The sequence below is a fragment of the Canis aureus genome, chromosome 34, assembly GCF_053574225.1.
Source record: "Canis aureus isolate CA01 chromosome 34, VMU_Caureus_v.1.0, whole genome shotgun sequence".
NCBI lineage: Eukaryota > Metazoa > Chordata > Mammalia > Carnivora > Canidae > Canis > Canis aureus.
This window is the reverse complement of record NC_135644.1, coordinates 9,876,256-10,020,434: the sequence shown is the minus strand read 5'-3', so window position 1 is coordinate 10,020,434 and position 144,179 is coordinate 9,876,256. Positions and strand designations below refer to the sequence as shown.

Below are 144,179 nucleotides of genomic sequence, written 5' to 3'. Positions count from 1 at the left end.
ATTTTTTTAATTGAGCTAAGGCAGCACTGGCCTGGGAACTTCCTCTATAATGCCTGAGGGCCTCCTGGCCTTTCTCTATCAGTAGAGGACACTCGGTGTTTCCAGCAGGCTGCTTTTTGAGCCATAAACATCTAGATAATGCTATCTTTATTAGTCATTGAAATGATGCACACCTTTGTGTCTTCCTTTTATCCTTCTCTCCTACCGTGCTTCTTTCTACTTGAAGACACAACTGGTATTATGCCTACTGCAACCTCTGGATGACAGATCTCATCTGGCTTCTTACTAATATTTGTCAAGCTCAAATATGTGGTGTTCTAGTGGGTGCATTAGAAAATTAAGATGGATGGGAATGGCTTATCTCTAGTGTCTTTTATACTACAAATACATCTGCACTAGTGTCTAACTAAATTTTCTCCAGTCTTCCTTATCCAGTATTAACTCTAAGAAGCTTTTCAACAGATATTCATTAAACACTTATTCTGAGCTTGGTACTATTCTGGGTGCAAGGAGTAGGGAACACAGTGTGATGAGTGCTAAGCAGCAGTATCAAAGAAGATCTATGAATGAACGAAGAATGTGATACATTTTTGTAGTGCTTCCTAGTTTTTTTTTTTTAAGATTTTATTTATTTATTCATGAGAGACACAGAGAGAGAGGCAGAGACACAGGCAGAGGGAGAAGCAGGCTCCATACAGGGAGCCCGATGTGGGACTCGATCCCAGGTCCCCAGAATCACACCCTGAGCTGAAGGCGGTGCTAAACCACTGAGCCACCAGGGCTGTCCCTGCTTCCTAGTTTTTAAATTACTTTCACACATACTAGCTGATGTTTTTCTCAAGGCCACATTTCCTTCCCTAGGTGGTGGGTAGAGCAGGTATTATTACCAAGTATTAAGAAGGTTGCAAGACTTGCCCAAGTTCTGACAGTGTATCAGTAGGAGAACTAAAGCTAGAATCGAAACCACAAAGATCTAGCCCAGTAGGCGAGACACCACTTTCATGATCCACTCTTATTCTAGGAAGACTGCTTTCCCGTGTCACCACCGTCATTCAATATAACTGTGCATGTGTCTGGATCTCAGAACCCCACTCACAATGGAGACCCCTGTCATTCCACATCTCACCCCAAAGTTCCACGTGCAATGATTTTACCAGGTCAGGGAGAAAAATGGTTAACAAACTATGAACTCCGTACTTGGGGATTCCACTTATCTATTGTTACATAACAAATGATTCTGAAACCCAGTGGTTTTAAACAACCACCATTTCGGGATGCCTGGGTGGCTCAGTGGTTGAGCGTCTGCCTTCGACTCAGGGCGTGATCCCGGGTCCTGGGATCGAGTTCTGCATTGGCCTCCTTGCGAGGAGTCTGCTTCTCCCTCTGCCTGCGTCTATGCCTCTCTCTCTGTGTTGCTCATGAATAAACAAAATCTTTTTTAAAGAAAAAAAAAACAACAACTATTTCATTATATTTCATGATTTTGGTCTTTCAGGAATTTGGGCTGGGCTCAGTTAGGTGATTCATCTATTCTACATGATGCTAATGGTGATCACTCTGCTCTCTGCTCTATTCAGCTTGTTCATGGCCTCAATCTCATGTCAGACAGCTTAGAGGAGAAACCAAATTGGAACTGTCCACCAGCACACCTGAACATGACCCTTCCAGTGTGGTAGCCTCAGGGTAACCGGACTTCTTACCTGGAGTCTCAGGGTCCAAGAGTGATGAGGTGGAGGCTGCACATCTTTTGTGACTCAGTCTCAGAAGTCACGTAGCATCACTTCCATAATATTCTTTTGGCCAAAGTAGTCACAAGCTTGCCCAGATTCAACAGAGGAGACATCAGAAGGGCATCAGTGGATTCATGAGTGTGTTTTAAAACAGTTACATATAAGGGCATCTGGGTGGCTCAGGGGTTGAGTGTCTGCCTTTGGCTCAGGGCATGATCCCTGGGGATGGGATCGAATCCCCCATCAGGCTCCCCACAGGGAGCCTGCTTCTCCCTCTGCCTGTGTCTCTGCCTCTCTCTGTGGGTCTCTCATGAATAAAAAAGCAAACAAACAAATATTTTAAAAATACAAGTTACGGGATCCCTGGGTGGCTCAGCGGTTTGGTACCTGCCTTTGGCCCAGGGCACGATCCTGGAGTCCCGGGATCGAGTCCCGCATTGGGCTCCCTGCGTGGAGCCTGCTTCTCCCTCTGCCTGTGTCTCTGCCTCTCTCTCTCTTTCTATGTCTATCATGAATAAATAAATAAAATCTAAAAAAATTTTTTTAAATAAATAAATAAATAAAATAAAATAAAAATACAAGTTACATATGGCTTTCCTATCATTCCTTTTCTTGACCAAGAGTTGGTTCTGTTCCCATCTCACCTGTTTCCTCTCTCAAGTTAACCAAGTTTGCTAGCCCACTTCTATCCGTTCTGCAGTGTTGCACTGGATGGTCACCTCCTGAATCAGGGCCCTCAATATGCATGGTTCCCAGTCACTGTCTATGGCTACATGACGTATACACAAGGGACTGAGTCTTCATCACTTTTATTTAAAGGTGCTGTTGCTTGCTGTTTAGTGCCAGGAATGGCTTCTTTCACCTTGGCACTGCTTTTGCATTACTCAGTCCCTGAGGCATCCTGCTGCTTCCTTGAACGTCTGTCAGCTAGGTGCTGATCTCTGTCAATTGAAAGTGAACTCACAGAATCAAGCCTTGACCTGTCCTAATAGGATATTTTGTGCTTTCAACAGTACACTTGAGACTGAAGTGCAAAGTTGATAAGAACACAAGCCTTGCGGTCAGAGAGATCCAGATCTATAACCCTTGCTCCATCACTTACTATGTGATCTTATCCAAGCTACTTAATATTGCTAAGCTTTAGTTACCTAGTTTATAAAATGGAGACAAAAAGATATGCTTCATAGGGCTGTCAAAGGGATGAAAAGAGACTATGTAGACAGAGCAGTTAACACATTGCCTGGTACTCAGCAAATAGCCACTAAATGCTAATGAGAGTAGTAGTAGCAGTACTACTAGTTGTAGCAGTAGTGGTTAACAATACCTAACTGGTAAAGGACCATGATTATATAAAGTACTCATGAACATGCAAATGAAAATTAAAGCTCCAACCCTTTCTCAATAGGTACATAAACTGGACTTCAAAGAAAATCTGTGTACAAAATATGAATATGGACATATGTACGTAAAGATGAAGTCAAAATCTTTTTTCTTCTCACCAGGTGTGTTTTATTTATATTGCTTAAATGTCCACATGAATATTTTTCTGTCAGTCATTCGCACCAGTGTTTTAAGTAATTTTCACTAAGAGAAAATGCTTTTCTCCCTGTCGTAGAAAAGCATTCAAATGCAGTGGTTGGGCTCAGTGGATCACAAAGACTATGACATGATGAAAATGTCTCCAGAGCATCATAAAGTAACACTTCAATATTTAAGATGGCTGGATTTACTCCAAGGACTGAGACAGTCTGCCTATCACCAGCTCAGCTTCAAAATATAGTTCTTGGCTCCAGTCCGCAGTTCAATGAATGTGATCAGTGCAAATATAAGGTGAATAAATCTTAAAGATACTGAACAAAGTTATTTCCCAACACAAGAACACAAGGGACAAGACAATCTTGATTAGTCGATGGCCATGCTAGTATTTCATCTTGGACTAGCTGATGTGAAGGTTCATGTTATTGACTCCCTGCTTGAAGCTTCCTTGGAAAAAAGCAATATTCTACTTTGAATTGGTTATTATCACAACACCCTCTCCATAGTTAAAATCTGTCAATATTCCTTTATCTGGGAGATGCTGAAGGCCCAAGGTTTTACTGGTCCTGACATGAAGTAATCTGCATCACAATTCATGTCACTCACACAGTTCAACCTTTCTGAAGAAGTGAGAATCCTCCCAACAAGGACTCTATTTACCGGCCATTCATCTACAGTTGTGCAGAGGAAACTGGGTGGATGATAGAGTTGAGGACTTTTTAGAGGGTCTGAAATTCTACTTCTCAATAGGCAGCAAAGGATTGGAGGAAACATCAAAAGTTCCTAGGTTCAATGTAAGTAGTGTCTTAATTACCTAAGGACTGCCATCATGAGGTCCCATAAACTGGGTGGCTTATCATCTCATAGTGCTGGAGCCTAGAAGTCCAAAATCAAAGTGTCAGCAGGATTGGTTCCCTCTAAGAGCTATAAGGAAGAATCTGTTCCATGGCTCTCCTAGTGTCTGGTGCCTCTGGGTATCCCTTGGCTTATGGTGTCATAACTCCGATTTCTGCCTCCATCTCCACATGGCCATTTTCTCCCAGTGTGAGTTGACATCATCTTCCCTCCATGCATATCTACCTCGTCCAAATTTCTTTTACATGGGGACATTTGTCATATTGGATTAGGGCCCATTTTAATGATCTTGTTTTAACTCTATCACCTCTTTAAAGACCCTATTTCCAAATAAAGTCTTACTCTGAGGTACTGAGGGCTAGGACTTCAACAGATCTTTTTGGGGATACACTTTGTAACCCATAATATACAGTAGGCAAAACTTTAAGCAAAAACAGAGCAAGGAAATGGAGCAGTCACATTACAGCAATGTGGGCTCAGGAAAAACACCAAAGTAATACAAAAGATTCCCACTCTAGTGTTCTAAAACCACCTCTCCATGTTTAGTTCCCTTTTCTGCAACCCACCATTCACATCGTTCCATTTTTTAAAATGTAATTTAAAGCAAAGAGAACAACTTTCCCCCCAGATCTATTCTGGGAAATCAAGCTCCCAAATAGTTTCATCTTGTAAGTACAAGATTCCCCTGAGTTTTCTGTATTTGTTATTTCCTTAACAAGAGAGTTTGGAATAACCTGTAGCCAACTGCTTTGTATCTTATTTTACTAAGAGTGATACAATTATCAATAGACTGTGGTTCGTTATAAATTGACAAAAATCCTTTCAAATGTTAGAACACTGACCTCATCTTTCTCAGAAGAATGTTTTTCCTCTCTCCACCTCTGGCCTCCAGCTTCTTAGAACCAACACATTCAGGAAAGGTTTAAATAAAGAACCTACAGTATTTATGATGTTCTTAGGCCATAAATAATGCCTCTGCCAAAGACCAGGCTCCTGGAAATGGACTTTCAGTTTCTCTCAAGTACACTTCAAGGAAGAACTCTATGAATCTGAGACTATCTCCTGCCTTTACCAAAAGAACATATGTTAAGCCTTGAACCTCCTGAAGGACTAGTTACATACAAATACTGTGTTAGAAATGAAGGACAAGAGACGAATTAATAGAAATCATATTTGAATCCAACTTTGGATCTATGTGAGATTTTGAGGCTGTACTCCACAGCAGAAAGAATAATGTAAAAATTAAAGCCAAGGTAAGAAAGGGGTACACTCATTTCTGCAATTGCATCTTCCTCCTAGTTTGGGTACTGAGTTTTGAAAGTCAAAAGGGCAGTCATGGTTCAAGACATATGTGGGGGTAACCTGGCTCACTCAGTTAGTGGAGCATGTGACTCTGGATCTCAGGGTCATGAATTCAAGCTCCATGTTAGGCATCAAGCTTACTTTTAAAAAAGAGAGAGATGTAAAGAAATATTAGAGAAAATTGCCTGTAGACCAGAGCTTATAAATTAGAATTCTAGAATTACAACTAATTGTAACAAATTTAAAAATGAAACATCAGCATCAAAGGAGCATTTAGTTGCAACATATTTTTACCTGAGTAATGGGTAACTTTTACAGAAAATCAAGTTGTGGAAGGTGCATTTCTAGCAATGGCAGCCCAAATTCATGCCTAACACATAGATTTCTGGATCTTTCAAAAGGTGCCAAAATGTGCTTGAAGAAAGAAAAAGAAATATTAGAATTATCTTTCCCAAATTCGACCTCTTACTTTCAGAGACAGAAGTCATTTAGTTTAATGGCTGTTTGGCTCTTTGTGTTAGAGTACTGGGTTTAGATATTTTTCCTTCAGGTGAAATTATAGCTTTATCAGTGATACATATTTTATGACATTTCTTAACACTGATGTTTTGTAATAACAAGAATAGTTGTGTTGCATGATCTCAACACTAGGACAGCCCTTAGAGATTATTTAACCTTTCAAAGTGACTTTTACATACATATCCCTGTATCTCATATAAGCTTCCAACAGCTCTGAAGTGGAGGTGGAAAAGGTGTTAACTCAAAAGAATACAGAGGTCCAGAATAGGCATGGGACTCATCCAAACTGCCCCCGAAGACAAAGCCAGGACCTCATACCGCATGCTCCCACATCCTCTTTTCCATTTCTATTTCATGTCTGTGTCACCTCCAAACACTTTTCTCAAATACTTGAGTCACAGTTACTCTCCCCAGTGTTTGGCCACAATTCTCAATAACAGAATCACCCATGATGATGACCACAAAATTTCTCAACCGCTCTCACTTTCAACTCTATCACACTTTAGTCCCAACTTGGGTTTTCCCACCACTAAGAATGGTTCACCTCTAAGTTTTCTAGTCCCTTCTTATTTTCTGACACAATCTCTTCACCTTCTGCTTCCATCCCCACCTACATACTCAATCTGCCTTTTGCCATCGTCTGTCAGTTGAAAAACACCTATCGTGAGCCTCTGCACCCAGACCTGGGAAATCAGCGGAAGACTAGGTAACCACTGGCCAGCCCATCCTGAATCTTCCCCCTCTGCCAAGCCCACCCTGTGACCTCTTAGTCCTTTGCTGCCAGAAAAGGAAGCCTGATGTGGGGCTCAATCCCAGGACCCTGGGATCATGACCTGAGCTGAAGGCAGACGCTTAACCAACTGAATCACCCAGGCGCCCCGACTAACAAGTTATAATCACATCAGCTACCCAGGAACAAAATTGTAATGAGCTCAGTGTTACTGCCTAAGTAGAGTTCAGGAATTCCCATACATGGCTGGCTAGAAGGAACCCTTGGAGATTTTTTTGAAATACAGAATCCCAAGTCCCAGTGAAACAGAATTTCTGGAAGGTGTATTTCTAAAGCTCTCCAGGAGACTCTGATGCAGCCAACCCATAGACTGACATTAGGGTCCCACTGAGCTACACTATTGACTATTATTTTTCCAGACACAACAAGAGGTATTTCTTCACTGAAGAGGAGTCTAGGTTGGATGATCAGCCTTTATGTATTTTATTTCTTCTTTTTTCTCTTCTACCTGAACCTGAAACCTGTTAGTATAATCTATTGTTTACACTCCTTCTCTACCTCACATATGGCTTCTAGAGCTCCACACAATGATGCAACTTGGGGCACAATCCTCACCCGCGTCCCAGATCAGCTGTGTCAGTCCAGGACTCCTGCCAGTCTAAGAATGGCAGCAATGTTGACATGGATGGAACTGGAGGGTATTATGCTGAGTGAAATAAGTCAGTCGGAGAAGGACAATCATCATATGGTTTCACTCATACGTGGAATATAAGAAATAGTGAAAGGAATTATAAAGGAAAAGAGGGAAACTGAATGGGGAAAATTAGAGAGGAAGAGAGATTCCTAACTCTGGGAAACAAACAAAAGGTTGTGGAAGGGGAGGCGGGCAAGGGGTTGGGTAACTGGGTGATGGGCACCGAGGAGGGCACTTGATGGGATGAACACTAGGTGTCATACTATATATTGGCACATTGAATTAAAATTTTTTAAAAATGTAAAAATAAATAAAATACAAATATATATTTGTATAATTTTTTTTAAATGGCAGCAATGGATGCATGTGCGAACCCTGTTCTTTCCACATCCACGAACATGAAGCATCTACAACTTCTCTTAATTTTCCCACTGATCCTAAAAAAAAAAAAAAAATTCCCACTGATAGGGGCTGACACTTCACCGTTCTCTTGCCTCACGTGTAATGACTTTATATTAGCCAAAATGAATGCTTCTTCATGTCTGCCCTTACGGCAGAAGTAAAGGCAAGATGAATATCATGTCTTCGCTGAACTAAACACTTAAATACATTGCTGCTGCAGTGGCCTTGTTGGACTCTACTGAGTGCAGCTTAGGTCATTGTTTTTGAAACATCTTTATGGTCAGTGAAAAGATCAAGCATTACCTCCAGTGATGGTAAGATCCCAATAGCCACTTCCAGTAACATCCCTGAAGATGAGTCATAGTCTGATCAGTTGATTTATAATAAACCTTCCCCACATGTATCTTGATAAAAGCAGACCTTTCAAGATTTTTTTTTAAAGTTCCCTACTACAGCTTTCCTTTTCCTACTTTTCAGTTGCCAGATTATACAAAGTTATAATTTTCCTTGTTTACTATGGATTTGATTGATTACATAGTCCTTAAAAAAAGTTACAGGCAAATATAGTTACTTCACCCCAATTTCATATACACACAGAGTGTCTCTTTTTGCCTTTTTTTCCCCCCATTAAATTGCAAAAGGTTTCATACAGGTCAGCATAGCTGGTGCCTCCTTACTTTCATTTCTATACCAATCTTCTTTATTATTAATAACAGTTATGGCAATAAAAGTAATAATAATGTCTACATTTCTTCCCAAGAGCACAAGGGTCTTGGCCCTGAGTACTAACATGCACTAAAATATACAACAGATGCTGTGTATCTTTTTTTTTAACATCTTGAATGTCTTAAACAATTTTCCTTTAGTTACTATAAAATTTCTAACAATGCCCAGTGACTAAAGGCAAGAGAGTGGCCAAAAAATAATAATAATAATTAACTAAATTTCCTTCTTTCCTTTTGTCCTTTTAACAGAGCAGCCTCACATTTTCAGGCTTTGAAGTTTCATATACACATCACAAATTCATTGAAATTGAACAGACATTAGAGAAACACTTCTGTTTTCTTCTCAAGGAAGAATGAAGGCGAGAATTGACATACGATTTACCTAACAGGGAAGGCGCCTAGAGAAGATGGCCATGACGTATCGAGAAGTACACTGTGTCTCTGAGGAAGGACGGGCTTCGGGCCTCCAGTCTGGACTATTCTCTTCTCATCCTGAATCATTTACCCTTCCTCTTCTCTCATTGAACCAGCCTTTTGGGAATGTATCTTCTCTTCGATTCATCTGGTAAACCCCTTAGTATCAGTGAGGGGCACCTGGGTGGCTCAGTCAGTTAAGTGTCTGCCTTCAGCTCAGTTCGTGATCCTGGGGTCCTGGGATCGAGTCCTACATGAGGCTCCCTGCTTCTCCCTCTACCTCTGCTCCTGCTCTCTCTCTCACTCTCTCTCTCAAATAATAAAATCTGAAAGAAAGAAAGAAAGAAAGAAAGAAAGAAAGAAAGAAAGAAAGAAAGAAAGAGTCTGATTTGTTGGTTGTTTTTTTCCCCTACCAATCCAGAGGCAGCCACAACATGACTGGGGCAGGAGATGCAGGTCAAGTTCTTCTGAAGCACAGAAAGATAAAAGTGATTGAACAGAAGCCTCCATTTAGCCCAGACTCTATTTTTTATCCATGTCAACTTACTAAACATTTATAGAACTTTTATAGTCCTGGAACAAATTCCCTTGAAAATCGACCCTGGGTTGAGGCTGAAATTCTAAGCTCCATTAGGGGATGTAATCTGAGGCCAGTGTGATGGTGAAGAGAAGTGAAGCAGGTAAGCTCAGGGAGCTCATGCAAGATACTGTGTGACAAAATTAATCTCTTCATAAAGAGAAGTCTCCTGGGATAACCTATACAGAAAGCTGCCTCTCTGAACAAGTCCATCAAGGGGTGGAAAGAGAAATAGATTATCATCCACCCCCTCGAGTCTATCAGATTCTGGAGCCATACCAAATCAGTTACCAGCCACCAAATGCAGTGGAAGACATCCAGAGCTCTCGCAAGACAGGTGAAGGCCAGAGGATCCAAGATGGCACACAAGTGATGTCTGATACACTTACCATATGCAACGAAATGTGTATACTATTTCCTGGTCAAATATAACCATCAAAAATACAATCAAATCTATCCTACCTGTGTTTCTCAAGTCACAACCAAGGAAAAAAAACCTCCCAATCACTGGTTTCCCTTGAGGAAGGCATCTGTGATTATTGTGTATCATTTTTTTCAGGAATTGTTTTCACCTGTGAATTTCATTTATAGTATTTCCAAACAAGAAGCATTCATCAAAGAAAAAAAAAAAAAACAGTTGATCTGGATAACTTTTGCTTGCTGAAGCCCCTCTAGATCTGCAGAATCAAATAAATATCAAATAAAAAATAAATATAAATGAATGAATAAATAAATAAATATCAAATAAAGGCTTCTAAGGAAATGCTAAGAGATTATGAGAGCTCTGTAGTGAGCCACCTTGTCAGGAAGGTGGTTACACAGATGACTCTGACTTTCTCAACACAGCAGTGTGAGCATAATATCTAGATGCTGCAGGAGAAGGAGGCAAAAATTTAAGAAGAATAAGTTATTTCCTTTGTTAGTATGCAAATAAATTATTTATACACAAATAACATGAGCAAATGAGTTATAATATAAAAGGTCTATATTACAAAAGATTTTTTTTTAAATTCATCTGCATGGAAAAAAATTTAAAAAGCTTTTTTTTTTTATTATCCTAGCAAATTTTCCACTAACTTATTTAGGCCAAAATAACTCTGCATCTAATGCAATCTGAACCAAGTATCACTGGATACATCTTTAATTGTGATTAAAACACTTCAGCTCCATCTAATTTCTTTCTGCCCCAAGGGTGTCCAACTGTCCTTAAGAACAAATGACTCTACCATCGTTCCCCACCATCATTAAGTATTTGGATTGAGTTGGAAATTCATTTTGGATAATAATGTCTTACATTAAAGAAGTCGTTTATCTGAAAGGCACAGAAGACAACTGAATTCTTCTAGGTACCAAGTTGTACTTGTATTTGTACTTGATACAAATTATCAGTTCAAGGTGCTAATGCCATTAACCCCAAATCCTTGGAGTACCTTTATTTTCAGTTTGCCTAAAATTCTCGAAAAGTTTTTTTGTTACTTACATTTGATTATTCTCTACCTACAAGTAAAATAAGGGGTCTTCTTAGTCCCTCCAAAATAGTATTGGGGACTTTGTCTTATTATAGGACTCGTCCACACAAACTCTATACCAGTTTACCAGGGTTGCCGTAATAAAGCATCACAAAGTCTGAGTGGCTTAAGTAGAAATTTGTTTCATCATCTTCTGGAGATCAGAAATCCAAAGTCAAGATGTTAGCAGGGCTGTTTCCTTCTAAGGGCTATGTGGGAAGATCTGTTCTGGGCATCTCTTCCTTGCAGGGCAGATGGCTGTTTTCTCCCCCGTGTCTCTTCACATCATCTTGCATCTATGCACGTCTTTGTATCCAAATTTCCTCTTTTTTTTATAGAGATGATTTTTTTTAAAGATTTTATTTATTTCTTCATGAGAAACACAAAGAGGAGACAGAGAGAGGCAGAGATACAGGCAGAGGGAGAAGCAGGCTCCATGCAAGGAGCCTGACGTGGGACTCGATCCCGGGTCTCCAGGATCACGCCCCAGGCTGAAGACGGCGTTAAACCGCTGAGCCACCTGGGCTGCCCAAATTTCCTCTTTTGATAGGCGCAACAGTCATGCTGGATTAAGTTCTACCCAATGATTTCATTGTAACCTGATTACATCTAAAAGACTATTTCCGAGTAAAGTCACATTCTGAGGAACTAGCCATAACACTTCAACAGGTGAACTGGGAAGGAAACATTATTTCACCTGTAACACTAACACTCTTGCATCTTGATTATATGGTCTGCAAAGATGGGTTCCATGGCGGTAATGGCAAAGGTTAGAATGCAGTCTCCAGTGTCCTGTTAGAGCCCTTAGCTGGATGTGAGACCTCAAATAAGTCACTCAACCTCCTTTAGCTCCTTTTCTTCATGTATAAAATGGGAATGCTGTGAGGATTAAACAGTCAATTCATGTGCAGTGCTTAGCCCAGTGTCTGGCACATAGTCAGTTCTCCTGATACCTTAGTTATTATTAGCATGAATTATTATTAACCTAAAATGATCACTCTAAACTGAAAAGTGAAGCTCATAAACCCAATGGCAGAGCAGATAGTTTCTACTTTTCCTCTCTAAACAATTTATAGTTCCCTTTACATTAGCTCCCTTTCAGATTAAGACAGATTCCCAGAGCCATACTATCAGGAACACTTGGCTCAGAATTATAGTGACTGATCTCCACCTTGTCCCGCCCTTTCATGACACAACACTCAATGTTACATTAGTTTCAGTTGTACAACTTAGAGATTCAACCACTGTACATATTATACTATGCTCACAGGTGTAACTGCCACTATTTGACACCACACAACACCATTGACTATTGCCACAAGATTTCTCAAGACACACACACACACACACACACACACACACAAAAGGTTTTTTGTTTTTTTTTTTGTAAGAGGCAGAGTCAAGGTCAGCTCATTTACTGACCAAATGTCCTACTTTACATGAGTCCTCTGCAGGAGATACTTACTATGTTTCCTTCTCACAGTGTCTTCTTTTCTGTATCTCAGAAAGTCAGTCCTACTCTACATATTCTTCTTTGTTTCTAGGGGGCGAGGCAGAGGGAGAGGGAGAGAGAGAATCTTGAGCAGGCTCCACACAGAGTGGAGCCCAATGAGGGGCTCAGTCTCACAACACTGAGATCGTGACCTGAGCCAAAATCAAGAGTCAGATACTTCACCAACTGAGCCAGCCAGGCATCCCTCTATATATCTTATTTTCAAGCAGTTCATATGGTAATTAGATTACAGCCTTTGTATATATGTGTGTGGTTGTTGAATTTTTTTCCCCAACCTTACAAATTTATTAATATTCATGGAGTTTATCTATTCAATTTATCCTCTGGGATAAGAGGGACGTCTCGGCTCTCAAGATTCTAACCTTATGTTGGGAGAATCTGACACTTGTTACAAACACCTGTTTTTATTGTTTTGTTTTCATGTTTGATTTATCTCCTGCCTTCTTATGGAACCAGGAATAAAGTAGAAAGACCTGGGCATTGGTGTGGGTCTCGGAGCACCCCAATGAGCCTCCTCTCCTGGTGCAGCTTGGGAAAGGGTGACAATGGTACAGTGGTACAGACAAACACTACTTAATCTGACATGTTCAGAAGATGTGCTTCCTGGGAGGAAGTCTAAAACTTCATTAGAGCATCCAGGACTGCATTATGACTTCTGTGGTCTTCTTCCTTCATTATAGACAGACAGACAGACAGCCAGAAAGATAGATAGACTTACATACATACTATATTTTCCAACTGATTGGCATAAAGCTATATATATTAATGTTATATATTAAAATATTTTCTTTGATCTAGAAACTCATTTTATTCTTCTGATTTTAAAAGAAATTAAAAGAACATCATGGGACCCCAGAACTATTGTGAGTCCTAAGCACTGTGCCTACCACGCCTAGCAAATGTCAGTCCTGAAAGCATCTAAGTATTTGATGCAAGGTTCCTAACTGCTGACTACCTAACTGACTCACTTTATCGCATTAAAAATGCCTTTGACTTTTATAACCTTCCTGTTACTAAAGTCCTATAAGAAAGAAAATTATATACAAACCTATTGTGACTCTGTATTCCAGCACACAGAGAAAGGATTACACAAACTCTGCATATATTCTTACCACATCCAAGGAGTTTTTCTTAAGTTGGTTTCTCTCTCTCTCTCTCTTTTTTTAGTAATCTCTACACCCAACACGGGGCTTTAAACTCACGACCCTGAAAGCAAGAGTTGCATGCTCTTCTCTGACCAGCCTCCACATCTCAGTTTTATTTTTTTTAATATTTTATTTATTTATTCATGAGAGACACAGAGAGGCAGAGACGAGACACAGGCAGAGGGAGAAGCAGGCTCCATGCAGGGAGCCGATGCGGGATTCGATCCCAGGACCCCAGGATCACGCCCCAAGCCAAAGGCAGACAGAGGCTCAACCACTGGGCCACCCAGGTGTCCCTACACATGTCAGTTTTAAAGCACATATTTTATTCTCTCTGAATTTTCTCTGTAGATATATAAATATATAAAATAGCATCTGCTGCTTTAAAAGTGCACCTTTCACAAATCAAAGTTATTAGGGAAGAAAAAAAGGAAACTAACATTTACTGAGAGCACTCTATATATCAGGAATTGTGGATGCATCTACATGCATAGTCCAGGGAGACAAAGATTATTATCCTCACTTTCATAGATAAAGAAACTGAGATGAAAGAGGTCAAGTAACTTGTCTAAAACAATAGAATTTAATAATGGTGGAGGTAGGATTCAAATCCAGGTGCTTTGGATTTCAAAGTCAATGTTCTTTCCACTATATCAAATAGGTTACTTACATTGAATTGTCCTATTTAATCTCTTTAGATAAAAAGATTTGAAGTGACTTTTTTAAGAGAAAGTAACCATTTTCAAATTAAGCCAGTTACCAGGTAAAATCATATCATCTAACAGAATCATAAACTTTTTAAGCCAGAGATACATTAGAAGATCCCTAATCTTCAATCCTTTCATATTCTGAATGAAGAAATCCCAAAAGGATTATGACATTTACACTATCATATAGAAAGCAGTGTACCTGCAATCATTCCCCTTACTAAACACCAAAAGCAAAAATAAATAACCTTTATATATGAGCACACACACACACACACAAATAGTAGAAGAGAGTAACATGAATAGAGAGTGATTCTGAACCATTTTTCATGGTTCAGACTACTGCTAAACGTACCTTTCTTTACCATCGTCATATGCCCCCAAACTGAAGATCAAGTAAGTCAACTTCATATGACATTAAATTAGCACTAACAACTGTGGGTTTCTGTAATCAAGGTAGGCTCTCCTGAGCTATAGAAACTTTTAAAGATGGGTAGGAGTTGAAATGAGTGCAGAGTTCTTTCTAGATGATCAGAACAAAGCCATTGATGGAACCACATTAGCTTTTGCCCTGAGCTTTAAAATTTTAGAAAGCAATTTCATTAAACCCTACCTCCATTATATCTTACAACCCTGCAAGGTTTTTTTTTAAAAATGTATATATATATATATATGTGTGTGTGTGTGTGTGTATACACACACAATTTTACTGTTTTTAAGTTAAAAATAAATGAATACTTATAAAAATTTTCAAAACAATACAGAAGTATATAGAATAAAAGGTGAAATTTTCCCTTAATCCTTTCTACAAATTCTATCCAGAGCCCATTCTCACAGGTGAAATTTGGCATGTATCCTTTCAGACCTTTCATAATACACTTACACACACACACCACACAAGTCTTGAAATATTCAGAAAAGCTAGGGATGGAGGCAGGAGATTTACTGGAAGAAGAAAAATTTGGGGAAAGAACTAAGATGTTTGAGGATGAACTATTTTTTTAAGATTTCATTTATTTATTCATGAGAGATACAGAGAGAAGGCAGAGACACAGGCAGAGGGAGAAGCAGGCTCCCCGCAGGGAGCCCAATGTGGGGACTTGATCCCAGGACCCCGGGATCACGACCTGAGCCGAAGGCAGCGGCTCAACCACTCAGCCACCCAGGTGTCCCTGAACTAAAATATTTTGTGACAGGGAATGTAACCCACACATCATTGGAATGTTGGAGTTGAAGTTTATGTTTGGTTTGGGACGGGGAGGGAGAGAGAGAGAGTTAAAAATAATTACTGAAAGTCCTCAAGATAGGTGCTGAGTGAGAACAAGAGCCATCCCAAAGAGCCTAGTTACTTAGGGCATATAAGTTACAGAAATTGGAAGGAACAAGATTGTCACGTACTCCAATCCCCAAGCTGAAGAATCTACAGGTTTTCTTCTGGAGGCAGTAAGAAGTCATTAAGGGCTGATAGGCATGGGATGGATGATGTGATTGGTGTCTCAGGAAAATTTACCTTGTAGCAATAGTCAAGACATAGACTCCGAAGTTATAGAGACCAATTAAGAAGTTATTAGACCCTTAAAATATATATTCTCAAGGAAATTGTCTTGAATAAGGTCAAAGGTTTATATACAAAGTATTTTCACCACAGTTTTATAAAAGCAAAAAAAAAAAGTTTCTAAACATGGAAAGAACCAAAATATCCCAAAATAGGAAAGTAGTTAAGTAAATGATGGCATCCCCAATTCAATGAAATTTCATGAAGCCATTAAAAATAATGTTTTTGTAAAACACTTGGTGACATGAAAAATGCTGGTAATGCAATGTTGAGTGAAAACACTGACATAAAACTATATATGAGTTTGACCCCAATTACATAGAGAATTTCCTCAAGAATACTGTTGTGATTATCTTGCCTTAGGAAAAGACCATTAGTCATAATGAACATGTTTTAGTTTATAATGCTCTGCTTTCAGTAAATAAATTAGAGAAAACTTTTAGGTATCAGCATGACTTGGCTAAAGGACTGTTTCCATTCCTATTATTAGCTCAGGTTTATCTTCCTGAGCATAAAAAAGGAGACGTGCCAATAATAATTAGACTCCACTTCTCTAAGTCTTAGAAGTAAATGAGCCAATGAAAAGTAAGACCCGCTTCTACTGGGATATCACTGAACCAGTCGGGAGCCAGCGCCTACTCAGAGACCCCTTGCAACACCAATATTTAAAAACAAACCCCAAAATTATACACACACATCCATCTAGAAAGAAAGAACTCAGAGTCTTAACCATAGTTATTGCTGGGAAATTGCACTATAGGTGCTGCTCTTCACTGTTATGCTAATAAGTATGTATCACTTTGAAAATTAGGGGGATTTGTTTGTTTGTTTCACTGGGTTTATTTGTTTGTTTAAACAAAGGAGCAAGTACCTAAGATTATGAAAAGCAGGAACAGAGAAACCAAAAATGATCCAGCTATACCTTCTAATTCAGGATATAAAGGCTTGATAAAATACAGTTTAAAGTTGTATATACATTTCATCAACTTTTCAAATAAAGAAGATCATAGACCTTTTAGACATTTAAAAACCTCAAGTAGGTAATTTTCTTGGGCTTTTCCCCAAGAATCTGTGTGGAATAAAGTAGAAAAGTGAAACAGGACATTCCCGCTACCAAATCTTTCCCCAAATTTCCAAGATAGCTTTCAATCAGCACTGTCAGTGTGGTAATGCAATAGGAGAACATTTCAAAATTTCAATTACTAGTTCAAAACAAGCAAAATAATAAAAAAGAGGAAAATTAGATGGTATTGCTGTGACATTTTTGAAGGGCACTGAGTTCAGACCCACCCTTTTTTTATACAATTTCTCAAGTCATCATTCTATATAGATCCTAGCACTGTAACTACTTCATAAATGCTAATAGGGCTATAAGGTTACTATAATGATTTATAATAATGAAGACAGAGTCTCCTAAATTAGCAGTCTATTCTCCATTTGCCACCAAAATAGTCAACAGGTAAATTCCATTTTGCCATAAAATTTCTATTTCTATTATTTCAGTCGTTAAACCAAATGGTGATGAAATAAAAATTTACAGTGCCTGATGGGGCCAGGATTAACCCAATCCTGCCCACAGCCTTCATTAAAATTGACTGTGGCCTTCCTCCCTGGCCCCAACTTCCCCCAGGAGAAATAGACACCTCTGGACCACCCAGAGCTTCCCAGCCACTTTAACAAGAATTTCCCTGGGTAATTCTGGGTAAAGCTCAAATAAAATTAAATAGAAATCAGACATACTCTAACTTCACTAAGAAAAAGTAGTAACTAAGAAAAGTTTATTCCACATCTATAGAGCGTTCATTTCTAGAGTAGCAATGGACACACAATAAGAATATGGAGAGAAATTAACAAAATAAATTCACACGGTATGCTTTTGCAGGCTTTGACATGTTCATGGTTTTTTTTCTCATCTCACATTTAGTCTTCTTAATTTGTTTTTAAGCCTCGGCATTGTTAGCTGAACCGAAACTGGTAAATTAAGCTTCCTGAGGCCCACTGGCCTTATCAGAAAATAAATTTGTTAAAATTGGGGGATCCCTGGGTGGCGCAGCGGTTTGGCGCCTGCCTTTGGCCCAGGGCACAATCCTGGAGACCCGGGATCGAATCCCACATCAGGCTCCCGGTGCATGGAGCCTGCTTCTCCCTCTGCCTATGTCTCTGCCTCTCTCTCTCTCTCTCTCTCTCTGTGACTATCATAAATAAATAAAAATTTAAATAAATAAATAAATAAATAAATAAATAAATAAATAAATTTGTTAACATTTACTTAACAAATACTTAGCCAATCCCTCTCTTAAATGCACTATTAAATAAATAGGTATTGGAAAATAACCATTTATTTCACCAGTGGAAAATTTTAAACTACTAATTCTTTTTCTGACTGTTGACTATTAGCCATTCTTCCTCAAAGTCTACTCTACCTAACATCAGATGAAAAGTAATAAAATCCAAATACTAAAGGATCACTAACATAAAGCCTTTAACTTACTCATATATTCTGATTCTATTTTCAAGTTCAAACCCTAAGAATATATATAACAATGCTAAACTTCGAAACAGTGATGTGTCAATTAATACATGTTTAGAATGCTTTTATTCCTGTTTTATTGAGATATAATTGATATATAACATTGTATTAGTTTTAGGTATGTAACATAATGATTTGATATATATAGATACAGATATAAATAACAAAATAATTACCATAATGTTTAATTAACATCTATCAGCACACATAGTTACAAATATTTTTTTCTTATTATGAGAACTTTTAAGATCTACTCTCTTAGCAACTTTCCTTTTTTTTTTTTTTACATAATCTCTACACCCACCATTGGGCTCAAACTCACGACCTCAAGATCAAGAGTTGGATGCTCTACCAGCCAAGCCAGCTAGGTGCCTTCTTTTTTTTTAAGTAAATAGCAGCTTTCAAATATACAATACTATACTGTTAACTATAGTCACCATGCTATACATTACATTCCAGAACTTGTTCACCTTACAACTAGAAGTTTGTACCTTTTGATCACCTTTGCCTGTTTTAGAAAGTTCTTTAAGGATACCAGGTCCTATGGCATCTATATGCCTGGCAGCATGATTATATCTGTTTGGTCGCCTCTGGTTGTAATGAAAAATTCCTTGTGAAATAGGACTGCAACCCGAGTTTCCCCAGGCCTCCTCAAACTGTGAATATAAACAGAAGCACACTAATAATTAGAACTCAAATTCTATTGGTCCTTGCATCTACCTGGCAGGACCTCAACAACCTGTAAAATTGGAGTGTTTCTGGAAGTACAAGTGCTCTCTGAGGTCAGGTGCTTCTGGAAATCAGGTGTGCTCATGACTAATCTGGCCATCTACCGTGGCTGTCTCTGACACCTGCTGGGTACTTCTGTGTCACCGGGTGCTACTGCCATGTCACCAGGCTTGCACACTCTATCAGACCACACTGTCACTCTTGTTGCCACCAGAGAAACCAAAGATGTGCAGTGGGATAGGGATGATGCCCAACACCTGCCTGATATTGATGAATGTTGACATTACAGCAAGTTCAAAGGTACCAACACAGTGATGTTTGTGTTACTGAGCCATACAGAATTTGGGGGTTTTCACTATATTGTAGACTTGAAACTAATTTAACACTATATATTAACTATACTGAAATTAAAATAAAAACTTAGGGACGCCTGGGTGGCTCAGCAGTTGAGCCTCTGCCTTTGACTCAGGGCGTGATCCCAGGGTCCAGGATCAAGGCCCACATCGGGTTCCCTGCAAGGAACCTGCTTCCCCCTCCACCTATTTCTCTGCCTCTCTCTGTGTGTGTTTTATGAATAAATAAATAAAATATTTTTAAAATAAAATTAAAATTAATAATTAATAATATAGGGATCCCTGGGTGGCGCAGTGGTTTGGCGCCTGCCTTTGGCCCAGGGCACGATCCTGGAGACCCGGGATCGAATCCCACATCGGGCTCCCGGTGCATGGAGCCTGCTTCTTCCTCTGCCTGTGTCTCTGCCTCTCTCTCTCTCTGTGACTATCATAAATAAATAAAAAATAAAAAAATTAAAAAAAAATAATTAATAATATAAATAAAGAGAGATTTGAGAGAAAAAAAGAATTTTAGGTTTTGTTTATGGCTTGACTTTTATAGGCAACATGCTTCCCCACAGTAACCAGATCTCTATCACTGGGTCAGGCATACCTGGCCTGTTCTTTATTTAAAATGAGTTCTCCCCTTAGAAGCTCCTCAGCCTCCCTTTCATATATCCTTTAGGTGCCATTGCATGCATACCCACACATAGTCAAACCCCAGCTCCAGCTCCAGCTGACATCCCTCTATATAGCAGTCACACCTACTGGAAGGCTAAATGAAAGTGCCAACTTTGGAAGAAAAAAAAACATTCTTTCAGTTTCCTCTAGAAAAGGGTTCTGTGGTTCAAGTTCGGGGTTTACTATTTTGGGAGAAATAAATTTTTTATTTAGAGCAAGTCATATATTTCTTCCTTTGGTATAAAATTTCACCAAAATAATTTAAAGCTTGAACCCTAAAATTCCCATTTGCTCACTCTCAAAAGTAAATGAGTATTTAAGCCAGGCAAACAGAACCACTTATATTTAATGGTGCCATAAATGGGTTGCAAAATATTTTAACCCATTGATAATCCTTTGGGCAGTTACTCTCAAGGAATGAAAGAGTAGCTTATAAATGCTATTTGTAGGATTGGTAACATACCCAAGAATTCCAGTAACTCTCCACTGTTTCACTGGATAATTTTCACCTGGCTAAATGCAAGCACAAGAAATGGACAGTGAGTCTCAGAACTGTTTTTCTCTGCTAATCTCTTCACTTCTGTGCACTTGTTCTCCCCAGCACAAGTATCCTCACTGGTTATCAGTCTTGGCAACAGCAGATGGCCTTTCCATTCCACTTTTAGATCAAGAGTTCTAAAACATGATACCAGTCCTTTCCTTATCCCCTCACTTAATCACCCCCTGAATCTGGTGAATATGTTTGGGCTACTTGTTAGCAAGAAATCCTGATTCTGTTGCAAAGCAGACTCTCCTTTCCATTCTCAAAGTCTTGATTCATGTTTTGAGAGGCAATATAGCATGGCAGTCAAGAGCAAAGACAATGGGCACAGATCATCCACATTCAAATCCCAATTCCTCACTTGTGTTTGTAAGATCTTGGGTAAGTTACTTAAACTTTCTAAACTTCAATTTCCTTATTTTTAGAATGAAGACAATGATAAGACCCATCTTATAGATTTGTTGTTAGGATTACATGAGTAACATACATAAAGCCACTAGAAGAGTGTCTAGTACATAATAGGCATTAGTTGTTGCTAATACTTTATAACTTTTCTGTTGAGGAGAGGAGGAGGCAAAGCTGGCAAGATTCTGAAGACAAATACCATTATCTAAAAGGGATTTGGTTCACAGCTGAGTGACACTGAGAAAGTAACTCTCTAAACCTCTGTCTCCTCATCTATAAAATGGTGCTATTTGAAAAAAATGCATGTAAATTATTTGGCAATGACCTAACATGCAGTAAACATTATTAATATTAGCTCCTGTATCATCTGTAAAATAATCCATAATTATGTCTGCTTTATAAGAGTACTGTAGTGAGATAAAATAGGCGAAGGATTAGCATAATGATTTAATATTTATTAAGTAGAGGGCTGACACAGTTTCCTTTCCACACTTTGCTCTCAAACTTACGGAACTATATAGTTTCTTTTTTAATTACCCTTGCCTTTCCTTCCCTTGACAGTTATACCTGGAAGTTCAAAGAATGAAGGGAATCAGTGATTACAGAAATTCTACCTACCAACAAACAAGACCCTCCACAAATCTATAACCGATAAGCATATCTTTATCTAAAGTGAGGATTTATCTGGATAATTGAATTTCTGGCAACATATCAGACTAAGTATCAGTACCAACCCTTCCTGGAAATGACTAAAAATACTGGATATAATATAGGAACATCTTGAATGCATCCATATGAAAGCAAAAGAGTAAGGAGCACCTAAAAAGGCAGTATTGAATCAGCTCTACCCTGAGAGTATTTGCTGAACCCAAAGAACTTGAGCACGGATTTTTGTGCCCTGAAAACACAAAGCAAAGCCCCAGGACCACCCACGTTGGAGTGTCTTATATTAGAACCCTCATAAAACTAGGGCCCAAACACAGAAATTCATGAAAGAAGGGATGAAAATACACTACCCATTTCTACCATCCCCATAAAAAAAGACTGCAGGGAAGACTAGCAGTTTCAAAACTTGGCAGTGAGTAGAATGGGGGAAAATTATACCCTGAGAATTTATAACCACAAACTACCCTTCCACAAGTTAGTGAAACAAATTTTCACTTTTGAAGCAGCCTAAATAAAAACTGAAGTCAATTTTATTTAAAGTGGTCCTGGACTGGTAATGCCCCAGGTATCTAACAAAAGCAAATGCAAATCCTTTGTAGGAAATAGTCTCTTTCTTCTAAGATACAAAGAATCTCAATGAATACTTTTTCAAGGAAAACTAAACAATGTAAGGGTCAAAAGTACTAAAGAAGGAAACAAAACTATGAGTAAGAGCTAGCAGAAACAAAAGTTAGCACAATCAGACCTAAAACACTTCAGATACTTAAATTATCAGATACAGAAAAGATAGGACAGATGGAAAACATAGAAGACAATAAAAATAAACCTAAATATGTCTGCAATTACAAAAAATATAAGCAGATTAACTGCTTCAGTTAAAAGACAAAGATGCTAAACTGAGGGGTTTTTTTAATCTTTTTTACACTATTTATAAGAGAAATGTCTAAAACTTAAAAACACAGACTGAGAATGTATCAGTAAAAAAGATACAGAAGGATATAAAAGGTAAATATCAAAGGGGGGCACCTGAGTGGCTCAGTCAGTTAAGCATGTGCCTTTGACTCGGGTCCAGGGTTCTGGGATCTAGCATTGGGCTCCCTGTTCAGTGGTCAGTGTGCTTCTCTCTCTCTCTCTCTCAAATAAATAAAATCTGAAAGAAGAAAGAAAGAAAGAAAGAAGAAAGAAGAAAGAAAGAAAGAAAGAAAGAAAGAAAGAAAGAAAGAAGAAAGAGAAGAAAGAGAAAGAAGAAAGAAAGAAAGAAAGAAAGAAAGAAAGAAAGAAAGAAAAGAAAGAAAGAAAGAAAGAAAAGAAAGAAAGAAGAAAGAGAAGAAAGAAAGAAAGAGAAAGAAGAAAGAAAGAAAGAAAGAAAGAAAGAAAGAAAGAAAGAAGAAAGAGAAGAAAGAAAGAAAGAGAAAGAAGAAAGAAAGAGAAGAAAGAAAGAAAGAAAGAAAGAAGAAAGAAAGAAAGAAAAAGAAAGAAAGAAAGAAAGAAAAGAAAGAAAGAAAAGAAAGAAAGAAAGAAAGAAAGAAGAAGAAAGAAAGAAAGAAGAAAGAAAGAGAAGAAAGAAAGAAAGAGAAAGAAGAAAGAAAGAAAGAAAGAGAAAGAAGAAAGAAAGAAAGAAAGAAAGAAAGAAAGAAAGAAAGAAAGAAAAGAAAAGAAAAGAAAAGAAAAGAAAAGAAAAGAAAAGAAAAGAAAGAAAAAGAAAGAAAGAGCTGGTGTAGCCAGATTCCAATAGACAGATACATTTATAGACAAACTTTATTAGACACAAAAACAATCATTACATAATGATTAGAAATTCAATTCATTTGGAAGATATCAATTCTAAATTGCCTAGACCTGGTTAAAGCCCTAAAATACACAAAGCAAGGAACTGACAAGTCCTCCACCATACTGAAAGATTTCAACACACTTTCTCAGCAATTGACAATTGAGAGAACTTAAAAATCAGTATTTTATAGAAAACTTAACACCGTGAATAAAGTTAAACTAATGAACATATATTGAATACTGCACTTACTGGCTCAAAATGTACATTCTTTCCAGACATTCTTGAAACCTTTTAACTAAATAGTGTTTTTTAAAAAGTTTCAACAGGGCAGCCCGGGTGACTCAGCAGTTTAGTGCTGCCTTCAGCCGAGGGCCTGATCCTGGAGACCCAGAATCGAGTCCTACCTCGGGCTCCCTGCATGGAGCCTGCTTCTCTCTCTGCCTGTGTTTCTGACTCTCTCTCTCTCTCTCTCATGAATTAATAAATAAAATCTTAAAAAAAAAGTTTCAACAAATGTACCCCAAGCCCCCCAAAATAGTATGGTACAAATGAAGTTCTCCAACCACAATGGATTTGCACCCAAAGACACATAATTAGAAATTATGAAATTAGAAAAATTCCTATATGTTTGGAAATTAAGAAACACATATTACATTGTACAGGTACAGAACTTATAGGAAAACATACAGCTTTAATCTCATAGAAAATAAGAAAAGCTAAAAAATAATGAAAACTGGGGCACCTGTTTGACTCAGTCCATAGAGCATGCAACTCTTGATCTTGGAGCTGTAAGTTCAAGCCCCATGTTGTGTGTAAAAATTACTTAAGATTTTTTTTTCCAAATCTTAAAAAAACATGAAACCTAGGCCTATCTTTCTGTCCCCTTTCTTTCAAAGGGACAGAAAAAAGCCCAAAGATAAGAAAGGAAGAAAGGAAATAATGAAGTTAGGAGAAATATAATTAAGCAGAAAATGAAAGATTTAATAATCAAAAGTTTGTTCTTCGAAAAAGCTAGTAAAATATTAAGATATTAAGAAATGAGAGAGAAGACCCCAAAATTAAAGTTAAATTAAAATAGTGCATATATAATATGAAAATATTACATACATATATGAAATTAAAAGGGGACATATATTAGGATGCAACAGACATTAGATAATTAGGAGGTATATGAGCATTATTCCAATAAGCTTGAAAATGCAGCTGAATGACTCATAAAATATAGCTTATCAAAACTGACTCAAAAAAAAAAAAAAAAAAAAACAGAAACCTGAATGGTCCTATAACTACTAAAGAGATTTAGGTCATCAGTTTAAAGTCTTCCCCCAAAGAAAATGACCCAGGAGACGTTACTGGTACTAATCATTCAAAAAACAATTTCAATTTTATATAAACTATTGCAGATTATGGGGCGGGAAGACATTACTCCATTCATTTTTTGATGCTAGTATAAACTTGATACCAAAATTCAACCATGATATTCAAAAAGAAGAATTTACAGACCAATCTTACTTATGAATATAAATGCAAAAGTCCCAAAGTACCAGCAAACTAAATCTCTCAAGTATTAAAAGAGACATGCAAATGAGCAAGTGGGTTTATTCAGGAATAAAAATGAGTTAAAAAAGGAAAAATAAATAATATTATTGGCTACATTAACATACTGAAGGAGAAAATTATGACTATCTCAACAAATGCATAAAATGCACTTGATAAATTCAACATTCCTTAATAGTAAAAATTCTCAGTAAATCAGGAGTTAAAATGAACTTCCTTAATCTGATACAGGTTATCTACCCAAAATGTTATAACAAACAACATATTCAATTTCAAAATTTTCAAAGCCTTCCATTTAAAGATCAAGAATAAGGTAACTTTATCTACTAACCCCACTTCTACACAAAATTAAATGGGGGTCTAGACCAGATCAAAGTAAGAAAAAGAAATAAGGTATAAGAATTCAGAAAGAAAAAAAAAAAAAAAGAATTCAGAAAGAAATTAGAGAAAAAGACAAATGATGAGAGACTCCTAACTCTGGGAAACAAATAAAAGGTTGTAGAAAGGGAGGAGGGTGGGGAATGGGGTGACTGGGTGATGGGCACTAAGGAGGGCACTTGATGGGATGAGCACTGGGTGTTATACTATATGTTGGCAAATTGAATTTAAAGAACAAAATAAAAATGAAAGAATTCACAAAGAAAAAACAAACCTCTCATTATTTTAAAATGATATCATTGTCTACAAATATAAACTATAAAAATAAAAAGTTCAGTAAATATGCTAAATATAAAATCATTATGCAAAATTTATTGTATTTCTACATACCAGTAAAAAGTATAAAATCATTATGCAAAATTTATTGTATTTCCACATACCAGTAAAAAAAATTTTTTTAAAGATGTCATTTCTCACAGCATCAAAAATATGATGTGCTTAGGAATAAATTTAACAAAGGATATGCAATATCTTTAAAGGAAAAAGTATAAATCTTTATTGACATATATTAAAGAAGACTTTAATGAATGAAGAGCTATACAATGTGATATAGAATTTTTAAAACGGGTGGGGGTGGTATAGAATGTTAGACCAATGAAACAGCATAAAGAGTCTGGAAACAAACCACGCATAAATTGCCATTTAACATATGACAGAGGTGCTAATGCAGATCAATGGGGAAATGATGGATTGTTTTCAATAAATAGTGGTGGAGCAATTTGTTTTCAATGTGAAAAAATTAAACCCCTACTTCACACAATAAACAAAACTCAGTTCCAAGTCAATTAAAAACTTAAATGTGAAAGGTAACTCTATAAAACTTTTAGAAGACAATATAGTCGAGCATCTTTATGGTCTCAGAGTAGGGAGAGGTCTTAAACCAGACATTAAAAGTTCAAATTATCAAGGAAAATATTTACTACGTTGAAATTAGTATCTTCTGTGGATCGAACAAGCATTATAAAAGGCGAAAAGACAAGCCCAAAGAGAAGATAATCGCAACACATCGAGCATCAGAATGCAAATACATAGGAAAACTGCAAATCAGCAGGAATGACAAACATCCAAATAGAAAAATGGAGCACAAATGGCCCATCAACACAAGAGAAGATGTTCAACTTCCTGGCAAAGCACGGAATTTCAAACTATGAAAGACTGTTCCAAAGCTGCCAGACTTAAGAAGTGTGATACAGCCTTTTACAAGATTGAGGAAGCACGAGAACATTCGTACTTTGCTGGTGAGAAAGGAAATTGGTACACTTTCGGAAAATAGCTTGGCATTACCTAGTAAAAGTACAAATGTGTACTCTATGATCTCATGTTCCCACTCATCAGTATGTACCCTAGAGAACCTGTAGGCGGGCACCAGGAGCCATGGGGAAGGGCATGGAAAACAGCACTGCTGATGGCAGTGAAAACCAGAAAACAGCCTCAATGCGTTCAACAGACTAGATCAATAAGTGGTGGTACACTTCCATCATCAAATACCATCCGCAAAAAAAATTAGTTTACTACAGCTACAAGCCCTCATGAATGGATCTCAAAAAGAAATAAAATGTTCAAAGAAACAAGTCACAGAAAAATAGATACGGTATGTTTTCACTTATACAAAGTTTTAAAAGAGTCCAAACTAAGCAATACAAGGCTTAGGGAAAACATATAAATAGGCAGTGATGACCCTTAAGAAAAGCAAGGAATGGATTAACAAAGTTCAGAATTGCAGATACTCCCAGAGAAGGAGGAGGACACCAGGGGGATTTCTGTAATATGATAATGTTCTATGTCTCAGCCTGGGTGCTAGATACAGAGGAATCTGTTTTATTTTCCTTTAAACTGTGCACATACATTTTTATACCTTCCTTTGCATACTACTATATTTTATAGTAAAAAATATACTTAAAAATTTTTGATATTTGCCTTGAGTATCTGAATTTCTCTGACAAAACTTTTTTTTTTTCCTGAATTGCAAGAATCATTATTTGAGTTTCCTCTTTCACATTAATAAAAGGGAGTCCTCGAACCTGAGGTTTCTCTAGGATCAGATTGAAAGACATTGAAAGACTTGTCTGCACGATCCCTATGTATCTAGCAACGGATTTCAGTTACACAGTATAGGTATTCACAGTCACTCAAAGCATGGCAGAAAATTATGTCACATCCCTTAAATTCTTAACAGCATTCATAATACTCGAGAAATAGCACTCTATAGCAATGCTGTCCAATAGAACTATAGCATGAGCCAAAGATGTCATTTTTAACTTGTAGGAGCCTCATTTCAACATCTGATCAATATCTTTAAAGTTATTAATGAGATGTTTACATTCTTTTTTTTATATTCTTTTTCATACTAAATTTTCACAATCCAGTGTGTATTTTACACTCCACAGTACATCTCCATCTGGATTAGCCTCATTTCAAGTGCTTGACAGCCTCATGCGGCCTGTGACTACATACTGGCCAGCACAGCTTTATGGACTCTAAAGAAATAAGGATCCCCTTGGCTTCAGCTTCAGAGATTAAAAATAGAGACCTCCCCACCAAACCCAGAGGCCTATCAGCCCTCCAAACTACAAAGGAGATTTCTAATTTTAGCATTAAGTAGAAGTAGTTACCTTATTCACAGAGAACAATAGAACTGGTCATTTTTATCACGTCTTTTCTCTTCATATCCTTGAATTTCCTCTGGATTAGGCCTAACAGGAACTTCTTGTAAAAGGGAAATAATAATGCTTTGGACTTCTTAAGCCTCTTTTCCTCTGGGAGCTAAAAAATTTTAAGAACATCAGTTCACTTAAAAAAAAAAAAAAAAGAAAGAAAGAAAGAAACAAAAACCACATTGGTTCACTAATCGACAGTCTTGACACACTCTGCCATTGTGACTCACTTATATTTAGGGAAATTGAGCCTAAGAATGGAATGGCTATCAAGCATGGAGGCAGAAGCTGAACCCAGGACCCAGATTCTGAGTTTCATGGGTCTCCTGAGCATAAGTACCTCGTTTTTTAAGGTTTTTAGATTTTTCTTTTGGTTGTACTTGTCAAATCATTCATGCTTAATTCCTTTTGTTATCTTTCCTATTTCACCTACTCTATCCCATTTCAATATTACCCCAGCCCTCAGTTGGCTGCAGGAATCAAATGTAAGATGGTTAACACTATGCCTTATTTGGTAACGTTTCTGAAACGAAATAAATACACAATTTGTAAAAGGTTTTGTTTCCTGACTTTTTTAAGGATCAGATGTTATAATTTTTGTAGAACAACTTTTGTAGCAATAAAAGCCAAATACTAACTAATTACCAGAGAACTAGAGAATGAGATCATCAATATTTATGGAATTTTTCTTCTGACTAATTTCACTATTTTGCATAGGAAATGTGCCTTTTCTTAGCAAGTATTTTTTTTTTCTTAGCAAGTATTTAGTGAGTGTATTCATTTTCCACAGTAATTGCATGAAGGTGTTACTAATGAGAATCAAGCATTGACTTTCTGGAACTCATTTGTATGCTTATATACACATTCGTTTTCCTGGCCTTATTTTTTGAACTACTTATTATCCACAGCAGCACAAAATATTATTTAACTAATCTCCAGTACATCAGTCTTCTGACTTTCAGATTTCATAAACTAACAAAAATTACATGTTTTAATTGAAGGACTAGCAAAATGTTTTCAATTTCTTATTTTGCCAATTACAGTTATAAAAAAGCATTAAAACCTACCCCTTATTTTACCACCATCCTTTCATGAAAGCAGTGGTTCTCGAACATGAGCATGCATCAGAACGCCTGGAGGGCTGTTAGGACACAGATGCTAAACCCTACCTGCAGAGCTGCTAATTCAGCAGGACTGAAATAGGGCCCAAGAATTTGCTTTTTTTTTTTTTTTTTAATTTATGATAGTCACACGGAGAGAGGGAGAGAGGCAGAGACACAGGCAGAGGGAGAAGCAGGCTCCATGCACCAGGAGCCCGATGTGGGACTCGATCCTGGGTCTACAGGATTGCACCCTGGGCCAAAGGCAGGCACCAAACCGCTGCGCCATCCAGGGATCCCAAGAATTTGGATTTCTAACAAGTTCCCACCTGATGCTGATACTGCTGGCCTGGGGAACCACACTTTGAAAAGTGCTGCATTAAAGAGAGGCCATTTCAAGAGCAAAAATGAGGAAAGATAACCTCAGAATAAAAGAGCATCATTTAAATTGAATAAACTCAGGGGAGCCTGCGTGGCTGAGTCAGTTGAGCATCTGACTCCTGATTTGGGCTCAAGTCATGATCTCCCAGTAGGGGAATCTGGGGTGCTGGGCTCTGCACTCAGCGGGGAGCCTGCTTCTCTCTCCCTTGCCCTTTCCTTCTGCCCCTCCCCCTGCCTGTGTGCAGGGGCACGAGAGCACACGCATCTGCATGCACACACCCTCTAAAGTAAGTAAATACATCAATCAATCAACCAACCAATCAATCAATCGAGTAAAGTCAGCTTATGTTTCTCATTTCTCCCAAGGTCCACGCAAGTTTCACAAACAGTGACACTCCTTGAAGTAACCTTGGAAAACCAAGGCCCTCGTACACTGTCTGGTAAGGTAGCCCCAAGCAGCCACATGTGGCTATTTCATTCAGGCTACCCTGAGTTTAGATGTGCCGTAAGTATAAGATGCACACTGGATTTTAAACATTTGTTATCAAAAAAGAATGTAAAATGGTTCATTAATGATTTTTTATACTGATCAGTTGTTGAAATGACATTGTGGATACATTACCTTAAATTAAAATATTAAAAGCGGGAACCCTGGGTGGCTCAGCTGTTTGGTGCCTGCCTTCCGCCCAGGGCCTTACCCTGGGGGCCCAAGATCAAGGCCCACGTCGGGCTCCCTGCGTGGAGCCTGCTTCTCCCTCTGCCTGTGTCTCTGCCTCTCTCGCTCTGTGTGTCTCTCATGAATAAGTAAATAAAATATTTTTTAAAAATAATAAAATAAAATATTAAAAGCAATTTCACTTTTTACTCTTAAAATGTGGCTACTAGAAAATTTTAAATTACCTATGTGGCTCGCATCACAATTCTATTAGACAGAACTGCCTTGAGTGAGGGTTCTGTGTGGTCTCTGGACCAGTAGCACCGGCATCATCTGGGAGCATGTGAGAAACAAAGTTCTCAGCAACCCAGACTGACTGAGTCAGAATCTCTAGGGACAGAACCCAACAGTTTGTTTCAATTAACCTTCCAAAAGATTCTGATCCAGGTTAAAGTTTGAGAGCCATTGCTAGAACAGTGCTTGTCAAATTTTAATATATATACAAACCACCCGGGGATCTTTTAACATTCGGATTCCAGTTCAGAAGAAGAACAGTGGAACTCAAGATTCTGCAGTTGTAACAAGCTCCCTCCCACATAATGTTAGATGCTGCAGGTTTGGGGCCATTCTTTAGGTTGCAAGGACCTAGAATGTTCACTCTAACCAATATCCAGGACAAATCAGCACACATCTCCAAACTCCACGAGATTCACATCTCAAAATTCCAGTTGGGCTTCTATAAGAGAAGGGAATCGTGTCTCTCTGACAGAAGGGATCCTGTCAAGACCCTTGGAGAGCTATAAATAAATGTTTTTGTTTGTTTGCAGCATGGGACAACCTGCCCTGTTCATAGAATAAGAAAGTGTATATCTGTGTTCCCATTTTTCCAGTAGGTTAATGGTGATTCAATATATTCAGAGCTGGAAGCTACTTTTACTAGGCTGGAACATTTGAATGAAAAATGGACACTCCAGCTGAATCTCCCTTGGCAAAGTGATCCTTTTAATCAGCAGTGTTGTTTATATCCAGATAGTGGATTTTAATCTGAGTTACTATCTGCTGGTTCTAACTGAGAGAAGGCAAAGAAAATAAAGAAAGGAGAGGGAACTCTTAAGCGGTACTGAGTCAATTTGTAGTTTGTCCATCATGACAAGAGCCACTAGAACCGGGGCAGACCTTCTCAAATTCTGCTTGGTTCCCAGGAGACTCCATCCTACATCCAAGAAACAGCTGCTCCCATATTTGAAAGAGGTGTTATTTTTCTTGATTTCCTCTTCCTCTGGGTCTCTTATTATATTTTCCCCACAATTTGCTATACTCAATACAGAAAAGCAAACACATTTACAATTGTCAAGGCGGGGGGAAGCTTACAATCCCACCGAAATGATAGAAAGTGACTATAACTGTTGAGCTTGTATCGTGCCATATTTTTTTTAATAAGCCAGGACATAGAAATGAGAAGTTAGGAAATGTGTCTTCTATAAAATTTTGCCAATAGTCTCTGAAATAAAATGATAGAAAGCTTTATTTTTTAACCAAAATCTATCTCTTTCATTGTCTATTGTAAGGATAGGAAGGAAAAAACATAGAACTAAATGGGTGAGGCTTTTTTTTTAATACATGATTTATTACCCTTCTCTTTCAGTTTTGACAAAAACCTATAATATGCAGTACATTATCCATGCTAGGTACAAGAATGTGCTGTAAAATAGATTTGGGGTATCTACACATATACATGTGTGCACATACATATGTATGTATATACTTCTTGTTTTTTCAGCATTTATGCAGTGACTTAAACCCAACCATTAAATTCAATTTATAAAAATCTTAGTCTTGAGAAATCAGTCCACTTGGGGCCTAGGCCACATGCCATTTGAACAGACAGAGTCCTGAAACGCTGAGGCAATAAAACCCCAAATTTGGCAACTGAGATCTGTGAAGATTATTCCTTATGTTGCCATAAATATAAAACAATCATTAATTGTTTGGACAGACACCATAAAAAACAAATCATATAAATCATTAGCTGTATGCAGTACAGTTACACTTTAAATCCAAATATTCAAAGTACTTCAAAACAAACAATTTGTATCCTTTTTTAATACATTTTATTTATTGATTGATGAAAGACACAGAGAGAGGCAGAGACACAGGCAGAGGGAGAAGCAGGCTCCATGCAGGGAGCCCGATGCAGGACTCGATCCCAGGACCCCGGGATCACACCCTGAGCTGAAGGCAGACGCTCAACCACTGAGCCACCCAGGTGCCCCCAAACAATTTGTATCTTTGGCATGAGTTTAGATATGTGTGTGGTCATAGTGAGAGACGCGTCACGGAAATTGAATTTGCCAGGAAAGGAAAGTGGCTTATAGAACAGTAAAGAATGAACGGGGCATCCTGGCAGTCCTGGACTTAACAGGCTACCTCCTGGGGGAGGACCCTCAGCCTGCCTCAGGTCACATGGAGCAGTGGGACAAACCCCCCTTACACAGTCCTGGTTTTGGATCCAAGCATGTTGACTTCGAACAGGCCCCGAAGCCTCCCTCCACCCCAGCTCCCTTGGCTGACCCTGCGTGCAGAGCAACGTCCTTGCCAGTGACCTCTGGATAAATCCTTTTCTTCCTTGGACTCCAGCACCCTGTGATCTTTAGTCCCTTTCAAAATGTAGGCCAACAGCACCTACTTTTTGGCACTGTCGAATATGTTAAAAAATAATATGTGCACATTTCCTGGAACCAAGCGGTGCTCAGTAGCAGGGCCGTGCGAAGGTGGAGGCCGACCCGGGAGAAGTGGAGCCAGAGCAGGCAGAGAAGCAGTGAGGCTTGCGGCTCCCCCTCTCCCTTCTATGATGACTGGTTCCTCCGAGGAGTGGAGCAGACACTTCTCTTCTCCAAGCAAACCAGTAAAGGTTTGTATAATCTTTTAAAACTGTGGGCCTTTCAATTAGTTCAGACACGGCTGCTTACTCTGCGATGCTCACGTTACACATTGTCCTTACGTTCACAAGTCCTAGCTTTGTCCACTTTTGTCCACGCTCGTTCACCAAATGTTTATTTAACACCTACTGTGTTCAATTTTTTCATGCAAGAGGAATTATGTCTAGATCTCTCTAACTTTTCATTGCGTAGGAGCACATGAAGCACAGGGCCCAGGCCCAGCACCACTCAGCTGAAAGACGGGTGGAGAGAGGACCCTGAGTACAGATGACATGGATATCAGGTCAGAAGATTCCAGGCTGCATTCAGAGTAAAATGCCAACTTCTTGGTGTGGGCCCTGCTGATGGCTCCAGGAGCTCCTCTCCCCACTCTGCACCAACTGTTCTAAGAGTTCATACATTGCCTTCTAGAAGCAGCCCTAGAGCTTCCAGCCCCCTCTCCATCCCCACTGCACCTACCACAGCCGGCTAGACTGATGCTCCTCCTAGACACCAGTGGCTATCAAACTTTACCTGAGTCACCATAGGACTTGTTAGAGCACAGTGCTGGGCCCGCCCCCAGACTTTCTGATTGAGTAGGGCTGGGGTGGGGCATGAGAATTTGCTTTTCTAAGAAGTTCCCAGGACTGCTACTGGTGTGGGTCCATGATACACTTAGAGCACCGCCACTCTAGACTACCAGTTCCTTGAGGAGAAGAACCCCAATTTCTTTTATTGGGTTATCCCTGGCACCTAACACAGAGTCTGACATATGGTAGAAATTCAAACAGTATCTATTGAATGGAAGCCATGGGTGAACTAATGAATCCCTTGCCATTTCATTTGAAGATTGACAAATTGGTCTCACAGTATAAGAAGAACCCAAGACACTCCCCCGTTAATATTAAGCTCCCTCGACAAACCATAAGAGACTCTTAATCATAGGAAACAAACTGAGAGGCAGCTTTTTCTGCCCACAGGTCTTGTCCCTGTACTATAATAAAAAATATATATATATATATGTTTTTGCACCCCCCCCCAAAAAAAAAAGAAAGGAAACAAACTGAGGGTCTCTGGAGGGGAAGGGGGTTGGGGGAGATGAGGTAACTGGGTGATGGACATTAAGGAGGGCACGTGATGTAATGAGCACTGGGTATTATATAAGACTGATGAGTCACTGACCTCTACCTTTGAAACTAATAATTATATATGTTAATTAATTGACTTGAATTTTTAAAAATATTAAGCTCCCTCTTAGACAGAGGCTGAGAGCCACTGCGCTGGGCTCTGAGCTACAGCAAGCTGACTATCTGGTGCTGTTGAAAGCTGCCGTATGAAAATCTTACCCTTACTACATGAAATCCGCCCCCAGGATCAGAGACTTGGTTTGATTGGAGATTAAAACAGTAAACTTTGGGCAGCCCGGGTGGCTCAGTGGTTTAGCGCCACCTTCAGCCCAGGGCGTGATCCTGGAAACCCAGGATCAAGTCCCACATCAGGTTCCCTGCATGGAGCCTGCTTCTCCCTCTGCCTGTGTCTCTGCCTCTCTCTCTCTCTCTCTCTCTCTCTCTCTGTGTCTCTCATGAATAAATGAGTAAAATTTTTAAAAAGATTAAAAATAAAAATAAATAGTAAACCTTCTCTTCTGTTAAATATCTCTTCTTTGACAGTATTCATATGTGAATAAGTAAAAAAAAAAAAAGGAAAAGAAAAAGAAAGAAAGACAAGCCGCCATTGGCATTAGAAATGTCTTTAGGACCACTAAATTCATTTCAAAACTGTGATATTAAATGTTCTTTCCCAGGACTGACACCCTAAATCAGGTTGGCCAAATTTCTTTGGTCATCTGGGAATCTTGTTTAAAATACAGATACCCAAGACGCCCGGTGGCTCAGTGGTTGAGTGTCTGCTTTTGGCTCAGGGCATGATCCCAGGGTCCTAGGATCAAGTCCTGCATCAGGCTCCCTGCAGGGAGCCTGCTTCTCCCTCTGCCTATGCCTGTGCCCCTCTCTCTGTATCTCTCATGAGTAAATAAATAAAATGTTTTTTAAATAAAATAAATATACCCAGGGCCTCCTGCAGAGAGTCTAAATGCAGGTAGGTATGTATGGCCCACCTCCCTTCAGTCTTTTTCACAAGTTTCCAATGGGGCCCAAATGGTCAGTTATTTTAATCTCCCCAAGCAATTTCTTTCTTTCTTTCTTTCTTTCTTTCTTTCTTTCTTTCTTTCTTTCTTTCTTTCTTTCTTCTTTCTTTCTTTCTTTCTTTCTTTCTCTCTTTCTCCCTCTCTTTCTTTCTTTCTCTTCTTTCTTTCTTTCTTTCTTTCTTTCTTTCTTTCTTTCTTTCTTTCTTTCTTTCTTCTTTCTTTCTTTCCTTCCTTCCTTCTTTTTCACTAGCCAATTTTAATGTGCAGCTAGGTCTGAGGACCACTGCAAGAACCCAGGTATGAGTTTTCCTATTAAACTATTTTGACCTAATACTTTTCACCTGGAATAGGTTAGGTCATGGTGCAAAAGGCCAGATTCTCAACCTGGAATGTGGCTTTGTTGCCCTTTGGTTTCCTGGAAGGAATAAATGTGTAAGGTATTTCTACCAAAGATCAAGTTTTGCGTCATGGCTCTATGGAGCTCAACCCACTCCAACAATAACAATAGGGCCATTAGTCAAAAGACCTCAGGAAAAGGGGAAACTTGTCACAGGATGATGCCAATTACCCAATTATTCTGAACTCAAAAACCTTCAACACTTGTCTTATATCATCAGAACCGTGGGTATGATCTGGAGAAATAATTAGTATATCAGAATTTTATGCTGGGACAATGTCAGAGTAAAATAAAGGTAGGCTCTGGAATGTTACAGAGGATGGAACTAGGAATGGTCTTGCACTTGGGTGTAAATATGGTGGTGTCAACAATTAACCTTCCACTGAAAAAAATTTTTCCTGTTTATACATACGCTCTGGTGGGGGAAAAATTTGATGTCATTAGATGGTATGTTTTGAAAAGAACTTCCTTTGCACTATTTATTTAAGGTGAATTATAGTTTTAATTCAGAAGGTAAGAATTTCTCTTTTTCTTAAGTAGGCTCCATGCCCAACATGGGGCTTGGACTCCAGACCCAGAGATCAGGAGTTGCATGTTCTACTGACTGAGCCAGCCAGGCACCCCTATCTTTTTTAAAAATCACAGTGTCTCAGAACCATACTCGCTTTCCTACCTCTCCTCACTCTCTGGCCTTCACATTAAGCCCCAAGAATAAAATCTAAGCATCTTGCCAACATATTCCGTATTGGCCTCTACTCAAGGATCTAGGGGAGGCCAGTCAGGCTATGTGAGGTCTCAAGCACCCCGGCTTATTAAATTGTTTAGTATGAGCACTAGTTTTTACAATTTTATAATAAAAGTAAATGCATTCCAAAATAGACAGTAGACAAAAGTAGAAAAGTATATAAGCTTCCAGGACACACACGGGGACTTGACAGCTAAGTCATTTTTCTAAAATATAAGTAGTGTTGCAAAATGCCATTCATTCTTAGCACAGCATCAACATACAGGAGCCGCTGGACGAGTGTTTGATGGCATTAGCTTTCTTTCAATAACTGTCCATGTCTTTCATTAAACCACTACCATGAAAAAAAAATCATTTCTTACAAAAGAACGCTTTGCGGAATGAAAGGCTGCCAATGTGCAAACTAAAGTTCATTGCATTTTTAATAAGAATTTCGAGCACAATAAAGATTTTATACCCAAATATATTACAAAGAAATAGATGTAATGCAACATTAAACAATTACTACATTGGCTTCATTTGCCTCTTTCTCTTTTTCCCATATCCAAAGCCATAGCCTTCCTTTTAAGAAGGAAAAGGCCTGGGGCACCTGGTGGCTCAGTCAGTTAAGGGGCCAACTCTTGGTTTCAGCTCAGGGTTCTCCTGATCTCAGGGTTTTGAGATTGAGCCCAGCGTGGGGAGGGCTCTACGCTCAGCACAGAATCTGCTGGGCCCTCTCCCTCCCACTCTGCCCCTCTCCCCTCTCTCTCTCAAGTAAATAAAGTCCTTTTTCTAAATAAATAAATAGGACAAAGTCTGAGATTCACATGGTAGTCTCCATTTTTATGTCTGTAGGTTTTCAGGTATCATGTAGTCCTCTGGGCCCATTGTTCACGACAGGAGCCTGCCCCCTTCCCCGCCCCAGGGGGGCCAAAGCAGAGAGGCATTGCAGCAGGCTCCCTGTCTCCACTAGGCCCTTTCCTTACCCCTTTCTCAACCTGGCCAAACTCACCCTTAATAATCCTTTGTGTGGGAGATTCAATTGTGGTCATGTGCAGAAAAGCCTACACCAGGAAAACAGGAATAAAAGCAACCTCCTCCTTCCCTATCCCCCAGGTTCTTGTGGCCATTTAAACTTGTTAAATTCAATAAAATTTAAAATTCTGTTCGTCATTTGCACTAGGCACACTTCAACACGCTCCACAGGCACGGGTGCCTAGAGACTGCCACATCCAACAGCACAGGCATAGAAAGTTCTATTGGACAGCACTGTCTCCAAGGGCATAGCTAAGGAGGGGAATAACAGTTCCCTCACCACTCGGAGCGACAACCAAGGAGAGAGGGAAGACAGAGGAGGATCCACTAGTTACAAGTTCTCAGAGTGCTTGCTTAGTCCCACCAAATCCACCCCCTTCCCTCTCCCATAGGTTCCACCATTTCTCCTCCTCAAATCTTTCCATATTCTGAGCCCTGGGGAGGATAGGAGCAGCAATGTGTGAGAAATTTTGAAGGCAACTTTTTAAAAAACAAAAACAGCAAATAGCTCTTATATCCAGCTCACTAGGGTAGCTTCCACATGGAAGTTGCTCCCGTAATCTCTAGACGTTCAGCAGGGGCACATCTACTCAGTTATAACTGTAATCATTGTACGTTAACAACATTATTCTATATATAATTAATATATTATATTTTTATATGTTACAATTGTTTTTGTCATACAATCATCACACTGGTTGGAATTGGGAATTCACATTCACGCCACCACAAGTAAGAGCTGTGGTAGTTCAGTTTCAAAGCTTTAAAAGAATAGTTTTGGGGGGTAGTTTGGGTTTCTTTTTTTTTTAATATGTATTTATTTACTCATGAGAGACACAGACTGAGAGACAGAGAGAGGCAGAGACACAGGCCGAGGGAGAAGCAGGCTCCTCTCAGGAAGCCCGATGCGGGACTCGATCCAGGATCCCAGGATCACGCCCTGAGCCTAAGGCAGGCACCCAACTGCTGAGCCACCCAGGTGTCCCAAAAGAATAGTTTTAATATTGATGAAAACTGATCTTCTGCTACTTTTACATAAAAATCTGATTGGCAACCATCCCACAAATATTACAATATGAAGAGAATGATAACCGATAGTAACGAAGCCATTTTGTGCTTCATGTGGGAAAAACACAACCCCTTCATTTCCAACACACATGGGTGGAGCTGAGGAGACTGCCCTTAGTAGACATGGTTACATTCCCCAATATTCAGAAAACACAAAGATTCTAACTCTCTCATCCCTTTGAACTTAGACGTGGCCATGTAATTACTTGTGACCAACAGAATGAGGGCAGAAGTCAATATATCACTTCCCGGCAAAATCATTAATTGGCAGTTCTTGACTCCATGCCTGTCCTCTTGCTTTGATGAACCCTGAAATACTGTGGTGGCAGGTCACAGCTTAAGATGGTGAAATTGCCATCTCTGCAGGAGATGTAGAATGGAACAGAATTTCCCACCCACTTATGTACCAATCCACACTGGGCATCAAGGGTGATCAAGAAATAAACCCTTCTTATTTCAGCCACTGATATTTGGAATTATTTTTATTGCAAGCACAACTAGCCTATCCTGACTAGTACCCCAAACCAGAACCTACATAGTCTCTCTGCTGGCAAAGCAAGCCGTGTCTGTTACTTAGAGATATGAAACCAGATTTTTTCGTGTGTTTGTGAGTTAGACACCTTTTGAAATACCACTTATGACTTCTTTTAGGGATTTCCTGAGAGTGGGTCTCTAGTAAAACTCCATGATGGTGTATCACGGATTTCATCATATACAAACACATCATACCTCATGTGCCCGGACCTGTCCCTTCAGTACTGTTTTGAAATGTTACCCTTGCCCTCTGACACCATTGTTCTGTATTATCAGGGAATCCTTCCCTGACACTTCTTCCCTCCTGTGCTCACTGGGGCAGACCTCTGTGACAGCACAACATAATGCACTGTTGCTACCCAGATACAAGAAAGAGAATTCCTGGGAGGGAGGAATCCTGTTGACTCAACTCCATTTCCCTGGGGTGTGGCACATTATCTGAGAGTAGATAACTGCTAACCATTTGCCTGGAGAATGAATTGATGTATTTACAGGTGTGGTCATACTCTCTTTAGTCCCTCTCTATCTCTATCCCCCTCCTCCAGCACCATCTCAAATAAATACACAACCTTGTAAAAATAATGTTTTATAGACACAGCTTTGGGGCCAAGCCCGTGAGCGACCCTCATGCCACTGAAGTTGTATTACATTGTGGTTACGCTCACCACCTCTGAAGCTGTCGGCTTGGATTCAAATTCTAGTTCTGCTACTTACCAGCATCATGATCCTGGGCAAGTTGCTGAACTTAGCCAGGGCTCAGTTCTTCCCTTGGCTCTGGTGGTCTACGCCAGTCCTTCACATCCCCTCCTCAGGTCCTGACCTCAGGCTGCTTGGACTCTAGCCTGGAACCCTCACCTTCCCTCCCTCTCTGTCTGCTTCATTCCAGTGCCCTCTATCCCTGGGTCAGGCACTGTCTGCTGGCCCAGCCCTGACTTCTCAGCTTCCTTCCACTTGTCCACCCACACCCTGTTTCTGGCCCAGGGCTGGTCCTCGATCCTGATTCTGATGAGAACTAGAAGAGACTCTCTCAGGGCCATGGTTCTGAGGAAGAAACAATACAAGTTCTTCCCCCCAAAACTGAAGACTAGAGGAGCCAGAGAGGGATGCTCACCTGCTTGAAGACTACAGAAACCAGGGGCACCTGGCTAGCTCAGTTTGTGGAGCATGCGGCTCTTAATCCCAGAGTTGAGAGTTTGAGCCCCATGTTGGGTGTAGAGATTGATTAAAAATAAATCTTAGGGGTGCCTGGGTGGTTCCGTTGGGTTAAACATCTGCCTTCAGCTCAGGTCATGATCCCAGGGTCCTGAGATCAAGCCTGTGTCAGGTTCCCTCCTTCTCCCCACTCCCTCTGCTTCTCCTCCTGCTTATGTGTGCTGTCTCTCTCTCAAATGAATAAATAAAGTCCTTTTTTTTTTAAAGATTTTATTTATTTATTCATGAGAGACACAGAGAGAGAGGAAGAGACACAGGCAGAGGGAGAAGCAGGCTCCCTGCAGGGAGCTCGATGTGGGACTTGATCCCAGGACCCCAGGATCACGCCCTGAGTCAAAGGCAGATGCTTAGCCACTGAGCCACCCAGGTGCTCCAATAAATAAAATCTTTAAAAAAATTAATAAAAAAATAAAATCTTAAAGGAAAAAAAAGACTGTAGAAACCAGCTTCTCAGAGCTGAGGCTGCCCGTAGCTATGTCTCAGGCTTCCTCCTTCCCACATCAACTGATTGTATCAGCAAAATATCTACTAACAGGGAGAAATACTTTTTCTTAATTTTGAAAATTTCATAGCAAAAAGCTCTGGGGGTTGACCCAAGTGTTAGAAAACACTGATTTTAAAACTTGCTTTCAGGCAGCCTGGGTGGCTCAGCGGTTTAGCGCCACTTTCAGCCCAGGGCGTGATCCTGGGGTCCTGGGATCGAGTCCCACATCGGGCTCCCTGCATGGAGCCTGCTTCTCCCTCTGCCTGTGTCTGTGTCTCTCATGAATAAATAAATTTTTTTAAATAAATAATAAAACTTGCTTTTACCAAAAAAGATGTGGTATATACACATTATTATATAATACACAATATTATTCACCCATGAGAAAGGAAGATACATAGATAGCCCTTGGGCACGTTATGCTAGATAAGTCAGAAAAAGACAACTACTGTTTTATATCACTTATATGTGAAATCTAAAAAAGTTAAACCTATAAAAAGCAGTAAAATGGTGGGTGGCCAGGGATTTGGGGGTGTGGATGAGAGGGATGGTGTTTAAGGATACAAACTTAAGGGACACCTGGGGGGCTCAGTGGTTTAGTGCCTGCCTTTGGCCTAGGGCATCATCCTGGAGTCCCAGGATCGAGTCCCATATCAGGCTACCGGCATGGAGCCTGGTTCTTCCTCTGCCTATGTCTCCACCTCTCTCTCCTCTCTCTCTCTCTCTCTCTCTCTCTCTGTGTGTGTGTGTGTGTGTGTGTCTCATGAATAAATAAATAAAATCTTTAAAAAAAAGAGAATGTTTAAAAATTATTCAAAAAAAGATACAAACTTATAACGAATACTAAAAAAGTCATAGGATCTAATGCACAGTATAACGAATGTAGACAATAATGTTGTAGTATGAGGATGTAATATGATAAATGTCACTATATGAGCAATCATATTATAAAATATAAATGTATCAAAGTAACAAGCTGTACATCTTAAAATTATACAATGTTACACATCAAATTTATTTAATTTTAAAAACTTGCTTCCATCAATTAAATAGTGGTTTAGTATCATGAATTCTTGGTGCAATGGGAGGTCATTGAAGTGTATGAGCCGATGGGGGTCGGGGGGTTGGAAAAAAGAAAAAAAAGCAGTGTAAGAGCTGAGATCAGAACTAATCCAATCTGCATTTTCAAAATACAATTTGCATTTTTTTTTTACCAGATAGCAAATAAAATGCTGGAGTCCAGAGCAGGGAAACCAGTTAGGAAGCCACTGCAGGGATCGAGGCATAGGAAGGTCATAAGCTGAACTTAGGCGATGACAGCAGATTCAAGAGATGTTTTGGATGTAGAATTAACAAGACTTGCTGATGGATTCGATTAGGTAAGGAAAGGACTCCTGGGTTTCTGGCTAGAACCTCGGGAAAGAACCTTTTGCTATAATGGAAGGATTAGCAAAGACAGAATCTTTGGACAGACCTGCTAGTGTTCTAGCAAGCACGCAGCAAAAGAAGGAAACACAAGTGGAACCACCAGGTGCAAACTGCAAGAACAGTCACCACGTGTGCATTTACCGCTAGAAGACACACTGCTTCCAGAGACTATGCTCTGTAGTCCAGACTCTCATCAACCATACCTGAGGGTTCCCACTGCCCACATCCTTGCCAATGCTTGCTATTATCCACCTTTTAATTTTTGCCAGTTGGATGAATATAATGCGGCAACTTGTTTAAATTTGCGGTTCTCTGATTACTGATAAGTTTCAGCGTCTGTTCATACGTATTTTTGTTAGGTTTTCTAGTATACCCTTGTGAAAATAGCCTACTCATATCTTTTGACCATTTCTCTGTTGGGTTTCTTATCTTCCTCACATTGATTTTCAGTAGGTCATTATATATTCTTTATATTAATTCTTTGTGGCTTTTAAATATTGAAAATATCTTTTCCTAGTCTATCGTCTGTCAGTCAAATGTATCTATGACCTTTCTACAATTTCTATGGCAAACAATAGGAACTTTGGATAAAATGACATTCTTGTTTTTTTTTTGTTTTTTTTTTGTTTGTTTGTTTTTTAAGTAGAATGGAGAAATGTGAAGGCCTTCAGCTTTCATAATTATAAAACCATTTCTTCATCAAACCATGGGACACAATAAGAGGAGAACCTGAAAATAAATAAATTTGAAGTTCTCATTCCCAAAGAACTAAATTGGTGATTAAGGAATGCTTTGGGGGATGCCTAGGTTGCTCAGCAGTTGAGCATCTGCCTTCAGCTCAGGGCTTGATCCTGGGGTCCTGGGATCAAGTCCCAAATCGGGCTCCCTGCGTGGAGCCTGCTTCTCCCTCTGCCTATGTCTCTGCATCCCTCTCTCTCTGTGTCTCTCATGAATAAAGAAAATCTTAAAAAAAAAAAAAAAAAAGGAATGCTTTTGGTATATTCTATTAATAAGCTGAAGCCATTTTTTATTGACCCCACCTTGTTCCACAAAGGATCTGAGGAAGCTTACAAGAAAACAAGCAATAAAATATAAATAACCAAAAAATCAGAAACAAGGAAAACACACAGCAGAGTAGAAGGTCAAGACCAGGAGGAAACTAAGAATGCAGATATGTAGGCCACAGGGTTCGATAAAGTTATTAATGTTAAGCAAAAATTTGGCTCTGAGCTTCTTGGCAACCAGAGGGAAAAGGGAAAGGGGATACAATCAGGCACAGTCAACAATATTCTTTGTTGATAAGAAAACATACAAGTTCCTCAGGGGAAGATAAGCTTTTCCTGGCCCTGAGTTCTAAAAGAATTTCTCAGGTGGGCTTCATGTTGGAGACAGTCTCTGTGGCTAAAGCAAAGTGTCTCATTTCTTGTAGCATTTTTGGAGAAGCTAATGGCCACCAAAGTATATTCTCGAACTTGGAAAGCAATTCTATCTCTCATCTGCCAGTTAAATGTGAAAAGGAGGAAATGAAGAGGAGAGAAAGAGACCAAAGAAAAGTCCATCCAAGCTTGTAGCATTTGAGACTTCGATTTAGGATAACAGTCAAACCAAAAACATCTGGAAGAAATAATGACATATTAGTTAAGATAATACTAGTTACTCAAATAAAAAGCCCTGAAAATCTCAGTGGCTTAACACTGAATTTGGGTAATTTGGGAATGCAAGTTTCTTTCTTTCTCTCTCTCTCTTTCTGTCTCTTTCTTCTTTCTTTCTTTCTTTCTTTCTTTCTTTCTTTCTTTCTTTCTTTCTTCTTTCTCCTTTTCTTCCTTTTTTTTTTTTTCTTTTTTTGGTAGGCTTCAAGACCAACATGGGGCTTGAATTCACAACCTTGAGATCAAGAGTTATGGTGTACAGACTGAGCCAGTCAGGCAGCCCTAGAAGTTTGTTTCTTATTCATGTAAAGCCAAAATGAGAACCAGGTTTCTTCCATCTTGAGTCCCCACCATATTCAACATATGGGAAAAGAACAAAAAGCAGCATTCATGGGAAGTTTTTATGGGCCAAGCCCAGTGGCAACAACACATCACTTCTGCTCACATTCCACTGGCTGGAACTTAGAGTACTCTCAACCACAAATTATCAGTTGTGTCTTTCCAATATTTCCTCATAAATAATTTTCTATACCAAGGTTCAGCAAATTATAGCCTACAGGCTAAGTCTATCTCATTGCCTGTTTTCACATGGTTCACAAGATAAGATAATTTTTCCATCTGCTTCATGGCTGAAAAAAAATCAAAAGAGGAATAATAGTTTGTAACATTTAAAAATTACATAAAATTCAAGTTTTGGTCTCCATAAATAAAGTTTTATTGGGTTGAATAGTTACCACAGAGACCATATAACTGGCAAAACTGAAATATTTTCTATCTGACCCTTTACTGAAAAGCTTTGCCAACCTCTGCTTTAAACTAGTAAGGATTGATAGGAGTTGAACAACAAGTACTTTTAGGCAATGACCTGAATCACAAATATTCCTTGAAGTGAATCTGTAAGCATTAACAATCAAATGAACTGATGGTAAAATTGATATCTTTGGGAAACAATGGGGAGTCTGGAAAGATCCTGGCCATTCTATATGCAGAATTGGACCAAGAAGAACCTGCAGGCAAAGCCAGGATTTTTCCTAAGAGGTATTTCTGGATCCATACCAGCTCAAAAACAAAATGAATTAGCCATTTTCACATGACAAGAAAAGAAACATTGCTTATTTGAAAATTTGTTTTCCAAACTTATCAAATAAGAAAGTATTTCTTCAATAGAATTATGAGATGTTACACGAGCATGGTTTGGTTTTTAAATAATTTAAATAAATTTTAAATAACTGATCATTTTATTACAGAAAGGATACTGTTTGTTGAGCATTGTAAATACCTTAATCCTAATGGTGAGAAGGTAGAGGATAAAGATGAGTGGCTGAGAATCATATTTCATAGAATTATCTATCAAGAAGTTTATAAGTAGTTTCCTGATGATTCCATTAGCATAGCCTTCCTTGTTTCTTGATAATCCTAGAGTCAGATCAGAAACAAAAGTGAGGGACGCCTGAGTGGCTCAGTGGTTGAGTGTCTGCCTTTGGCTCAGGGCGCGATCCGGGGGTCCTGGGATGGAGTCCCCCTGGGGTTCCCTCAAGGAGCCTGCTTCTCCCTCTGCCTATGCCTCTGCCTCTCTCTGTGTATCTGTCATAAATAAATAAAATGTTTTTTTTAAGTAAAAAAATAAAGAAAATAGATTCACATGGAATATATGCTGCTTGTACATACACAAGACCAGTTTAAGCATTTAAGAAAGAATAAAATATACCAACATATCAAAATAAGCTTTTAAAAGATCCCAGAGGGATTAATGTCAATAGGCATCGCCTACTGAGCACCATGGTGACATAAAGCTTAAGCCTCAGGACAAAGTTTGTCTTTTAGCCACTGTGACTGTAATCATCAAGAACAAACAGAACTCCCAGTCCAGGGACCGAAGCTCCCAGGATGCCCAAAACTTGGGAACGATCTGAGAGGTAACTGTACCAGGATCCAATATCAAACTCTCCTATATAAGAGGAAACTGAGCACAGACTGGGTAAGAGACTTGTCTAGGCGATACAGCCAGCGAGTGGCAGCACTGGCATTAGAATCCAGCCAACCCATTTCCCATCCTGTGCTTCTTCCTGTATACTACAATCATCCTCCTAGGCACTGGCTCTCTGGAGCCATCAGTTTGCAAGCAAGGTTCAAGTAGTTTCCTTCTAAGGTAGATAAAATCATGGGGCAGCTTGGTGGCTCAGTTGGTTAAGTACCTGACTCTTGATCTCAGCTCAGGTCTTTTTTTTTTTAAATAAAGTTTTTCTTAACTTATTTTTTATTTATTTATGATAGTCACACAGAGAGAGAGAGAGGAAGAGACACAGGCAGAGGGAGGAGCAGGCTCCATGCACCGGGAGCCTGACGTGGGATTCGATCCCGGGTCTCCAGGATCGCACCCTGGGCCAAAGGCAGGCACCAAAACGCTACACCACCCAGGGATCCCCTCAGCTCAGGTCTTGATCTCAGTGTCCTGAGTTCTTTCTGGCCCTGCCTTGGGCTCCATGCTGGGCATGGAGCCTAATTAAGGAAAATATAAAATAAAATAGGATAGGCAAATTCAAATTTGAGTCCCATACCATACTTACTGCATGAACGTCTCCCAGTGAGACCCATAAAGAAATGACCTGTCAGCTCTGTGGGGCCCCTCAAAGATCCCACAATGCCTTTTTGTAAGAGCTGAGTTTACTTTGACTCTTTGGCATAAGGCTCAGATATCTTTCACCTTTCCCTTCACACCACATTGGTGAGCCATGGTTCTTTCCTTCCCTCCTTGCCTCCTACCTCTTTACTCTCTGGCATCTGCTCTGCAAATCATTCTTCTGTGGTATGTTGGGATGGTTAATGCCAACAAGCACACAACTGCTCAACTGCTAGAAAACAGTCCTGGGCAGCCAGACCCACTACTTTTACCTGAATATTCCAAATTTCTGTGTGAAAATCCATGATGTGTTTGCAGATTTATTCCTATTAACACAATGATTTTACTAACTAAAACCATGATGAAATTTTGTCAATTTTTAAAGCTTTTTAGCTTTTTTTTTTCTTTAATTCTAAAACATCACAGCTTACTTTAAAAAAAAAAAGGCAGATATCTGGATGTTTGGGAGCATATATAAGTCATCAAGAGAGTGGTTTGGTTTTTATTTTTCACAGAGGTCTCTGAAGTTAGAGTTTTGTATGAGTTACAGATACAAGGGACCATGAAGATCATACAGCCTTACCCTTCTTTTTTTTTTTTTCTTTAAGATTTTATTTATTTATTTATTTATGAGAGACACAGAGAGAAAGGCAGAGACACAGGCAGAAGGAGAAGCAGGTTCCTCAGAGGGAGCCTGATGTGGGACTCGATCTGGGGCCCCGGGATCACGCCCTGAGTCAAAGGCAGACACTCAACTGCTGAGCCACCCAAGCATCCCAGTCCTACCCTTCTTTAAAAAAGGGAGGGGGGGCTAAGAGCTCACACTCTGGAATTTGATGGCCGGGGTTCAAATCCTGACTCTATCATCTTCCATTCTATGAAGTCGATCAAGCAGACTGTCTTCTATGCAGCTTGGTATTCTCTATGAAACTGGATAATAATGAGATTTACCTCATGAGTTTCGTGAAGATTCAATAAAATAAATAAATAAACAAACAAACAAATATATATATATATATAAATATATTTGGAAGGAACACTCAGAAAGAACCTATCTTTTAGTAAATGCTTGATAAATACTAGATGTTTTAAAATATGGATTCAGAAGTTAAGGCCAGGGAGGTTATGTGACTTACTGGGTAAAGGGAGCACTAATTCCTGATCTTACTACTTTACACCAGTGATTTGACTTTGCCATCCTCTTTCTTAGAAATGTTTGATCTAGTAAACATTTCCATCCACTACAAACATTAGCCTAGCGAGAAGCATTGCTTAAATTAAAGCAATGGCTGAGGCAAATGCAAGCACTTTTTAATTATTATTCTTCTGAGTGCTTTTATTTGTTCCCCCAAACTAATAACCTCTGTAGAGATAAACAAAGATCACCCACATGAGAACAGGAATTCTTGACAGCAAGAGAGTCTGTGGGCGGCCACACCGCCTGCAACTAGTGAGACTCCAAACAAAGGCAGGCGCAGGCGGAGGAGTGGAAAAGCTTTCTGGTGGCAAAAGGGGAAGAAGGCCCCATGAGAGGTTGTTGGGGTGGAGGAGCAAGACAGGAGCTGACTAGAAGAGGGGTGTCCTATGTCATCGTGAGGAGGAGCCTATGGGCTTTTCCCTCTCCTTCCCAGGTCTAGGGCAAGGAAGGAGAGAAGCTGTCATTCCAGTCCTGACCCTCCCTGTCTGTTTGGGGCCCACAGGCTGCAGAGGTGGTGGGTGGTTTTCCCCCATCTCTTGTCAGCAAGTACTTTTATCAAGAATAAAAAAAGAGAGACTTCTGCAGGTACAGATGCAGCTTGCATAGTGTTTTCTCATTGAAGGCACTTCTGTGATATTGCCCACGTTTTCATAACTCGTTTATGGTGAGTTCACTGCTGTTTCCATTAGTTGTTACTCTCACTGCCCTATGAAAAGTGTGATTAGTACTAACCGGAGAACAGAGGTGATCACAGAAACCAATCTTCCTACAAGCCTTTACTTTTATGAAATGACACAGATTTAGCTAGACTTATCAACTTCTAGAAATGTAAACATTTACATTTGTATCTCTTCTGTATGTAGGACTAAGTCTAAAAAGTCCAATTTGAATGTTACAAATGATCAAATGAAGCTAAACAGTTCTTCTAGAATGAATTTGAGACAGAACGTAATTCCATTATCACCAACCAGAGCTATGTGCGTTGGTTTAATAATAATTTTTTTAAATCCTAGGCCAACTCACACACTAAAGAAACTCCCAAATGTTTTAATTTGGGGATGGAAGGGAAAGGGACTATAAGCTTACCCAACTTTTGATAATTTAAAAGAGGACTTTAAAACCTTTTGTAGGCAAATGCCCAAAGATGTATGAACCAAGGTATCTGTTACAATGTCATTTATATAGAATGTATAAAGTAGACAATAATTTAAATACTCAATAAGGGGAGGACAGAGTAAATATACTATGGCATATCACCATTGTGGAGTATTATACAACCATCAACTCTGAGGTTTAGGCATATATTCACCATGTAAAAATGTTATATTAATAAGAAAAAGCAATTAAAGAGTAGTTTGTTATGGCACCATTTTGATAAAAAATTAAGTGAAAGTCATATTTCATATGCATAGGAATACATAAAAAGGGAAAGTTTGGAAGAACACACATCAAAAAAATGATAGTGTTTATTTCTGGGTAATAGAACTACAGGTTGATTAGTTGTTCTTTTTTATATTTTCTTCATGCCATACCTAACCTTCTGCAGCATACTTCATATACCAGATAAGTGAGAAATTGCTTCTTTTCCTTCTGTCTCTGGGGAAACAGAGTTACCAGCTAAAATCAGAAGCAGAAGTAAAACCAAAACACAAAGGTTCAGGATTTCAATTCCCATCATTAAAGCTCATTAATTCAATAAATATCTATTATGCAGCTAAAACTTAAGGAGCATAAGGATAAGCCATGAACGGATCCTATTCTCAGAGACCACAGTTACTAAGAGAATAAGGAATCTACTTGAATTAAAAAGGAGATAATGCCACAGAAAGGTATGTATAAAGGAAAGGTTTCTTTTTACTCAGGGAGTTAATGAAGTGTTATTAAATAATAAAAAAAAAACACTACACAAAAGAGGTTTGATATTGGAAAGTTTAATGTGTATGGTTATATGATGTGCGTTACCTCAGAAAAATGAACTCTATATAGTTCTAAGAAAAAAATTCAAGTTTCAAAATAATATGTGTGTTTAATTAACACATATACCTCATATCCCAAAATGTTAAAATAGTCATTTCTAGATAGGGAATTACAGGTGGGTTTTTTTCATAATCATTTTGCTATCTATCATGTCCTGTTTCATCACAACAAACTGAAAGGATGTATTGCAATCGACAAAAGAGGAAACCTTGCCCAGGGTGACCAAATAAAAGCTTGCATCATACCATCATTAGCACAGATTATGAAGGAACTAATGCTGACATGTGATAGATTATGACCAGGATATGGGACTTGCCATCTTTGCTGATATACGGGCTCTGACTTTTTCCCTCTGACAACTTTGAATGAGTGGTACAAAAATATCATCTCTACTCAGGTGTGACTTTCAGAAAACTAAGTAGATGCCTACATACTGAAAAAAGGACCAAAATAACCAGAACTCGTAAGTGTGTTTGTGATTATATGATCACGAATAATCAACAGGACTTCACAAAGAACAGGTTGTGTCTTGGTAATATATAGTCATCTTCTTACACAGGAAAGAAGGTAAATCACATAACTTAAATTGATGAAAACCTAGCTTGGCTTTAGGAAGGCTTTAGATCCTGTCCTATAAGACATGGGGAAAATAGAAACAGGAGCAGACAACTCCTCACCAGCTAACTACAGCCCGACTGGGAAGCAGCAGCTAAAGCACCGGAATTTAGAAGATCACAAATAGTGTGAACATCAAACTGAACAACAAAGAGATGCCAAAAAGGGTGTCCGGATGGGCAAACAACAGGTTAAGATGAAACAGTATAAATAACCAGGGACAAAATCCAGAATTAAACTTGGTAAGCAAAATGTGCCCCAAACACACCTCGATTGTGGGAGATAAAGAATTAGAAATGGTTTGGGTGGAAAGCTGCCTTACCAATAGCCATTGCGCCAGCAGTTAGGACAGTGTTCTGACATGGATAGGGAATCAGGGCTGCCACATACAAAGGCACGTGGTACACGCCCATGTGAGCATTTACCACCACCCCCTTGTTATCATTTGTTGGCAAGTCTTGCTTTCCCTTTTTCTCTTTGCTGTATTCCCAGCACCTAGCAGAGCCTGACAAGGAGAGCCTTTCAATAAATCCTTAAGGACAAGTGAGATCATCCTCCCATCTTCCTCAAGATCCCCGAATAAAGCACTAAGCTCCTTCTTGGAGCTCTATATTTAAAGAGCAATTTTCTGACCATTCAGGAGAGAACTTAGAAATGCTGGGAGGGGGATGCCTGGGCGGCTCAGCGGTTGAGCATCTGCCTTTGGCTCAGGGCGTGGTCCCCAAGTCCTGGGATCAAGTCCCCCATCGGGCTCCCTGCATGGAGCCTGCTTCTCCCTCTGCCTGTGTCTCTGCCTCTCTCTGTCTCTCACGAATAAATAAAGAAAATCTTTAAAAAAAGAAAAAACAGAAATGCTGGGAGGTCAGTAAATGAGAATAGGATTATCAGTTTACAGAACAGGATTCTTCAATTTATGTCAGAGAAAGCCAGAGTGTATGAGTTACAATGCTGAAATTCTGAAGAAATCTGACATAAAGGAGACACCTTTTTCTACTAAAAATCTCCCAAAAAGGAAGAGTGAGAAGCCCAGATTAGGTAAATAAACCACTATATATTGTAACAAAGACTAACAACAACAGCAACAATGACAAAATTGAAATACATCTTACTAAATGCTCTCACAAAAGAGCTGGCTCCTCAGCTCCAGTGATGAAGGTTTATATGTGAGACCTGATGAATTAAGGAGCTGACCTCTCAAAAGCAAGCCCCTTCCAGAGCTAGAGCCTCACAATTTCATGATAAATATGAATAATCAGACATCATCAGAAGCTTTGCATAAAAATACAAAACAATTTTATTTTTATGATATTTTATGTTGACTGCATCATAGAAGCCCATATCAGGAGAATATAAAATATATTTATATCACATGTGGATATATAGGAAGTAGATATCTGGAAAAATCCCATACTTATCTCTTCATGTATATTTGCAGATCTTTCTATGTTTTAAAAATTAGCTGCTCAAAAAAAATAAATAAATAAAAAATAAAAAAATAAAAATTAGCTGCTCATTTTTTAATTCAGAATGTTCTCAATAAAACCTGATGCTGAATATAACTATTTCAGCTTCCAAATGCATGACCTTTGTACCTAATGTATCCACTATACACAGTAATATATGGTTGTGGTGAGAAATCGTGAGAAAACAACCCAATTCTTGTTAACTCATCTGATGTATTTATTGAATATTATATTATGCTATTCTTTGGCCAGTGTTTTTATTTGCAATACATAACTGTTCTAATAAGCCATTTGTCACCATGAAGAAGCTTTGGGTTTCTTTTCCTTTCCAAATAGCAATGAAAGGGTCCCCCAAACCTACTGATTTAGCACCCAATTTAAATAAGCCCAGAGACCCTCTCAGTTTTCACATTGAGTAGAACAAGGTCAGATTGGGCATCTTCCAAATGTAAAGGCCTAATTGGACTAATTCTTTCATGATAATAATGTATATTTAAGATAGCCACTAAAAATTGTCAATGCTAATTTAGTAGATCAATTCCATTAAACGCTTTGAACTTTTCACCACTTGCTAATCTCATTAAAGCTGCTGTTTTTGTTGAAAATCTGAAGCTATAACTTAATATCAAATTACAACAATTCCAGCCAGACCTAAGAAATATTTCTTTATATGTGAAATATAGCCTTCAAGGATCTTAAGTTGTGTTCAATTATAAGAGGCTCGCCATAAAATTTCCTGCAACCAAAATGCAGAGAGAGCCCATGAGTCTACTGGCAGTTGGCATTAGTGTAAGAAGCGTGCGGCAGTGTTTCTATTTCAGAAATACATGTTTCTTGTGTCTGAGGCAAAGCTTTAACACCTGGGATTATTGATTACAGACCAACCTTCCTATAACTACATGGTTCAGATTTTTATACCAAACACCATGTAATTTAGGTAATAGTTCAATTCAGATCGATCAAAATGTCAAGATTTTGCTCAACATTTTGATGAACAACTTAAGCAATAGAACTCAGGAATGTGAAAATAATAATTTGTCTGCGAATTAGCTAATGAGGAATTTGGGGAGAAGAGGCTCCACGCCACGACCACATAGCCAACCATGTGTAGCATTTGTTTGGAACTAGACTTCCAAGGCTATTTTTATTCCCTGTGATTTACCACCGGTATCCTCTGGGTGATAGTGGAGGAAACAGATGCTGGGAATCTCTCTCTGCTCAGTTCCTGAGAGGAGGATTCTGACTCACAGCCCTGCCAAGCTCCCTGCTTTGTACTCACATATGCCAAGGGGGGTGGAGTAAAACGTAAATGATGCCTGATTTCCAGTCTCCCACTGCCAGTTTCCTCAAAGTTTCCACTTACGCATTTGACTCCTTTACCAACTTCGTTTGAAGTTCCCATTCCAAAACCCTGAACGGCATGTTCCCAGGATACGTTTAATTTTTTTTTTTTGATTCATTCAGTGGGGATTTTCCAACTGAAATAAAAAATAAATTGAAACTGGTGAGTGGGCGTTCTTTTTTGGGGGGTGGGGGGGTTCTTTCACTGCTGACAGGGAGTACAGGGGGAAGATGCAGGGGGAGAAAGAAATGGTCAAACATCCCCTGCCAAGCTCTCAGCACACTTTCTTTTTCTTTTTTGTTTTCAGCACACTTTCTTGTGGAGCACCATCAAACCTTGCCAAAGTTTCCTGGACCCTGTTACGTATTGTGAACCGATTCGGACTCAAATAGGCCTGCATCTATTTGGAGGTCATATTTAAATTGTTAATAAAAAAAATTCATGTTTATTAAATTTCCACAAAGCTCAGAGCCTTATTCTTTCTTAATGCATCTCAGCTATCGAGAAATATAAGGGAGGAGGGGGGAGTCTATGCAGTTTAAATCCTTTTATAATGGATTTATAACAGAAGCACATTACAGATGGAGATTTCAGTTTCACAAGGCAACAGTTTCTATTAAAACTACTCTTTTATGGAGAAATTAAATTCACTGGCCAGTCTATGTTTTTACAAAGCTTTTTTAAAAAAAAAAAAAAACCTACTTTATTTTAAACAATAGGACCTATATAGGTGACTTTTACAATTTAATTTTATGTAAACCAATGGGGTTTCCTTATCAAGCACCACTGAATTCCCTAAATGTTTACTTATTAATCCTGTTCTTTAGTGTTTAATCATAGCCTAGAATAACTGACTTAGGCTATTTTTACATTAGGGAAACTTAGCAATTCTTATTGCATTTCAGATAAAATGAGTTTAAGCTGATGAATTAGGCCTCACAACCTAACCGCAACACCTTCTGTTGGTGTGTCTATGTGACACTGAGGAACCATGTCAATTTACTAATCTAATGGAAATCTATCCATTCTGGGGAGGGGGGTGCAGTTATTAGCACACAGATCAAGCAACCTCCTAAAGACCAAACTATTGCTTTTCCTTCAGAAAAACATCTAACCACACTCAAGTTTACCCCGATATGATTCTCTGTGGGAGACCCCACTGGTAGACTGGGCACAAAATTACTATTACCAAATAAATACTTCTTCCTAGCCACAAATAAATATATAAATATATATACATAATATATATGTGTATACACACACACACATATAGTACCAAATTAGTAACATTCTAATGGAAAATGAGGCAAATTGAGTAAGGAAAACCATGAAAAAAATTTGGTGAGAGGCCCCCACTGAGCAGAGAAACTTAAAATGCAAGAGGATTTTCCACTGGAAAATCCTCACAAACTGCTACACAACAAGCAGAAAGTCAACATAAAAAATTTTTTTAAATAAAAATTTTGACACATAAAATATCCATCCCCCCCAATAATACTTGCACATAAATTAAAGGAAAACCACACACACACACACACACACACACGAAAAATGTATATGATGCTGAACTCCTTTCAATACCTACAACAAATAACAGATACTTAACAGTTTATACTCTTGGGCTCTATGTATGTACAAAAACATCAAAATAACCAATTGATTTGACCAGACATTTGAGCAAAGAAAGTCAGTTAAACATCTGGGTGATCTTAAACTATTTGGCCACCTAGACAAAGAGATAAACGTACCACTTACATGCAAATGAAAAAAGACAGGTCAGCAATACACTTACGGTGACACAGACAGGAGGAGGGGTAAAGATTTTTTAATGAATACTTCAACTCTGGTATATGAATCACAAAACTAAAATCCCTCCAATCTATTCAAATACAGTTGCCTAATTTAAAAGTTCCAGTCTCAGCACCAAGAAGGGATAAAACATACTCTCATTTTAATGTATCCCTGATGCTGTCAAATAAGTGTAATATTGAAGATCAATTCCATAGCATCTCAAGGGTTAAGTCCTGTGTTGTGAATAATTTCAAAAAAGTATTCTAGTAAGGATCAGGCTTAGGCTAGTTCAGCAAGAGGAACGGTTCCATAATGAGGCTTGGCCTGGCCCAGTCCCAGTAGAATTAATTTTGTGCCGTAGAACACCTAGATAAATTAGTTTTGCTTTAAATATTGAGTCCTAAAAGAGTTAAAAGAGGGAGAATATCAATCAATAATTTTTAGATTAACTACTTTGTATATGACAAAACAAGATTAACTTTGGCATTATAACCCCTTCTTCTGGCATTTCAGATGAACCCCAAGTTTAAAATAAATAATTAGAGATTTAAAAACCAACCAAACATGTACATTTGTTTCTTGGTACAGAATACTAACTCATTGCCTGGTTCGTAAAAAGAAAAGATTACTTGTACATTTTGCAAAATTACAAATATGGTTCTTATCTTTAGTTATTAAAATAATCATGCTTTTAAAAAAATTTTTTTAAATAAAAAAAAAATAAAATAAAATAATCATGCCTGAAAATTAAGTCTTCCGAAAATATAAAGAAATATATTTTGTAGAGTTCTTTTAATGGAGACACTGAAGCAGTTGAGCTTTAAAATTAAGTGCAAAAATAATATCTCAGGTAACAATGTTAGATTGTTAAAATTATATTTTAATTGATTAATTTCCCCCAATGCCTACCCATTATTTCCCTTTATAAAATTGATTTCTATGGAAATATTTGTGCAGAACTAAAATCACGTCTACAGATGGCAACAAATTTAAGCTAAAACTCCCTTGTGTCTTAATGGCTTTTTCTGGTTAAATGCCTACCAAAAGGTAAGTATAAGATTTATTTCCACAGGAGATGAAATCAGGCTTTTAACCTGGCCAATTGCCCATATAAACAATCTTCAATGTTATTTGGTCATCATTTGGTAATTAAAATGGCAAATCACAACCATGCTGAATTTACATCCATGTGCCGAAAAGTTATTTAGCAGACAACTAGAGATAGAGGAAATGTCTCTTTAACAGATTCTTTTAAGAATACATCTACAGGAAGCATCCAGCTTTCAAACAGTCATAAAAAACAAGAAGCAGTTGAACAGTGGCACCCAGAGGTGAAAAGTATATTACTTCTAGAGATTTATATGGTTAACCGTCGTCTGGTTTCCAGCCATCCTTTTTGTCACTTCCAGATTCTTTACTAGTAATGGACCAGAAATCATTTTTTTCTTAGTTACATATCGAAATACCATATTTTAATGAAGAAAAATAAATGTCCTCGCTTTGAAAAAAGGACTCTACTTCTGGGTTACATTGCATATCAATTCCCACTCCCCTCAAAACAATAAGCAAACCCATGAACGCCAGGCAAAATACTTTCCAGAATGGAATATAAAGCCCACGCATCTACTTCTAGCCTAACCAACGTTATTAAGAAAAGCTATTTTTTTAAAAATAGTTCTGCTGACTACTACACAATTTCCACACACCCCATATTACATTTTTCCTAAGAACGTTTATTTGAACTACTGTATAGCCCTGTACTAAAATTATAACCCTGGGGAGATTTTAAGAATTTTCTATTGAACCCTCCCATTATCATGACAGCAGAAGATGGGAATGGAATGAATTCTAGTTGGGTGAGTATGAGCAAAGGAAATGAGAACTTTAAAAATAACAAAATCTATTTTGACTCAAATTAAAATGAACCTGCAATTTTTTTTTTTTTTTTAAATTAAAGAAGCTCCACACCCTTTCACCTGACAAGTAGCAGCTGCCTGAGCATTTGACTGGTGCTGAGTTCCTAAACTAACTGCAGGGGGAAAAAAAACAAAAAACAAAACACACACACACACAAAAACCAAAAAACCACCCTCCTCCTGAGTATAATCACCTTGGGAAGCCTCAAATAAACCTGAGTTTGTAGGGCCAGAGCAGGCCAGGTGTTTTTAAGAGCCTCAGAAGAAGACTCATTTCTGCCCTTGAGCTGAAGTGCACACGTGTACTTAGCAGAGAGGGCCTTCCTGGCTGGTGGAGCCTAACCCATCACGGATTTTTCATCCATTACTGTGTTCCCATTACCCTTTGTCAGATGTTTTCTTCAAGATTCCACTGCTCCTTTCTATTTTTTTTTTTAAGATTTTATTTATTTATTCATGAGAGACACAGAGAGAGAGAGGCAGAGACCCAGGCAGAGGGAGAAGCAGGCTCCACGCAGGGAGCCCGACGCGGGACTCGATCCAGGGTCCCCAGGATCGGGCCCTGGGCTGAAGGCGGCGCTTAACCGCGGCGCCACCCGGGCTGCCCTGCTCCTTTTTAATCACCTAAGAAGCAACACTGATGTGACAAGCTCCAGAATAGGGCTCAATGTTGCTGATCGGCAGCTTGGGCCCGATGATGAGAAATGGGCCCCCCCCCCGCCCCCACCGCCCTGCGTAAACTTGAAGGAGGCAGGGAGACCTTGCCGGAGTCATTACCCGCTACCCCGGACTGGAAAGAAGAGGTGTGGCCCTTTCTAGGCGAATATGAACAAGCTCAACGTAATCTCACAGAGCCTGCAGCATTTCACCTGGGAAGTGAAGGCACCTGCCAGCGCCGCTCGATAGACACAGCGCTCCCCGTCCCGCAGACTGTGCGCCCGGCGGAGCCCCCGAGCGAGCGCGGCTCCTGTGCACGCCCCAGGGCTGACACCAAGCTCCCCCTTGGTCTCGTCCTCCTTCTTGTCCCTTTCCCCCCTTCCCTACGGATAGCGGTGTTGCCGCCTACACTGATATTCTGCATTTAGGGGCAGCTTCTGCGTGGCTGCTGAGTTGCCAGCACGCACAGCGCCCGCGAGCAGGCTGCGAGCCGCAGCGGGGAACTGCCTGCCTGCCTGCCTGCCTGTCTGTCTGCCTGTCTGTCTGTCCGCGCCTCCGGCGGCCAGGCTGCGGGGCTCTCGGGCTCCGCACCAGCCCCGCGGTCGCCCCTGGGCGATGCCGTCTCTGCAGCAGCGCGAGGGGCAGCAGCTCCCAGCCCCGGAGCAGAGCGCGGGAAGCGGCTGCGCGCGGCTCGGCTGGGGCCCCGCAGCCCTGCTCCCGGGCCCGCGGCAGGTCTGCGCGCCATCTAGTGGCTCCCCTGGGTCTGGGCGCGCGGCATCCAGGGGAACCGGGGTCGTGCGACGTCCTGGGAGCAATCCTGAGAGCGTGATCATAAAAAAAATAATAATAAAAATAAAAATAATTAAAACAAAAATAATTAAAATAAAATAATATAAAATAATAAAATAAATAAAATACTCAAACGACAATGGAAGCAGTGGGGAAGGAGGCTTATCTAATAAAAGCAAAGGAAAAGAAGGAAAAATACATATATATACATTTGTAATATTATATATATATATATATTAGCTCAAATAACTCTTGCAGGAATTTCACCACCGCTTGTTCAAGTATGAGCTTTAAGTCTTTGAAATGTCAAATGTGCTTCGTTATGTATTATGAGGAGGAAAACATGAAAAGGTTATTTTGCTGAATTTTTTTTTACCATTTTTTTCTTTCCTATAATGTGCCAAACTGGATACTGTACGACTGCTTTCATTTTACTTTAAGGGGTTATGATTCAGTAAGGCAATCCGAATGGAACCGAAATCCTTATTTTTTTCCCTACCATCTAATAAATATATGTGTCTAAAAGATGCTGCTGACAAAAATACCCCACCAGCTACTGCTCCATACCCCACCAGCTACTGCTCCCTTCATCACCCCAACCCCATCTATTCCTGACATCTCCCAAAAGAGATGTTCTTGGCACACGCATATCTTCTGGATGAAAGGACTTCAAGTTTCTTCTTGGCCAAGTGATGTCTATTACTCGGTATAAGATCAAATTCAAAATACAGCTCCTGGAAAGCTATACCCCTGATGATCGGTGATCACTTCTTACTTTAAGGTTACCCGTCATGTCTTTATTCTTGTTATTGAAGTACAATTGCCATACGATGTTATATTAGCTTCAGGTGTGCAACACAGTGATTCAACAATTCTATACATCACACGGTGCTCACCACGGGAAGTGCAGTCACCATCTCTCACCTTGTTATTACAGTATTATTTACTGTAATCCCTATGCTGTGCTTTTTTTAATTTTTATTGAAATATAATTAACATACAAGGTTATATTAGCTTCAGGTGTACGACATCCAAACATGTCTCATTTAATGTTGCCACTTGTCTGTGATTTCCTGTGATCTGTATGACCTACAGCATCTACCACAGTCCAGGAGCTTCTTAAATGTTGAATATGTAGCTATGACATAAGATACATAAGATCTCTGTTAAGATCTATTAATAAAAATAAATAAATAAATAGATCTATTAATAAATACTCTGGTTATTTTACCCTTTTGGTTGGGTTATTGGAAATAAGTAACATTTATTGAGCCTTACTAAAGCAGGCCCTGTTAAGTACTCATAATTTTCTTATCAGACGCTCACAATAGCCTTATGAAATAAGTACTACTACCATCCTTATCGTGCGTGTGGTTCAGGAAAGCCAAGTCTGAAAGGTTAAGAAATTCACCCAGCTGACATGGGTAGCGAGAGATGGAGCAGGAACCTGATTTCAGTTTGTCTCCAGAGCCTGTACTCAAAACCACTGGGCTACACTCTACCTTCTATGTCGTTATTAAATATATGATACGCGCTTATCTTATTACTGGTTGCATTATATTTCAATGATTCGTGTTACACAAACTAAATAGTTATCATTTCATCCCATGTAAAACCAGTTCTTTTAGGTAGCTGCTAAAATTATTCAAGTTGTTCATATTTTTTACCATGTTTGTTCTTCAAAGAATGAGCTTACTATAATTAAAAGACTTGTACAGAGGAAGGAAAAGAAATTACTTTGCTGATCAAAGGACTGATGTAGGAAAATATGCAAGCTGACTGCATTTAGCTAAGATTGCAACAATGAAGTGGAAAAGCTAGGGGAAATGGGGGGATCTGGTAATAACTCTTTCTTTGTTTTTTCAGTTCACCTGACCTCTTCAAACATTCTAATTTAGAAATGCTCCTCACAGTCCTCAGGCTTGGCCTCATGAGTCAGCAAATCAGGAACCCCACAGGAGCCACCTATGGGGTTTCATTTCAAGAAAATTAGAAAGAGCTCCTAATCTCCTAAAATATTTAAAGATATTTAAAATTGAGTTCTTAGAGCATCTTGCCTTTGGCTTAACCAAAAAAGGGACAACACTGGTCATAATTACTCAAAACTGGAAATAACCTACATGTCCCTAGACAATAAAACAGATAAATAACATGCTAATTCATACAACGAAATACTCAGCATTGAAAATGATTGCACTAATGCCACACACACGCAACACAAAACGTCATTTTTATCAACATATTTTTTAAAGTCTGTTTTATTTTTTAAGTAAATTCTTCCCCCAATATGGGGCTCAAACTCACTACCCCAAGATCAAGAGTCACATGCTCTACCGACTGAGCCAGCCAGGACCCCCAACACAAAATATAATTTTGGGCAAAAGAAGCAAGACAGAATAATTCCACCCCCATAAAGTGCCCAAAAAGGCAACACTACACTATTGTTTAGGGATGCATAATTCAGATTGGGACACTATGGAGAAACCGTAAGGTAATAATGCCACTGAAACTGGATGAGTGGCTGCCTCTGAGAGGAAAGGGAAAAATAGGAAGGAAGACCATTTCTGGAGGTCTGGTGACTCTTCCTCAAACTCTACAGTCATGCTACGTTCACTTTTCTATTTCTATGTTATATTTCACAATAAAAAATGTAAAATAAGCACATCTTATGATCATTCCAAAGATGCATCAGGAAAAAGAACACATTAAGCTTTATGCATCATTTATGCAGATTGGCAAGGAGAGGAAAGAAGAGCCGGCATGAAGACTAAATTCTAGAAGAAGGCAGTGGTTGCATTGTGAGCTCAAGAAGCAGACAGATCTGGATTTGAACTAGAGGCCGGCTACTGGCCAACTGTGGGCCCTGGGCTGGTGTATAAGCCTTTCAGACCCTGCACACTCTCCACCTATGAAACAAAGATCATGGGAGGGCCTCCATCACAGGGTCATTTTGAAGCTCCCACAATGTACTGGTTTTCATTAATTGCCCAGTAAGTGTTTTTTTTTTTTTCCTTCTTTCTCAGAGATTGGGGGTAGACGGGGAAATCACCACAGGGAGTAGAAAAGGAGAAAACTCAGAGACTGCACTCACTATATTTCCTTTCCACTCATCAACCCCTCACTCCTCAACCCCAACAGCTTTGAGACTGCTCTAGTAAGAGTCACCAGGGACCTTCTTGGAACCCAACAAACATTTTTCTCAACATCAGGACACTGTTCCTGAGCTGTCCTCTTCTCATCAAATCTCTACCACTTGTCAGGCCCTTGTCTTCCAGCAGCCTCCTACCTGGTCTTCTCCATTGTGACCCCTCCCCAATCCTTTCCCTGCACTTTAGCCAGAGTGTTTATCCTAACGAGTAAATCTATCCACCTCTTCCCTAGAGCCTTTATATGAACTTCTATGAACCTTAGCTCTGGAGAATCTGGTCTGTCTGTCCATCTTCAGGATCATCTATTGCTATGCTAACCCACCCAAACTCCCTTGCACTTTCTTGCCTTTACTCCCCCTGTTCTCTCCACCTGGAAGACCTCACCCTCCCTCCTCACCCTTCACCATATCATCTGCCTCACTTATAAATCTTTGAAACTCAAGACAAGTCTCCTTTCCACCATCACATACCTTTTGTCATCAGCACAACTCCTGATCATTCTTAAGGACTGCACTATTTGTGTGATGGTCTATATCCTCTTTAGGCTGTACACTCCTCAAAGGTGGACATTGTTCTTACCTTTGTACCACCACGCATCACAGTGACCAACAAAATCCTGCTTAAGTGAATTAATGAATTGTGCGAATAATCATTGCTCACTTCATAGTGTGACAGGACTGCATTGTCATCTCTTCTACTGTAATCTCTTTCTACAAGGGAAGAAAGTAAATGTGTCATATCCTTGTTCCTTAGACTCTGTCTTTTAATATTTCTTGGTCTTGTCATAATTACTATATTTTCCACCTGATATTTAACTAATCAAAAACTTTACGAGTAAACTTACAAGTAAATTAAAGCTATTTGATCTTGTTCCACGTACTGTGGGTGTAAACGGATAGCCATAGGTTAAAATCCTGGCTCGACCAGTAACTAGCTGTAGACTTTAAATAAGTCATTCAATCCCAAGTTTGGTTTTCACTCTAAAATAAGGGTAAAAAAATCTACCCCCCTGGCTTTCTTGTGAGGCTAAAGGAACAAATGTACACAAAGCACTTATGCACATTGCCTAATACAAATAAGTATGCAGTAAGTATTATCTATTATTATTAATGCACAATTAAGACACTTGTGCACTTTGCAGACTTAATCATTCATTGAAGTGCTCCCTGTACTTTTCAAAACTGAGGGTCACATTGGTCTTAAGATAAAAGCCTTAATAACAAGAAAGATATTATATACATATATGTATATCAAATGAAAAACCCTAAAACGTGTGCTTGTATTATACATATATAATAAAACCTTATATATAAAATAAAATGTATGCTTATTTATATATATATGTACATATATATAAACAGTATTAATACCTTGCTTATTTTATAACTGAAAAAAAATGTGAACTCTGGTAGTTAAATGAAAAATAAACAGATTCCACTCAGTAAATGCTAGAATTTTCACAATGGAATCTACATCATTTATTAAATACACATTAATCATATATGTTATTCTGGTGAAATATGCTTTAAGTACATAACATGAAAAATCCAATACCACAAACTTAACCTTTGCAATTGCTATTTTCTGTGCTTAATATTGCAATTCAAATCTGGTTAAGTTTTAAGTGATGGTTTTGAAGAATGCAATTAAGAACGAAAAAATTAAAATGAAGGGAAACAAAAATTCATTAGCTACAACTGTATGAGGAGACTAGCACGGCTTTTGGAAATATGAAGACAAGACCTCTGGAATTTATTCCCGATCTTTATTTATATTACAGGGATATTATATACTTGTATTTAAAAATCATTACTCTAAAAGGGAAGAGTCTGTTTGCTTTATCTCTGAAACTTACTTTCTCTCTCCCAATTGCCCCCCAAAAAGGAAAACCAATTGTGAGCCACTTTATTCAAAAAGAAGAATCTCATGACAATAGGATTATTATGACAAGCATTTCCCATACTTTATTCTTCATGCCCAGAATGACATTGGTAAGATAAGACATTTTAAAAGTCAATAGCACTTATTTTGAAGTTTAAATATCATGTTAAAAAAAAGTCATTTCCTTAAACAGGAAATGTATTAATAATGGCACAAAAGACAGTACCAGTCATACTATAGAGTACAATGTTTCCCTTCAAAAAAGAAAATAATACCCTTATCCTCAAAGGGTACTAATTCTTGAACAGTCATTTAAAAAATAAATACAGAGGGGGAAATCTTGACACCCTTTGCTTCACATTCGCATATATTTTGTTGCGTTCTGATCACGTGATTAACTAAAGATTTAAGTTGAGGCCATAAAAAATTTAAAGTTGCAACAATATTGTCTAGTTCTCACCAATCAAATAAGTTCTCTTTGCTTTATACATATATTTTTACACCAATATTTGCAAAACTATCGTATTTTTGCAGTTGGTTCATTCTGTTCAGCATTATTCCCCCAGAAAGCTTGGCAAAGAATGACTTATTAAAATACATTTTTAGAGACTCCTAAGGTTTTTAGCTTTACTTATAGGATAGGAATTTAAGATGAAAGCATTTGGTGCATTATTTAATTTGTATTTTATTTACTATTACTTTGGACTAGATGGGTTTGGGGGGGTGGGGATTTCAAGAAATGTAATTATACATGGGTTTAAAGTCATTGCAAACAGTAAATTTCAATTTCCTATTAGCTAAAAACACATACCTTACATTCTGTTTCAATTCACTGCCTACCTCATGTTTTTAAGATTGTATTTATTTATTTATTTTAGGTGGTGGAGGAGCAGAGCAGGGACAAGCAGACTCCATACTGAGTGTGGAGCCCGACAGGGGTCTCAATCCCACAACCCTGAGATATGACCTGAGCCAAACCCAAGAGTCAGACACTTTAATTGACTTGAGCCACCCAGGTACCCCTCTGGCTAACTCATTTTACCAACAGGTCAGATTTTCTTATTCTTACCTAAATAAGATTTCTCCATTTGATTATTAGGCAAAACTTTAGCTTTAATTTAGCCTAATAGCTAGGAGTGTGCGTGTAAATCCCTTTGTGTGTTGACCAGCTACTGGTCAATCAATGGCATTATTAAATCCATCCTGAAATACAATGAACTAGATTGTCTGTCCACTTCATAAAATCCATCAAAACACATCAAAATTAATAAGTTCGGGCCAATTTTCCAAACAGTTTTTCTGAAATAGCTAACAACCAGATTTTCTGGAGCCAGCAGACACTAGGATGGGACTTTCTCGGTGGATTGAGGCAGTTCATTGAGTCAGCATGTTTGTGAGTAAAGGTTACAGGAGGATTGGTAACCCAATGCAAGCTCCTTATTTTCCAGGGTCTGGATATACATTGGTTCCCGGAAACAAACCGTTCTTTACTTGCTAAAACTTTCTCAGGATCCAAGAGCTAGATTATTCTCTTGAAAATAACTTTTTACTAAAAACTGGTTTGAGGAGTGATTCAGAAATACTCATTCTTGGGGCACCTGGGTGGCTCAGTTAAGCGTCTGCCTTCGGCTGGGGTCCTGATCTGGGTCCTGGGATCAAGCCCCTCATCAGGATCCCTGCTCAGCAGGGAGTCTGCTTCTTCCTCTCCCTCTGCCCCTCCCACCCATTTGTGCTCTCTCTTGCTTGCTCTCTCCCTCTCTCTCTACCTCAAAATAAGTAAATCAAATCTTTAAATGATAATAATAAATAGAAAAAAAAGAAATACTTATTCTTCAAGTCTCATTTTTATGAGCAAAGAGAATCAGTTTGGGCTTGGTAATAGAAACAGCCAAGAGGGGATTTTTTGTTGTTGTTGTTGTTTTTTGCATAAAGCTAGAAGTTGCATAAAAATAGGAACATGAAAAGATGCATCTTTTTTTTTTTTAAGATGCATCTTTTTAATGTGAATTACCTGAGAGTTGATTTTAACCAAAAGATGAACAAGGGAAAACACAGTAAGATCAGATCTGTCTTGCTAATAGACTTGGATTCATTGGAGTTGGGGGTGGAGGGATGGGAATCACTCCATTAGGTTGATTTAGTAAAAGCCAAGAAATATGCTCCTGAGCACAGCATCGATGTCAGATGACTCACTCTTCCACTGTTTCTTGAACTGTTTTATGAGCAAAGATGCCTATTACTTTGGTATGATTTGAAGGGGACTTTAAGCAATCTAGAAGTTCCTCAGCCATTCAAAAGACAAACAGACCCCAAATAAGCATTTTTTTCTGTCCTCAAGTATCTTCCTTATCAACGTGTGAAACTTCACCACATTTTATTAAAGTAAATAAAAGAGCAAGTCTGTATATTCTAAGGAGACAGAGACCATAATTATCTCGCAGTTCTGTTCCCAGGATAAGATTAGTGCCTGGCACAGAGGCTAATCAATAAATGTCTATCTGTTGAATGAACACATTACCTGACACTTTTACGCAAAGGAGAATTTCTTAATGTTGTTTGCTGCTTTTTAAAAAATCAATTTTCTTTCCAATCCATAAATGCTAGAACTTAAATTATTGAAAGGCGAGAAAAGGTGGAATTTCAGAATGAATAAAGTGTACTAATTCTTTCAGAACCATGGAAATCAGGGCAAATTTCTGATTTTGCAATTTTTTGGGCCAGCCTCCCTACAATCTAATAAATGAAAAGGATAGAATGTGTTGTCTTTTAATATATGAATTTGGCTACTTAACAGCAGAGTACATTCTTTATCATCAGAATTTTGTGACCCCCCAAATCAGTGCGTGGTAGTGTGTCCTGTCTTAATAAATTCCTATAAATCCTAATTCTAACCTTATTTAATTACACGGTTCAGGTGGGAGTGGTGGGTTAACTGACAAAAAAATAATTCCAGCACAAAGATTTTTCACTATCCCCTTCATGTTATCAGATTTCACAGTAATAATATTTACTGTTGGGCCTGAACATTAATACACAAAGAAGGACAAATAACTGAGGCTGGAGACATAAATTTTTTTTAGATAATTTTAATCTTTACAAAAATCCTTACATGAACACAGTTATTCCCACTCCCTACCCCCAAGGGCCTGTGGGCCTGAGTTAATTTGCATCGTTTGTAACCTTAAGTCTAAGTACGGTGTTGGAATAAAGTCAAATGCAGGGCTGTGTGCTGTTGTATTATGCCAACTATCATATTACCTTTTAAAGAGGGAAAAATTATGTCAGGTTTCATTTCAACACTTGAAAGAAAAGGCAATTGGGGGATGTTAAATTCAGGAAAGAAAATTGTTTAGTTGCATCTTTGTTAACAATTTGGAAGCATCCATTGTATTACTTCTGCAGTGGTATTGAGCTAGTTTTATTAAGGCAAATTTATAGCAATGTTAGAAATTAATACCACTCTTATTTCCTCCACTGCCTGACTTTATTGAATGCCATGGGGCATATTAATCAGTAAAGCCAAGTAGTGCATGAAATAAAAGTATAAATTAACCTGTAACATGAATGTAAAAGGGGCTTAATAAAATAGAAATAAATAACACTTTAATGATAATCAACCTGCCCTGTCTGAGCCAAGCAAAAATTGTGATAATGCCAAACACAGGGTCTAAAGAGCTCAATATATTTTTATAAAGTTAGACGGAACCAAGCATTGACATAGAAGTCAAAGTTGATAATTACGGCCACATAAGCCACAAATGATGTGTTGCAGGGATCCTGGTACCACCCTGAACAGGCCCAATCTCATCTAAGTTCCCACTTTGTGTCAGGTACTTTAGAAAAAATGATTGTCTTACAGGCTCCCTTGCCAATATATTCTGGGTTGGTTTTTTGTTTTTGTTTTTGTTTTTAGATTTTATTTATTTATTAATGAGAGACACACACAGAGAGAGAGAGAGGCAGAGACACAGGCGGAGGGAGAAGAAGGCTCCCTGAGGGAAACCTAATGTGGGACTCCATCCCCAGACCCCAGGATCACAACCTGAGCCAAAGACAGATGCTCAACCATGAGCCACCCAGGCACCCCCATTGTGGTATTTTTTTAAAAGTATAGTATATGGCTTTTAAATGTATTGATGTAAATTGTATTTTCTTCAAATTTTTTTAAAAATATTATATTTTACAAAAACTTTAAAAATCTCTTCTCTGTCTATAATTAGGACTCCCTTTTGCTTGTTTCATGTTACTGTACCTTTTCTCTTCTGGATCAAGTAAAAGTTTTAGTATCAATATTAACATAGTATATATGTAAATTTTTTCAGAAAAAAAGATATACCAAACAACACTTAACCTATAACTGGATGATACTCTATTTCCCTCCAAAAAGTGCTTGCTGTGAGTATATAATTAAAACAACAATAGTACCACAGTGTAAGACACCCACAACATGAAATTCAAAGCTTGTTTGAAATAAATAGCCATAGAGGGATGGCTGGGTGGCTCAGTCGGTTAAGTGTCCAACTCTTGATTTCTACTCAGGTCATGATCTCAGGGTCCTGCTCAGTGGAGAGTCTGCTTGTCCCTCTCCCTTTGCCCTTCCCCCTGCTCATTCTCTCTCTCTCTCTCTCTCTCTTACATAAATAAATCTTAAAAAAAAACAAACACAAATAACCATAGAATAATATTTTCAACTCTTCACGGAGAAACTGACACAGCCATAGCTTCAGTCTAATCTCTCAATCTACATTTACAAAAAGACATAGGAGCAAAGAGATGGGCTTGTAACACCTGTTATTTTTATGCAAGCATCCATTAGCTTTACCAGGTTGATGAAAGAACAAAACAATATGTTGATATTTAGAATAATAAAATCTGTTCCCAAATGCAAGATGTTATTATTAATATTCATGGAAAGAAAATATCCACACACAGCTCTACGTGGACTTGTTCTCCTGGATTTTAGCATTGAGTATGATAACCAAGGAAGATGATTTAAAAAAAAAACTGTAAAGCATATTCTAAAATTATGTGAACAGCAACTTTACTTTTTTACGAGATTTTATTTATTGGGGCACCTGGGTAGCTCAGTGGCTGAGGGTCTGCCTTCGGCTCAGGTTATGATCCCAGAGTCCCAGATCCCTGGGAGAGCCTGCTTCTCCCTCTGCCTATGTCTCTGTCTCTCTCTGTGTCTCTCATGAATAAATAAATAAATTTTTTTTAAAAAAAGTATTTTATTTATTTATTTGAGAGACAGTGTGTGAGCATAAGCAGGGGTAGGGGCAGAGGGAGAGGGAGAAGCAGACTCCCCTCTAAGCAAGGAGCCCAACTCAGGGCTTGATCCCAGGACCCTGAGGTGATGACCAGAGCTGAAGGCAGACTGAGCCACTCAGGCACCCCAAAGATCAACTTTAAACTATAACTTCTTTATTTTGGTTTCTAATGCTGATGCTAAATCAATTTGATTAAATCTTCATGAACCCTGTTTCCTGTCACCAAATCAGTCTCTCTGGAATATTATTCTAAACCCTCTAAACCTTCTGAAACCCTCCCTGGCTCCCTCTGCCTCCAGAATAAAGATCTAACTGCTAAGCTGCATATCAAAACTTCATGATAGTGTCCCACTCCTTGTAGGTAGCCAAGGTTCCTATGCCCTGATCTGTGACCCTTTCCAACTGTGATCCTTTGCTTATGACCTAAGCGTCATAAGTGCTTCTGCCTAAGGGTCTTTCCCTCTCACCACAACTACACACTACAGCCCCACCCTCAGCCCCATAAAATTCTTCCCCACCTTCGAGGTTCTACTCAAATGCTACCCCTCTGAAACTTTTCTGGTCACTCTGAGACTGCTCTTTTTGAAATTTCAGCATGGAGGGAACCAGAAAGGTGGATCCCCAGAATTGTTGATCCATCAAAGAATGTTAAGTCTTAAAGTCTTTTGACAAAAAAAAAATTCTCTTAATTTTTAAAAAATTGCATGTGTTGTACCAACATTCAGTGTCCCTGACAATGAACAGTTGATGCTTGGTTTTAAGCTATTTCTTAAGAAATTCAAAAATTATTCAATAGAAATTGTTTAAATTTATAAAACCCTTTTTGACATCACAATGAAACATCATACTGTGAAGTGGCTTTTCTGATATTATGGACAAAATCACCAATGCAGGTATTTGAGTACCACTCTAGAGTTTCTTCCCCTCCAATAGAGCAGAATAATCTAGAATGGGCTACAATGTATAAAATGTATGCCTAAAGACATTACAATGGCTTATTTAGTGAGCAAAAAGTCATTCAGATATTCTATTATTTTATGGTACAGAAAACCTACTGACCCAAGGATCTCATCAAGAATAAGAAAACAATATTAAAGGCCACTGGGCTTTTGCATTTTATTAACTTCAAAATTGAAAATTAAGTCTGAGTCATATTAGAACACCAAGTGATTGTGATGGGACTTCCCCTCACTATCACAGTCTCAAGAATACATCAGTTGGTATATTTTAACTTTTACACTTTATTTCGGGGGGGGGGGGAATGTTATAAATGTCAAAGAACAGCCACAAGAAACTATATAGGGATTTTGGCTGATTTCATTTTCTGAAAAAATTCAGAATAAGATTTTCCCTGGGTTAGGGGCATCTGGATGGCTCAGTTGGTTAAGCACCTGCCCCAAGCTCAGCTCATGATCCCAGGGCCCTGGGATGGAGCCCTGCATGGGGCTCGCTGCTCAATAGGGAGCCTGCTTCTCCCTCTCCCTCTGCCTACTGCTCCCCCTGCTTGTGCACTCGCTATCTCTCTCTCTCTCTCTCTCTCTCTCTGTCAAATAAATAAATAAAATAAAATCTTAAAAAAAAAAAAAAGATTTTCCCTGGGTTAAAAGACAGGGAAGAAAATTCTTGCTGCCAAATTGTTACCTATCAATTATTCTTAATGGGATCATAATTTCATATAACTAAAGAATAAAAATTGACCCTCTGCGACTTGAAATTATAATAGTCTAGCACGTGGTGATGATCTGAATTCTAAACATCTGTTATAAATGTACATAGATTGTAAACATCTTTGTTATAAATGTAAAACAACAACTATAATTATTATTATAATAATCACCCAGTCAGAGAAACTGCAAAGCATAAAACAGTAATGGGCTCCCCCTGCTGTTTCTACTGCTAAACTTAACTAACATTTCCGGTTGCCAGGGCTTGGTGCCCTGATTTTAAGGCTGATTCATAAACAAAGGGTAAACAAAACAAAATTAAAATGCCATTATATCAATAAATCAGTAGGTCGAGAGGGAAAGGAGAAATGAGATCGTCAAGGCCTTTAGCGTAATAAGTCAGCACGTACATGAAGGTGAGCATTGCCTGCAACTCCAAGAGCTAGACTAATGAGCTTCTGGAAAGCATCGAGAATGTCCTGCCACTGCATTTAGATAAAGAAGTTTAGGAGTATGAACTTCCTAGGGAACTTTTTCAAATTTGAAAATCATACCATGCCCCTTGGCAAGTGGGACATGGTGCCACCGTCACGACTCTTTGCCAGTGCAAAATGGAAACCAGCCCAAGCCCAACAGGGTACACTAAGGGGATTATTGTGGAGAAGTCCTAATGACATTGAACAGGAGGCTAGCCTAACATCTTGTCCAAGTGAGATCCCCGGCCTCCTCCGTGATGGTTGCTTGGAGTTCTGGAGGCTAATGAGGGGAACCATCTGTAGCACTTTGCTGGCAGATGTGTCCCTTTCTCATACTGTGCCAGAGTCTCCTAATGAGGAGGTCTGTGGTGGGCTCCAGTATCGCTCTGTGAGGGAAGACTGTGCAATTTAGGAACCGTGTAATCTGGAGGCCAAACCAATATCTGATTATGTGTATATATGCATTTCAGGTATGCCTTGTCTTTTCAAATGTGAACATCGGAATGTGTGACTGTATTTATAGCTTTCTTTTTTAATGCTGTCACATTCAGGGACGCCCATGAGTAAAAATGATAGCCCATGTTTGTTTCTTTTGCAAAAATTTTATAGACTGTTTCAAATGAAAGAAGAATCCAAATTGAGTGACCCGCTTATTTGCTATCACTATTTCAAAGTCATCAGAGAAATCTCCAAAGAGGAAAAAAATACACACACACACACACACACACACACACTCAGGTACATTTTCCTTCCTTCCTTCCTTCAACTGTGTTCATTTTGCAATGTACAGTTAATTTCTAACTTTACAATATCAAAAAAGTAATAAGAAATTAAACGCGAATGATAAATCTTAAAATCTTTACGAGTAAATTTCAAATATGATGGAATGACATTTCAAAGCATTTACGCGGCAGCATATGGGAAATTACATAAGGATTATAGTAGGCATCAAAATATTTTAAGGCGACCATTACAGTTTCAAAGATAGAACTAATCACAAACTCAGCATTTAAAATAAATAGGGCAGCTCTGGTGGCTCAGCGGTTTAGCACTGCCTTTGGCCCAGGGCCTGATCCTGGAGACCAGGGATCAAGTCCCATGTTGGGCTCCCTGCGTGGAGCCTGCTTCTCCCTCTGCGTATGTCTCTGCCTCTCTCTCTCTCTCTCTCTCTGTCTCTCATGAATAAATAAATAAAATCTTTTAAAATAATAAAATAGTTAATACTACAAAACTTTTTAAAACAGCATAAATTATTTTATCCTGCTGTAATTCTCAAAATTCCTTTTTTTTTTTTAAGATTTTATTTATTTATTCATGAGAGACACACAGAGAGAGGCAGAGACATAGGCAGAGGGAGAAGCAGGCTCCTTCCAGGGAGCCTGATGTGGGACTTGATCCCAGGACCCCAGGATCACGCCCTGAGCTGAAGGCAGATGCTCAACCACTGAGCCACCCAGGTGCCCCTAATTCTCAATATTCTATAACAATTCCACTCCATCATTCACTTCAGTTTCAATTAATCTACCGTCATTGAAAGAGCCTTCTTAAAATTAATTTTTTCCAAGAAAAATAATAATAATAATACTTCTTAAAACTCAAAATCATTTAGATAAGCTCAGCTTCCATCACAAAGAGATATAAAAGAGACTCCGAGGAGACCAGATAAACTAAAGATTTCAAGATTTTTAGCTAGGGCTTTATTATACACCGAAAGTTACAGGATACTTAAAACCAAAGAGAATATGTCTACACTTTAACTTGGTTGATAAGAAGGTTAGATGAATTTTTAAGAAAAAATATGCAGCTTTTAGCAAAAGTGCAAAGTAAGCTCAAAGTTCTAGTTTACGTAAATCTCACACAGCAGCACCATGACCAGCTAGCTATTTTACCATCTGAGGTCTCCCATAGAGAAAATTTTAAATGTGTTTCCCCAACAGCAGAGTAACATTTTAGGCTGCCAGGTAAGACTGTCATGATAATTCATTCCCAAAACCTCCTCTTAAATTAGATCTGCCTTCTAAAAATATCATTACAAGAAATTTTGGTTCAGATTATCCTTATTCTCCAGAACTGAGATAGATCTACAAATGGCATTTCTTTTAATAACAAATTCTTTATTTAAATTTAATTTAGGGCAGCCTGGGTGGCTCAGTGGTTTAGCGCCGCCTTTAGCCCAGAGCCTGATCCTGGAGACCCTGCATGGAGCCTGCTTCTCCCTCTGCCTGTATCTCTGCCTCTATCTCTCTCTGTGTGTATCTCATGAATAAATAAATAAAATCTAAATAAATAAATAAATAAATAAATAAATAAATAAATAAATAAATAAATTCAATTTTGTTGGACGCCTAGGTGTTTCAGTGGTTGAGCATCTGCCTCCCGCCCAGGGCGTGATTCTGGAGGCCCAGGGTCGAGTCCTGCGTCCAGCTCCTTGCATGGAGCCTGCTTTTCCCTCTGCCTGTGTCTCTGCCTCTCACTCCATGTCTGTCATGAATAAATAAATAAAATCTTAAAAAAAATTTTTTTTAAATAAATAAATTCAATTTAGTTAACATAGTGTATTATCAGTTTCAGGTGTAGAATCTAGTGATTCATCAGTTGCATATAACAGCCTGTGCTCATTAACAAATGACATTATTTAAAAGTTCTTTACAAGCTTCAGCTTGTTTTCATTATAAATTCCACATCGAATATTAGTACTAATAATTGATTTTAGCAATAAGTAATAGAGTTATAAACACTCCTGCTATTTAATGAAAGAAATGGCCCAGCTTCGGGTTTTATTTATTAGCATCTGAAGTCCCTCCATAGCCCTAGTAAGATCAGTTATAGCTTAATTAAATGAGAAAAATGGCCTGCCAAAGATTCTTTGTTCTTGAAGTACCTACTGTATGTTTGCAGTTTTCCTGCGAATCCTTATAACCTATTGCAACCCGAGGATAGATTGGCCTCCAAGCTTAAATTTACTTCATATCCCCAACAAAGCGTCTTTGGCCTGAAATTTGCAAATATTTTTTTCATAATGTAGCAGCTGCAAATACCGTGTGAAGAGGTCTCTGTTTTATTAACCATTTGCGAGTCGTTCCCCTTGGAGGGGCGGGGGCGCGGGCGGGGGCGCTCCCGGGCGAGCTGTGCCCCGTGACCACAACGGGAGGCGTTCACTTACCACCTGTGCGTCTCGGGCGCTGCGGCTGCGACGAGGCCCTGGGCGCCCACGTGTCCCAGGCCCGTGTCCCAGCGTCTCCACCGACGGAAAAGGACTAAGCGGCCTCGACAGATGCAGCTGCTCCATCGCCGCGGCGGTCCCGGCAGCAACGTGCGCGCGGCTCCACCAGGGCGCCCGCCACCGCCTGCAGCTCCTCTGGGCGCGAGGCCGCCCCGACGGGGCGCCGGGGGCCGGGGGGGATCGGGGGGGGCGGGGCACCGGGGGCCGGGGGGCCGGAGGTCGGGGAGGTCGGGGAGGTCGGGGAGGTCGGGGGGCCGGGGGGCGGGGGCCGGGGAGGTCGGGGGCCGGGGGGCGGGGGGCGGGGGGCGGGGGCCGCCGAGCGGGGCGAGCGCGCGGCTTCCCTCTCCCGCCACCAGCCGGCGCCAGAGCTCGAGGGATGCGCGGGGCTCCCGGCTCGGCGGGGGACGGAGGGAAGCCGGCTCTTGGCCTCCGCACTGTCGGAGAAGGAGAGAGAGACACAGAAGGAGAGAGGGAGACAGACAGAGGGAGGGAGGGAGAGAGAGAGAAGGAGACAAAGGGAGAGAGAAAGGAGACAGAGAGAGAGAAAAGGAGAGAGACAGAGAGAAAGAAGGGAGAGAGACAGAGAGAGAAAGAAGAGACAGAAAGAAGAGAGAACAGGAGAAAGAAAGAAGAGACGGAGAGAGGAGAGAGAAAGGAGAGAAAGAAAAGGTGGAGAGAGAGAAAGAGAAGGAGACAAAGAGAGAAAGGGAGAGAGAGAAAGAGAGAAAAAGAGAAAGAAAGAAGATACAGAGAGAGAAAGGGAGAGAGAGAAGGGGAGAGACAGAGAGAAAGAAGAGAAGGAAGAGAAAGAGAAAGAAGAAAGAACGAGCAAAAGAAAGCAAGCAAGAAAGAAAGAAGGAAAGAAAGAGAGAAAGAAAAGAAAAGAAGAGAGACAGGAATCCCTGGGTGGCTCGGCCGTTGAGCATCTGCCTTCGGCCCAGGGTGTGATCCTGGAGTCCCGGGATCAAGTCCCACATCGGGCTCCCTGCATGGAGCCTGCTTCTCGCTCGGCCTGGGTCTGTGTGTGTGTGTTTCTCATGAATAAATAAATAAAATCAAGGAAGGAAGGAAGGAAGAAAAGAAAAGAAGCATCATCAAAGAATTTGAGGGACGCCTGAGTGACTCTGCTACTCTGCGGTTGAGCATCTGCCTTGGGCTCAGGGCCTGATCCCCAACGAGGCATCGAGCATCGAGTCCCATTGAGTCCCGGGCAGGCTCCCTGCAGGGAGCCTGCTTCTCCCTCTGCCTGTGTCTCTGCCTCTCTCTGTGTGTCTCTCATAAAATAAATAAAATCTAAAAAATAATAAAATAAAAAATAAAAAGAATTTGAAGTGTTTATTTTTTTAATCTAAATAATAAACCTAGAAGTCTTTTTTTTTTTTTTCCTGGACCGACTATTTACTATGCATATAAAGCTGTAAAAATTTTTCTGGTTATATAATGCTCTGTTAACCTAAATTAAGTGCCTTATTATTATTATTATTATTATTATTATTATCATTATGCCTTTAGCCTAAGACGGAAATGTCCAACATTGGAGGGTCACACATGAAAAGCGACTCTTGTGCCCCAGCTCCTGGTTCACTGTGCTAAGTCCTGGCCAGGAGGGCTGCCCAGATGTGCCACGTGCTGGTTTTGGGGGAGGAGGGCCTCCAGGTGAGAGAGGAAAGGGCACTTCGGCACCCCAATGACCGAGATGCCCTGAGATATAGGTCGGGCTAGAAGGAATCGTGCACGAGAAATGCCAACATCTGCTGCCCTGGAAAACCCTGGTTTTCATCTGAGCAATCTTCACATCTATGTGGTACGTCTCACAACCAGAAAATGACCAACCAACACCGATTATTTTGGCAAGAGAAGGAGAATTTAGACAAAACTATAGTGAAATGTCATAATTTTCTTTTTTTCTTTTTTTTTTTTTTTGAACTATCATGATTTTCTGAAGCAATACTTTTTAAACTTCCGAATGGTCTAAATGGCTGGGACTACCCATTCCAATCACCGGCCTGTTACCCACTCTGCCCCCCTCCTGTCCTCCAGGGCAGGGGAGGTGAACCATCTGGGGCTGGGAAGGAAAGAACTGGTTTCTCGAAACCAGCTTTCCTCTGCCTTTCGTGGGCAGAAAAACATCCAGCTTTCCTGCCCTCGCCCTCACGCTCATTCCTCAAAGAATACACGCTCAGCTTTATCTTGGGTGGATTTGCTTCACCTCCAGGACAAATGAGATAACCGTGTTTTCTGTACTTAGAGGCCTGTCCCTCTCTGAGCCAAAGTATACATGTGGTGCCTCAGACTTGCAGTTCTAAACCCTTCCTGAGCTGACTTTTTTCCTTGGGGTCTCAGTGAGTCATTGCCCTTTCCTCTCCAAATATGGTCCCAGAAATGAACTGGGACAGAGTGTGGTCTGTTATTACCAACCGATGTTTGTTCTGGTGGCTTTTCAGTCTTCCAGTCGAAATCTTTACACACACTTCCCTAACGACACCTGGGGGACTTTGATGAAGGACGGACTCCTCAGAAGGTGGTAATAAAGTTTTGAGACTGGCAAAAATTCTGCGTAGCAAACCCAACAGAGGAGCTCAGTGTGTCTGCAGGGGAATAGGGGGTCGGGTTTTACTCCTTGCTCCTGCTGGGCCTTTCCAGGAGACGTAAGGACAGGCTCATTAACCACGGTTTGGAATGCCTTGATCTTCATGCTAACTGCAGTTGTCTTTCCTTACTTTCTGGCCTTGACCTATAGATGGACTGCATCAGCTGCTACCGAACCCAGCAGATTCCTAGCACGAGCCCAAGTCCTATGCATAGTTTAATTCATATTCCGCTCAACATGCCCGTTTTATTTCCAGTGGAAATTGCTCATTTAATTGCACTGTACGTTTTATGGGGTATGCCCCAGGCTGCGTTCTTTATGCTAGGCATTTCAGTATTTATGGGCAGAGCTATCCCCAAAACTTCAAACATAAAGTAAAACCAGCAAAATATGCTCTCCTCCAGTTCCATAAATACTTTTCTCTGGGTTCATTATTTTTTTCCAATGAAATTAAAGGAGTGTGTTAAACCTGTAACATAGACTATTGCTTGGCGTCTCCAGGGCTGCTTTTGTCCTTCAGATTCACATGTGATACAGCTCTGCTTTCCTGCTCAAGGATGAGACTACAAGAGAGCAAGAGTGGTCCATTCGGTGCATGGGCTTGCTCTCTGGTAACAGAAAAGACTTCCTCTGTCCACAGTCTGTAGAATGTTCTTCCATGAGACGAACCTGATTTTTGTTTTGTTTTTTTTTTTAATGAAGGTGCCTGCTTCTAAGTGACACCTACACACAGTAAATAAACGCTCTGGATTACAGATTTAGTGGATGTGTTGCACCATAGGTCTAGTTGGAAGAAATAAATATGTATGTCAGCCTTCTCCCACAGGTGGTTCCTGCATTTGGGGGAAAGCACAGACAGACATGATTTTATCTAGATTTTACCTATAGAATATCAGAATAGATTCCTAAAACTACTCAGATACTGAGGTTCTTCTGTTTTACTAAACCTATGATTGCTTTTATCTACTATTGTTACCCAGGGAATTCCAGAGATTTTGATAAACACTTCCAACTGATTACAGCATTGGCGTGATCCTTCCTGTGTTGGTTGGGATTCAGGGAAGCAGCAAGCAGCTGAAAACCCAAAATACCAGTGGCTTAAACAAGCCAGAAATTCTAGCACTCATTAGGATAGTTCACATACTCTGGCTCTTCTCCCATTGGGGCACATAGTAGGATTGTACTTCCCTACTCTCTTTGAGGTTAGGCATTGTGATGTGACTTACATTAGCCAACGAAGCAACACGTGTTTTCACACATGTGAAAACACAGGTGTTCAAGTGGAAGATTTGAGTATACAATTGATTCCATTCCCTTTGCCTGTCTTGACACTAGTGGAAACACTAATGGAAGCACTGACTGAAATAAAATGCTTCAGGGGCACCTGGGTGGCTCCATTGGTTAGGTGTCTGCCTTTGGCTCAGGTCATGGTCCCAGGGTCCTGGGATGGAGCCTGCACCAGGCTCCCTGCTCCGCAAGGAGTCTGCTTCTCCCTCTACTTCTGCCTCCATCCTTCCCCCTACTTGTGCTTTCTCTCTCTCTCTCTCTCTCTCTCTCTGCCAAATAAATAAATAAAATCTTTTAAAAAAGAGAATGCTTCAGTGCCCTTGATGAGCAGCTCCCCCTGCTGACACGTGATTGGACAAGTGATATGATCAAGAAATAAACTTTTGTTGTGTTAAGCCACAGACTAAGTTTCTTTCTCACATAAACGTCAGGGTGGGAGGGCCCAAAGTGATATAATGACCTCTGGTTTTAGGGACCCAAGCTCCTCTGTCCCGCCGTTCAGGTGAGCTAAGCCATGTGCTCGGGTTCTAAATGTCCAAGCAGCAGGAAGCTCCCAGAAGAGGTCTCCCTTCCACTCAGATCCCCTTGTCAAGTGGCTCCATCTAGAGCAGCAAGGGACAGATGAAAGCTAGCTGAGGCTCAGCCAAACCTTGTGGGCTGTTTCACTACCTAAGAGGAGACAGGGTGCTGCTGCTCTGCTCCTCACTCTCAAAACGTCTTTTTGTAAATAGAGGCTGGTGACAGGATTGCACAGCTCCCATCACGACCATCTTTTACAAAAATGCAGAAGTAATTAGAATATTGATCAATGTGGATGATAAGAGATCAAGAACACCTGAACTTATTTTGTTGTTCGGGAGAGGTTGTTTTTCCCTTCCCCAATATCTGTTGATAAGAAATTCTGAGACAAGCTCATTTATAGCCTTCAACAAGATTTGAGATGATACTGTTTGTATTAATTCCATGCACTTGTTCATCTGGCTGCTTTTATTTTCTCTATTTTTAAATGATTTTATTTATGTATTTAGAGAGAGAGTGTAAGTAGCATGAGGAACAGAGGGAGAGGGACAAGCCGACTCTGCACTGAGCGTGGAGCCAGATGCAGGGCTCCATCTCAAGATCTCGAGATCGTGACTTGAGCTGAAATCAAGAGCTGGACACTTAATCCACTGAGCCACCCAGGCGCCCCTCATCTGTCTGCTTTTAAAGAACACCAGGGCTGCCTGGCTGGTTCAGTCAGTGGAGAATGCAACTCTTGATCTCAGGGGTGTAAGTTCAGGCCCCACATTGGGTGTAGAGATTACTTAAAAATAAAATCTTAAAAAAAAATCACAAAAATAAATTTATATTATCTATATCTCACTACCAGTCCCAGAAATACTAGAAACAGGGATACTGAGTTTGGCTGTACATTCATTGTTGCTTACAAAGACAAGAACTAAAGAAAAATAGTCAATGTGATCAATTCTCTGAGGCCTTCTTTCCCAACGTGTCTGAGCTGAGGCTGGCAGCAGGAATTCGTGATGCCATCTCGTATGCACACCACAACTGATCCAGCTCCCAGCACAACCGTTGCACAGATCTGGGGAAGCTGGCCACAGAAGAACTACATCACAATGTAGAAAGAGCCTTGTTCTTTTAACAAAGTACTCAGTTCAAAGCAAAGTGAAAAGCCTTTTTGTTTGCTCTCGCTTCACATCTAGGTTCATTTTCGGTCTCCTCCTCGCTTTGTGTAGAAAAAAAAATTTTTTTTTTGTCAAAAAATGTTTCCTAAGCCTTTTTGGTAAACACTACACCTCGGCCAGGAGGGAGCCTGACTCTCCAAAGAATTTATGCTCTAAGATGTGGGGAGAAGAAAGGCAGACCAGTGGGTGTACAGCAATTTTTATTGCCGAATCAACTATCGAAATGCAAATCCTAAGTAGACGTGGGGCAGGCAGTAGCAGCAAGTCAGGGCAAGTCGCACTCCCTTTTCACTCTCCTTTCCTGACCTCCACTTCTCTTCCTGCTTCCTGGCCTTGTTTGTATAGTGGGAAATCTATTGTCCATTGGTGGAGTTCCAGTATGCCTGAGCATGTTTGTCAAACTGGTGGGGCAGGCCTTGTGGAAGCCTGATGGGCCTCTGGCAATGAACTCAAACTGGGTCTGCAACTTAAATTCAAACACATCCAGACAAGTCTAGCAAATGAGTAGGGGGAGGAGAAAGCCACATGTGTGAGATGCACAGAAGTCTCCCAACAGAACTCCATTTTCAGGGAAGAGCAAGAGGCTTATCTGTATGAGCAATGACTGATGTATTTTCCCCTCTTAAAATAATCCTTTTTTTAAAAGATTTTATTTATTTATTCATGAGAGACACAGAGAGAGAGGCAGAGACACAGGCAGAGGGAGAAGCAGGCTCCACGCAGGGAGCCTGACGTGGGACTTGATCCCAGGCCCCCAGGATCAGGCCTTGGGCCGAAGGCAGTGCTAAACCGCTGAGCCACCCGGGCTGCCCAATAAAACCTTTTTTAAATTATTATTATGATTGAAGCATACATAATTGACATATAACATTATATAACTTTCGAGTGTACAACATAATGGTTGGATATTTATATACATATATTGCAAAATGATCAAAAAATAAGTCTGGCTAACACCCATCACCATACATAGTTACAGAATTTTTTCTCTTATGAGAATTTTTAAGATTTACTGTTAACTTTCAAATATGCAATACGGTATTATTAACTGTAGTCACCATGCTGTACATGAAATCCCGTGTAAGTTCATAAAATGTGTGCTTTGTGACTCCCTTCACCCATTTCACCCACCCCCACCCCAGCCACTGGCACTAATCACGCTAACTTTCTCAGCGTCAGTCCAATTTTAGTGTATGTGCTGCCGAAGCGAGCACTCAAAAATAACTCTTATGATTGTTTTTGAGTCCCAGGAAATTGGGACACGGGGTCAGAATCTGTATACCCGGTGGGACTATCACTGTTGCAGGCCAGAGCAGGATTTGCTATCAGATCAGAAACAAGCCTTAAGGGTGCCTTCGTATACGTCAGAACAAGATGCCCCGCATCAGAGGCTGGCCCAGGGAGACACCGGGGGCAGGTAACTGCGGTTCAAAGCCAGACAACCACACATGGAGGCTCTGATTGGAATGACGAGCATGCTATTAAGCCAAAGGACTCCTGCATGGGGTACAGCTACCTCTCCTCCCCATAGGCCCCAGAAAAGATATTTAGAAGTGATGGGAAATGGAAATTAAAAAACCATATGCCCAAAACCCCAACACGGAGCTCTCTGATTACAGGCCAAGCACATGGATTAAGCTTAACTCAAAATGAGTTCTCTCTTTTCCCTGAAGCCCAACTAACATCTTGGCATCTTCCATTGCTTAAGCCAACTAGCCTCATGGGATAAGAGACCAAAGTAAAAAATAGCCCAAATGGTGACCTGAAATCTGACCTAACAAAGCCTGAGAAAGGAACAGTCAGAGGAGACATGGGGGAGACCTGGAGAGAGTGAACTAAGACTGCCTGGTCATGGGCTTGACCATCATAGTTCTCAAAGTGCAAGTTTAAGGAGCTGCTATAAAAAAAAAAAAAATTTTTTTTGAGGTGGAAAAACAATTAGGAAGCCAAAAGTACTGTGGAATAAATCAGCACAGTATTCCAATACCACAATCCAAAAAGAACAAAAATGTTAATCAGAACTTAAATATTAGGGACACCTCAGTGGCTCTGCGGTTGAGCATCTGCCTTTGGCTCAGGCCGTGATCCCGGGGCCCTGGGATCAAGTCCCACATCGGGCTCCACACAGGGAGCCTGCTTCTCTCTCTGCCTGTGTCTCAGCCTCTCTCTCTCTCTCTGTGTCTCTCACGAATAAATAAATAAAATTTAAAAAAAATAGAGGAGTGACAATTTCCTGGAACACATCCATTTCTTAATTACTTAGCTGACTAATCCAATAAAGTCTACATTTACTAAACTCCAAGCCTATAACCAAGGATTTTTTTTCTTTTGATGTATCTTAAAACATTTTAAAGCACTTGCTACAGTCATTTTATGTAGATTTATTAGAAAGTTTATGGAATGGAATGTTACTGCTATAGTTTTAGTAAATAATAAAATTACTGCAGTCTCTTAACAAAAAGTGATATAAAAATAATAAAATGATTCATCATTCTTCAAGTGGCAGATGGCCCCCTACATAGAGTGGTTTGACTTATGTTTTCTTCTTTTTTTTTTTACTTTACAATGGTGCAAAAGTGATACACGTTCAGTAAAAACCAAATTTTCGATTTTGATTTTGCTTTTTTTTCTGGGTCTAGTGACATGCAGTATGATACTCCTTTGTGATGCTGGGGGCCACAGCCCCAGCTCCCAGTCAGCCCCGCCACCGAGGCAGGAAACAGTTGACACCCTTACAAAACCTTTGGTTGTACCCACACAGCCATCCTGCTTTTCACTTTCAGCACAGTAGTCCATAAATTACAAGAGACATGCAACACTCTGTTCACAAATAGGCTTCATGTTAGAGGATGTTGCCCAGTGGTAGGACAGTCTGTCTAAGTGTTCGAGTGTGCTTAAGGTAGGTGAGGCTAAGCTGTGATGCTCAGCAGATTAGGTGCATTAAATGCATTTTCGACTTCAATGGGTTTATCAGGACTAAACCCCATCGTAAATTGAGGAAGATCTGGATAATATTCACTATGCATTTTACTCAGAAAGGAAGGGAGAAAAATCCAACTGAGGCATGGTGTTCAAAGGGGCCACAAAACTTTTTTTCAAAAGCTGTATTTTTCACAGTCCATATCTATATAAATACAGATAAAAGGAGATCTGCTCCAGGGGTATGCTGGTAAATGTTTTTGACGAGAAGCTCTCCCAGAAACACTGATTTGGAGCTTGCTGCCTGTGTGGTGGAAACGGTCCCACCTTGGTCATCACCAAAGAAGACTTGGAAGAGCTACACCGAATCTGCACGAGTGGGCAGCTCACCTGGGACACCCTTGCACCACCCCTACCACTCAGTCCCCTCTCCCTTAACACCCAAGGGCACATTTTGAAAACTCTTAGTGAGATAACTTGGTACAAGGAAATTTTTGATGGTTATCCCAAAGATTGCTAAATTGCTGCTAAGCAATACTTAGAAATCCTGTTTTCCTCACCTTATCTTACAATCCAATGAGAGGTCTAAAAATACACTGTAGAGATTTAGTAACCACCAATAAACAACTCCCTCCCTCGTTTAAATAACCTTTGACCTTCATTCACCCAATGACATTCCCCGTATACACTCTATATACCTTTTGTCTCAAATTTAGCATTGTGTAAAAAAAGAAAAAAAATAGCATTGTGTGGAATTCTAAAAAGGGCACGCAAAAATTTGCTCTTAAAACTCTAAAAGTCAGAGGGAAAGTCCCACTTTCCCTCCCTCTCCTTTTCCTTATCTTTTTCTCTCAAAGCCTCTCAAACGGCCTCCCTCCCGCTCTCCTTCACTATCTCTTTCCAAAAATTGTAATAAATTTGGAGCCGGTCAGCCTGGCTGAATGAGGAATTTGTACAGAAGCGGAGCACCTTTCAACCCCTTTACCCTCCCAGCCTTAGATCTGAACGATATGGGTCTTTTGATTTGGGAGGAGTCTAGAGAGAAGGCCAGAAGGAAATTACTCTCCTGGTGTTTCTATCTCAGAGAGCCCAGGGAGTCACAGCAGTCACCATAGTCACAGGAGACGCCCAGTTAGACGGTGCCAGGGGAGGCGGTGGCCTGTGGACAGAAGCATGGAAGGAGGAAATGATTAGGAATCCCAGCTTGTGCCACTTCTTAACCAATACCCACATATCCTCCCTTCTTTTTATGTGTTTGCTTTCTTGTTAGCTAATAACCACTCCATTTTTTTCTTCTTTTCATGGTTCTCTCTAGCCACCTTGCTTACTTTTTTAATTAAAATTTTGTTTTATTTTATTTTATTTACTTATTTGACAGAGAGAGAGAGCACAAGTAGGCAGAGTGGCAGGCAGAGGAAAAGGAAGAAGCAGGCTCCCCACTGAGCAGAGAGCCTGATGACTTGGGGCTCCATCCCAGGAGCCCGGGATCATGACCTGAGCCAAAGGCAGATGCCTAACCCACGGAGCCACCCAAGGTGCCCCTTCACTTATTTTTGTAAATGCTGTTGGATTCTGCTATCGGCCAACAAGAAATAAACATTTCCTCGGGTATGGTAGGAATCTACAGTGAACTATTTGCAATTTCTCATGGGCAGGTCCAGGTAACCAAACAAAAAAAGGGGTGGAGCTTGATCCTGAAAATTAAACAAATTGGGGAGCCCTGGAAAGCTGTCCTCCCCAGACAGTAGCTTGGCTGGGAGGCTGAGCCAGTTCAGTATTCCACACACACTTATGAAGCCCCTACTATGTGCTAGGCTTAAGCCCCTCCTACTTGCTAGGGGTGGAGGCTCTGGAAATGGGTTCTGCTAGTCAAGAGTCCCCAGCTGCCCTCATTTTATTGTTATTGTTGTTTTCTGCCGAGGCAGGGAGCTGGGGGGATCTATTCTCATTCTAGGCGACCTTTAAATACCTGCCTACACCCACAGACTGATCTGAGACTCTTAAGCAAACAACCCCCAGCCCAGTCAGGGAGGGAGGCGGGAGGGGCAGTGACTTGGGGAAGGAGAGTGAAGGGAGGCAGAGAGGTCCTCTGGATGAGGCAGGCTTGGCAGCCCGAGGACCTGGGGAGACAGGTGTGTGAAGGCGAAAGACTTGCAGGAGAAATCATAGGAGATGATCTGGAATATACGAATTTAGGAGAGAAGAGCTCCAGGAAGGAGCAGGGCAGGAGAGGACAGAGAAAATACCTCCTGGTGGGAAGCTCACCAAGGGGAACCTGCTCAGAGGGGAGGCCCTCACAACCAGGAGTTACTGGAGGGCCTTGCCAGCGCCCAGGGTTCAGGATCCAACAACAGCCCCCCCCACCCCCCCCCCCCCCACCCCCGTGCTGCTGAAAGAACCCAGTCAATACTGGAGAACAAAGCCAGGACTCTGCCCACTTCTCCAGAAACCAGAAGGCCGAAAAAGACAATACATCCTAAACCTGGGAATAGAAGGATGATAGGATAACCAGCGCAGGCTGGTCCAGGAAGGAGCTAGATGGGCTAATGCTCACAGTGGGTGCCAATTACCATTCTAAGCACTTCCTTGTATTTTAGCTCATTTAACCGGCAACAACAGCTCTGTGAGATAGGTGTGGTTATTATATCCATTCTACACATGGGAAACAGAATGTTTAATCTATTTCTGCACAGCTAATAAGTAATGAGGTCTGGATCCAAAACCAGGTAGTGGGGACCCCTGGGTGGCTCAGCGGCTTAGCGCCTGCCCTTGGCCCAGGTCGTGATCTTGGAGACCTGGGATCGAGTCCTGTGTCAGGCTCCCTGCATGGAGCCTGCTTCTCCCTCTGCCTGTGGCTCTGCCTCTCTCTCTGTGTCTCTCATGAATAAATAAGTAAAATCTTTAAAAACAAAACCAAAATCAGGTAGTGTTGCTCTGTGCTTGCAGAACCCACACCCTTAATCCTATGCTATAGCACTAAAAAAGAATAGAACAAAACTGGGAATGAGTTAATGTTTTCAAATAAGTAACATGAGACTGTTTTTAGAATTTACTTCACTCCTCACTAGACCGTGTCCCAAAATTCTTTTATGTCACAGTAAAGGCATTTGTTCACATGACATTCTGAGCACCTTGTCCAAGAGGCACACATACATGCATTCAGCAAACATTTACGGATCCTCTATTCCAGGCAGTAGACTGAATGATAGGAGTTCCTGCTTCCATGGCATTTACAGTCAAGTGGGGGGACTCAGTGGTCATAGGTTATTACTGGAGAAAGCAAGATAGAGAAAAACTCTGAAGTTTAAAAAAGAAGAAGGAGAATTGGGTGTACCTGGCTGGCTCAGTCGGTAGAGCAACTGAGTCTTGATCTCAGGGTAGTGAGTTTGAGCCCCACGTTGGGTGCAGAGATCACTTAAAAAAAAAAAAAACCCATTAATATTAAATACTGATTCCATACCAGGTACCAAAAATTTCACACATAATTGTACTGTTCCTACATCAACTCTACCTATCTTACAAAGAAACTGAGGCACTGGAAAAAATAAATTGGCCATATTCTCAGAATAAGTGGCAGAGATTCAAATCTAGATTTCTCTAATATGATGGGCAGCCTGGGTGGCTCAGTGGTTTAGCGCCGCCTTCAGTCCAGGGCCTGATCCTGGAGACCTGGGATCAAATCCCACGTCGGGCTCCCTGCATGGAGCCTGCTTCTCCCTCTGCCTGTGTCTCTGCCTCTGTGTGTGTGTGTGTGTCTCTCATGAATAAATAAATAAAAATCTTTTAAAAGGAAAAAAAAGATTTATTTAATATGAAAATCTAGGTTCCCTCTTTGACTCTACATGGAAATAAAGAATTCCCTTGGAGGGGCGCCTGACTGGCTCAGTTGGAAGAGCATGTGACTCTTGATCTCAGGGTTGTGAGTTTGAGGCCCACGTTGGGGGTAGAGATTATTATTTTTTTAAAATAAGATACTAAAAAAGAAAAGTTCCATGAAAAGAATGAAAGTCAGTAATAGTGAACTGAACCTCTGTGGACTTCTAAATCATAATCACAAATAACTGGCTTGAATATGTGAATTTTCTGAATATGTTTGAGTGAATTGGTTTGAATTTGTGAATTAGACAGGGGAGTAGATTTGAAAACAGTGGAAGATTGGATTAAGGCCAGCTTATTCTGAAGTACAATCTTTATAGGAAGTATCTTTAGTTTTATGATGATAAATACTTAGTCTTTAGTTAGTTCCTCTTTTGAGTGTGTTTGAGGACAACGGCATTCTCAGGGCAGCCTTAAGAAATGCTGAGAAACTTTACCTAATTCCTAGTGTATAGAGTAGAATTAAGTCCCTTTCGTAACTTAAATTAGTTTGCATTTCTGTTAGAAAGCTCCTGGTGGCAAGCTGATCTAAACACTCTCTTCCTTCATGGGGTGGTGGAAAGGCGTGACACACCGAGAACAGCTGTGACCCCAGTTCAAATTCTGAATGCCCCACTTTGTCCTGTTGTGGTGGAAATACAAAGCAACCCAACGCAAGTAAAGGTAGTACTATCTTCAAAATTAATTTGTTCTGTTTACACACACACACACACACACACACACAGTGATCCAGTGGCCCTATGAACACATCCTAAGAAGAGTAAAAAGTGAGAATAACACAGGACCAATGTCGTAACAAAAAGGAGGAATAAAAATTATTTAATGAAATCTTCATAAGGATCCCCATGATTGTCCTTCTCTCTGGGATCCTCCAAGCAAGCACCACTTTGCAACAGGCTTTATGTCTTTGGTCACAAGAGCATCTCCTGAAGTAATCGAAGCCTATAGGTTTAAAAAAGAGTTAGCAGTTACCACTCCATGCACTGGGAGCCCGACGTGGGATTCGATCCTGGGTCTCCAGGATCACGCCCTGGGCCAAAGGCAGGCGCCAAACCACTGCACCACCCAGGGATCCCAAGACCTAATTTTAAAAGCTTCCCATCTGATTCTAATGTGCAGTCAATATTGAAAATCATCATCACTGTTAGGTTTGAAACATAAGGTGTGACTGGCTTTCATCTATTTAAAAACAATTAGTGTAGGGATGTCTGGGTGGCTCAGTGGTTGAGCATCTGCTTTTGGCTCAGGGCGTGATCCCAGGGTTCTGGGATCGAGTCCTTCATCAGGCTCCCTGAAGGGATACTTCTTCTCCCTCTGTTCCTCCCTCTGTCTCTACTTCTGTCCTCTGTGTCTCTCATGAATAAATAAAACCTTTTTTTTTTTTATTTAAAAAAATAAAAATAATGTGTGTCTTGTGCCTAGCCAGGACAGCCCCAGATTCCCTGGCCACCCATGGATAAGAATCTGGATTATACACCATTGAGCCTTTAGAGGACAGCTTTGATGGCCATCTCTTCCAGAGGGGACACAGCAACAGGACACGCACCGGAGCCATGCGCTTTTGTTGCCCTGCTAAGCCCAGCTATCAGAACGACTGTTCTTCTGACATGATGAGGAAAGTCAGTTTCTAGGAAGGCAGACCCATACCCCAAACCCTCCTCCCCATGTGCCTCTGCTATCATTGTACATAGATCCTGCCTGGGATGCTGAGAAGCTGGAACCCTTAGCACTTTTAGAAGACCAAACTCCTGGCAGGAAAGCCAAACTCGCTCTAAATGCTGCAGCACTCTTATAAAGGAGGAAAGGTGGCTTACCTTTCTTTGGAGAAAAGAACTTTTCTGTGATGGATTCAGTTCCTAAGTTTGCTTCTTCCAGATATATTTACCATCATTTTATTCACATGCTTTTATATTTCATTCTAGAAATATTACTTAAGTTTTTATCCGGAGACACTAGCACCTTTTATTTTATTTTAGTCAAAATATTTTGAAAGAATTATACATTGTGCTTAGGACAAATGCAAAAAACTTGGGAAAATCTTCTTCCATAAATATATTTTAGGGGCACCTGGGTGGCTCAGTCGGTTAAGCATCCAACTCTTGATTTCAGCTCAGGTCATGATCTCAGGGTTGTGAGATGGATCCCCCATTGGGCTCCAAGCTGGGTGTGGAACCTGCTTAAGATTCTCTCTCCCTCTCCTTTTGCCCTTCCTTCCCCCTCCAAAAATTAATTAATTAAAATAAGTAAATTTATTGGGTTGCCTGGGTGGCTCAGCAGTTTAGCACCTGCCTTTGGCCCAGGGCGGGATCCTGGAGACCTGGGATCGAGTCCCATGTAAGGCTCCCTGCAGGGAGCCTACTTCTCCCTCTGCCTATGTCTCTGCCTCTCTCTCTGTCTCTCTCTTTTTGTCTCTCATGAATAAATAAAATCTTTAAAAAAAAATAAGTAAATTTATTTTGCTTATTTCCACTCACCAGACATACTGTACCTGTGGCAAGTCTCTGTGCATTGATTTTTTTAGTATTGTACTAATTTATATATGGAAAGTAATTTGATGTCTAGTCAAAAAACAAGTTCAACTTGGGGCACCTGACTGGCTCAGTCAGTAGAGCATCTGACTCTTGATCTCAAGGTCATTAATTCAAGCCCCATGTTGGATATAGAGATTATTTAAATAGGGCAGCCCGGGTGGCTCAACGGTTTAATGCTGCCTTCAGCCCAAGTTGTGATCCTGGAGACTCAGGATCGAGTCCCACGTCGGGCTCCCTGCATGGAGCCTGCTTCTCCCTCTGCCCGCATCTCTGCCTCTCCCTGTATCTCTCATGAATAAATAAATAAAATCTTTAAAAGAAAAAAAGAGAGAGAGATTACTTAAATAAATAACACCTAAATATATATAAAAATAACAAAACAGGGGCACGTGGGTGGCTCAGTGGTTGAGTGTATGCCTTTGGCTCTGGTCGTGGTCCCAGGATCCTGGGATCGAATCCCACATCAAGTTCCTCACAGGGAGCCTGTTTCTCCTTCTGCCTATGTGTCTGCCTCTCTCTCCTTGTCTCTCATGAATAAATAAATAAAATCTTTAAAAACTAAATTAATTAAAAATTTTAAAAAAGGAGAACTTAAGTAACATATTTCAAAAGCAAACAAGTCAACAGGTTATATATAAATTGTCATAAATATGGCATCTGTCACTTTCCTTTTTTTAATATATATATTTTACAGAGAAAAGAGAGCCGGCAAGCACAAACAGAGGGTGAGGGAGTGGCAGAGGGTGAGGGAGAAGTAGGCTCCCCACTGGGCAGGGAGCCTGACATGAGGCTCAATCCCAGGACCCTGGGATCATGACCTGAGCCAAAGGTAGACACTTAACCACTAAGCCGCCCAAGCGCCCAGCATTTGTCACTTTCAAAGGCTTCTAATTACTGGACTTAGACTGTTCAAAATCTACATAGTCATTTTTGTAATTCTCTCAGGATAAAAGATTTTACTAAAGTATTAGCATATTAATATGATCTGCTGTTTAAAAAAAAGCAATTCCTTGTATGCCTGAAAATAGAACATAGAAAAATACTACACCGCCAATGCTGTCCTGTGCAACGTCACACAACGCAAGAGAAAGAAAGTCTGTGGCATCAGCTCCAAGAAGGCAGGGACCAAGTGGGTTTTATTCACCATTATACCTTCAGCACTCAGCACTGTGGCTAGCACAAGGCAGATGATCAGTCGGTCAGTGTTTGTTTAGTGAGAATAAACATGGAAAGAGAATAAAAGGAAGGGAGACCCTTTCTGCCCCTGGAAGCCACCGAGTAAGCATCGTGAAAGTCTCCCCTGCCACCGCCGTCATGTCTAAGTCAGAGTCTCCCAAAGAGCCTGAGCAGCTGCGGAAGCTCTTCATCAGAGGTCTGAGCTTTGAAACAACCGATGAGAGTCTGAGGAGCCATCCTGAGCAATGGGGAACGCTTAAGGACTGTGTGGTAGTGAGAGATCCAAACACCAAGAGCTCCAGAGCCTTTGGGTTTGTCACCTATGCCACCGTGCAGGAGGTGGATGCAGCCATGAATGCAAAGCAACACAAGGTGGATGGAAGAGTTGTGGAACCAAAGAGGGCTGTCTCAAGAGAAGATTCTCAAAGACCTGGTGCCCACTTAACTGTGAAAAAGATTTTTGTTGGTGGCATTAAAGAAGACACTGAAGAACATCATCTAAGAGATTATTTTGAAATGTTTGGGAAAATTGAAGTGAATGAGATCATGACTGACCGAGGCAGTGGCAAAAAGAGAAGTTTAAAGAAAAAAAAAAAGAGAGACAGAGAGGTTTTGCTTTTGTGACATTTGATGACCATGACTCTGTAGACAAGAGTGTCATTCAAAAATACCATCCTGTGAATGGCCACAACTGTGAAGTAAGGGAAGCCCTATTGAAGCAAGAGATGGCTAGTGCTTCGTCCAGCCAAAGAGGCCAAAGTGGTTCTGGAAAATTTGGTGGTGGTCGTGGAGGTGGTTTTGGTGGGAATGACAACTTTGGTCATGGGGGGGACCTTCAGTGGTCGAGGTGGCTTCGGTGGCAGTGGAGGTGGTGGTGTACAGGGTGGCAGTGGGGATGGCTACAACGGATTTGGTAATGATGGAAGCAACTTTGGAGGTGGCAGAAGCTATAATGATTTTGGCAATTACAACAATCAATCCTCAAATTTTGGACCCATGAAGGGAGGAAATTTTGGAAGCAGAAGCTCTGGCCCCTATGCTGGTGGAGGCCAATACTTTGCCAAACCATGAAACCAAGGTGGCTGTGGTGGTTCCAGCAGCAGCAGCAGCAGCTATGGCAGTGGCGGAAGGTTATAATTACTGCCAGGAAACAAAGCTTAGCAGGAGAGGAGAGCCAGAGAAGTGACAGGGAAGCTACAGGTTACAACAGATTTGTGAGCTCAGCCAAGCACAGTGGTGGCAGGGCCTCGCTGCTACAAAGAAGACATGTTTTAGACAATACTCATGTGTATGGGCAAAAACCTCGAGGATTGTATTTGTGACTAATTGTATAACAGGTTATTTCAGTTTGTTCTGCAGAAAGTGTAAAGCATTCCAACAAAGCGTTTTAATGTAGTTTTTTTTTTTTGCACCCATGCTGTTGATTGCTAAATGTAATAGTCTGATCATGACGCTGAATAAATGTCTTTTTTTTTAAAGATTTTATTTATTTATTCATGAGAGAGAGACAGAGAGAGAGAGAGAGAGAGAGAGAGAGACAGGCAGAGGGAGAAGCAGGCTCCATGCAGAAGCTTGACGTGGGACTCAATCTGGGTCTCCAGGATCAGGCCCTGGGCTGAAGGCAGATGCTCAACCACTGAGCCACCCAGGGATCCCATAAATGTGTCTTTTAAAAAATAAAAAGTAAAGGAAGGGAGAGAAGGAGGAAAGGAGAATATGGAAGTAAAATGGGAGAACATTTCATAAATCCTAGTATGGAACTTTTTCTGTTTTGACCACATTTATTACTCTCATTGTAAACAAGGTCTTTGCATAGAAACCAGATATTCTTTGATGACGGCTAAGACTATGTAATCATAGGTATATTGACAGAGCTTTTTGATGGTATGTGATGGAAACCCCACTCCACTTAGTTCAAGCAAATAAAGAGAATATTTTTGTTCATGAAACTTTAAAGTTCCTTTAAAGCTTAAAGTTCCTGACTTCATATGTCCAGATACTCAAATGATGTCCTTTGGTTTGTCTTCCTCTGTCCCTCTGTCTCTGTCTCTCGGTCTCTCTCTCTGTCCCTTTTCTTACTAGGTCTATACTCAGGTAGGTTTTCTGCATGTGCTGGGGCATATGGGCCCTTGGCAGATCAGATGCATATCTCTTCCTCTCTGAGCATGCATATCAATCTCCCAGAACAGGGTTGGTTCTGCTAGACAGGCCACAAACTCATTCTTAGACCAGTGTCTATTTCTAGAGAAGTGGGCTATTGTGATGGCCAACCATATTCATTCAGAGCAGGAGAGGGGCAGGTGTCAAATATAGGCTATGAAACAAACAAGAAACTAACAGATATCTATGAAGCAATGCAAAGGACTTATAAATTTTTTAAGAGATGTAAAATAGTATAAAGATGGCAAGTTTAGCAAAAAAAAAAAATTTTTTTTCTTAAAGAGGATAAAGGAAAGTAAAAAGTGACCATCAAAAAACATGAACCAGGGACGCCCAGGTGGCTCAGCAGTTAAGCGTCTGCCTTCAGCTCAGGGTGTGATCCCGGGTCCTGGGATCGAGTCCCACATCGGGCTCCCTGCAGGGAGCCTGCTTCTCCCTCTGCCTGTGTCTCTGCCTCTCTCTCTCTCTCTCTCTCTGTCTGTCTCTCATTAATAAATAAATAAAAAATCTTTTAAAAAATGAACCAAAAGAAATTCTTCTAAAATATTAATAATGATTACGTTTAGATGATAGAACTCTAGGTAATGTTTTCCTACTTTTCTCTTGTTCACAATTTTCTTCATTAATCACCCATCATTTCTATTATTAAAAAAATTCACAGGAGGTGCCTGGATAGCTCAGTTGGTGGAGTGTGTGACTCTTGATCTTGGGATTGTAAGTTCAAGCCCCATGTTGGAGGTAGAGATTACTAAAAAACAACAAATAGAAACTTAAAACTCACAATATGTGAAGGGACATGTTTTGCATTATAGTTAACTGTGTAAATATTTTCACTTTCCAAATTATCAAAGGAAGGACCAAGTCTTGTGCAACTTTTTTTTTAAGATTTTATTTATTTATTCATGAGACAGAGAGAGAGAGAGACAGAGACAGAGACACAGGCGGAGGGAGAAGCAGGCTCCATGCAGGGAGCCCGATGTGGGACTCGATCCCAGGACTCCAGGATCAGGTCCTGAGCCAAAGGCAGGCACCAAACCACTGAGCCACCCAGGGATCCCCCTTTATTTTATTTTATTATTATTATTATTATTTTAGTCTTGTGCAATTTGATTTCTTTCATAGCACCCAAAACAGTGTGTTGCCCTTACTAGGTTCTCAGAAAATATTTGTTGAACAAATGTCAAAACTTGGCTCCTTCCCCACTTGCCATCCTGTCTGAAATTCCTTTCTTCAAACTATGTTTATTTGCCCTTTCTCATTCTGATATATCCTAAATATATTCAGTGATATATTACTGAAGGGAGAATATCGTGGAGGCATCTATTTCCCAGATACAGGACCTTGGTAAAGTTCCATGATAGATGACCAGGAAAAGAGTAAACATTGTATTTTATTATCCTACAGGATATTAACCAGTTTTGTATCGACTGACAAAGTCATTTCAGCATTCCTGACTATATATGTGTGTGTGTATATATATATATATATATACACATATATAAATATGTATATATATACATATTTATCAATACTGATATTTATTGATAAAAATATATTCTTCAAATTATCCTTTGAATTGATATTACTCTTACTGATCCCCTCATTAATAAGTTGATGAAATTTTGATACATCTTCCTTATATGTTTGCATGAAAATTATGTTTTGGCTTTTTAAAAATTATATTTTAGCACCATGGATGTTTTTAGGGACATTTTTATTGGCTCAAATGTCAGTTTGAAAGTTTTACCTTTCCAAAAATGAAGTCTATCTTTATTTAAGAAATTATCCCTTTAGGTTAGGAGTGAAGTAGTTTGGAAAAATTGGATGAAGACTAAAAAAGGAAATTAATCTGAAGTCACATTTTGTGTTTGATCTAACGATAACAAGCCAAATATTCACAAAAATCTTTCTCTGTAAGGAAGGCAGAACAAGGTGATGGTTAATGGTGGAAAGTTGTCCTGGAATGCAGTGAAGAAGAGGCTACCATACATAAATACATATATATAAATGGCTACTGAAATGTCTTCGTTTAACCTGGAAGCTATGGGCCAATGAATTGAAGGGAAATAAGCCAAGAGGATACTCTGTTACTGGAAGAAGCTGGTGAAGGTACAGTAGGAAGGGAGGGAGCTCTGGTTCTGGTTTGTCACTTGGAGCTTAACTGAGAAACACTGCCTGCAGGAACAGGCTACTGGTTCTTTCATGAATTTGTTTTTATTATTTTATAGATGCTGTGGAGATTTGGTTTTGAGATAAAGCAAAAGAACAAGGAATAAAAATATGGAGTTTTATTTGGACTTTAGCAATTAGACTTTAGTCAAATCACTCAACCCATATGAGGAGATAGCAGTGATAGCAATGAGCCAAGAGGACATGATAATACATCATTGTAAAGCACACTACTCCTAAATACCAGTGTGATCAAGATTTGGCAATTCTTATGCTTGTCTTAGCAATTAGATGTAAATTAACTTTAATTTCTTTCTTTTTTTTTTTTAAGAGACAGAGACTGGCACCTGAGTGGCTCAGTCAGTTAGGTATCTGACTCCTGGTTTTGGCTGAGGTCCTGATCTCAGGGTACTGAGATCTAACCCTTGAGGTCAAACCCCCCATGTCTGCTTGTCCCTCTCCTTGTGCTCCTCCTCTCTTTCTGGAATAAATAAATAAAATCTTAAAAAAAGAAGAGAGAAGGAAGGAAGGAAGAAGGAAGGAAGGAAGGAAGGAAGGAAGGAAGGAAGGAAGGAAGGAAGGAAGGAGAAAGAAAGAAAGAAAGAAAGAAAGAAAGAAAGAAAGAAAGAAAGAAAGAAAGAAAGAAAGAAGAAAGAAAGAAAGAAAGAAAGAAAGAAAGAAAGAAAGAAAGAAAGAAAGAAAGAAAGAAGAAAGAGGGACGGGAGATGTTCCTGGAGAATATTCTTTAGATGCCTCAAAATCAATCCAGCCAAACCATGCTCTTTCTATCTTTATCCCTCCGTACTCCTACCTTATCCTTATAGTCTCAGGAGTTAGAGGCACCATCATCCATTCAGCTATAGAAACTTCAACTCCTGCTTTACTGAAGCAATTACCAATTCTTGTAAACTTCCACAGAATCTGTTTGTTCTCCTTATATACAACCTTTCCAACATCTCAGGCCCGTCACTCCTGACGAGTCTATCCCCTCCTCTGCCTTATTCACCCCAGTGACAATACAGTTAGCTGCAATGAAATAATGTGTTAAAAACAAAAATTCAATTGAGTAAATTTGAAGATCTAATTGACTTTCTCAAGTGATTCATAAATTGGGCACCATCCCTTCTAGCAAGGAGAAAGGAGCTCTGAAGACTTGTACAAAAAGGAAGTTTTCTGATTTCTTTAAAGATTTTATTTATTTATTTATTTATTTATTTATTTATTTATTTATTTATGAGAGACACAGAGGGAGAGGCAGAGACACAGGCAGAGGGAGCCTGAGGGAAGCCGTACACAGGATTCGATCCCAGGACCTGGGGATCATGAACTGAGCCAAAGGCAGACGCTCAACCACTGAGCCACCCAGGCTCCCCAGAATGGAAGGTTTTTATAGGAAGGAGGATGAGGTAAGGAAGTTATTAACCAAATGAAAAGAAAGGATTGTTTCGGGCAGCCCGGGTGGCTCAGCGGTTTAGCACCACCTTCAGCCCAGGGCGTGATCCTGGGGCCCTGGGATCAAGTCCCATGTCAGGCTCCCTGCATGGAGCCTGCTTCTCCCTCTGCCTGTGTCTCTGCCTCTCTCTCTCTGTGTGTCTCTCATGAATAAATAAATAAACTCTTTAAAAAAAGGAAAAAAGGAAAGGATTGTTTCAGGCAAGGTCACTTTTCCTGAGGGGGAAGGACAGAGGGTCTTATTATACAGATTACCTCACCTTCCTTTGGGGGATGGAGAGGGCCCATGTGATGGATTACCTCATTGGTGCTGATCAGAAACTCCTGACTGACTGGTTAAGACTACATTTCTGGGGGAAGTGACAATTAGTTAAGTATCAAGCCTGGGTTTGTTGATGTGGCCTAGTATAAAAGACTCCATTTGGGGCCTGTGGTTCTTTTTTTTTTTTTTTTCTTTTTTTAGATTTTATTTATTTATTCATGAGAGAGAGAGAGAGAGAGAGGCAGAGACACAGGCAGAGGGAGAAGCAGGCTTCATGCAGGGAGCCCGACACGGGACTCGATCCCGGAACTCCAGGATCATGTCCTGAGCCCAAGGCAGATGCTCAACCACCCAGCCACCCAGGTGCCCCCTAAATTCTTTAATTTTACTCCCAGGTCAACAAAAATTTACAGGTCACATACTTGAATGTTAAATAAGGGCCTAGTTGATCATTTGTAAAAGACCTTGATTTACTTATTTCTTGGATATCCCATAATTCAATATTACTCTGAAGTGAATTATTATCAGGCGTGTGGGTGGCTCAGTCGGTTGAGCGTCTGCCTTGGGCTCAGGTCATGATCCCAGGGTCTTAGAATGGAGCCCGTGTAGGGTTCCCTGCTCAGTGGGGAGTCTGCTCCTCCCTCTGCTCTTGCCCCTGCTCATGCTCCCTCTCCCTCTCTCTCTCAAATAAATAAAATCTTTAAAAAAATAAAGTGAATTATTGTCTGTTTTCACTCTTGTGTAAATTATCCTATATTCTGACCATTCTATTTAACATGCATTAATTTTTTTCTAATTTTAATTGAAGTATAGTTGACATACCATATGTTAGATTCAGGTATACAACATAGTGATTCAAACTTTATATACACATATAAGAAATGCTCATCACAATAAGAATAGTTACCACCTGTCACTACTCTTAAGCATCTAAGTTACCAATAAAGGGACTTTTCATCAGAAGTGTTTATTTTATTTATTTTTTATTTTATTTTAGATTTTTAAAGATTTTATTTATTCATGAGACACAGAGAGAGAGAGAGAGAGACAGAGAGAGGCAGAGAGAGAAGCAGGCTCCATGCAGGGAGCCTAACGTGGGACTCGATCCCAGGTCTCTAGGATCAGGCCCTGGACTAAAGGCGGCGCCAAACTGCTGAGCCACCCGGGCCGCCCCAGAAGTGTTTATTTTTATTAACAAAATTGAGAGGGCCCTTTTGAGAATTTGTTTGAAGACCCAGATTTGAAATGTAGGTTCAGTTTTGTCTTGTTTGTTGCTGTTAGGAAAACTGTCAAATCATTACTTGTTTTTTTTTTAAATTTATTTTTGAGAGAGAGATAGAGTGGAGGGGAGGGGCAGCGGGAGAGGGAGAGAGTCTTAAGCAGATTCCACACCAAAGGCAGAGCCCAATACGGGGTTTGATTTCACGACCCTAAGATCACCACCCAAGCTGAAACCAAGAATTGGACACCTAACTGACTGTACCACCTGGGTGCCCCAAATCATTAAATTCTTTATATCATGGACGAATGTGGGTTTCACTGGTGCCCTTCAAGCAGTCTGTAACACCCTGAGGGTATTAACAGGAATGCAGAGATGGCAAGTCCTTCCCAAGTACCATACTAGGTCCCAAGTCTTCACTCAGGGTTTGAAACTCTTACCCGGAGCACCTTTCTGTTTCCTCTCTATCAGTTCAGGTATTATCCATCCTTAAAAACGCCATCCAAAAGTTTCGTTTTGTGATGATGTAATTTATCATCAGAGATGTGTATTTGGTCTTCCTCCCTGTTTCTGGTACACAGTTCCCCAAACCCTGGGAATTTCCTAAGTGAGGATGAGAGAGCGCAATAAAGATGTCTTATGTTAATGAGGTGACATTTTTGGAAAGCACCAAAGGGTGAGTGTGGGTTGCAGGGAGAACCAACCTTGTGTTTATAGGGTTGGGACTTTCAGTTCCCCCACCCCAACTCTGTGGAGGGGAGAGGGACTGGAGAGTGAGTGGATGGCCAATGATGTAATCAATCATGTCTATGTAATGAAGCCTCCTTAAAACTCTCAGAATTTTATTTTTTCTGATTCATATTGTGGATCTATATTTTAGCCCAATTTACTAGACAACAAAGTATACAGGAGATTGAGTGTTCTTGCTTTTATGTGGTAGGTATAAACCCAGGGCAGTAAGGGGGAGGAGGGGCAGGGAAGAATGGGAAGCAATGCACAGGTAGGCTGTATGGGAAAGCTGTGCCATGGGATAGTCAGCCAATGAGAAAGAATGATGGGGTTCAGGGCAGATCACCCCAAAATATGCCACTTTGACATATTGATTATCTTGAACTAAAGTTACTTAAGGAACTGGCACAAGAAGGTCCTTTTGTCCCCCTGAAAGCAGGAAATAAATTCCCCATGTAAGGCTACCTTCCCTGCACCTAGAAGGTAGAAACCATCCTTATCACCACTGATAAGGAATTCAGGGCCAAAAAGGTTATATAAACAAACTTATTCCTTCTTCATTTATTGACTACCCCAAGCCCAAACCCTTTTGTCACTTCTTCACAAATAATTGTTTCTTTGTTTAAAAGTTATAAAGGCTGAAGCACCTGGGTGGCTCAGTGGTTGAACATCTACCTTTGCCTCAGGTCATGATCCCAGGGTCCTGCAGGGAGCCGGCTTCTGCCTCTGCCTATGTCTCTGCCTCTGTGTGTGTGTGTGTGTCTTTCATGAATAAATAAAGCTTTTTTAAAAATAAGTGAATAAATACATAAAAGATATAAAGGCTGCCTGCTTTTGTCACTTGAGGAAGGCTCATATTCTTATCAGCTCCCTTAGGTTTGAAATTAAATTTTTTCCCCATGTACCTGTCTTATGTCAATTTAATAGGTTATTAGAACAACCAAAGAACCTAGAGAAGACACTGCAGGCTCTTAACTTTGGGCAAGGAATTTGGGGGTCCCAGGAAGCCAGAGGATGTTCCAAAAGGGGTGGTTGTCCCAAGAAAACCACTAAAATGCCTGTCTTTCTGTAGGTAGTTGAGGGCAGTAGACTGGCTCTGCTGGATTTAGGCCTGGAGGCCTTCCCAAGCGTTTCACGTCAGGCATGTCAGCACTGTTCGGTATCTGCAGATGATACAATGGTGTTTGGCTTGAGTGACTGCATATATTGCTTAAGAGGGGTTAAGGCTTTGTTAGTTATGCAGCGATTTTTTGTTTTGTTATCCTATTATGTAAATCTAGCAAGGAATTGATTATTGACATTCAACAGTTTATACTTCAGAGTTTATTTTGAGCAGAAAATCGCCAAAGCAGAATGGTGTGAAGGTGTTAGGAACTATAGGATGAGAGATTATTAGGTGGTAATTATAGCTTCACTTTAAACTGTGTGTTGCAAAATACCTGCTTTGTTTCTCTTGTGGAGGAGGAGGTAGGGAGGATTTGAGGATTTAGCCAGTTTCCCAACCTTATTTATCAGGGAGAGCCCTTGGGAATCATCCATTTTTCTTGCATGAAATGATATCATACACTTTTTTTTTTTTTAAGTAAACTCTACGCCCAGCATGGGGCTCAAACTCACAAGCCCGAGATCAAGAGTCTCGTGCTCTACCAACTGGGCCAGCCAGGTACCCCGAGATCATAACACTATTTTGATTACAGTTTATGCCATTTTGCTCTTCGATCTGAGAAATCCATTACTTCTTGTGAGAAAGTAGTTAGTTGCTTATTTTATACACCTTAATTCACACATCTAATTAAACAAAACACAATTAGCATCTAAATTTCACAGCACTTTGGAAAGAAAAAAAATAGATATATTTCCTGAAAGCCAGTTCTGAGTCTTAAGAAATGAACAGCCCATAAATTGAAAGGATCAAACGAGGAAAGATTTGAAAGCATAAACATTAGCCTGTACAGTTTATCCGAGGTCACCAGAAGAGCAAGCTCTCGTCTATTCCGATGTGAGGTGTCCCACATCTTCCTGCATGGTGAGGTATGTCACCTCCTCATGGAGAAATTTCACTACAAAACTGCTAATGAAAGAAGCAATTCAATATTTTACCTTGAATTTGTATGGCATCTTACTACAAATACGCTCGGCAGGTTATGGCCTTTATTTCTGAACTTAGAGCTTCCACCGGACGGCAGCTGCCTGCATCCTGCAGAGAGAGGCCCAGGGCAGCCATGGCCATTACTCCTCTCCTGTCTGTGTGGAAGGGCAGTGAAGAGAGATGACGGTGAGAGGCCTACTGAGTGAGACGTTTATCTCGAGCTCTGTTATGTTCAGACACAGTGTTCTCTTCCAGCCTTACTTCTATTTGCCACATGACCTTAGGCAAATTGCTTAGCTTCTCTGACCCATGGAGTCCCACTTTCTAAAGTGAAGATAATAGACCTACCTATGGCCAATAAAAGGATCCTTTGAAACAATTTGTGAAGACTTTTGGCAACTAGTGGGCTCCTGACAAGTAGGTTTCCAGCTGCCTCCTATCTTTTAAACAGACGGAAAGGAGGAGTCACACTGTTCCTACCTTCTTATCTTTATTGCCTAGAAATTCAAGCTCACAGCACAGGAAATATCGCAAAATCTAGTGTTGAAATCGATAGAGAGCCAGGAATGGGGGAAATGACTGTGCTGTTCTTACCTGAGAATTATTTAACTTTAGTGAAGCAAGTTCTCAATGGAATAAGGAAAGAAAGAAAGAAAGAAAAAAAGAAAGAAAGAAAGAAAGAAAGAAAGAAAAGTTTAATTTTAGATAGCTTTGTCATTTTTTTACTGTTTAGGAGTTTGACTTTATGAACACTTTTTAGAAATGATCTTTGCTCCACACTCTAAGGGATACTTTAATGACACCCTCGGACTTGGCTGACAGTATCATGTAAAAAAATGTATTGGCTAGAATGTGATGTTCTTTGGCAACTAAAAATAGCCTGCTGTCTGTCCTTTCCATCACTATGCTGAAAGACTCCTTTCAGTTCTCAAAGGTGTGTGGTCACTAAAACATGAACAAAACTGAAATGTTTGGGCCTGAGGATTTTAGTTTGAGGACTTCAGAACACATATTTCTTATGGCTGAGATTGCCTCGTTCATCAGGGCACTACAAATATTAATAAATATAGAAATAAGCTTTTCGTTATCAAATAGCATACTATTCAAAACTTATTGTAAGACTAAAGGAAGGGGCACCTGGGTGGCTCGGTTGGTTGGGCATCTGCCTTCTGCTTAGGTCATGATCCTGGGATTCCAGGATCAAGCCATGTAGGGCTCCCTGCTCAGTGGGGAGTCTCCTCCTCCCTCTCCCTCTACTCTCCCCTGTTTGTGTTCTTGCTTATTCTGGCTCATTCTCTCTCAAATAAAGAAAATCTTAAAAAAAAAAAAAAAAAGACAAAAGTAAGTTTTTCAAATTTGTCTACATAGAAAAATCTCAATATCAGTGATATATATAATGTCTATGTATATTTGAGGCTCAACTAATTACAAATGTAGGGGAATCACCTAAAAATTAGTTTTCTTTCTTGTAACAGAAACCATAAACACGGCCACCTTTTTTTTTTTTTTTTAGATTTTATTTATTTATTCATGAGACACACACACACAGAGAGAGAGAGAGAGAGAGAGAGGTAGAGACACAGGCAGAGGGAGAAGCAGGCTCCATGCAGGGAGCCTAACACGGGACTCAATCCTGGGTTGAAGGCAGGTGCTAAACCGCTGAGCCACCTGGGCTGCCACCTTCTTATTGCATATCTGTGAACCCTATGATTATTTCAAATTTTAAAAATCTATCAGGTAATAATTATGGGGTAAATGAATAAAGCTTTATTGATAGAGATGAGGCCTCATTTGAGTTTTTCCTTTCCAAAAAATGCTTCCTCTGGTGCAGTCCTGGATTTTTCTTATTTCTTTTTGCTACTTCAACAGTATATTAGTAATTAGAAGGATAAAATATGGTATATATTAATGAGGGAGCTGGACTATAGAACATCTAATATATCCTCCAGGTCTAATATTTTAAGATTTATTGTAATAAAATTTCACAAATATAAAGAAAGTTAGAGGTGAATAATATCATCATAGAAACAATAAGTCAACTGAAATACCTGAGGTGTAAAATCCTTTCTGAAACCCAATCAGTAATTTTTCCTTGATGGGTTTGAATATATCTTATATCTGGAACTTCATAAGGTGAATTATAGTAACTGAAGAACCGAGGATCCTAGAGAGTAAGCAACACACTTAAAGTTACTTGTCAATTCAGTACATGTTTGTTAAAATTATCAAGTATCAAGAGAAAAAATCTTTAAACAATTTTATTGGGTTAAACAATTTATTTGCGTCTTAGTTTGAGCTACTACAACAAATACTACAGAATAGTTGACTTAAACAACAGACATTCATTTCTTACTGTTCTGGAGCCTGGGAAGTCCAAGACCTCGGTGCCAGGGTATCTGGTGTCTGGTGAGAGTCCTCCTCCGGGTTTGCCGATTCCAGCAATATTGCTGTATCCTTACATGGCAGAGACAGGTCATCTCTTCTGTGTCAATATTGCTCCTACAGGGGCACCTGGGTGGCTCAGTGGTTGAGCATCTGCCTCTGCTCAGGGCGTGATCCCAGGGTCCTGGGATGGAGTTCTGTATCAGGTTCCCTGCAGGGAGCCTGCTTCTCCCTCGGCTTATGTCTCTGTCTCTCTGTGTGTCGTTCATGAATAAATAAGTAAAATATTTTTTTTAAAATATTGCTCCTACAAAGAATTTTGGTTCTTACCAACTGAATACCACAAAATCTAGCTAGCATACTAGGAGAAAATATCAAGGAGTATGAAAATGTAGGAATTGTTACTGTTTTCAAATGCCATTCATCTTCCAGTTTGCTTTGCATTTCGTCTTCTATTTTCTTTGCTGTGATGAAGACTGATCTTTAACATTCAGAAGTCCTATAACCAAGGTTGACGGGAGGATCAAAGACAGCTGACGTAAAACTAGTCCATCCACTGGCTTTCCTGTATCAAATCATATTCTGTCTCTCTCCCCTCACCACCACCCCTCTCAAATATTTTGAGCTGGGGCACCTGGGTGATTCAGTGGTTTAAGTGTCTGCCTTCAGCTCAGGTCATGATCCCAGGGTCCTGAGATAGAGCCCCACATTGGGCCCTTTGCTCAATGGGAAGCCTGCTTCTCCCTCTTCCTCTGCCTATCTCTTCCCCTGCTTGTGCTCTCTCTCTCTCTCTCTCTCTCTGTCAAATAAACAAATAAAATCTTTTTTTTTTTTAACAAATAAAATCTTAAAAAAAACTATTTTTGGGCACCCGAGTGGCTCAGTATCAAGCATCTGCCGTCTGCTCAGATCATGATCTCGGGGTCCTGAGGTCAAGCCCCAATCAGACTCCTTGCTCAACAGGGAGCCTGCTTCTCCCTGTCCCTCTGCCACTCCCACTACTGGTGTTCCCTCCCTGTCTCTCCCTGTCAAATACATAAATAATCTTACAATGTACATTTTTTAAAAGATTTTATTCATTTACTCATGAGAGACACACACACACACAGAGAGAGAGAGAGAGAGAGAGAGGCAAGGACACAGGCAGAGGGAGAAGCAGGCTCCATGCAGGGAGCCCGACATGGGACCCGATCCCAGGACTCCAGGATCACATCCTGGGCCGAAGGCAGGTGCCAAACCGCTGAGCCACCCGGGGATCCCCTACAATGTACATATTTGAACAGACCCCGAAAGCCTGAAGGTAGCTATGCTGATAGGACACACAGACTTGGAGGCTGCCTGCCATTTCAGGAACATGTGCGTTAATATGCCCGGCTCATGAAAGAGGAAAGTGGAGTGGATGTGCCAAGAGAAAGGAAAAGGAAATACCAGTTGGCCTCAGTAAGACAGAAAAAGGAAGAAAATAGACTCCTGATAGCTTTAGCTACAGCCTTATTTCCCATGAAGCCTATGTTTGATTTTGTGAGCTCTTTGCTATCACGTGTCCCAACCCCATTTATTTGAATTCATTAGAGTAGATTTCTGTTCCTTCTTTACACAAAGAGAGGAAGCTAAAACAACTGGGGATATACCCCAGTGACTGCCTGCAGGGCTGGCTGGACCTGTGATAGGGAGTTCAGGAGAAAGCAGCACTTGAAAGGACTTCACAAACCATCTAAGGTCTTGGCTTACTGAGTTTTATACTGCTGGTTTACTGGGGACAGAGATATGAGTGCCCAGCCTGGAATTAACTGACCCGAAGTGCTTCCTGAAGGCGGCCTGGGAGACCCCAGGAGACTAGGGAAACCATGAGCGCCAGCCAGCTGGAGGTGTGCTTTGCCACCCCATCAGCTACACCATGTTACAATATTCTACTGTTCAGTAAATAGCAGTTCCCACTGAAGGAGAGTCAGTTTTCTACAATTTAGAGATTTAGCTCTAATTATCGACAGTTCTAACTTTAGCAGTTACACCAATATGTGACCAGTTTGTCTTCGTTACTTATTATAAGGTCTAGACTAAGGAACGTGTAATTCCAAAATTGAGAAATCACGGTCATTTTTTAACCAAAAAGAGAAAAAACTCAAAATCATTTCAAATTGGGGAATCAAGATATGTGACAATTCTCCCTCAGATACATGGAATTAAGTGTCCTGAACACATTAGCACATTTTGAGGTGCTTCATGACAAATGATTTATTAAGCTGCCTGGGTAGCTGCTTAGATGTTTTAAATCTTCTTTTCCCCCCTCCCCTCCCAAAACATTTTTATTGCTCTATTGTTTAATAACAATAAGTTTCTGCTTTTCAAATTGTCTTATACCTAATAGTGTAGTTAATGCTTAAGAGAAATTCATATTTAAAATAATATTAGTGAAGTGATATATAAATTTTATTTCCAAAACTCATTAAAACTGCTTTAAATCTAAGTCACTATGTATTAGAATATTATAATTATTCTTTTTATATGGTTCATATGATAGCATTTGATTTAAGGGACACTTCACCAAGACATAATTAACCTACTGAAAAAAGGTATAGTGGAAATGTAATTACAACATACAGATAATTAAAATAATAAAAATTGAAGAAATCTGAGGTATAAACTGCAAGTAATTAATCTGGCTTTACTAATACATCTAATAGTATTTGGAATAATATAACTACAACTTTAAAAGATCATGGTGGGATTTGGACTGAACAGAATTCACAGCTGATATTGTAAGCTTGAAGTAAACATGCAACATACGCTGGTTAGCATGTTCTGTGAATAAGCTATAGGATGTAAACAAATCCAGAGATGTATTATCATTAGAAGTTCAATATGGTTAGTCCTACCAAATGGAATCTGCTTATATCTTGAAAAAGGAAAGGGGGGAAAAAAGAAGACATTCAGTGTTGTGTTTACTTTGTCCCTACAACCTTTATGGTATATTTCCTATAATGTCCGATTTCGTACTTGGGGACCTGCTTTGTTCTTTTATGTTTACTCCCAAGGGCAATCTGAATTGCACTTTGCTTTCTACTTGCAGTTTTGTGACTGTCCTAATTGCCGCAAAGGACTAACCGAAACTGCAGATCTGTGATATAAACAGCAGAATAACATTGTTTGGATTTAATGTTGCTCAACTGTAAAAATAATTCATTAACTCAGTCTTCACCCCATTTGTGCATGTCATTTCTTGTGGATTTAAGGTCATTTCTGTTGCACGAACTGATGATGCAACTGAAAGCATATTTATTCATCTACTAACTTTGGCAAGGATTATAGGTTATCATCATCTACATCAACCATGGTTATCACCATGCTACATCAACATCGATGAAAATCAATAAATACCTATTTCCAGAGCCTAAGTAAACTCCTTTTCTAAAAAATTCCATTTTTCCAGCCATTTTCTCCATTTGTTCTGATACATAACATAATACATAAGAGCTAAGTTTCTTGAGTTTTTCTATGTATCACATTTTAATTAAATCAAGTCTTATAATGGGCAGCCCGGGTGGCTTAGTGGTTTAGCACTGCCTTCAGCCCAGGATGTAACCCTGGAGACCCAGGATCAAGTCCCACATTGGGCTCCCGGAGCCTGCTTCTCCCTCTGCCTGTGTCTCTGCCTCTCTGTGTGTGTGTCTCTCATGAATAAATAAATAAAATCCTTTTAAAAAAAATAAGTCTTACAAGAAACTGAGGCACCTGGCTGTCTCAGTGGTTGAGTGTTTGCCTTCAGCTCAGGGCATGATCCCAGAATCCCGGGATGGAGTCCTGCATCAGGCTCCCCTCAGGGGGCAGGGGGAGCCTGCTTCTCCCTCTGCCTGTCTCTGCCTCTCTCTCTGTCTCTCATAAATAAATAAATAAAATCTTTTTTTAAAAAAAGCCACACAAGACTTACTTATAAAAACCTTGTAAGGGGAATCCCTGGGTGGCACAGCGGTTTAGCGCCTGCCTTTGGCCCAGGGCGCGATCCTGGAGACCTGGGATCGAATCCCACATCAGGCTTCCGGTGCATGGGGCCTGCTTCTCCCTCTGCCTGTGTCTCTGCCTCTCTCTCTCCTCTGTGTGACTATCATAAAAAAAAAAAAAGAAAAGAAAAGAAAAAGAAAAGTGCTAAACAAAAAATTAAAAAAACAAAACCTTGTAAGGGGCGCCTGGGTGGCTCAGTGGTTGAGCATTTGCCTTTGGCTCAGGTCGTGATCCCAGGGCCCTGGGACCGATTCCTGCATCGGGCTCCCCATAGGGATCCTGCTTCTCCCTCTGCCTCTCTCTCTTTGTCTCTCATGAATAAATCAAATCTTAAAAAAAAAAAAAAAAGAAAAGAAAAAATCTGGTAAAAAACCGAAACAGGACCACTTGTAAGAACTCTGACATAATAGGAGAGACACTAACAAAGCTGTAGGAACAAAGTAGATAGAATCTCAAATGTTGTTTTTAGGTACAGGCAAATAATCTCAATTTTGTAGGACCAACCACATCAAACTTCACAATGATAACATATGGTCTTGTTTGCATCCTGTAATCGTGTAGTAGAGGAAAGCTTTCATATTTGGTACCTCCTTATATAGGAAAGTTACAGAGCTAGCAAGGGGTAGTGCTGGGTTCCAAACTATACAGTCTGGCTCCCAAATCTTTGCTGTAAATCACTATGTGGCCTCTGTGCCCAGGTGGCATAAATCAAATGCCAGATCAAAGCAGAGTCCCGTCTCAAACTGGAGGCCTCAGAGCTGTGTTCATCCTAGAGTACAGACCTTCACCTGCTGCTGCTCACGAGAGCCGGTTCTCTCAGCAGGCCAGAGGTTCAGGCCTCATCTTAGAGGTTCTGATTCAGGTCTTTCCTACAACCCTTAACCCTACCTCCAGGCTCTTCAGGCAGCATGATGAAGAGAGATCCACCAGGCTCCCTTCCCTCCTGGGACTCATTTTCTGAAGAAGTCTTTTCACATACAATTTGTAGTAAAGACAGGACAGGATTAGTCTTAGTCAAAATGATGATAGAAAAAAAAATGATGATAGAGAACATTTGTTCCTTTCTCAGTTAACAAAACACATTTCCTAGCCTCTTGAGGTATTCGGAACTAACTCATTTTTTTAAAGACTTTATTTATTCATGAGAGACACAGAGAGAGAGGCAGAGACATAGGCAGAGGGAAAAGCAGGCTCCCTGTGGGGAGCCTGATGCGGACTCGATCCCAGGACTCCAGAATCACAACCTGAGACAAAGGCGGACACTCAGCCACTGAGCCACCCAGGTATCCCAGAACTAACCTACTTTTGACACTCAATACCCTCACACAGGGTTGGTTTGAGCTGCCTGGAGCCTTCATCATGGCCTTCCACTCAGTACTGCCCTCCTTCTGGGAAGTTTCATTCTTCCAACTACCTCTCTTTCTGTTGCAGAAAGTGCAGGTTATTCCTCAGTATCTGTATGTCCTTTCTTCCATAATGACAGAGTTCTGCTCCCATTTCCTGGCTCCCTTGTAGTCGGTTATGGTCATGTGACAAAACTTTGCCCAGCAGGACAAGAACACATTGTATACGCAGTTTGCAGCAAGCGTCCTTAAAGGAAGGGGGCAGACTCTTCTCTCCCCCGTGCGGTCTGCCTACTGGGTGCACTGGAGATTACACCTCCAGTGTGAAGCATGCAGAGAGTAAGACTGAAGGAGCCTAAATCTTCAAGTCTTATTGAACACCATGCCAGATTTGCATAGACAACCTTGGGAACCAGAAAAAAGACTTCTGGAATATGCTAGAGAAACTTCTACTTTGTTTACACTTCTCTCAAGTATTTTTGTTATTTGCAGTCAACCTTAAGCTAATTATTCCCCTTTTTCTGCTATTGAGCAGCAAGACCTGTGGTTTTGTTAATGCAAACAGAAGAGTATCCTCTATAGACTACAGAACTTTATAAGCTGGTCCCTCCTGCTTCAGTCAGTGAATAATAAAAGGATTTGGGAAAAAAAAATCCTCTCTTAAGATAAAAACTCAGCATGCAAGGCTACTGACATGCACAATCCTGTCTTGCTTTCAGAAGCTGAATATCATGTAGTTCTTTCTTTTTGTGTCCTTTCCATCTCAAATCCTAATTTCCCAGTTCTGCAAGCTGGATCAACATCTCTGATAATGAGAGCAAAGACTGCATTCTGAGAAAAGCAAAAAAGATGGACACTATAATGGTTTCCCAGGTTTATCCTTTTGAATTACCTAAAGGAAAAGAGTTGTCTTATTCCTCTGCATTCCTCCCATCCACATGGCCACCAAAGTTCACCTTTTATTATTTTTTTAAGATTTTTTTTTTTTTTTTTTTTTTTTATCCATGCGAAACACAGAGACACAGGCAGAGGGAGAAGCAGGGTCCCTACAAGAAATCCATGTGGGACTCGATCCTGGACTCCAGGATCACACCCTGAGCCAAAAGCAGATGCTCAACCACTGAGCCTCCCAGGTGTCCCTAAAGTTCACCTTTTAAAAATGGTAGACAAGAGGTGCCTGGGGGCCTCAGTTGGTGAAGCCTCTGCCATTGGCTCAGGTCGTGATCCTGGGGTCTTGGGATCAAGCCCCAGGTTGGGTTCCCTGCTCACCAGGGAGACTGCTTCTCTTTCTGACTCTCTCCCTGCTCGTATTCTCTCTCAAATAAATAAATAAAATCTTAAAAAAAAAAAAAAAAGAAAAAACTGTAAAAATGACAGACAAGTTTGTAGAGATAGGAAATAGATTCAAGGTTACCAGGACTGGGGGTGGGGGGGATGGGGTGTTAATGACTTAGTGGGTACAGTTTCTGGTGGGAGTAATAGATATATTTTGGAAATAGTAGTGAGGTTTACATAACATTGTGAATGTAATTAATGTCACTGAATTGTACATTTAAAAATGGCTAACATGACATGTTTTGTTATATATATTTTAATCACAGTGAAAATAAATAAAATGCCAAGAAACATGCCTATTAAGGGAATAAAGGGAATGATGCCCACCCTTCAAGCCTTATAATAATCTGCCTCTTCCTACATCCACTTCCTTTTATGCTATTTTCTGATTTATTTAAAGATTTGTTATTTATTTTAGAGAGAGAGATGGAGAGGGAGCACAAGCAGGAGAGGCAGAGGGAGAAGGACACTGTCAAGCTGACTCCATCCTGGTGGTCTGGGGCCTTTAGCCTCTGGAGATTAAGGAATGTGTATGAAAGACGCTGCCATGGTAACCAGCATATTTTGTTTGCTTAGCTGAATAATTGTAAATAAAAGTACTTTCCTTAGTACATGATTTTCTCCACTTGCATTTAATGATTTGGAGGCAGAAGTAACTTCTTAGCAGCTCATACCAAGATTCCTTTGACAGAGAGGCTTTGAGCAGAGAGCTCTAGGGTGAAAGAGAACTGAGATGGTTTAGCTACTCCATCCAGATAACAAAGCAGAGAGGGGACGTCTGAATTACATGTAAGCTTGTCAAACCTACATCCTTGTTTAACTTACAAATTATTTGTCCTCTAAGATGGTATATAATTTTATATAGTATATAGGATTAGCAGGATCCCCTCCAAAAAATCTTTAACTAAATCAAGAAATCACAAAGCTCTTTTGTCAGGAAAATTGAAGTATAAAAATGTTGTTGGGCAGCCCTGGTGGCTCAGCGGTTTTAGAGCCGCCTTCAGCCCAGGGCGTGATCCTGGAGACCCGGAATCGAGTCCCACGTCGGGCTCTCTGCATGGAGCCTGCTTCTCCCTCTGCCTGTGTCTCTGCCTCTCTCTCTCTCTCTCTCTCTCTCTCTCTCTGTGTGTGTGTGTGTGTCATGAATAAATAAATAAAATCTTAAAAAAAAAAATGTTCTTGATGGGAAGCTCATGATACTAGATCCCAGAATATTAACTAAGACAATGACAGTAAAAGGACCAGATGAACCAGAAGAAAGGGAATCACAGGGAAAAGAAAATCAGCACATAAAGCAAAGGTTGTGTGTGTGTTTTTTAAGATTTTATTTATTTATTCATGAGAGACACAGAGAAAGACGCAGAGACATAGGCAGAAGGAGAAGCAAGACCCCTGCAGTGGGCTTGATCCTGGGCCCGGGCATTACGATCTGATCCAAAGGCAGACGCTCAACCGCTGAGCCACCCAGGTGCCCCAGAGCAAAAGTATTTAAAATCTATGTGAGGATCTCAGTAAATAGAATGAAAAGAGGTTGAGGGATTCTTGAAAAGACTGGCAGTCTTAAATGTCTCTTCCATTCCTCACAGAGGTTATTTAAATGTCCTGCATCAAATATGTCTTGAGCATTTCTATATTCACAACAACATGAAAGCATTTGTCCTTCCTTTTATGAGAAAGGAGATTGCATAACGCGGGGTAATGTAATCTCTACCTTCTACATGTTCACAGCCATATAGTGAGAAGATTGTAGGCAGGACCAGAGACAGGTAGCAGAATAGGAAGTAGCTATTATGGTGCGACTTATGAAAAGAGCCTCTGTCCTAAATCAAATTCCTCCAATGACTTGTCTCAGTGACTTCATTCCCACCCTTTAAAAAAATGCTTGCTTTAGGTTAAGGTATTATTGTCACAAGAAACTTTCTAAAGATACGGCTTTCCCTTGGGATAGCTCAGATAATGCAAGCTTTGGGGTCTGTAGTCCATGTGAGCTCAGAAGGCCATGGAGGAGCAAGGTTCAAGACAGTCAGACTTCCCTGTGTGGAGGGCCCCAAAGGTATGCTCTCTCAGCGACTCAGTCAGAAGGCTCTTGTCTCTACCCACATTAACGTGTTAAAAGGTACACAGGCATATTAAAAATTTTGAGTTTATTTGAGCAAAAATGGATTCAAAATGGGCAGCCTCTGATCTAGCAGACGGAACGGCACTTCAGGGAGCTGTACAAAATCAAAGACTTTCATAGGCAGAAGGGAGCAGATATGAGGAAGTTATACTAGGCAAAAAAACCGGTTGGTTATCGCAAGGTTACTTTCCTTTAGGGGATGGCCGGGGCAGCTGACCTACATAGTCCTGAGCAGGTGATTCCTGACTGACTGGTTTAGGAGTCCATTTCTGGGTGAGTGAAACTGCAATTAAGTCTTGGATTAGTGATGTAGGATTTAGCCTAAACGAATCCATTTGTGGCCTATTGTCTTATTTTTAACTATGTGCTTTCCTCATTTAAGATCCCATATTGCTACTGAGGAGTATTTCCCTTTACATTTTTAAAAAATTGATGTTATTTAAGTAACCTCCACACCCAATGTGGGGCTCGAACTCAGCACCACAACGAGACTAAGAATTGCACGTTCTACTGACTAAGCCAATCAGGAGCCCCCCGCCTTTTATTTTAATTAATTATATTTAGGTCATGTTCTCTTGACTCTTCCTACACAGATACGTAGGCAGTTCTTAATTTATAAACAAGGGGAACATTGCCATAGTAATTTCTGTCTCCCGCTGCCAATACATTCTGAAAAACAATGGAGCTTTTGGTGAATCTTGGGCTGTGAATGTAAAGGAAGGGAAGATTTTCCAGGTCAAGAAGAGCCTAGGCTGGCTGACTCTAAAGACAATCTGCTGGCATATATATATATATATATATACATATATATATATATATATATATATATATTCGGCCATTTCCTCCCTTTCCTCATCCTACAATCTTTCCACATATTGCCTAAAAATTCCACCACCTACGGTTTGTTTTGATTAATAAAATTCAAATGCACCTGAGAGAGAATTCAAGCAAACTCTTTTAAGACTAGTGGCGGTATGGGATGCCTGGCTTGTTCAGTTGATAGAGCACATTGACTCTTGATCTTGGGGTTGTGAGTTTGAGCCCTATGTTGGGTGTAGAGATTACTTAAATATAAAAAATCTTTAAAAAAAAAAAGATTATTTATTTATTTATGAGAGACAACACAGAGAGAGGCAGAGACATAAACAGAGGGAGAGGTAGGCTCCCCATAGGGAGCCTAATGCAGCACTCCATCTCAGGACCCCAGGACCACAACCTGAGCCAAAGGCAGATGCTCAACCACTGAGCCATCCGTGCTCAAGAATCTTTTTTTAAAGAATTTATTTATTTGACAGAGAAAGAGAGAGAGCATGCACAAGCACAGGGAGCATCAGGTTCCCCACTGAGCAGGGAGCCCAGTGTGGGGTTGAGTCTCAGGATCCTGGGACATGACCAGAGCCAAAGGCAGAAGCTCAACCAACTGAGCCACCTAGGTGTCCTCAAAATAAAAAAATCTTAAAGAAATAGAACTTGTGGGGGCATGACACAAAGGACAAAGAAACCAAATTTGGGGCAGTTTATATATCAAAAGGACAAATGACTACAATTGATTATAAAACATTTAATAAATAAAAAACCCACAGCAATGTGATTATAGAAAAGAATGTCCTTATTTTTAGGTTATGCAGGCTAAAGTATTAGGGAAAACGTGTCATGATGTTTGCAATGTATTTCCAAACAGAAACAAAAAATAAATGGCAAATGGTCATCAATTTTTGGATAGTTGATAGATACAATGGTGATTTTTGTATGGTTCTTTCAATTTATCTGTATTTAAATTTTTTTCTACAATAAAAATAGAAAAAAGTAGCCCTGAGAGAATTAAAGGTCAGTTCAGATGTTAATCTCATTTTTTCCAACAGATTACTTTCTTCCTAACAATAGTGGAGACCAGCTATACTGACAGCAACCCCCACCAAAATTTTTCTTTAGTCTTAAACTTCATACTATTTTTATTCAGTGTGTGCACTGATATTTCTCATCCACAAAGAAGCCAGGTTGGTACATGATGTTAAAATTAATAAAAGTAAGTCAAAATTAAGGTGATGGGAGTAGTTGTGGTGCTAGTGGTGAAAAACTGTAGTTGAGAAATTTTTTTTTTAAGATTTTATTTATTTAATCATGAAAGACACAGAGAGAGAGAGAGAGAGAGAGAGAGAGAGGCAGAGGCACAGGCAGAGGGAGAAGCAGGCTCCATGCAGGGAGCCCGACGTGGGACTCAATCCCGGGGCTCCAGGATCAGGCCCTGGGCTGAAGGCGGCACTAAACCACCAAGCCACCAGGGCTGCCCCTGTAGTTGAGAAATTAAGATAAAATTGAGAGCTGGCTAAGGAGAGCTACCAAGATACTACAGTAAGAAATGCCACATCTAGGTTATATAGAACACTCCCAGTTGTATGGAAGTAATCCTGAGCTGGGGAAACTGTCCCACCAAATTTGTCAATCCCTTTCAGAGGACTTTCATTTCCTCCCTCTTACTTCATTTCCCTAGCTTCTTCCTAATGATGTGGGAAACAAAGGCAGAAGGAAATGTAGATAAAATTAAATGTCCTTATAACCTCCAGCCCATTGACAAATACTTGAGGCAGGCCTTGAGGCAGGCCCATGGACAAATACATTCCTCCAGGAAGCTCCCAACTGTCTTAAAGTTAGTGCCTTGCTAGAGAGAAAAACAACCTTGGTTTGACAATAGCAAGGCCTCAGGTTTCCGGAGTCTTCTTTTAGCGTATGGAAATCCTTTTGGAACTTTGCTTAGCCTTACTTGCCTCCCCAACCCCAGAGTATAATAATCAGTTGCTCCTCATAATCCTGGCATAGCAGGCAGCAGCAGGCAGTGGCAGCAGCAGGCAGTGGCAGCAGCAGCAGCAGCAATAGCTGCTTTTTCTGCCCATGGGGTCCTGTCCCTGCGCTTTAATAAAACCACCATTTTGCATTGAAGACTTCTCAAGAATTTTTTTTTTTTTTTTGGCTTCAGATCTCACCAAACCTCACCTCTATTAAAAAACTACATCATTGACACTTGGTTCTTATTTCATACTCAATTCATCTCAGATTCATTCAAAAGCCTATCCTTAGCTCTGAGGATTGGAGTTGACAGTTCACCCTTAACTCCACCAATTCTGAGTCCCTACCATTCATGTTGGGTGGGATGTAAATTGCATTGATCAGAGATTAATAGTAACAGTCTATTGGGTTGTTGTCTCCTTTGAGGACCTGAGGCTTTCCAAAATCCCTCCCATCTAGTGGAACCCCAAGTAGACACTGTGTCGTAAGTACACTCATGCATCTTACCTCATTTAACCCTTCAAAGAATCTATCACTATTTCCACAGCTACTAAGTATTAGAAGCTGGCTCTGCTGACTCAAAAGTTTACCTCCCATCTTCTTTCAACTAACATTAAATCCCACAGTCTTATTTTTGCCAAATATTTTATCTTTGGCCAAGATGTTTTCTCCCTTCCCTATATTAATTTAAGATGTGGCATCTAGCACAGTTTCCTTCTCTACTCCAGCCCTACTGTCATCAGGGGTAAATCCAGCGTCCATGTCTAACTATCCTAACACTCGGGTTTCACACATCCCTGACTCTAACATTGGCTCCCATTTGGACAATCAAAAAGACCTGAAAACAACAAACAGCTAGGGCAGAGCTGAACGATCAGATTCATCTCCTGTACAAGGTTATTCCCTTAAGCCTGGGAGAGATGATGAGACTTAATGGAAGATGAAGAGAGAAATACGTTCCAAAACAAACAAACAAGATAAAACCCCAGAAACAGACCTTAATGAACAAAGATAAGTGCTTTACCTGATAGAGTTCAGAGCAATCCTATAAAAATTGAAGCCTCAAAACTATCCAACAGTTTCTTCTGTCACAGTAAAATCCCAAATTCCTGCAATGTCCTGTAAGCCCTGCATGATCACATCTCCTATTACCTCTGATCTTAATCCAATTCTCTTCCCCCTCACTCACTCTGCTTCTACCAAAGGAGCTTCCTGACTCAAATACTGCAGAAAAGACCTAGCTTTGGGGATGCCTGGGTGGCTTAGCAGTTAAGCTCCTGCCTTTGGCCCAGGGTGTGATCCTGGAGTCCCGGGATCTAGTCCCACATCAGGCTCCCCGTGTGGAGCCTGCTTCTCTCTCTGCCTATGTCTCTGCCTCTCTCTGTGGGTCTCTCATGAATAAATAAACAAAATTAAAAAAAAAAAAAAAAGACTCGGCTTCGGGCTGTTAAAAAGCCACAGGCCCAAGGTGGAGTCACTTGGCCCAGGACAGCAAATCAAGACTTAATTGCAGTTTCAGTTTCTCCAGGAGTAGAATCTTAAACCAAAATCTGGCATTTTCTGGTAGGCACCACTGTGGTAATCTGTCACTTGGGCCCCTCCACCCCACCTAAAGGAAGATGAGGTAATCTACCTAATAAAACAGTTTTCCCCTGAATCCCCCTTGGGGGAAGGACCTAGCCTGAAAAAATCCTTTCTTCTCCTTTGCTAATAACTTCTTGCCTCACCCTTCTTTCTATAAAAGCCTTCCATTTCATGCAACGCCTCAGGGGAGGCCCCTCTACTTGTTGGGTTGGATGTTTGCTCCCTAATTCAGGAATTGCTTAATAAAGCCAATTTGACCTTTAAAATTTACTCAGTTGAATTCTGGCTTTTTTTTTTTTTTTTTAAGATTTTTATTTATTTATTCATGAGACACAGAGAGAGAGAGAGGCAGAGACACAGGCAGAAGGAGAAGCAGACCCCCTATAGGGAGCCCAATGCGGAACTCGATCCCAGGACCCTGGGATCATGCCCTGGGCCCCCCAAAACCCCTCCTTCACAAGAATGTTAACCTTATCTGTTAGAGGCGAACAACAGGAAGAGCTCCTGCTGGCCTAGACTAGTTTGAGCTCAACCACTGACTCAGACCTGTACAGATGGACCTCTGCAGGTGGGCCGGGAGTGTAGGACAGTTTCTTCTTTCTTCTTCTTCTTTTCTTCTTTCTTCTTCTTTTCTTCTTCTTCTTTTCTTCTCCTCCTCCTCCTCCTCCTCCTCCTCCTCCTCCTCCTCCTTCTCCTTCTTCTCCTTCTTCTTCTTCTTCTGTCTGGGGCAGCCCGGGTTTAGCGCTGCCTTCAGCCCAGGGCCTGATCCTGGAGGCCCCGGGATTGAATCCCACATCAGGGTCCCTGCATGGAGCCTGCTTCTCCCTCTGTCTGTGTCTCTGCCTGTCTCTCTCCTCTCTGTGTATTCTCATGAATAAATAAGTAAAACCTTAAAAAAAAAAAAAAGTTTGATCACACATGGTCCAAGAACACTCAAATAATAAGCCACATAGAAAGATATGTTAAAGATTGGTCTTCAAACATTATAGCCAATGATGACATGCCTGACTATGATCTCGCCCACATCAAACCTCATCCACACCTCGGTGGCCACCAAACCATTCAGCAGAGCTTCCTTAACTGTGAGCTGTTTGAAGCTACAAGTTGGAGCACTCTTGACTATTTTTTTTCAAGCTCTGAGTAGCTGTAGGGATCTCAGCAGGGGTTGGAGGAAGCAGCTCAACCCTGGCATAGTGCCAAAATGTGGCCAATCGAGGCTTCGAGTAAGTCACAGCAGCGTTGCCAGAGAGCCTTCTCGGCGAGGTTACAGATGATCTGGGCCATGGTTCCAGGATCAGGACAGTTACTTCTACCTCATTATGCTAAACTCTCCACCCAAGGAGGAGTATAAACCTTGATAACATAATATACAATGCATGTACAGGCATGTTTCCCAAATATGCATGCATGACCTTATGCTCACCTCTACATACGAAGGCAAAATTCCCCTTTCTGACTATTTACCTTAACCCTAAATAAAAAGAGCCCATTCACTCTTGCTTGGGAAGTCAGGGCTTTGGAAGTTATTGCCTGTGATCTCCATATTAGCTGCAAAATAAAGTTTCCTTTGTGTGACAACTCCATTTGGTGTGGTCCTTTTATGTGTAACTCACCAAGGAGCAAACTCTAGTTCAGTTACAAAGAGATACAACATTCCAACTGGTCAGGCCTAAGCCAAATGCTGCCCCTGTGGTCAGGGGTGGGATCAGCGAGCTCCTCTTGAATCAAAAGTCTAGGAATGAGAAGAGGGGTGGTTCCATAGGAAAATCAGAGTGTGTTTACTAGAAGGAAACTGGATGCTAGACAGGTGAAATCACAGATATATCCATTCCACAAGATGCGATGAGGGAAGCACAGGGAAATCATTTGTAAAAGACGTATTACAAAGATTTTTAGCCTTTTCAAACTTCCAACTTGGGACCTGAGAGAGAGCACACTTAGTGTGAATTCATCCGTACTTCTAGTAACTGACCACTACTTTAACCTCCCAGGAAGCAGGTACAGATTCCCTGAGGATCCTCAGCATTACAGATCTCATGGAAGCAGAGGGAGGGGTGAGGGAGACATGGGGACATGGAAGAAAGTGTCCAGAAGGAAGCAGAGAGGAGTGAGGGAGACAATCAATGTCCTTTATAAAGACAAGGTAGGAGAAAACCAAAAAGGAGGGATAGGCAGTATTGTCAATCCCCAGGTTAGGGTGGTGTGCTATGGAATCATTATTTGTGTTGCCCCCAAATTCATATTTTGGAACTTTAATCCCCAGTGTGTTTGACCTTGGAGGTAAGGCCTTTAGGAGACAAGTAAGTCATTAAGGTAGAGTCCTCATGATGGGATTAGCATCCTTATAAAAAAGAAACACTAGAGCTAGTTCTCTTCCTCTCTCTTTCCCAGGTAAGGACACAGCAAGAAGGCAGCCATCTGCAGTCAGGAAGAGAGGGCTCTCACAAGAACCCAACCATACTGGCACCCTTGATAGACTTCCCAGTCTAAAACTATATGTTTTTAAATTCACCCAAACCGTGGTATTTTGTTAAAGCAGCCTGAACTAAGTCAAAAGGATTAACGCTGAGAATAGAGACATTAATTTGATGTTGAGATAATTTATGACTTTGAAGAAAGAATTTCCATAGCCTGGGGCACAAACTAGATTATGAACACTTAAGAAATGAGTGGCTGATGAGGAAGTGTAGGTACACCACAAAATGAAAAGTGAATAAATTGTTTACAGACTGAGAGCCTACTCTAGACAGAGCACTACACTAGGCACCAGCTTCATGGGTGTACGACAGGACATTCTACACGGGGCACTGGGCTCTGATGGGTCCTGGTTTGACTTGATGCTCTGATGTCACTGTCTTGGAATTATTACTAAATTTTTAATGAGGAGCCCTGCAGTTTCATTTTGCACTACACCCACACGTTATGCAGTAGGTACTCCTGAAGGGGACCCAAAATATTTCATTGGTTGTTCATTCACTTATTTATTTTTTAAAGATTTTCCCCCCCAATTTATTCATTTGACAGAGAGAGCACAAGCAGGGGGAGCAGCAGAGGGAGAGGGAGAAGCGGGCTCCCCACTGAGCAGGGAGCCTGATGTGGGGCTCAATCCCAAGATCCCAGGATCATGACCTGAGCCAAAGGCAGACACTTAACTGACTGAGCCACCCAGGTGCCCCAAAGTCATATTTTTGAACATGCACCATATACCTTGCACTGTGCTAAGCACCTTCTATTCCTGATATCATTTAATTCACTTAACAATCTTAGGAGTTGGGACGCCTGGGTGGCTCAGCGGTTGAGTATCTGCCTTTGGCTCAGGGTGTGATCCTGGAGTCCTGGGATCGAGTCTCGCATCGGGTTTCCTGCTTCTCCCTCTGCCTGTGTCTCTGCCTCTCTGTGTGCCTCTCATGAATAAATAAAGTCTTTTAAAAAAATCTTAGGAGCAGGTCTTATTAGTATTATTTTCTAAGTGAGTAAACTAGGGCTTAGGAAATTGAATAAGTTTATCAGGGTCATATAGGCCCTACAAGTGAGATGAAGTGGAATGTTACATCATAGCTGTTTGTGCATTTTAATATGCTTGAAAGTAACAATTTTTTCTTAGAAGATTTTGTCACGCATCTATCACGTTCACTACCTCTTTCATCATGTCTCCAGAGACCACAAGAGTGGCTGACTCATAGTAAGCAATTCCTTTGTTGTTGACTAAGCATTTGCCTTCAGCTCAGGTCCTGATCTCAGGGTCCTGGGGTCAAGCCCCTGCATTTATTTGACAGCATGTGCTCCCTGTTCAGCAGGGAGTCTGCGGCTCCACCTCCCCCTCCCCTGCTTTGTGTAAGTGTGTATACACACTCTCTCCCTCAAATAAAATCTTAAAAAAAAAAAAAAGTGACTATAATGAATTTCCAGTACTTAGCAGTGCCTGGCACATAGTAAGAATTCAATAAATGACTGGTTTATTAAGTGAGGGAAAAGTGAAATTTTCAGATCAATCTGGATGGTTTGATATATCTTTGTATAATGAAACAATTATGGTTATATATCCACATTCACATATTTTTAAAGTATTTGTTAGCTCTAGAAGAAAATATAAATGGAATTTTGTGTTTTACTTTATATACTCCTTATTTAAAAGTGAAGATTGTAGGAAAATAAAGCTATTATCATATTCTGAACCTAGTAGTAGATAACAAGGCTTATATTATAATTCTTCCTTCCTAAGAATGACCTTCCTCCTGTCCAAAATATTTTCCATTTCTATTCTCTTTTAGTTCTGACTCTGCCACAATTTGCTATTAATCTTAGAAAAAAAAATGAATTACTTGATCTGCAGAACAGGTTCCTCATTCACAAAATGAGGCACACAATCTAGGTAGTGCTTCACAACTACTGAACTTTGGGATGCTGGTGTCCTGAATATGGATTAAGGAACTGACCTCTCCTTTGATGGGGCAGTTGAGAGGAGTCAGAGAGGGTCAGAGCCCCTTGGGCCAGTAACTCTGACCATGAGCTGCCTGTTTAGGTCTCCTTCGGGCAGCCTGTGCAGTCTGGGATGTATGCCAGAGCAGCAGGAAGCACTGTGGACAACAACCAGCACTTACAGTCCTGCTGAGTGTGCATGGCCAAGGAGATGCCTGTCACATGGGCAACCACATGCAAAGTACTTTACTGCCCATCACGGACCAGAGAGATGTTGGAGCCAACACTCAAGTTTGTGATCCAGATATCCAAGGGGCACAGCACACAGTCTCAGGGATCATCTGTTAGAGGGTGAAAGGGGACACTGGGCAGAGTAGGGTTTCTGGTGGGCTCAACTCCAGGCAATGCCCTCAATATTTTCTTCAACATATGTGGGCTATTCCAATCCCTTTGTAGCAATGCACTCTTTTTGTGGTGCCCAGGCTGGCTGTTGAGAATGCATGCATGTTCTGAAAGTTAGAGTTTTATTTTATTTTATTTTTTTAAAGATTTTATTTATTTACTCATGAGAGACACAGAGAGAGAGAGGCAGAGACACAGGCAGAGGGAGAAGCTGGCTCCACACAGGGAGCCCGACATGGGACTCGATCCCGGGTCTCCAGGATCACGCCCTGGGCCGAAGGCAGGTACTAAACAGCTGAGACACTGGGGCTGCCCTGAAAGTTAGAGTTTTAATGTGGAAATCCAGAAATAAAAATATACTATTAGGTTCAAAATCCGTTTGCATTATCTTATGAAATTGCAATATTACATCTGTCAGTAAAAGAGAAGGAAGGGTTGTTATTCTTTAAACATAATTATAATTGTAAATTCTGAATGGTTGTATAAAATGGTTTTAAATATTTTATCACCCACTTATGTGATCAGAGTCCTTCACTGATAATTATTATTCAGAATATGAGAAGTTTATCATTAAGAAGTCTAGATCAGAAACTGCATAAAGTCACTTCAACCATAAAACCTAGTATCAAAATATATTCACAGGAACAAGTTCTGGTTGATCATTAAAAAAATGTGGAAACATTTATTTGACAGATTTATTCAAGTGCAATTTTTAATATCTTTTCTAATACATTATAACTTATTTTATAATTATATAATTTAAAGATAATGCTATGATTTCTTTTTAGCACCATCTGGATGATTCCAAATCTCATTTATGTAGCCTAGTGTGCTATGCAAAAATGATCATTTTCTGTATGTGTTGTGATATGAAAGAAGTTGAGATACAACTTATTTATCCCTGATACAATTTACTTATAAAGTGTGTCTGCCCCCTCATCTCACCCTAGGACCCTTGTCTCCTGCTTCCCACCCCATATAGTTTATCTCTTGCTACAAAGAGAACCAGGGCTACAGGGTCAAGGTTCAAGTCTGTATCCAACAGGGTGAAGAACTCCAGCATGGATATTTGCATGAGATGCCATGGGACTGCGGGGCTGTCGGGTAAGCTTAGACAAAAGCATAAAAAACAGCTAACGTCTAAAAATCAGAGTCTGGATGAACAACAAACCTGGACAAATCCAGAGAGGAAACTACCTTTACTGAAGGATAAAAGATGAGAATAAATGGACGGACATATCATGTTCCTGGATGAAGTACTTCTTATCACATCCCTCATCATTTCTCATATGAACATAAGAGTTTAAAACAATTTAAAAAAGAAAGAATAAAAAAAAATAATAATAAAAAAAATAAAAATAAATAAAAAAAAAAAAAAAGAAAGAATAAGGCAGGCCGGGTGGCTCAGCGGTTTAGTGTGGCCTTCAGCCCAGGGTGTGATCCTGGAGACCCGGGATGGAGTCCTGCGTCGGGCTCCCTGCATGGACCCTGTTTCTCCCTCTGCCTGTGTCTCTGCCTCTCTCTCTCTGTGTCTCTCATGAATAAATAAATAAAATCTTAAAAAAGGGATCCCTGGGTGGCGCAGTGGTTTAGCGCCTGCCTTTGGCCCAGGGTGTGATCCTGGAGACCCGGGATCGAATCCCACATCGGGCTCCTGGTGCATGGAGCCTGCTTCTCCTTCTGCCTATGTCTCTCTCTTTTTTTTTTTTTTTTTGAATGTGTAAAGCAAACTCTTTTATTTCCGTGCTCACTCTTTGTGTCTCTAAAGCCTGCTTGGAATCCAAAAGTATTTATCAAACCATAGATAATTACTGCAACATTGTAAGAACATATCGTGTTGGCTTATTTTGTGATCCTTCCCTGATCTGCCTATGTCTCTGCCTCTCTCTCTCTCTCTCTTTCTGTGACTATCATAAATAAATAAAAATTAAAAAAAATAAAATAAAATCTTAAAAAAAAAGAATAGCAAATTATGATCGTTATTGCTGATTAGAGAAACGTGTCCTATGGTGAAGTCAAGTGATCAGTCTTCTAGACCATCCTTGCAATGCCTCAAAGGTACCTTGCTGTGGATACCATCTTCCTAAGGTCTTTAGCTTTGTGTTTTTCTAAGTACTCAGAATTGATGAAGTTACTCATGACTATTTTTCACAGTAATCAAACTCATAGAGCCTTGATATATGAACGAAACACTGAGGGTAAACATCTTCTGAACGTCTCCACTACTGCTGTTGGCTATCAGGAGTACCTGACAAGAATACATAATAGTTTGCTTGTGGTAGGGAATCCTAGTAACAGGAGGAGGCTGGTTTGGAGGGTTATTTCACCCAAGTTACATTAAGGCCTGGTGACCGGTTTCTGCTGCACAACAGAGTACTTTTTGTTCGAGTCTCCCAAATAAAACACCTGTTCCACTTGGCAGTGCTAGATAACCATCAACAAGTGTTTATTCTTCGCCTTCCGTCTTCCAAACTCCAAACCGACCACCCTTCTCCATTTGTTAACACAAACTGTTTTTCAAGCAATTTATATTTGATTTTGTTGTGCCCGAGATTGCGAATCCGAGAAACCACCAAGGAGCCGACACTAATGCAAACACACAAGGGTTTATTTACAAGCTCGAGCCTGGGTCCAAGTATACCCGACACAGCAGAGCAGGGACTTGGACCCCGAGACTGAGAGGCGTAGCAGCTTTATAGGGCCCAGTGGCCAATGGGATATGCAGAAAGTTGCACAGTCATGTTGGTCCACACACAGGTGGCCAATTGAATTACATCTTACCCTATAGTATCCATTTGAGCTGGCCTATTACTTTGGTCAGAATTGGCGGGCACAAGGCAGGGTTACATTGTTATGAGCCGATTTCTGATTAGGGTGTGCCCCGAGCTTGACTAGGGTGGGGCAGTGCCCTAAGCAGGTCAGCACAAGGCGGGTACAGCACAAAATGGAGTCAGTCCTGCTCTGCTTGTCCAGGGGTAGGGGATTTTTGTTAAATTTCCTGGGTCCCACATTCCCCCCTTTTTCAGAGGATCCTATGCAGGACCCAATCATGGGTCCAGGTTGCTCTCAGAGTGAGCCAGGGGGAATGATTAAACCAGGATTCTCACCAACCTTGTTGCTGTTCTCACTCTCATTTACATTTAAGGCAGCACAACCCTTTGTTGTAAGAAGACTAAGTCTAATCCCCTTCTATTTTGAAGGACAACCTCGGACTAGGGAGTCTTGGAGGTGGGAAATAAGTGAGAACGGCGCATTCTTAGCTTTAGGGGATTGTCCTTGTCCAGTTGGCTTTTCCATTCTGGAACAAAGTCCTTGAGAACGGCGTGTGGGTCAGCTGGCCGGACGTGGGTGTAGTGGACAGGGAGTAATCCCGTTGACCTTGAGAGCAGTGGGAGCGGTCAGGATCACAATGTAGGGTCCCTTCCAGCGAGGTTGAAGTGTCTGGTGTTGGTATCTCCACACATATACCCAGTCACCTGGCCGATATCGATGGGGGTCCGGGGGTGGCCCAGTCTCATAGAGAGCCCTCAGTTTAGGCCACACCTGCTCATGGGTTATGGAGAGTCTGTTCTTAAACCTTAGGGTTTCTTCAGTGTTGGTAACTAAAAATCCCCTGGTCCAAATTTACCATGTCTCTGAAGGCCTTAACTGAAGAAATGAAATGCACACTCGAGGACAAAATTGGGCCTTTGTTGCGACAAAATAGTTTCAGCTCAACAATATCAATGGAATTAGTTTTTCAAACAGAAGAAAACAAAGGACTCTGGAGCACCAAAGCCAAGGAGACCATGAGAGCTTTCCCAATACCTTGGTTTCATCGGCCACAGCGAGCCTGGGGATAAGAAGACATGCCCTGAACGTAGGTACACTCGTCTTCTTACGTCATCCCTGGTGATGGCTGGTCAGCAGGACCCACAGGAATCCGCAGGGGCACTAGAACGGATCACAGATCAGGCTGTGATCAGGAAAAAGCCTGAGTACAAGGAGGGCAGGGAGCGGGAGCGGGCTCATGAGAGAGATTTCAACAATATCAATGGAATTAGGATTCCACACACAGGAAAGCAAGAGTCTGAAGCGCCAAATCTAAGGACAGCACGCAAGTTCTCCTGGACGTCTGTTTTCATCGGCCACAGTGAACTCGGGGACGGGGAGAATTGCCCTGACTGTACCGACAAGTTCATTCTCACATCAATCTCGGGAGAACGAGTGACTCCACGGGATTCCCCTGGAAGCACAGCCATGTCCACAGGTCCGGTCAGGAGCAAGGAATCCACCCTCGGGATACTGTGACCAAAGAAGAGCACCCTCTTTGGCCACGCAAATGCGCGAGCCTCTGGAGTGGCCAAGAAGGTGCAGGAAGGACAAAGCCCCACGGCTCTGAGTTCCCGCGGCTTCCTCCGGGAGACGGGGAGCTGGTGGTGGTAGTGGTTGGTGAGCGCCTCGTCACCGTCAGAGAAGGCGTCGATAACGGGTCCTCTCTGCAGGGCCTGCCTGGCAGCAGGCGTCCGAACACAGCCACCTGGGACACCAGGCTGCCTTCCCAGAGAGCCCCTCCTCCTGCCGACGTTCGAAGACCACTCGTGCACTGCGTCTGCGATGAGTTTACCGCTGGGCTGGCCCACGACCTTCACTCACGAGGCCTCTACCTGCACGCAACCCCCGGGGCTGTCACGTCCTTTCTGAGAGGAGACCACAAAGCAGTGCACTGCTGTGGCCTCAGGGTGACCTCGGACAAGACGCCGCCCCACCGGGGAGGACACGGACCAGGCAGCACCTCTGCGTGCCGGGAAACCTCCACTCCATCCCGCTCAGGAGCATGGGTTCCAGGTCCCGGCTCTCTAGGTCCCACTCGGACGTCTGACACTTCTTTGTCCTGTGGCCTAAGCAAAGTCTTTCAGAACCTCAGTTGCCAGCACGGCGGCACGGGGCCTAGTTGTATACCCGGCCCCTGAAGAGAAACGTGCCACGGGCAATCCACAGGGCCTTCGGCCATCCTGTAGTTGGAGGCACCACAGTAGGCGACGTTGAGTCTTTCCATCATTCTAGGAGATCTCGGGGAGCGTGGCGTACCCCTGCCGAGCCCTGCCCAGCCCTGCTGCCAACTGGCGGTGTGGCCTGAAGAAAATCAGGTGTTTGGGATCCTCGGTTCCCTTCTTGCAAGATGGTCACACAAAGGACTTCCCTCTTCCAAACTCTGGAAGCTAATCAGAAGCAGAGGGACGGCTGGAGGCAACGTGGTTCCCCAAGAAGCCCTCCCAGGAGGCCTTGAGAGCCACAGTTGGAGAAAACTACTCTCTGCATTGCTTCCTTTTGGGAATCTCAACATTCAAACCGCACGAGATTCAGCTTTCCACTTTTTGAAGAAGGGCATCAGAAATGCCTTGATCAGGCCAGCACAAAGGGAGCAGCCTGCTAAAGAGGCCAGGACACCAAATTCAGAAGAGGCATGTCATGTACACGAACGGAATGGGGATACCAGATACACGAAAGAAGGGTCGTTTGCATCAGCAAAGCCAGCACGCGCAACTGCTCTTCCTGAAGCCTGTGGGTTCCGCTGCCACAGGGGACATGGGGACGGGGCAAAGGGACTGTCAAGTGTGCACGTGCTCACATATGCCCGGTGGGCACATCACGTGAGGCAGGACCCACGGGACTGCCCCAGGAGCCTTGCACTCCACAGATCAGTCTGCAGGGGGCAATCGGCCTGCGGAATGGGGGCTAGGCCATAGCTCTCGTAGCTTCACGTCAGATAGTCCAACAATATAGATGGAAGTAGGATTCCAAGTATGGAAAACAAGGGATTATGGAATAGCAAAGCCAAGGAGAAAGGCATGGTTTCCAAACAATTTGCTTTCATCGGACACTGTTACTTCTCAGACATTTGTATGGAATACCAAAACTCCTAACCAGACAAAATACACTTACATGTGTTTATGTTCACTTGCTTAGAGCTGTACCATTGGTAAAGCACCACCCCACAAAATGAAAATGTTTGAAATCCAACTGTTCAAACATTTCTATTGTGTTTGCTGGACAATGGTCTGGAATTTGATAAAAGCAGCTGACAATTATCAAAGAAGCATTTTGGCCATCTTAGTAAAAGAATCATAGTTCTTAACTCTTCTGGGTCACAGCCCCCTTTGAAAACTTGCTGGTGATGGATCCTCATTCCCCAAAAATACACACTCCCACTATTTCTGCATATAATTTCAAGGAGTTTAGGGGGATCTCCAACTTCAATCCAAGGTTCCCAGGTTCAAAATCTAAGAACTGGGCAATTGCTAACTTTTCGTACAACTCAAAAAAAAAACCATTTACAAACAATAATCATTCCTTACGTACATACCAATGTTTTATACTTCACAAACATTGATAGGCAGAGGAGGAAACTGAGGCGCAAATTACAGAGTGATTTGCCTAAGGTCACTCGGCCAGCTGGTGGCTAGGCCTGGAAGCAAACCCAGCTCTTCCGACTCCGGGGCTTGTCTCCCCATCCTGGAGTTGCCGCCAGAGCTCCCACCCCTCACTAAGGGGGCATAAGGAGAAAAAGGCAAAGTAGAAAGCCCACCACCAACCATCCCCCCACGCCTTCTTGCTCCAACTGGGTCTGGGCTCGAGAGGCCAGGAGTGCATTGAGGTACTGCAGCCATGTGACCTTGATGAGCTGCAGGTCGCAGAGGGCCCTCACGGTGTAGTCAGGACAGTATGCAGACAAGCGAGCACCATCGGCTGGCTCTGGCTGCAGGTCGTGGTGGATGGACTAGAGCGAGGACACTGGGGACTGGTGAACCGAGGACAGCGCTGTCAGGGCAGACACTCTGTAGTAGGTGAAGGCTCCATTCTCAAACTTCAGGCCCTCTTTCCTGATCTCCACCTTAACCCTGCCCTGCAGGATGAGAATGCATTAATGCACCTGCTGGCTGCCCTGGTACAGGTAATGGTGTGCAGCCAGATGGTTGCCCTCGTCAAACCTCACTTCCTGGTTGACGCTGGGATGCTTCAGCAGGTGCAGCAGGACCTTCTCGGAGATTCGCAGGGGGCTGAATATATCCACCTCTCAAGACAGGAAGCGCTGGGTGGCCAAGAGCAGCTGAGGCGAGATTTTCACTTTATATTCATTGTCAGACACCTTTTTTTAAAAATTTATTTATTTGTGATAGTCACACAGAGAGAGAGAGGCAGAGACACAGGCAGAGGGAGAAGCAGGCTCCATGTAGGGAGCCCGACGTGGGATTCGATCCCGGGTCTCCAGGATCGCGCCTTGGGCCAAAGGCAGGCACCAAACCGCTGCGCCACCCAGGGATCCCCCGTCGTCAGACACCTTGAACAAGAATTCCAAGAATTCCTCTTTTCGACGGAAAGGGGCACTCAGAGGAGCAGGCTTCTTCCTGACCGTGGCATCTGGGTAGTCCTCAGACTCATCCAGGATCTCAGACTTGATGATCTCCTCAATGACTCCTCCAGGGTGACGAGGCCCAGCACCTCGTAGAAGGGGTCACCTTCACCCTTGTTCACCTTCTGCACGATGGCCAGGTAAGACTTCCCTCGTTTGAACTCCTCCAGGACTGTGTCCAGCTTGGTGTCATTGAAGACGAAGTGAAGCGGATGGTTGTAAAAGCGGGTGATGGTGCTGAGCGGTGTGCAGTCTCCGGGGTCCACGAAGGCCAAGTCCTTGAGGTACAGCATGTCCACGATGTTGGAGCGCTCTTCCTCGTACACCGGGATGCACGTGTGGCCGCTCTGCATGATGCTGGCCAGGACGCCGAAGTCCAGCACGGTGCCAGCTGCGGAGGAGGTGGGCGCTGGGCCTGGGGGTGGCGGGGCTGCTGCCGCTGGCGGCGCTGGTGCGGGACCTGCAGCTGAGCGCGCTGGCGCCCCCCAAGGTGCAGGTGCTGCGCGAGAGCTGCACAGAGGCCAAGTGTGCGGCGGCGCCTGGAGCCCGAGCGGCGCCGGGCTGGCTGTGCCCTGGGCATGCTGTTGCTGCTGGCCAGCCCGGCGCAGGCGGCGCTGGCGGTGCTGCTGTACTGCGTGGCCGGCCAGTGCGCCGTGCCCGCCGTGCTGGGCAGCGCGGAGCTCGTGTTCCTCGTGGGCGAGGTGGTGCCGGTCGCTGTGAGCGGGCGCTGGGCACCGGCACTGGCACCGCGCGCGCTGCTGCTCAGCCGCCTGGCCGTGCTGCTGACCCTGCCGGTGGCGCTGCCCGTGGGCCAGCTGCTGGAGCTGGCGGCGGGGCCGGGCGGCTGCGCGAGCGCGTACTGGAGCTGGCCTGCGGGGCGGCCACCCCTACAGCGACTTCAGCGAGGGCGTGCCGCGGGCCGTGGAGGATGTGGTCACGCCGCTCGAGGACCGCTTCATGCTGGACGCCGGCGCCGTGCTGGACTTCGGCGTCCTGGCCAGCATCATGCAGAGCGGCCACACGCGCATCCCGGTGTACGAGGAGGAGCGCTCCAACATCGTGGACATGCTGTACCTCAAGGACTTGGCCTTCGTGGATCCCGGACGAGGCCCCAAACGTTGTGCCTGAGATTGCGAAACCGAGAAACCACCAAGGAGCTGACACCGATGCAAACACACGAGGGCTTATTTACAAGCTCGAGCCTCGGTCCAAGTACACCTGACATAGCGGAGCAGGGACTTGGACCCCGAGACTGAGAGGCGTAGCAACTTTATAGGCCCAGTGACCAATGGGATATGCAGAAAGTTGCACAGTCATGTCGGTCCACACGCAGGTGGCCAATTGAATTACATCTTACCCTATAGTGTCCATTTGAGCTGGCCTATTACTTGGTCAGAATTGGCGCGCAGTTTTGGCGGGCACAAGGCAGGGTTACATTGTTATGAGCCAATTTCTGATTACGGTGTGCCCTGGGCTTGACTAGGGCGGGGCAGTGCCCTAAGCAATAAGCAGGTCGGCCTATCACTGAGCCCATTTTTCTTTTCTTTTCTTTTCTTTTTTTAATTTATGATAGGCACACAGTGAGAGAGAGAGAGGCAGAGACACAGGCAGAGGGAGAAGCAGGCTCCATGCACCGGGAGCCCGACGTGGGATTCGATCCTGGGTCTCTAGGATCGCGCCCTGGGCCAAAGGCAGGTGCCAAACCGCTGAGCCACCCAAGGATCCCAAGCCGATTTCTGATTTTGGTGTGCCCCGGGTTTGACTAGGGTGGGGCAGTGCCCTAAGCAGGTCGGCACAAGGCGGGTGCAGCACAAAATGGAGTCAGTCCTACTCTGCTTGTCCAGGAGTAGGGGATTTTTGTTAAATTTCCTGGGTCCCACAATTTCATTTCAAGTCTTTACAATTCAAAAGGAGGGCTTGATCAATTCAAAAGGAGCTGCTCTTATTGGACTGCTACGTTTACAGAGCATTTTTTTTTTTTATAAGATGTTATCTATTGGAGAGAGACGCAGAGACACAGGCAGAGGGAGAAGCAGGCTCCCTTTGGGGATCCTGACACGGGGCTGGATCCCAGGACCCCGAGGTCACGACCTGAGCCACCCAGGCGCCCGAAATACAGAGCATTTCTAAGCAGGGGAGACGGGTCAATTAGGATCACGTTGATCAGAACCTTTGTTTTCACTATGGATCCGGGGGTTATGAATTTACAGCTCTCACAGGGGTTGGAGATCACCTAATCTCACCATTTTCAGGACAACTAAAACTCATTAAGGTCGAATGATTTAAAATTACTCGGGCAGATCAAGAAAGGTTTATTGCCATCTTTCCCCCCCTCCCCCAACTCTTGATCTCGCTCCTTATACTTCAAGACCACGTTGGAAACATGAAGATAAAAATCAGTCGCGCAGCAGCAGCCTTATATGGCCCTCCTTTACAGAAATCTTGTAAACCGGTCCTTTCAATCTACGAGATCCGCGAGAACAGCCGCTTCGGCTCTTTGCAGCGCCCAGCTGTGCCTCGGCTCCGGAGGGAGCGCGCGCCCCGAGCTGCCCCGGCGGCCCCGCGGCCTTCCCCAGGTGCCCGGGATTCCCGCGGGGCGCGGGCGCGGGGATGCTCGGCGCGGGCCTCGCAGGCCCGGCCCCTGGAAACGCGCGCGGGGAGGCCGGGGCGGGGGCCGCCCCGCAGTCCTAACGTCCAGGAGACGACAGTGCGGCTTGCTTCGGGGACGGGGAAGCAACCACGTCGCCACCGAGCACCGGGAGGCCCCCCCCAGGGGGGGGAGGGGAGGGGTACGCGAGAAGAAAGAGAAAGGCCCTGCTCCCCGGTGACGCGCGGTCACGAGGCGTCCTCCCGACGTGGGCGCTCACCATTGGCGGAGTCCGAGCCGACGTCCCCGCGGCAGCCCGGGCGCGAACGGCGGAAAGGGCGGCACCGCGCGGCCGGTCGGCGAGGCGCGCGCGCTCCCGCGGCTCGCCCCGCCCCCGCTCCCCGCCCGCCAATCCGCTCGCCCGTTCTCTCTTCGCGCCCAGTTGGCCACGCCCCCTCCCCGGCTCCGCCCCGCCCCCGCCAGGACGGCGGCGCGCGGAAAGGGCGTCACGTGACGGCTGGCCCCGCCTCTTCCTCTCGGTCCCATATTGAACTCGAGTTGGAAGAGGCGAGTCCGGTCTCAAAATGGAGGTAAAACCGCCGCCCGGTCGCCCCCAGCCCGACTCCGGCCGTCGCCGCCGCCGCCGGGGGGAGGAGGTATTAGGGGGAGAGCGGGGGGTTGCTGGGTAGTGGCCGGCGTGGGGGGGGGCCTAGCTCCGTGGGAGCGGGGAGGCCGGGTGGACGGGATCGGCCGTCCCGCGCTCTGCGTTGAGCCGGGCGGTGGGGGGGGGAGGGGAGCGGGCCCCGGACGCCTTCTCGGGGCCCTTCGCCCTCCTCGCCTTCTCCTTCGGCTGCACAGGTGGCCCCTCGGAGGCGCTGCGTGGCCGGGGAGGCCTGGGGCGGGGGGAGCCGGCCCGCCGGCCGCGCGGCCTCGGAAGGGAGGCCGAGGGCGGCATGGCGGGCCCCGGCGGGAGCGGTTGGGAGGAGGCGGTGGGGGAGGGGAGGGGACGAGCAGTCACATCCGGGCGAGCGGGCGGGCGGGCGGCGGCCACATTGACATTGATCCGCTGCCGCGTTACGAAATGGCGCATTGGGCCGCAATGGCCGCCGCCTCGCTCCGCCGCCGGGAGAGCGCGCGCGGGATTGGAAGGCGGCGGGAGGCGGCGGCCCGGCCCCGGATGCCGCAAATAGCCTCGGATCCCGGGGCCTGGTGTCTCCGCCGAAGTGGGGCCGGCGCGTTTCCAGTCCTTTCAGCTCTCCCTCAGGCCGACCAGAATTTTAATTTCTCCTGGTTTTTTTGGCTTTTTTTTTTGTTTGTTTTTTTTTCTTCACAGCACCCAGTTGACAGGACGCAGTTGTTTTTTTTTTTAAATTAAAGTTCGCTGCTTTAAAAATATTTCCTGATGTGCTATTTTAGCTAAAGTCCTTAGAATTATCCGTCTCTTCGCGCCATTGTGGGGCGGCTCTGGTTGTGGTTTCTTGGATTTTTGTGTGTCCAGAGAACTGCAGCCACAGTTGAATTTTTCATGTGTCTGAGGTGACTTGATGTGGGTTACAATTTTTTTGGGGGGGGGTCACCTTTATGTATGTTTTCTCCGTTGAGCGTGATTAACGCAAGATTCTGGAAAAGAGGCGTGAAGTGAATTGATGCGTTAGGCCATTAATCATTTGACGTTTTTTTCTAGCGCGTGACAGTCTTTTCCTATTAAATGCCTTAACATCTCCACTTTGGAAGACACACGAAGACCTTAGAATGTAAATGTGAGCCCCTTTATTTAAGGACTTTGGATGAACTCTGCCTAATGCATGCGTTCAATGGCAGTTGCTGGAACTTGAGGAGCTAGTTCAGTTGCAAACAATTCAGGCCGTATCTTCATTTAAATCTCAGTTTCTGTTTTCCATTCTTGTCAAAAAGTACATCCTAATGTTTAATACAAGTACGGTTTGCCGTTTTTGTGACCCTGTAACGTGTTCTTGGCGTTTTTGCTGTGTGATACAAGTCTATCAAATAGGTGACTTTTACTAGCATATAACCTAAACCATAAGTTGGTTACAGAAAGCTATAAAAGATAATGGTGGGTTTCTTTTTGTAGTTTTTTTTAGGGGCGGGGGGCATGCTGGGTTAGCCTTTGAAGAATACCTGTTTTAAGCTCGTGATTTGTTTGAAACTGATGGATTTTTTTAAGAATTTTCTGCCTAGAATCTTTTCTATACTTCACAGTTTTGTGGTTTAAAATTAAATGCTGGAAGTGTAGCCTGATGAGGGAAGACGTGAAAAGTGGCACGGTTGGAACACTTCAGCACTTTGGTTTCATAAAGAACAATCTGTCAGTAGCAACTTGAAAGGAATCTGTCCTCAGATACTTTTAGTTGTCTGAAGTTTAGGGACTTTTGATTCTGGAATTTTCTTGGACTTAAATGTAGTTGAAGGGATGTTGGCACTTTAAAGGCTGGCTATGGATTTTGGGGAGGTATTTTGGTACCTTTAATCAGTTGATGTGATCTTACTCCAGTTTTTAATTGAACACAGTGTTAATGGTGCAGGAATTTGATGCTGAGCTTATTTGTAGCAGACTAAAGACTTGTGCGTTCCAGCAATTTACCTGCTAAAAGAAATCATTAAAATGTATTTGTTTTCTCAGGGCCATGATCCAAAGGAACCCGAGCAGTTGAGAAAACTGTTTATTGGTGGTTTGAGCTTTGAAACTACGGATGATAGTTTAAGAGAACATTTTGAAAAATGGGGCACACTTACAGATTGTGTGGTGAGTTACTAAAGGAACAAAAAAAGGTTATTAGAGGGATATAGGACCTGTACCAGATGTATTTCACTACTTTAAAATTTTTGTTTTGTAGGTAATGAGAGACCCCCAAACAAAACGTTCCAGGGGTTTTGGTTTTGTGACTTACTCTTGTGTTGAAGAGGTGGATGCAGCAATGTGTGCCCGACCACACAAGGTTGATGGGCGTGTAGTGGAACCAAAGAGAGCTGTTTCTAGAGAGGTACTTTTTTAACATTACTTTGTGTAATATGAGAGATTCTTGGAGAATTTGGTTTTTGACCTTTTTTTTTTTTTTTTTTTTTTTTCATTTATAGGATTCTGTAAAGCCTGGTGCCCATCTAACAGTGAAGAAAATTTTTGTTGGTGGTATTAAAGAAGATACAGAAGAGTATAATTTGAGAGACTACTTTGAAAAGTATGGCAAAATTGAAACCATAGAAGTTATGGAAGACCGGCAGAGTGGAAAAAAGAGAGGATTTGCTTTTGTAACTTTCGATGATCATGATACAGTTGATAAAATTGTTGGTAAGTAGACGTTGATTGGAACTTGATTGAGAAAACAGAAAAGGTCTCTTTGTGCTGTGTTAGATTTGCAAATTGCTTAATCGTTTTGTATTGTGTTTAATAGCATGAAGCATATGGCTCAGTTTTCATAATGACTTTCTAGAACACTTCCTCATTCTCAGTCACTTAAATATTTTAATGAGTTATGTACTGATAAAGGTTTTCATTTATTTATATGTGCTTTTCCAAACATCAAATAACTTCTGTTTGTTTGTTTGATTAAAAAAAATTTTTAGTTCAGAAATACCACACTATTAATGGGCATAATTGTGAAGTGAAAAAGGCCCTTTCTAAACAAGAGATGCAGTCTGCTGGATCGCAAAGAGGTGAGTAGTACAATATATACAGATACAGTGGTATAAGTGGCATTTGTAAGGTTTTTAAAGCTCTCCCTTGCCCATGTTAAAGGTCGTGGAGGTGGATCTGGCAACTTCATGGGTCGTGGAGGAAACTTTGGAGGTGGTGGTAATTTTGGCCGTGGTGGAAACTTTGGGGGAAGAGGTAAGAGTTCTCTTTCAACGTGTCTACTTGAAATTTATTGGTAAATTGTGTATTTTTAATTCATACCTTGTTTTTCCTCAGGAGGCTATGGTGGTGGAGGTGGTGGCAGCAGAGGTAGTTATGGAGGAGGTGATGGTGGATATAATGGATTTGGAGGTGATGGTAAGTTTTTAATAGATGTTTAATATTTTGACTTTGTTTTTGTACTTTATTGAAGGTTATGTATTTGTTTATATTTTAATTTCAGTTAAAATTTGCATGGTTGGGATCCCTGGGTGGCGCAGCGGTTTGGCGCCTGCCTTTGGCCCGGGGCGCGATCCTGGAGACCCGGGATCGAATCCCACATCGGGCTCCCGGTGCATGGAGCCTGCTTCTCCCTCTGCTTGTGTCTCTGCCTCATTCTCTCTCTCTCTGTGACTATCACAAAAAAAAAAAAAAAATTTTGCATGGTTAACCATTAAAGTATGCTTCTGAACTAAAACATCGGAAGACTAGACTTTTTCCCCCTAAATTTGAAACATTAGCTGGTTCTTTCATGGCCAATAATATTTATTGTACTAACATTTGAACTAGATTGTCTGTCTTGGGAGAACGTTTACTATTTTTTCTTAGTGAACTTTAATTCCAAAAATTAAAACGATTTTTAAGTTAATTGATAGCCACATAAATTAGAATTTAAACTTGAATTTATACATTTATGTTTTTGTTGACTTTTCTACCCCCCCTTTTTTTCTTTAGGTGGCAACTATGGTGGTGGTCCTGGTTATAGTAGTAGAGGAGGCTATGGTGGTGGTGGACCAGGATATGGAAACCAAGGAGGCGGATATGGTGGTGGTGGTGGAGGATACGATGGTTACAATGAAGGAGGAAATTTTGGAGGTGGTAAGCTTTCACTTGTTTTAAATATTCAAAATCGTTCATAGTTATTACAGTGTTAAAATGTGTTAAAATGCAGCTTTTTTGGTCATTGTAATATTATAAAATACTCAAATGATGGGTGATTTAACTGAATTTTCTTGCTTTGCTGGCCATTTATCAAATTGGTAAAGTGTGTTTACTTTTTATATAATTGAAATGGATGGTTATTTTTCAGTATTGTATTCATTGCCAGAATTTTATTTAATTCTAGGCACTTTTAAATGGGACAAATGGGAATTTCAAATTAAATGCAGACATCTTCAATATAAAGTGTTGTCTGGAGTTTAGGGGACACAGGAATACTTGGAATTTTAATGTCTAGTATATTTTAGACAGCAAGTTTGCATTATTCCATGGTACTTGCAGATAAAGAGCTTTGTTATGGATGCACTGAGTTTTGTTGGGGTGTATTAATGTTTGAACAACAAGGTGGGCCTTTTTTTTTTTTTAATTCTATGTCCAATGTGAGCATCAACTCATGACCCCAAGATCAAGAGTTGCATGGTCTCCCTGCTGAGCCAGCCAGGAAGATTTTTTTAATAGCCAATTTAGGATACCTTCTTTGTCATTGATTTAAAAGTTGTGTTACGTCCAAATGAGAGTGACTCAAGCATAGTTTTGATGGTGTTGAAGGCAAGAACGTGAACTAGGATGTTGGCATCTGATGTGGACAAAAGATGGCACCTATTTAGATACATGCTCTTCTGTTCACTCTGTTTTCCCTTTCTTTTTTTTTTTTTTTCCTCCCGCCTGTTTTCCCTTTCTTAATGCCTGAGGTCTGCTAGTGTGGGCCTCTGTTGTGCAGTCTGTAGTCCTATAAACTGTTTTTGAAGGGTTGCATTGTAAGTGTCCTAGAGTGTGCTGTTATGATTTATGGAAAGATAATAGATGCATACATTAAAAATAAAAATAATTGTTTAGGTTAACCACAAATAAAACTTCTGTAATTTCAGGTAACTATGGTGGTGGTGGGAACTATAATGATTTTGGAAATTATAGTGGACAACAGCAATCAAATTATGGACCCATGAAAGGGGGCAGTTTTGGTGGAAGAAGCTCGGGCAGTCCCTATGGTGGTAATTAATTTTTTTTTCCTTTCGTTAAAATTTTTCTCTGACTTCTTAATTTAAAAATAAAAACTTCTAAACATATTTTTAAAATCTGTGTATTTCTAGGTGGTTATGGATCTGGTGGTGGAAGTGGTGGATATGGTAGCAGAAGGTTCTAAAAAAATTTCAGAAGAAAAGGGTAGGTATCTTTAAAATTTTATCATGATGATAAAGAATATGTGGAACTGTTCACTGAGTGTAATAATTTTTTTATCCTGTATTATTCAACAGGCTACAGTTCTTAGCAGGAGAGAGAGCGAGGAGTTGTCAGGAAAGCTGCAGGTTACTTTGAGACAGTCGTCCCAAATGCATTAGAGGAACTGTAAAAATCTGCCACAGGAGGAACGATGATCCATAGTCAGAAAAGTTACTGCAGCTTAAACAGGAAACCCTTCTTGTTCAGGACTGTCATAGCCACAGTTTGCAAAAAGTGCAGCTATTGATTAATGCAATGTAGTGTCAATTAGATGTACATTCCTGAGGTCTTTTATCTGTTGTAGCTTTGTCTTTTTCTTTTTCTTTTCATTACATCAGGTATATTGCCCTGTAAATTGTGGTAGTGGTACCAGGAATAAAAAATTAAGGAATTTTTAACTTTTCAATATTTGTGTAGTTCAGTTTTTCTACATTTTAGTACAGAAACTTTAACAAAATGCAGTTTTGAAGGTGTTTCCTTGTGAGTTAACAAGTAAAGAAGATCATTGTTAATTACTATTTTGTATGAATTTTGCTAAAGTTAACTGTAAAGAAACACCTGCTGACTTGCAGTTTAAGGGGAATCTATTCTCTGCATTTCCAAACCATGAAATGAATGGGCTCTGACATGTGGAGAGAATAGATATTTGTATGTTTGCAATGTGTGTTTTAGATAAATAGAATTGGGTATTTAAATTAGCATATTTGTGAATTTAATAGCATTAAGATTTACCTTCAAATGAAAAAAAAAAACTCAAAATTCCTATTTGGTTTTTGTGCATTTTCTTTCAAAATGTAATCATATGATTTTAGTGTGTTAGTTTTGCTGAGAGTCCTAGCTGTGTTTAGAACATCTCCATTCTACATTCACCTTGGTCACATGTGAACTGCCATAGTTTTATTTGGGTGTAATGAATGTCTACTGCCCTCTGTTTAAATTTAAATTCTGGAAAGGGGTAGTGGATGTTTTCCCTTTCCCTTAAAAACCATTCTTAAAAACTTCAAAATACAGGACCACTAAGCCTGCTGTGTCTGAGCAAATTAGTGGCTACCCTCTTTTTTCCTTTTTAAAGCACAAGAGGCCCATATGTCTTCAGTTATTTTCCTTGGTTTAATATATATATTTTTTTGATAACAAGCTTTCAGAAGCAAGAGAATAAAAATCATGCATTGTTGAACCCTTAACTGGCTGGCATGCTTTCCTGTTTGTACCCTTTATATTTTATTGGATAAAACCAAGGACAGTCCAGATAAAATCCTAAATCACTTACTGCAGTAGAAGTGTAGCACAGTTGCTTAGTACAAGCTTCTCACTTCCCAGAGACCTGAATTCAAATTTGAATAGCCTGAGTTCTTGCTCACTTAAAATCCAAAAGAACACACTGTTATCCATGTGTATGCTTGAACCTAAATCATGTTGGTATGAGTTAACAGTTTGGTTTGGAAGACCTTGGTTGGGAAGAGTTTCAGATAAGGTCATATATATAAAAAGCAATGTCTACTGTTTTGCGCCAGCTAGTGCTTACAATTTCATTCGAGCCCTAAGTTATGTGCTCCGCTGTTATTCTTTCTTTGGCAGTTGAACGTTGAATTCGAAATTTTTTTGTTTTCAGAAGTACTAAGCAAAACAAGCAATAAAAAGGGGAATGGGGCGTGCTAGTGTTTGAATATGCTCTCTTGTTGCTCTAATTCTGTGCCTCTGTGCATTATTAATATTTGGATGCATGCAATGCCAGCATGGAAATCGGTCTTCACAGATACTGCAGTTTTCCAGAATACACTCACAAACCAATAAATGTAACAGACAACATTCCATTTGTTAATGGACATATGTGAATAAGCAGTGTAGAAAATAGGCTAATATTAGAAAATGGTTAAGTCTTTAACAACTCAAATGTGGTTATATAAATGGACACTGTCAATGTTCATAACTTAAACCTGGGTACCTGGTCAAAGTACTGCTTGGGAAACATTTTATTAAAATTGAGCTAAATTGTCTCAAGTTCTTTTATTCATATAATAAAGGTTGAAGGAATGGGGGAGATTAACATTTCCTGTTTCTATGTTTGTGAAATTGTTTGACACAACCTTGACAGTATCCTTTAATGGCGTATGAGGTTAATTGTACTGTTAACAAACTTTCTGTGTTCTGGAACTAGTTTAATAGTGAAATATTTTCAGTAAGTTGATGTTTGCAACCTATAAGCAGGTGAAATCTGTGTATGTGACCTGTTTATAAGTTGTATTAGCTTAGTTCTTGTGAACAGTGTGGAAAAAGTAAGCCATGAGGAGAGCGATTTAACCAGCTTTAAAGGACCTAAGATGTGCATTTTAAGCACAGTCTGGATCAAAGGAGACTCACTAAGACAGGACTTCAGAAGCCTTTTGAGTATGGACAAGTCAGCATAAATAAAGAATGACAAGGCAGCAGCAAGAGCTTCAACTACAGAGAAGTGAAGGCATAAGATACTATGGTGATAGTGAGCAACTTTACAAAAGCTAGTTAAATCTGCTTATTACATCTGAAATATCGAAGAAAGTCTAGCAGGAAGGAGCTCTTCGCCTTTTGGAACATCAATGAGAGATAGTTGCCACAGTCACTAGGTCTAGCATTTAGACCTGCAAGGAAGGGCAATAAGCATTAGGTAAGGCTTGAATTTGAATTTTTTCACTAATTAAAGAGTAATTTTTTGTAAAGCAAGGTAAGAGTAATCTTTTTGATTTGCAGGTTGAATGAGAACCCTACTTGCCTAAATGAGGAATGTCTTTCCTACCATCTTAAATACGAAGGTTTCTGGCTGGGTAAGGTTTGTAGCTCACAGTAAAAGCTGGTGACACCATTTGTTTCCCTACAAATTCATATTACACATTTTGAAACTATTAGGTACATGGGCAAAGTTATTCAGCTGAACACTTTGAGAACCACATCCAACACATTTTAAAGTTTTAGGCCCTGCAACAACCACGAGTATCTAGTTAGATGTGGCCCCATGTATACAAATCATTGTTGGTGTCTTTAGGGTAGAGTCAATTTTTGATAAGGAGTAATAAGCATGACACTTGTAACAGAAACATTAAGCTGCCAATCCTCATTCTATTAATAAAAAAAACACCTTAGAATGAGCGTTCAGAATTGTCAGGTGACACACATAGAAAAATGGTCTTCCTTCAAGTGGCCTCATAAATAATCTTGCATATAAATTCAGGGAATTCTTTGAAGTAATAGGATACCTTTTTGGTTCTTTTTAAAACGAGTTAGCCAGAAGTAGTGGGGGCATAATATGCTAATACTCCCTTTTTAAAAGATTTCCCAAAGAATAATTAAAATATTACTCAGTTACTATTCAAATCAGTTGCTGATTATTCATAGGGGCTATTGATGCCCCAAAAGGGCTTATTAAAAATTGAGCTTGGAGGGGTGCCTGGCTGGTTCAGTTGGTGGTAGAGCATGCAACTCTTGCTTGGGTTTAGGAGTTCAAGCCCCACGTTGGGCAAACACTTGAGATGGGCTTACGATGGTTCATAGATTGCAAAGTTCATACACAAAGACAGGTTTAGTTTGCTGGAGTTTATTCTCAGATAATGACTGGTTGGCTCTGTTTCTGAATCTAAATCAGGACTGAATTTCTACACATGATAGAATGAAGCGTTAAAGGTAATAGCCTTTTAATACATTATCTTTACAAAGTGGTTTTAGTGTGAAATAAAGATAGGAAACATTTTTTTAAAAGGCATTGTTCTTTACAGTCCATCTCATTTCTTATGAAATAAAGTGATTCTATTTAAATGTAGTTCCACTGTCATTCCTGGAAAATGTGCTCTTCAGTTCATAGCACCAGTAAAAAAAAAAGGGGGGGGGGAGTTCACGGGGGAAATGGTTGAGGCAAACTTTTCAACTGATTTTGTCAAGCCGTCTCACATGTTATTGTTTCCCATGCTACATTATTTTCAAAAAACCCAAACCAAAAAACCTGATACACACTCGAATCTTAAAGGAGAAAACTGGGTAATAAAGGTCATTTGTTAAGGAACTGAACAACTGGAATGGGCTTGTTTTTAAGAGTGCCAGTATGAGTCACAACTTGAAACATTTCTAGCTAAGTATCTTGGAGTTCCAACTGATGTCACAAGTAGTTGAGTAAGCAAGGTAATGCAGGGGTGATGTAAGGATTGTTAGCCTATATAATATTCAAGATTACTTTAAAATTTCAATGTTTTATCCTGATTTTTAAGACTTAAGAGGTGGTCTGTAATGGATTCAAATGTTCATTTGTAGTATAATGAAATGTTTACAGAAAGATAACTTTTTCATTAAAATATTTTTAGAAATGTGTGTGTGGTTTTGTTGCTTCACGATGTTCGTGTGATTTTAAACACTAGGTGAATATTACATTGGAAGGAACTTTGATATAGCAATTCGCTTTAAGGATTATGGATTCTATTTAGTGGAAAACAATACATGACACTAGAAATGGGTATGGAAAAAATAAACGGAAAGCCTATTTGTTTTAAATGCCAATCTGTGAGATGCTGGGGTGACATGAGAAATCTGAACTTTTGGGAAAAAAAAGTTAAGGATAGGACAGTAGGTGACGAAAAGTTGGGAAGAGAGGTGGGTGGGGGTGTGTTTCACATGTTGGATGAAATTTCTTTCCCCCCAGAAAGGCAGCGGATTGGTTGAATCTTGTATGAGGGAGGGCGGGGAGGAAAATAAGGAATTTGGTCAAACTGCAGTGCTGCATTTTAATCCAATAAAGGTGTGTGATGATCGTTGTGTTACAGTGATCCTTTTGTGAGGGTTTTGAGAATTGAATTTTTTAGGAAAACTTTGCAGCGTAATTATTTGAATTCTTAGCATTAATAACATTAAATACTTGGGAGTTGAAGCCATGTGAGGAATTTGAGCTGTTTGGATTATAACACATATGCAGTGGTTTTATACTCTGCAGCTGTAAGTATAATAGTTTGAGTTCCAAAGTAACGGCAAGAGTGGACGTTATTTCTACAAAATATATTTACCTTTATCCTTACAAAGTGGAAATTAGGCAACAAAAGATTGGAATCTCCTGTGTATTCATGGACTGCAATTAAATCTTGAACATGAGTAATTTGCAAAAGTTTAACCTTGTTAGGTTGATGTAAGTTAGGATTGGATAGAAAGTACCAAGGATAGGGGAAGACTTCAGATTAACAGGTAAAGTATGCCATTTTTGCTTACATTTTTATCAGTTAATGGCAGGGTACATTGAGCTGCATTTAAGTGATGAAGCTTAAGAGGATACCATGCTGAGCCAGCTAGGAAATGTGAATTTGCCCAAGATACTCCATTTGTAAAATATATTGGTAAGTGGATAAATAAGTACAAGGGTGTTGGCGGCTCTAAAGTACTTTAAAATATGAAGTGGTTAAGTGTCACTACATTCATGTATTATACCCATTTTATAACTTATAAGGGCCTATAATCACAAAAATGAGTATCAAATGTTGACTAGTTAGACCTGAAATTAAAATACAGGTAATTTTCTCTAAAATACATTGCCGGTCTCCATTGTCAATAGAAACGTTGAGTAGACTATCCTTTAACGTACTTAGGAAAAGAATTTTAATAGGTGATCTATTTGGGTTTAATCACATTTGTCCTACTCCTATCTTTAATTAGGTATTGGAAAACAGATTATATTACTATATAGCAAATTTTTACAGAATAAGTTTTATGAGCTTGGACAAGTTGCTTGGGGTTTCATTTTTACACATGCTACACATTGGCAGTTGGTGATGCCAACAGACACCTAGGAATGTTGGGTTTTTTAAGAGATTTTATTCATGAGAGCCAGGGAGTCCAGGACAGGCCGAGGGGAGTAGTGGGCACCCTGTAGGGAGCCTGATGTGGGATTTGATCCCAGGACCCTGAGATCCCGACCTGAGCAGAAGGCAGATTACCAACCACTGAGCCACCCAGGTGCCCCAAGAGTGTTGGCTTCATATACATTAAATAGAATTACTTAGGGATCCCTGGGTGGCGCAGCGGTTTGGCGCCTGCCTTTGGCCCGGGGCGCGATCCTGGAGACCTGGGATCGAATCCCACGTCGGGCTCCCAGTGCATGGAGCCTGCTTCTCCCTCTGCCTGTGTCTCTGCCTCTGTCTGTCTCTCTGTGTGACTATCATGAATAAATAAATAAAATCTTAAAAAAAAAATAGAATTACTTAAAACATTACATTGAAAATAGTAATGAAGGGGCACCCAGGTGGCTCAGTTGGCCGTCTTGACTCATTTCCACTCCGGTGGTGAGCTACCACCCCCCCAACCCCCCCCCCCCCCCCCCCGCCGCATCAGGCTTTGCGCTCGCATGGAGTCTGCTTAAGATTCTCTTCCCCCTCCCCCCAAATAGTAAAATACTGTTTGATTTAGTAATACACGCTTCAAATATTAAATGAGGCTAGTGGGTCTGACGAAAGTCCTGTGTATGTGGCATTTTGGAATACGACAGCAATCTGGTCTGGATTTTTAAGAACAGTACTGTGAATACCATTGTGATTTGTTGTCTGTAGTATTGAAGGAAATGTTAAATTTCACTAAATGTTAGTAACCCCATCAAAATTTTTACGTTCTGTACACATTAGGAGCTGTTTTTACCTAATTCCTGTTTTGTAAAATGGAGATTATACCCACTTTCGTTAAATCTGAAAGTTAAGTCTGATAGTTGGCTTAAAGAACTTAATCTGGTGTCTGGTCCATGGTCCCTAAAGATATTTTTGGTAATAATTATGGGTACTAATAGCCCAAGCATACTTAAAATTTAATGGGTGACAGTAAAGTTATGCCAGTGTCTTAAGTGTTTTTCTCTACTGAAAGTTTTTGTGGTTTTTACATTTTTCTTCAGCTCTCAAAAGGTATAAAAGGCAACTGAAAATGAACCTGTTCTGAGAAGTGTTTTTAAGGAATGAATGAGGATTTTGTGTATGTTCTGAGGCTTAAAAACCTAAGTATGGTATGAGGAACAGTCACCCCTTGCCTAAAAAGCATGGGCTTGAGAAATCTCAGCAAGAAAGTGTTCTTTACACAACAAATGCAAGATCCCTCGGGTCAAGATTGCTAAGAATGCTTGATCCGCATCCGTGTGGAAGGCATAGGGACACATCTTAAAACCAGAAAGGAGTTTAATATTTAACAATTGGGTAGTTTAATGAGGACAATATAAATAAACCTGGCCTCATTTTTTTGTCATGGGGTTAGGATCTGTTTAAAAACTTTAGTTTCTAATTCTGCATAATGCGGTATGTGTGGTACTTCCGAGTCCGTTTTCCAGGTGCCCTACGGAACTGGCTTCTTGAACTCCGAGAAGTCTGCGCCAGCCAATTCCAGGTGTTCGGGGGGGGCTGCACCCCCAACACACGCCTATAATTTTATCTAAGGTTGGATACTTTAGTCAAGATCCAAGATTTTGGGGGGGGGGGTTGGAAAGAGGAGGTCTCCAAGGAGAGCAGCGCCGCCGCCACCACTTAGAGGTAGAGACCGTTGGCTGGGGAGGAAGGCCAGGGGCCGCGTCCGAATGTCGCCTCCGTACACCCGTTGGGTTTTGAAGTCTGTTTTTTTTTTTTTTTTTTTTTAATTATTTGACAGAGTACAAGCAGGGGGAGCAT

At 41.0% G+C, this 144,179-nt stretch overlaps 3 protein-coding genes, 1 long non-coding RNA gene and 2 pseudogenes across 8 annotated transcripts; 1 reads left to right on the top strand and 5 right to left on the bottom strand.

Moving 5' to 3' along the window:
* Positions 1–41,915: 41,915 nt before the first annotated feature.
* LOC144304589 (uncharacterized) lies at positions 41,916–74,081 on the bottom strand. The gene is made up of 4 exons (XR_013371529.1): positions 73,919–74,081; positions 53,184–53,298; positions 45,227–45,363; positions 41,916–44,576 (listed from the first exon to the last, which is right to left on the bottom strand). It is a non-coding gene; the product is annotated as an uncharacterized LOC144304589 (long non-coding RNA).
* A 6,090-nt stretch (positions 74,082–80,171) lies between these two features.
* LOC144304588 (uncharacterized) lies at positions 80,172–130,891 on the bottom strand. The gene is made up of 5 exons (XM_077883096.1): positions 130,750–130,891; positions 102,171–102,286; positions 100,134–100,277; positions 85,794–85,873; positions 80,172–83,618 (listed from the first exon to the last, which is right to left on the bottom strand). The coding sequence occupies exons 1-5, from the start codon at positions 130,750–130,752 to the stop codon at positions 83,575–83,577; spliced, it is 387 nt and encodes a 128-aa protein (XP_077739222.1). The 5' UTR covers positions 130,753–130,891; the 3' UTR covers positions 80,172–83,574.
* LOC144304531 (ATP synthase F(0) complex subunit g, mitochondrial pseudogene) lies at positions 113,597–117,091 on the bottom strand (annotated as a pseudogene).
* LOC144304540 (metal transporter CNNM3 pseudogene) lies at positions 123,077–127,621 on the bottom strand (annotated as a pseudogene).
* Positions 123,077–128,841, bottom strand: LOC144304539 (uncharacterized). The gene is given in 3 exon segments (XM_077883061.1): positions 123,077–127,947; positions 127,950–128,769; positions 128,821–128,841. Coding segments are annotated over 3 exon segments (1,152 nt in total). The 3' UTR covers positions 123,077–127,636.
* A 46-nt stretch (positions 130,892–130,937) lies between the features above and the next one.
* HNRNPA3 (heterogeneous nuclear ribonucleoprotein A3) lies at positions 130,938–140,867 on the top strand. 5 transcript variants are annotated; one of them, XR_013371528.1, is made up of 12 exons: positions 130,967–131,125; positions 133,111–133,233; positions 133,325–133,471; positions 133,566–133,776; positions 134,052–134,141; positions 134,224–134,316; positions 134,398–134,478; positions 135,055–135,198; positions 136,188–136,310; positions 136,410–136,482; positions 136,575–139,183; positions 139,267–140,867. XR_013371528.1 is itself a non-coding variant. In XM_077883095.1 (11 exons), exons 1-10 carry the CDS (start codon positions 131,054–131,056, stop codon positions 136,460–136,462), a joined length of 1,071 nt encoding a protein of 356 aa, XP_077739221.1. In that variant the 5' UTR covers positions 130,938–131,053; the 3' UTR covers positions 136,463–136,482; positions 136,575–140,867. The 5 variants fall into 5 exon arrangements, 4 of the variants coding, with proteins under 4 accessions (XP_077739221.1, XP_077739219.1, XP_077739218.1 ...); XM_077883095.1 differs by having other exon boundaries at positions 130,938–131,059; positions 136,575–140,867; XM_077883093.1 differs by having other exon boundaries at positions 135,055–135,195; positions 136,575–140,867.
* The last annotated feature ends 3,312 nt before the right edge of the window (positions 140,868–144,179 follow it).

Bases quoted from the DNA above. Each gene is read 5' to 3' on its own strand.
- LOC144304588 (XM_077883096.1), bottom strand. The intron at 100,278-102,170 runs GTATTTCAGTTG...CCTTCCACACAG, and splicing joins GAAAGGATTTTACACCTCAG to ACAGGAGAGGAGTAATGGCC. The intron at 83,619-85,793 runs GTACACCCAATT...TTCTGTCCACAG, and splicing joins CTACCGACTGAGCCAGCCAG to GCCACCGCCTCCCCTGGCAC.
- HNRNPA3 (XM_077883092.1), top strand. From the start codon at position 131,054: ATGGAGGTAAAACCGCCGCCCGGTCGCCCCCAGCCCGACTCCGGCCGT. The intron at 131,126-133,110 runs GTATTAGGGGGA...TTGTTTTCTCAG, and splicing joins GCCGCCGCCGGGGGGAGGAG to GGCCATGATCCAAAGGAACC. The intron at 134,142-134,223 runs GTGAGTAGTACA...CCCATGTTAAAG, and splicing joins GTCTGCTGGATCGCAAAGAG to GTCGTGGAGGTGGATCTGGC.